The 144,179-nt window shown below is 38.5% G+C and overlaps 3 protein-coding genes and 2 long non-coding RNA genes across 23 annotated transcripts; 3 read left to right on the plus strand and 2 right to left on the minus strand.

The window, feature by feature from the left end:
* Positions 1-10,855: 10,855 nt before the first annotated feature.
* On the plus strand, positions 10,856-47,257 carry LOC136268706 (uncharacterized). Of its 3 annotated transcripts, none has more exons than XR_010707098.1 (13): positions 10,856-11,888; positions 13,474-13,871; positions 16,692-16,748; positions 20,734-20,781; positions 22,514-23,821; positions 23,884-24,156; positions 26,210-26,269; positions 26,329-26,400; positions 36,470-36,520; positions 36,576-36,635; positions 40,784-40,899; positions 41,425-41,496; positions 42,561-42,629. XR_010707098.1 is itself a non-coding variant. In XM_066064151.1 (13 exons), the coding sequence occupies exons 1-13, from the start codon at positions 10,882-10,884 to the stop codon at positions 47,091-47,093; spliced, it is 3,702 nt and encodes a 1,233-aa protein (XP_065920223.1). In that variant the 5' UTR covers positions 10,858-10,881; the 3' UTR covers positions 47,094-47,257. The 3 variants fall into 3 exon arrangements, 2 of the variants coding, with proteins under 2 accessions (XP_065920223.1, XP_065920229.1); XM_066064151.1 differs by lacking the exon at positions 40,784-40,899 and adding an exon at positions 47,070-47,257 and having other exon boundaries at positions 10,858-11,888; positions 42,561-42,832; XM_066064157.1 differs by lacking the exon at positions 40,784-40,899 and adding an exon at positions 47,071-47,257 and having other exon boundaries at positions 10,858-11,888; positions 42,561-42,824.
* Positions 47,258-56,232: 8,975 nt separating this feature from the next.
* On the plus strand, positions 56,233-57,215 carry LOC136268758 (uncharacterized). Of its 2 annotated transcripts, XR_010707117.1 has the most exons (4): positions 56,233-56,579; positions 56,641-56,768; positions 56,819-56,906; positions 56,965-57,215. It is a non-coding gene; the product is annotated as an uncharacterized lncRNA (long non-coding RNA). The 2 variants fall into 2 exon arrangements; XR_010707116.1 differs by having other exon boundaries at positions 56,241-56,579; positions 56,641-56,906.
* Positions 57,216-60,603: 3,388 nt separating this feature from the next.
* LOC136268722 (uncharacterized) lies at positions 60,604-72,565 on the minus strand. Of its 14 annotated transcripts, none has more exons than XR_010707104.1 (20): positions 72,289-72,460; positions 70,601-70,811; positions 70,421-70,534; positions 69,335-70,372; positions 68,972-69,091; positions 68,834-68,912; positions 66,400-66,590; positions 66,281-66,347; positions 66,021-66,225; positions 65,622-65,970; positions 65,439-65,567; positions 65,282-65,373; positions 65,164-65,215; positions 65,060-65,110; positions 64,917-65,013; positions 63,137-63,307; positions 62,773-63,085; positions 62,264-62,355; positions 62,187-62,214; positions 60,604-61,910 (listed from the first exon to the last, which is right to left on the minus strand). XR_010707104.1 is itself a non-coding variant. In XM_066064202.1 (10 exons), exons 4-10 carry the CDS (start codon positions 69,372-69,374, stop codon positions 65,950-65,952), a joined length of 723 nt encoding a protein of 240 aa, XP_065920274.1. In that variant the 5' UTR covers positions 69,375-70,372; positions 70,421-70,534; positions 70,601-70,811; positions 72,289-72,460; the 3' UTR covers positions 65,605-65,949. The 14 variants fall into 14 exon arrangements, 2 of the variants coding, with proteins under 2 accessions (XP_065920274.1, XP_065920282.1); XR_010707105.1 differs by having other exon boundaries at positions 62,773-62,849; positions 63,023-63,085; positions 65,282-65,567; XR_010707103.1 differs by having other exon boundaries at positions 62,773-62,896; positions 62,947-63,085; positions 65,282-65,567.
* Positions 61,186-70,950, plus strand: LOC136268768 (uncharacterized). 2 transcript variants are annotated; one of them, XR_010707122.1, is made up of 6 exons: positions 61,186-61,282; positions 65,652-65,741; positions 65,792-65,935; positions 68,567-68,674; positions 70,085-70,138; positions 70,647-70,950. It is a non-coding gene; the product is annotated as an uncharacterized lncRNA (long non-coding RNA). The 2 variants fall into 2 exon arrangements; XR_010707123.1 differs by lacking the exon at positions 61,186-61,282 and adding an exon at positions 64,522-65,587.
* A 31,001-nt stretch (positions 72,566-103,566) lies between the features above and the next one.
* Positions 103,567-112,140, minus strand: LOC136268783 (ras-related C3 botulinum toxin substrate 1-like). 2 transcript variants are annotated; one of them, XM_066064251.1, is made up of 7 exons: positions 112,000-112,140; positions 104,902-104,973; positions 104,780-104,845; positions 104,647-104,698; positions 104,272-104,334; positions 104,017-104,217; positions 103,567-103,764 (listed from the first exon to the last, which is right to left on the minus strand). In XM_066064251.1, the coding sequence occupies exons 1-7, from the start codon at positions 112,062-112,064 to the stop codon at positions 103,669-103,671; spliced, it is 615 nt and encodes a 204-aa protein (XP_065920323.1). In that variant the 5' UTR covers positions 112,065-112,140; the 3' UTR covers positions 103,567-103,668. The 2 variants fall into 2 exon arrangements, with proteins under 2 accessions (XP_065920323.1, XP_065920319.1); XM_066064247.1 differs by having other exon boundaries at positions 103,568-103,764; positions 104,647-104,693; positions 104,775-104,845.
* Positions 112,141-144,179: the final 32,039 nt, after the last annotated feature.

The raw sequence follows: 144,179 nt of genomic DNA on the forward strand, positions 1-144,179 counted from the left end.
TGGTGGCATGACAAAACTGGTTACCACAATTGAACGTAAAGGTTAGTATTATTTAGAATATTATTGTTTTATTGAGTCATTGTCGAAGTGGACTACAGTTTAATCTGGGCTAAGATGGCACCAGACTAGTAAGGTGTATAAGTACGTTTATATATATGTAGACTAGAGTCGTGGCCACCCGCGTTGGCTTTTTCGATCGCCATTGGCTGCTTGTAAACATTATACGTATTGGTGATGTTATGGCCCACAATCGACCTTTACATGTCAGGCTATAAAAGAATTCGAGTGATCTGTGTAGTGTCTTTCCACCTATTAGGTGAGGTGTCGTAGTGGTCTTCGCCACCGGCACTTGTGCTATGCTGCACAAAACCGCAGCCAGTGCAATATCTGTATATTGCACTGCGGTCGGTGCATTATAAGTTATAATGCACTTGTTGTGGTCTTTAAAACCACAACCAGTGCATTATAACTTATAATGCACTCGTTGTGGTCTTTAAAACCACAACCAGTGCGTTATAAGTTATAATGCACTCGCTGCGGTCTGCAGCAGTGCAATATACAAATTATGGCACTGGCGGTGCCTTTGAACTGCCCACGCAGAGTGGTACATATCTAAATATGTAACACTTTCACACCTCAGATCAAAGGAGCTGCCTGGGCTATATTTCATATGTAGCCCAGCTAGCCAGTAGTGCTGGGTGATATAGATTTTTCTTATGTCATATGTCATGGCAAAATTTATTCAAGATATGAATATATATCACGATATACAGTATACCCATAACAGTTGATAGCTTACAAGTTACAATACTTAGTCTTAAGGTTGACTCTGTGATACCTTTGTCGTCTTTATCTGTTACAAGTATAATTGCATTGGCTCTTTGAATCACTGTTCTTACTTCCCACTGCATTGCATTGACCATTGTAAACATATCTGTGAAGTTGGTGAGATCTGTATGGCTCAACATGACCACTGATGAGAAGGTAAAGAAGTTGAGGAGACTCTTGAAGATGCTAATCAATGCCAAAATTAAACTGTAACTGATTTAGTCTTTTGCTTTGTGATTGATTTTGTTTACCTTGGGGTAACCAACCCTAAGAATTAGGACTTTGACATCATTTTTGTAAAAATTATGTATGAATTCATGTGAAATAATTGACCTTGTTGGTAACAATGGTGCTACAGTGGTATGTTATAACAATCATTTTGTAAGGAGGGATTTTCCCATTGAGCTATGTTGTAATAGCATCATTCATCTCTTGTTTCACTACTTATTGCTTGGATCCTTACTTCATTTTTTAAATTAATAATTTTTATTGTACTAGTTTGTTTGGTTTTTTTTGTTATAGAATACAGCTATGCACATGTGACTGTTCTGTTAGTGTGACTGCTGTATTAGAGTATCTAAAGTCAGCCTTTTCACCCAGGGGGTGTGACAAATTTTCATTGTGCTAGCATTATTGAATACAACTAGACCCAGGATATCGAGTAAATATATTGCTAAGAGGTGTGGTCTCAGGCGGTTTTCGATTGCTATTAATCAACCAAAGTTACGTTAATAGCCATGGACAAACAGGTCTGGTATTGAACTAGTCTACCATATGACAGGAAATATTGATGAGAAAAAAAATGACGAATAAATTAAATTTTAATTCATCAAGCATCAATAAGTACCTCAAAAGTCAGTGTTTAGATATGTGATTTCTTGGTTTTTGTCAAATTTTAATTTGTCAAGGCTGATTAATTGTGAATTCATTAGGCCTGAGTCAAATATGCTCAAAATTTTGCCCAAAATGCTTTCTGAAATTTCCCAAAATTTTCACCCATTATGCTCTTCAGGTGTTCCCATTATGCTTGCATTATGCTCCTAGGTTAGCAAAATTTCTTACAATTACTTTTGAACATTTTAATCAGTGAATGCTCTATTAGAGCATTTCACTACAAAGTGACTGTTCTATTAGAAGAGCATCGATCTATGGAGTTATATATAATGCATTTGAGTGCTCTATTGCAGTCACTGACTGCTCTGTTAGGTCATATTGATCTAAGCTCCTTAGTTTGAAATATCCACCACCTAATATGCATATGATTATGCTTTTTATTATGCTGGCATATTTGACACAGTCCTAGAATTTGCCAAATTTTCCTTTTGTCATTATTTCCTGTTGTATGGTATCATGAAGTCACTGGTAATCTACCAAGCGTAAAGACTTAAAGTTTATGGCGTCTAATATGTTGCTCAAGGAAGTGTTGATAGGGAAAATTAATGTCTCAAAATGGATTCATTGCATGAAGACAGTCTGATTGAAGATGAAAGTAAAGACGAGGCACTGAGGGCCTTCACTCATCGGAACCCCCAAAGGCACATTCCACTGGTGAGTTTATTGTAGTGTAAAATGATGGCCATGTGCTGCTTTGTTTGACCTCCAGCCTTGTGACTGTAGTCAGGCAGGCAGGCAGACAAAAATTCAAGTTTCAGTGATTTCTTTAAAATTCTATAGCCCGGGCCCGACTACATTTCATATGTAGCCTGGCTAGCTGGGTGTAGCCCGGGGCCCGGCTACATTTTGTATGTATAGCCTGGCTAGTAATGCTGGGCAATATAATGAATATATTTTGTATCGTGATATATTTATTTATGCCGTGATATGATAACTAGAAATTATTATCGTGATAGAACTCGCGTGATCTACCCAGTACTATGTAAGCTTGCAAAATGGTGTCTGTAGTTTTGGCAAACCTTGCACTGCACCCTCTTTGAGAGTGTAGTTATACCTTTAGGTATTCTGGTAACATTTGCATCCAATCTAGTATCCTTTCTACCATTTTAAAAGGTACAGTAGACCCTCGGTTATCCGAACCCTTTTGTTCTCAGGCAATGATAAAAGTGTTCGGATAAGTGAATAGTTTGGATAATTGAAGCCCATACATTTATATACAGAACTCCGTTGAAATACTCTAATAGAACGCACACCTATACTCAAAATACTCTTATAGAACAGTCATTTTCATTCTGGATAATTGAGGTTCCAGATAAATGAGGGCCGTATAACCGAGGGTCTACTGTACTAGGTAAATAATCCTTACTTGGTATCAATTCACTCACTTAGTCTACCTCCAGAATCAACGAGGAGTGCCTTCATTATAAATCAAACTCATATCTCCAATGGCTATGTTCAAGCTAGTTGAGTTGCTGGCCTTTGCTCCAACTCTCACTAAGGCTAAGTAAATATTCCTTGCTCTGAACTGATCAATCTACTTAAAGTGGTACTTTGCTTGACAAGTTAATGCATGGTTGGTACTAACTATCACTGTTTGTGATATCTTCCGGCCATAGATCAAAGCAGCTGGAGTCAATGGATAGGAGACATGATTTTCGGCATCATATGCATAAGTAAAAGGTTGGTTGTTCAGTGTTTCCTCCACTTCTACAAGTAATTAACATATGAAGTTCCTCAAAGTTATGAGTGGATCGTCCCACTGTCTTAATACAATTCTTAACCCTCCTCATAAGTCTCTTCCAAAACCCATCCCAACAGGGAGCCTTTTCTACATAAAATCCCACTCCACTCTCATATTGGTCAAGTACTGTTGGGATTGCTTTTCTCAGTTATCTCCTGAGATGCAGTCTTAAAGGGTTTGGCATCATCAGACATCATCTTAAATGGGAGCCCTCTTCTGCTAACAAAGTGCCTGAATGCTAGCAGAAATGAAGTGGCAATGAGATCCGAGATAAGTTCAAGCTAAATTGTATGCATACAGTATTACTACAAGTATATAAACAAGCACAAATATGCCTTAACAAATTGTCCTGTCACCTGTACATACAATGGTCCAGCACAATCTACTCTTGTCATGGAAAGGGGTGCTTGGCTGCTGATCTTGAGAGAGTTGAGGGTTAGGTGGCATCGACACTGGTTTCCTTTGTATCTCTTACATGTTACACATCACCTCAAGACTTTCTTCACAGCTGTTCTACTGTTTATGATCCAGTGCAATTCTCTAACAGCAGTCAATATATCAATGATCCCATTATGGAAGACTTCACAATGTTTCTGTTGTATTAGAAAATTGGTATGGTGACTATGAGAGGGTAACAAAATGGGAGTCTTGCTGCTACTTGGACTATTAAAGTGTCCTTGGCAATGAACTATTTCATAAGAATTCAGAAACATGTTCAAATGAGAATTCAATAGGGACCCTGGACCTGATTGTCATAGTGCTTGTATCTCAGGAGCAATTGAATAAACTTGAATCAAGACACAGCAGTGTGTCATGTTACCCAAAAAGCCAGCACGCCACACCATGAGTATAGCTGGGACATCCAACCTTATTGCCTGTTCCTAAGTATCAGGAAATGCTGATTATAAATCACTAATGGTTAAGGCCACTTGTACTAAATTTTCACACATTTGACAATTCCTTACCTTCTGGAGCATCTAAGTATGCATGGTCTAGTCTTCTGGTAAGTGAGAGATGCAGAGGACACATCCAGCCAAGGTACGGTGATCCCTTTGTTATCTGACCATCTAGTAACTGAACATTCCATTACCCGAACAGTGTGTATGTTCTATTAGATTATCTTTTAATAGTGTGTATTCTATTAGAATAATTGAACAGAGCTCTGTATCAAACAGTATGGCAGTACAGGATTTCCCCTAAAGTGATACGTGCCACCAGAAATGCTACTTTTTAAAATCATCCTAGAAATATCTTACTTGATGAACACCTTGTCTTTTCTTTTCTCTTCAATCAGGCTGGTCATCTTCTTCGTATAGAAGATGTTAATTTTCCACATCAACACTCAGCATGTTCAGCAGCATACATGACCCAGTCTGGGAAAACTGGTCTTATCACCTATTTAAAAGTATTGAGAAATGCCGGTTTTAAGTATTCAGTGTGTTATGACTCGCCAATGGTTGAAGCTACACATACCAAATTTTCACACATTTTATACCAATCCCTTACCTTCGACAGCATCCACTGTACAAGTAGCCAGTGGCTATGTTTCCCGCTATTTTACATAGTTTTTAAACCAAGGTTGACTGTATCAGGCAAGCTCCAAATGGGGTGGGAGGTGGAGGTCCAGAGGAGGGTCAGAAGTTGTTTAAAAATCTTAAAGAGGAAGGTATAGGGATGAATTAGGCCAAATTGTGGGCCTTTCGGGTCTCAAAACTGGCTAAAATGGAAGCAAATTTACAGCACAGGTCTTTATTCAACATTACGGTGCTGTATAGCCACATACAGCCAACCCTAGGTTGGCCAGAGCTCCATTAGGGCCCTAAACCACTCGTACAAATCACCACTCTGCTTGGGAAAAGCAGCCAGCATAAGCAGACCAGCTAATTTTGGTAATGGGAATTTGATAGTTTATTCATGTAGATATGTGTTATTGGTGAAAAATGAAATCTGCTGACATTGGCAATAGCACTGTTTTTTCCAGTCACATATTTAGATGCCACTTTTTTTTTCAGAGAGCACTTACGCTATTGTATGAGGTACTGGCCACAAGATAGATATCTAGATCTGTGCCTTCATGATAGATTCGAGATCATGCCCATTAATTAACAATCTAAGCTGACTAATAACTATCAAGCATGGAGACCACACCTATTTACCAGAACACGATGACCTCGCCCCCTTATTGGTCTAGCTGCATGATAGCACAGTGAAGAAATACTGACCACACCCCTTGGTAGACAAGTGGCTGACTAGCTAATCAACAGTCATGTATGATATTCTAATAGACCAGTCACACGTGTATAGCTGTATGCTATAACAAAAAGTAGATGTTGTATATTTTTAAACTGGTTAATTTAAAATGAAGTAGGGATCTAAGTGATAAATAGCCATGAAACAATTGATGAATGATCGTAATACAGCATAGCTTGGTGGGAAAATGCATACTTTGGCAATGAACAGAATAATTGTTATAACATGCCAATGCAAGGATTTTCTCGCAGAGCTATGCTGTAATGCTATCATTCAGCTCTTGTTTCACTACTTTTATATAATTATCCTTAGATCCTTAAATTAACAATTTTTAAATAAACTAGTGCAAGTAGAAAAACAATTAGGAATTTTATAGTTAGATTAGGGATCAGAATAAAGTAGTGAAACAAGGGAATAGCTAGAAAGCAGTGAAACAAGAGAGGATGCCTATACCTGCAGATATACTAATGGACATTTAATCCCTAATTCAGTCAATATTTATGACTGAATTAGGGATTGAATGTCCACATATCTGCAGGTATAAGCAATGCTGGTAATCTCTCTTGTTTCACTGCTCTTTAGCTATTCCCTTATTTCACTACTTTTTTGATCCCTAATCAAACTTTAAAATTCCTAATATTTCCTTTACTTGCATTTTTGTAACATAATTATGGCTAGTGAACCAGCGCATACCTCATCAAAAGGAAGAATGGCACTTGACATACCATACATTTGATTTTGCATTGCCTCCACGTAGCAAGTTAAGAAAGGTGCAGACCATAAACATAGCTGTCTGCAAGCACACCATGGTTTGTGAGGGATTTCATGACTTCAAATCTGCCAAACTAGTTTATGAATTATACAATGAATCATCATGACATCATCATGCGTCACTTATCCTACAAGATTGGTTCACGTTCCAAGCATACTGATTTTAATTTGTGGTGCTATGACAAAACATGAGAGGCTATTTTGTATTCTCTTTATTTTATCCCTAAAGCATGTTGGCTTTATTAACTGTGGTAGGTTTGCACTGTATTTACTCTATTCCCATACCAAGGCTTGTTAACTTTAATTCATTGCGTTGCAATAAATTACATTCTTTCTTTTCAATTGCACATTGCTTGATTTTTCACTTAAAGCGTTGCTTCAGCCTAATCAGTATCTTTTGGCATCCCGCAGTATGTACAATGCACACATCATGGATGTACCTTTGTTCTCCTTTGTGTTCCAGTGGCAGTGCATGGTAATACTGTAATAGCGCATTGGCTAGCTGGCTATTACTGTATATTTATAACGAAAATCATCCATCTTTTCCATAATGACTGGATTGATTAAAGAGGCATTGTCATGTTGTTCTTTGTCTGTAACACTGTGTAATGGGATGAACATGGCTGAAAACAAAGCACAATGGCACTTCGCTTTTCAATAGTAATTGTGACCTGATCTGTGAAAATCCAACGCAATCGCGCAAGCCTAAATTTGCTGTATAAAGCATTGAATACAGTGGGTGAAACATTTCTGTAAATTTTTTGAACACCTCTTTCTTAGTGAAACAATGAAATCCTGGATATCATCATTATTTGCCTACTCAAGAGGAGTTAGAAATGCTTTGTATTATTGCAGTAGATCCAAGGATATGTAAGTTGTGACTATCTGTTTACGTCATGTTGAAGCGATCATTAACATGCTGCCTACATGACTCATCACGGCACGTTATGGCATGCCCTACACAAACCATACTGAGCTCTGTACACATTACTTCACATGACCATTACATAGAAACATCACTTCACTTGATCAACATACTTGTATATGCATATATACAACTTTTTTGGGGCGTCTGTATTTAGCGGATCACAGATCAACGGATCGGCGGATCACGTGATATGCATGCTCAACTCGATTTTGAGCACTGGGAAATATTTATACCCTAGTGTAACATACAGCATACTGTAGAATTTATATTTTATCCACAGGTAGGAAGCCTGAAGAGATTTCAATCGATACTATATAACTATAATAATTAGAGCGCACGTATTAAAAATTTAACACACGTACAGAGTAAGATTATTTTAATTCACCTTAAAACTGAATCACTGATGTATTCTTTACACCAACACAATATTCAATAGACTAGTTCTGTATTGCAAAAACAAACGACAAAGGATACGCTAGCGCACTCACGTGTGAATAGGCTTCTAACATGTTGGCGTGTATCCTTTGTCGTTTGTTTTTGCAATACAGAGCTAGTCTATTGAGTATTGTGTTGGTGTAAAGAATACATCAGTGATTCAGTTTTAAGGTGAATTAAAATAATCTTACTCTGTACGTGTGTTACATTTTTAATACGCGCGCTCTAATTATTATAGTTATATAGTATCGATTGAAATCTCTTCAGGCTTCCTACCTGTGGATAAAATATAAATTCTACAGTATGCTGTATGTTACACTAGGGTATAAATATTTCCCAGTGCTCAAAATTGAGTTGAACATGCATATCACGTGATCCGCCGATCCGTGATCCGTTGATCCGTGATCCGCTAAATACAGACGCCCACTTTTTTGGAGAGGTAGAGCAACAGAGGTGAGGCGTATATTGTTTGAAGGGGCAACGTGCGTTATCACAGTCGCAGTTGCACCATACAAACCATATTTAGTGCTATCTTTGATGTAACTTAACATTGACATTAATAACGCCCAACAGTACCTATGCCCAACGGTGCCTATGCCCAAAATGTAACCACACCTGACAGTACTTACAGCCCACAGTACCTACATCCAACATTACAACACTCTAGCATTACCAACATTTAGTCACAGCGCACACTACAAACATTTAATTGCAACAAACATTACTCGCAACAAACATTACCAACATTTAATTGTAACAAATACTGCAAATATTTAGTCGCAACAAACATTACGAACTTTTAGTCGCAACAAACGTTATGCACATCGCAACAAAATAACCACATATAATCGCAACACATAACCCCATTTTAGGCACATTTAGTTGCAACAAACATAACCATAATTTGAACATGGTGAGTTGCAACAGTGATAACACACGCATCTTTGGACTATATTAATTGTTACCTAAGTTCAGCAATTTGTACCCATTTCCCCCAAAGTAGTTGTTAGTAGTGATATAGTACTACTACTACCATACACATACAATAGGGAAGCATACAATGACATGAGTGACAAAGTTCAATTCTATCATTGTCTGTAACTCTGATTTACCATGCCACTTGTTACTGGTACATTATTACTATGTTATAATGTCTGCCACCTGTGACAATAATCAACCCTTAATAACTCAGCTACCCTTTCCCCTTGTGTATAGATATTCGTATGAGTAGTTGTTTTTTTGGGGGGGGGGGGGGGGGGGGGGGGGGGAGGGGGGGGGTTTGTTATGTACTCCCTTTATGGCATTTGTACAATGTTATATTTGCATGAGTGTTTGTTTGTTTGGTGTTGTTATGTACACTTTATGGCTTTGTGGAAAAATGATATTGTGGTTAGAATTAGGGCAAAAGTAGGGCTAGATGCAGTGGAAGAGTGGTGTGTATAGCTAGGAAAAATCTGTCAGCTGGTCACTGTAAAGCGCTAATGACAATAAATACTTTAGGTTTAAGGAAGAAAATCCATCCTCCTGGAGGAGACTGAGTGTACCCCAACTAGACATTGGGTGACCTGCAGTTCGAATCCTGGGATTGGAAGTAATATTTTTCCTTACTTTGGCCCCTTTTCTGTTACACCTTTTCAGCTATAAGCCACTAAGTCTAAGTCCTTGCAATTAGGTTAGGTAATCCAAAGGCTGCAGCACATGTTGCTGTCAGACCTTCAGTGCTGGTCACTGTAAAGTGCTAATAACAATAATAACAATAACAATATTATATAGTCATGTATATTTTATATGTATGCATGCACATAATATATGAAATCCACGGTAAGCGATGATTGCACACCAAGTGTGTGCACTCCTCGAATTTACCAAGTGCACACCGTCCGGGATGTTCACATCATTATTTAGCTACTAAATCATTCTTAGAGGTTCATTATTTTGTAAAGCACCTATTTTAAAATCGCAATCCATTATGAACATTTTATTGGAGAAGTTTTGCCTGCTCTATTAGAATTACATCTGACTGCTCTGTTAGAGTATCAAATACCCTTGTTCTCCACTTTTGAGGAGTCAATGTAAGTTGCAGGTTTATAAAGTGTTTCCAATGTGCATTGAAATGTAATGTGGTATATGCAAAAAAAGATTACTTCTAATACTGTGTGTGATTGGTAGAATTATTACTTTTTTAGGAAGAAACTCATTTAGGAAATAGTGATGGGACTTATAATTCTGAGATAAAGTTTACTTGTCCTTCTGGTAGTGGACTTTTTGTAACAATAGACAAAATTTGTCTAACTGCAATTGACGAAAATGTGATGTCAGAATATAAAAAACAATATGCAATGGGTAAATCAACTTCACGTAGTTGCAAAATTACTTTTGTTGGCCCAGCACGAGCTGGTAAAACCAGCTGTGTACAAACCTTACTGGACAAACCATTCAACTCAAGAGAGCCTTCTACACTGGGAGCTACTTTGAACTCTCAGGCAGTAGTCAGTTTACTAAGAAGCTGGCCACAAGAGCATGACCTAGAGAAGGGTATTCGACTTGATACTTATGTTGCAGTAAACTGGAAAGAAGCTGATAACAAAGATCTTGTGGTGTTGTTAGATAAAGAATATAAAACAGAGATGTATGAAAGGCTGCAAAAGGTTATAAAGTCCACTAGTAAATCACACACGACATCTCAAGAGAGATCACCCATCGATAAGTGTTGTGATAGTCTCACAGAGGTAGACCAGACTGCAGCGTCCATACACAGTGAAAATATACCAGATGTCAGCAATCCTCAGAATATGGATACAGATTTGTCAATGCATGAAAAAGAAGTTTTTGATTGTGTTAAGGAAGTTATGCTTGGATGCAAGACAGATAAATTAGCAATAAAAGTTTCTCTTTCTGATTTTGCTGGGCAAATAAGATTCTTTCATTTTCAGTTACTGTTTCTCAAAAGACAAGATGTTATAGTACTGACAATTAATGCTATGTTAAACCCTGAAGAACCTCTTTTGTCTCCTGAACAAGCAAGGAGTCAGGAATGATGACACCATTTGAAGCATTCGATTGTTGGTTGCAGACTGTCAGTGCGCACTCCGGAACTTCTGATGTTCCAGTTGGTAGTTTATCACGACGTTCTCCCACAGTAATCACTTGCTTTACACATGCCGATCAGATGTCTGAAAGAGAACAAAAAGACATCATTTCCAAATACCGTGACAGATTGCATGGAAAGGATTTTGGTGCGCACTTACCAGATAATGATCAGGATGCTTTCCACATTATTAGTAATAAAAAACGTAATAAGTTCAGTAAAAGTATATGTCATTTAAAACAAACATTAGTGAAAGCTGCCAAACCAGTTTTGAATGAGCTGCGCCCTATTACATACCTTAAAGTTGAAGAACTAATTACAGCAAAGGTAAACAATGGTGAAAACATTTTAAGTTTGCATGAATTCACTCAGCTAGCAAACCAGGCAGGAATCCAGGGTGATGCCAGCAGCACTGCTATATTTGCAAGTATTGATTACTGCTCTAAGAGAGGAAACATTTTGTATTTTTCTGCAATCAGTATACTTACTGATAAGGTCTTCATCTCTCCCCAGTGGCTTTGTGACTTACTATCACATGTTATTAAGGCACATGATCTAAAGCCAAGAACAGCAAAGCTTCAACGAGCACAGAAGAGATATAACCAGTATGGAATTCTGGAAGAGTGTTTCTTTGATTTTATTCTTCATGATGCTAAAATCTTGCAGCACAAGCAAATGATTTTGGCTTTAACAATGCACTTTTACCTGCTTTCTGAAATCCCTTCTGATACAAAATTAGTTGGAGAGTTGAAGACACCATCACCAGAAGGAAGGGTGTATATTGTACCTGCATTGCTGGAGTCCACTCCAAGAAAACTCAAGTATATTCCTAGGGACTCTGATCAAGCACTGTTGTTCTGTTTTCCAGATGGATATTTTCCGGAGTCAATAATGAATCATGTTTTAACAAAGACTATAAGCTGGAGTGTCTCAAATGGATATTCTATAAAAGAGTATGTTTTTGCTAAGAGAAGTGTAATTAATTTGTGTAGCAGTAAGTTTTTATAATCATTTGATATTAAATATTAGGACCCCAGAACATGCTGGAATAGTTTTGGGAATAATCCAAATGGTGGTTAAAGAAATTAGATGTCTTTCTTTGCCGTAGAGCAGGAACAAATGTAAAAATACACCATTCAAAGCTTCTTTTGGAAGTGTTACCAAAGCTTTGGAAGCTTTGTTACCAATGTTGTGTCATAGTTAATGACCATAATTTCCCTACCTTACAGTGTCATAAATTGGAACAACAAATTGAGATACTCCCATAGAACAACACTGTCTTTATATAATGGTCAGCCATGTGTTATTTGACTGCGTATCTTTTTAAGTTACAGTTTTATGAACAACAGGTGAAAAAATTTCCAAAAAGAATTAATCGTAAAAACTATCTACAGGTCTCTAAATAATATTCCATGTGCTCTGAGCATGAAGACTGCATGCGATGATTGTATAAGAGAAGAAAAATTTATAAAACAACTAGCAATAACATACAGTACTATTGTACTGTATAGTAGGGACCACAAAGGAGTAAGTGTGGCCCACAAAATAACAACATCCAAAAACCAGCCTCAGTTCTGCCAGACAACGATGAGGCAGTATTGGTTAAGCTCAAACAAGCTTTCAGATTGACCCGAAACACTTTCAACAAGTTGCTACGGAATTTTTAAATAATATTGTGTAATGGGATTTTCTCTACTGACAGACTAATTGATGCCTTCAGTCAAGCGTAACTCGATAATGGCTAAGGCTACTTGATTTTTTCACTGTTCGACGTCGCTTCAGCCCAAGAGGTGCCTTTTTGCATACTGCAGTACATACAGTGCATTCTTCATGGACTTACCAGTGTCCTCCTTTGTGTCCCATTCATCTTTATTGACAGCGAGAAGTGTCGATTTGGCAGTAGCATGTGATGGCTTTCCTTCAAAATGGAAATCGTCTGTATTTTTGATAGTGGCTATTTTGATATGCAGAAGTGCTTTTCAAACAGTTCTTGAATTGTACTGCTGTGTAATGGGTTGAACATAGCTGACAACGAAGTAATGGATACTTCACTGTTCAGATGATAATTGATATAGCTGGGGTACACAGTGCCATTTCAGATGCGGTATGTGTGGGTTCACCAGTCATAATAATTATTTACAAAAAAAGTTAACAAACAAGTACACAAAAATGGAATTTTTAACTAGAGTAGGGACCATAGCACATCGATAAAAAGTACTGAAACAAGCTGGAGTAGTGCACTATATTAAATCAATAAGAAGTGATATATCCCTACTGTGCATTTTTGTCATGGTATCTTGAGCACAGTAGGGATATAACACTTATTGTTTTACTGTGATTTAATATTGTGCACTACTTCAGCTTGTTTCAGTACTTTTTATCGATGTGCTATGGTCCCTACTCTAGAAGAAAATTCCAATTTTTTGTGTACTTTAGGATGTATGCACTGTGCCTATTCAATTGGTTACTTAACCATGTACTTATGTAAGCATAATAATTGCTAAATACTTGTTTCAGTTTGTTTGTGTTTACCTGCAGGTTGTCTCATGGTTTTGGACAGTTTGGTCTTGGACATTATCAGTATTATCATTTGATTTATGATTTCTCAAATTTCTGTTTAAAAGTATGCATTGCACAGCTACCCTCCTGTCACAAGAAGAAGGATTGTTATCCAGATATAATTAATGATTTCATGACACTAATACAACATTTAAAGCAGTCTATTACAGAAATAATGGATCTTTTTATTCCTAAAGCCAACAAACCTACACTTTATGTGATTTGTCCATTCTGTAGTGAAGATGTTCCCCCTCACATTGTATTTGATATCAATGCTCCAGTCCTTTGTTGTGAGTTTGGTGATGAGCCACAAGAGTTGTCCCCATTCCGTTATGTACCTTGTGGAATTGACTTGAAGAACACAAGGAAAATAGAAGGTTACTATATAACATGTGTATAATATTACCAATCTTCAATTTAAAATAAAACACTTCGTTTGCATTGCCTCTAATGTACAAGGTTGGTAACTGTAAGTTAGGACAGCTCAAGTCAGGGAGTGCCACACTGGGTTATAACTATCATATGGCTAGGTAGAGTGGCTCTGCTACTGGGCAATAGATAACTAATCACCATGAATGTTGTTGTTAATGAAAGCAAAAGTTTAAACAACTATGTAGGAGAAACATTGTAGAGCACTTTAAATACAAATGAAAAGTTTTGCAGTAAGAAATATTAAATGTGGAAAGATTTTGGAAAAAAATTTTGTGGCTAGACAGTTGATATGCAATATACTGTTACTTAGAAGTTAATGCCTGGGTGCACTGTTCAGTACGTTACACTGTGGTACAATATGTTTCTACATTCAGGTATGTATGTAAGTGCAGTACATGTAAGTATGTCTACTTTCAGTACATTTAATTACATGGTATCATACATTACAGTAGTACATTGAGGATCATTGACACACAATAAAAATTATACCGGAAATTAAGGCTCAATAGTCACTTAGCTGTTACAAAATTATTCGGATATTCGGTGTAAGGTTTCATTGTTCTGAATGCAATCCAGTAATTAAGGCAGTTACGTACAACCAAGACACCTATAAATAACCACAAACAGGTTTGTGGCAGCAATGTGTCTTCCATAAATATAATTTTTATTATTATTACTGAGAAGAAAAACATATCGTAGTGCCCTTTCTGAAAGGAAATCACCTGGAGTTAGCCACAAATCTTTTGCTTATGGCGATTCGCCACAGCTTCACCAATTAGTGGCTGCCTAATTCTATTTCTGTCCTTCAATTTATCACCAACATCCTTTCCTTTCATTAGCATGTCTTAGTTGCTGACAGCTAATCACATGTCATTGTATAAATGATCATGTGCAAATAATTACTGGTTGATTTTATTATTTGGATGCAATGCAAACGAATAATTATTGATCCAAATATTCGGCTATTCATTTGAGCCCTACCAGAAATCAGCCTTACAATACATTCATGGCACTTTGGCAGTATTGGTTAAATATAGTCAAGCCCAAAAGTGTCTTCAGTGTGGCCAAAAATGCTTCCAATAAGTTGCTTAATTTTTTTATTTAGTGGAATTTCTATTGACTACTTGCCTGCCTTAAGTACTGAGCAGCATCTGAAATGGCGCTGCCTGCCCCAATTATCATGTGAAAGTGAAGTATCCATTGTCCTTCGTCGTCAGCTATGTTCAACCCATTATGCAACATTTCGAATCAAGGACTATTCGAAAAGCACCTCTGCAATCCATGCATACCGAAAGAAAGAAATGGTGCCGCGCACTCCAGTTATATCAATTATCGTCTGAAAAGTGATTAGCATCCATAACAAACGTAACTCAACAACCACTGGGGCTACAGAGTTGATTATTTTACTGCTAGACATCACTTCAGCCAGACTGGTTCCTTTTGGAATATTGCAGGGTGTACAATGCATGTTACCTGTGTACTCCTTTGTGTCCCATTAATCTTTACTGACAGCCCAAGGTGTTGATTTGCACTACTGCATAGTGGCTTCCCTACATTTGTAACAGAAATTGTCCATATTTTCTGTAGTGCCTGGAATGATAGCAGAGGCACTTCTCAAACTGCTTTTCATTTGTAACACTGTGTAATAGTGGTGTGCGATATAGAATATTTTCCTATCACGATTATTGCACATAACATATCACGATACGATATATATCACGATATATAACTCATCACTCAGCTAGTGTATTTACACTGATAATGTTTGTAGCAGTATGTACTAGAAGTACAATACAACATAGTACATGACTAGCATACAACATTGCAAGTTCTTTTATCAAAAAAAGTACAGTGTACAATGACATCTTGGGTACATTTTTCTCTAGTTATAGCTATAACCTATACCTAGGCTTATATCACGATATAAAGGTTCTATATCAAATCACAATATAAAAATTTTTATCACGATATTTTGATATATATCACATATCGCACATCACTACTGTGTAATTGGTGGAACATACAGTAGTTGAAAATGAAGCATAATGGCCACATCACAGTAATTAATAGTGGAGTGTGAGTTCAGATAGTGCTGAGCAATATTACAATATTTTAGTCAAATTACAGTAACTGTTATTATATTGTAACTACTGCAGTACTGTGGATTCTGAAACACAAGTCTTTAATAGCCATAATATTATGTCATGCTCGCGTATACTTAAAATAAAACTAGAACTCAAGGTCTAAAATAGCATCAAAATTAAGTATACCAATAATTTAGTTATACTGCAGTATCAAGTTGACAGTACCATACCATTTATGGATGCTGCTCAGCACTAAGTTGAATGGCAAGATTAATTTGATTCGACATGCCTGACACCATTCTTTCTTTTGATGCAGTCATGAAAATATAGTAGATGTTACGAAAAGGTGATATAATTTTTAAGATGATGACCACTTTGTATGGTACAAAAGTTGCTTTGATGCATGCATTAAATGGCAAAAAGTTGTTGGACACCACCAGGATTAGGACAGTCAGACGGCTTTTGTGTATTTATTTATGGAAACACTATATAACTAGCTATATACTGCAAGCATACATATACACCATCGCCTGAATAGCTTTTAAAGAATTCTACTGTACTGTATAAATGTAAAAAAATGTCTGCCTGAATACTCTAAGATTGGCTCGTCCATATGTAGTACGTATAATGGCCTTGGGTACTTCGCCACATTCATCACTTGTATAAACTTAATTCTTTCAGAACGGCACCATTCATTACCAGCTGGATTAGGAAGACAACCACCTGCAGAAGCTCCAGGTAAACATCAGATTCTGTTACACACACATACATACATGATACACTGCACTGTTGTTTATGTTCATGCATTTATATATGTATTGGAATTTAACTTGTTAAACATAGAAATGATTGTATGTGTGCATGCATGCATGTGTGTGTGTGTATGTGCTTGTGTGTGAACTGTATTCAAGACATGAGGGAGTAATTGTACTCTGTACACATAGCAAAAGTTCATACAAAGCCTAATGTATTTCATGGACTGGATTCATGAACTGGTTTGGAACAGCCTCTTAAGAATAATCCTGGCATTATCTATAGGGATATCAGTTTTGGTTAATTTATTAATTGATTAATCATCGATTACTAAATCGATTAATCAGTTAATCTGTATTAAATTTAATGAACACCATGCATATAGCATCAGCCACACTTAATCACGACCCAGAATAAAGTTGTAGTGGTAAAAGGAGAATTGAATGAATGGCAACAGTTGATAGGTAGTTACAATTAGTAGTACTTACAGGCTGCAGTATGGCATGTTTATGAGCTCAGATTTTGTCATGCCAACTAGAGGTGTACTGTAGTATTGAGAAAAGGGAAATGATGTAACTTTTGCTATAAAGCACAACAATACCTGGTTACCTATGGTAGTGTGGCCTCTATTACATAACCCAGACAATTAGGCACCACAAATATTTTAATACTTGCTCCCTTGTCTGGATTACTCCGTGTTTTGATTAGTTATCAAGGTGGCTGCTATACAGAGATTATCAGTTTATTAAACCAGGCGAGCACCTAGTTTACTGAAATTGTTTTCGTAAAAGTGTGTGTGTGTACCTATCTACCTATCTATGTTTGTCCGTACGCACCCACGTGAGCAAAATCATTTAATAATGGTAAAAGCAGCTTTAAGACGTAAAAGCGAAATGAAATCTGTATTAAACTTCTGCACAGGTGAACTTTGCTCTGAGGTGGTTTCTTTTCGGCGGACTGAAATATGGGTGTGGCGACTTTCCTCAGACTACCTTCCCCTTGAGGTTTTCAGGCGTTTAGCAACTGAAAAACAATGTTGCAGGCCTCGTACACTACCAGGAATAGCCTATCGCTTCGAGTTGAAAGGGGGCGTATCCCTTACGTACGCGAATGAAAATGAAGAGCAGCTTTGAGGCTTTGTCGAGAGAATTTGTGGGTAAAAACATATTAGTCACGCTATAAAACAGTTTAGAAGATACTTCTGTGCGTAATATGTTGGTAAAAGTGGTTTGTTTAACAAACGCTTCCTTAGCAGTGCATAGCAACGTAATTGAACAAATTACGAATATTTCATGAATTATGATATATGAGAATTAGCTAATAATGTTATTGCACAACCCAAAATTACCCATTGTAAAGTAGTAATACATAGTTGGTTAATTCATAGTAGCATATACTGTCTAGATGAGTTAGCTAGCTGCATGATGCCTGGTTTTTAGAAGTAGCACAACATTAACTTGTTTTTCCAGTGATGCAGTTCTTTATTCTTAAAGTATAACAGTTACTGTTTTCAGAAGATCTGGGTAAGAATAGTTTTACACTAGTAGTAGTACTTACACGTGTGGTTGTATGGCTTCTCATAACTTAGTGTTTTGTAGAATAGTAAAAAGAGGCTTTCTATTTGTTGTAGTGAGCAAAGAGGCTTTTCACTTGGAAATTTTATTGATGACATTTATACTAAGTAATAAATAGATTACAAAATAAAAAATCAATTATAGTTTTTCATCGACTAATTAAAATTATCAATTAATCGTGAGAGCCCTAATTATCTACATATGTAGTTCTTGTAATACTGGTTTTCTATCCTGATGTGATTTAGCCATCGTCACATGATATATTCGCTATAAAGTGGATTGGTAGTGCAAGACTACATGTAACTATATGCTGTAAGAATACTCTGAGGTCCATCATATATAGCCTACTGTATCCTCTAGTGCCACTGTATAAGTATTAGAATAACAAGGGAATTAATGGTCTCTACCACAACTAGTACACATTGTCTTGTAAATATTGCAATAAGTACATGCAACTTTCATGGCTTGTTAAGATGTGCAGTATCAGCAGTTGCAGCTTGTTAATGGAGTCTCCAATATTATCTAGATTATAAAGCCAAGCAATGAAAAAGTGCAGTCTCATTCCAGTGACTTTTTCAGTAAAACTCTTCATATTTTGCACTTTTTATGTAGGAGTGTACATATATATGTATATAACAAGACACACGGTAGTGTGTCATGCGGCCAAGAAAGCCACTGCACCACACCTTGAGTATATTGACAGAAGAAAGAAAACAGTTTTTCATGCATGCATAGCTCCATGGCTCCTTCTCCAAAGCATTACAGCTGTCGCCCAGGTAGGGTAGGCCACACAGCAAATTTGATTAAATTTGCAACAGCCATTTGTGAGATATGGGTGTTCAAAGTTTCGTTTTAATTTCTTCGTTTTTTTCTTCTTATGCCGTATGGGACTACAAGGGCTTCGATTTATTTTTGCACACTTTGTAAAAATTACTATAAAATGCAAACGTATAACTCAATTGCCTCAATCATTGGCACAAATGAAGAACATGTAACAGTGTGATCCATGTACCAAGTTTGCTGTGAATTTGAGGAATATCCAAGAAGTTATGAGCATTTATTCACGTGAAAAAAGATCAAACTTCTGTCAAAGCTACAGGGTAAACCAAGTATAAAAATAACTTGGAAATTGGTGTGTAGATAGGCTGATCATCATAGCAGTGCCTTTTGATAGTTTGATAGCAATAGAGTTACAGCTACAAAGTTATAAAGCAAAACCAAACAAGTGTAAAATCGTCGGATCAAGCTACTCTAATAGAGCAGTCACCACAGGGTATAAAAGGTGTACAAAAAGTGTCGAAAATGAATACTTACCAAAGTTTGAACCAGGGACCTCCATACCTAACACTTGCATCATTAACCACTGCTACCTTAGCTGATCACCTCACTTGATTTCTGCTTTATAAATGAAATTGCTAGTTTAAGTCTGCTTATAATCAAACGTTTGTATTATTTCATAGATCTACCAATAGTAGTACTAGATTGTTCTAGAATATTCTGTGTATGTTATATTAGAAGTCCTCAAAAAATTTGTACTCTATTAGAGTATTACAATAATATTATCAAATATTGAATTAAATCATGCAATGCAATACATTTATAAATCTGTCTTCAATAATTATCATTGTATCTGCATAAAAAAAAAATGTGAGTAAAAGCAAACCTCAAAGTCAGCCATAGGCTGGTTTTGGGGCCTTATTAAGTACAAAAAGAAGTGAGGTGCACACAAAAACAGCCAAGCTGTGAAAAATGGTGCGGCCTTAAAAGGCCTGGGTGAAAAGGTTGTGAAATCAAAGGTAGCGGCCAAGAAATAGCTGCAATGATGTTAGTGCTAATAAATTTTAATAATGGCTGTGTGCATTGTTAAAATTTTATTAACATCATTGCAGCCATTTCTTGGCCGCCACCTTTGATTTCACAACTTTTTTCACCCAGGCTTTTTAAGGCCGCACCATTTTTTTACAGCTTGGCTGTTTTTGTGTGGATACTATCTACATGATGCACAAAAATGTAGCTAATACCATATGTATACAACTAGTGTGCAGCTAACTTTTGGCATAGCTACACACGCAACATAAGATCAGGTGTATGTACAGTGTATAATTTGTGAAATCTTGTCTTGTATGTGTTAGTGGATCGTCAACAATCCAATACTGCAGTAGTAGATTATTTTATGTACTTATTTGCACAGCTCTGGTGAAATGTCAGCTTCTTTCACTTGAAATGTTTACAATTGCAATGCTATACCACAGATGTTGTATAGGATTTGTTGGATTTTTTGTACATACATTGTATTGTATCTGTTGTAATGAATGGTATGTATTGGAAGTTTCAGGGTTTTGCATATCCCATCACATTTGCATGTATGTACTATTTGCCCTTGATTTTTTCTATAGCTAGACATCAGACTGATCCAGACATGAGTCATACAAGGCGTGTCTATGGTGAGGCATATAGCATTAGAAATGTTATACAGTACAGTGAATTATAAGGTGATTGTCAGTTGCAATTTCATGTGAAAAAATAGCTAATAAATTAGATTTTGAAAAAGTGTCTGCTGGCATTCACTGGTTGATTTTCACTCAAATTCTGTTCAGTTGTTTGGTATGACTAACAGTCGACATGTAAAACTCTGCACTTGTGCTTTATGATTGTTTGGTGATGCAAACCTTAAGTTTTTGAAACCTCTGTTAACATAATATCTCTAACAGCTGTGCCTCTATATACTGTGCTGTACAGAAGATGCATCTCCAGTCTTAGAATAAGGTGGAGTGCATAACTGAACCAAACATGAAATTTCACTACTTTACAGGCTAGCACTGTTTATAATAACACAATAAACACCACTAACCAGTTGACAGTTGAAGCGATTATGTATCTCAAGGTTTTCCAGCATTTGAGCAAGTGCACATGCACATACAAGCACGGGGTCACTGTTTCGAGGCATACAAAGTAGCAACATGCCACTCCAACCTATACAATTCCTCTCCTTACTGTTTCTCTTTATTAGTAGTGCCATTATCACATCGAAGAATCGTCTACAATGCTTGTTATTGACGTTCCAAAAATACATGATTGCATCATCTACCCTTGCAATAGTGCGCGAGAGACCGGTTATCCCTGTTCCTGTTCACTTAAGGGCATGCCCACTACAGGATAAGCACAGAGGCTACTAACGCTCAACTGAAGTTACAGAGCATTTAGAATGTGATGCTACGGGCGTTTATAATTGAAACGGCCATATGGTGGTTGTGGCGGTGAGAGGGTTAATATCATACACTACTCCAGCTTGTTTCAGCACTTTTTATTGATGTGCTATGGTCCCTACTCTAGTTGAAACTTCCAAAAATTTTTGTGTACTTCTGTATAGGTACATTCATATGTATAGGTACATACAGTGGGTTGCTAGGTTGTTTGGTAAACTATCTGTGTCAAATATATTGTGGACTATACAGTATGTTCTGTCTGTGTGTCATGTTCTTGTCCCATGTGATGATAAAGTAGTGATAGAATCTACTAAGATGTGTACAACATATTCAGTTCAATGTGCATACACAAGATCGCATCAAAACCACCAGAAGGGCATCGAATTCTACTAAAAAGGGAGCATGTAACTCTGTAAACAACAAACTTCAAACATGGCATGCCGTGTACTATAATAAGTAACTTTTAAAATTTCCTAATTAGGATATTATGTGGAGGCCCATGCTCGAGTACATCACATTTCCCCTGTGACAAAGTGAGGCTATAGAAACAAAGTTCAATGGCACAATGGAGGAGGAATAGCACGGGCTTAGCAGGACTGTCTTTCTACAGTCGATAATCACGTAAAATTACTCTGCCTGACTATTCCAAGCTTTACCTTTGACTCGGATGATCTTCCTGTTGAAGTAGCTTTGCTACCTTCACACAAGGCAATGGAGTAGCAACCCATTCAGTGTATTCCTGTTGCACGCCAGAATGATGTAACCAATTATATACACTGGACGCCATATATTTGAATTTCACCTGTAGCATTGGTAGTGTATGGTTACATGCTCCCTTGTCCATAGGATGCAATGAGCTCCTGAACCACTGAGCATCAAATTTTCATGATGCAAATACGCTAAGAGATTACTTATACATTGTATACGCATTGATTGCTATTAAATCAATGCTACTTATGTATGTATTTAGTTGGTGATCAGCAATCATCAGGTCATTCTCAACAAACAACACCACAGTTTTTTGATCGCTATGGTAACCAACGTTTGGCTAAAAACTTGAGCACTGAATTCAATGATGTGGATCAGCATAGTCTGTTCATTCAAGATGATAGTTATATGAGAGGTGCAATCCCAGTGGAAGTAGAAGTACAACCGATGAGTCTGAAACAACCATCGCAACCCGAGGATTGGCAGCAGTGGCAACAATTAAGACAAAAACTAGCAGAACAGCCAGAGCAACATCAGGACTGGCAACAGCAACAGCATGTGCAAATGTGGCTGCCGCAGCAGCAGCAACAACAACAAGCACAGCACCAACAGTGGCCTTTGCAGCAAGAACGACTGCTGGAACACTGGCAGCAGCAGCAACAGCAGCTGAATTGGCAACAATCACTAGAACAAGTGGCTGTGTATACTAACCCAACAATGTCTTCAACCCAACATCCACCAATGCCTACAGTGCAATATCATTCACCACCCCCATTATTACCATCAGGACACCATCCACATCCACATCAAACATATCCATCTCAGCAGTTTCAAAATCAACAGCAGTTTCAAAATCAACAGCAGTTACATACTCATTCTGCTACTCAGGAACCAGAGACTCAGGAACTAGCAACATACAAGATGCAGCAACAAGTGCCAGTTCATAGTACCCCAACAAATACAGCTCCACTACAATCAACATTGAACACACAACCCCAGCCACTAACATCTCAATCTCAGTTATCATACTTTCTAAGCACTGTGACACTTGGTGAAGAATTTCAACAGCTTGGTTTACAACCATTGACTGTACAAGAAGAGCATACCAGCAGACCTCCTCCACAACACCAGGCGTTAACACAAGTAACACAAACAGAATCAAGTGCACAAGGAAGACAGTCACAACAGCACAGGCAGTCATATTCACAACATCAGTCGTCTGCCTCAGGGCAACATTTGGCATCGCCAACACAACCATCAGAGGAGGCAACACCACAAGGACAATCTGACTTAATTCAACAACAAATAGCTACTTCAGACAAACTCTTCAAACAAAAATTGCAGGCAATGAGAATGTATCAACAAGCATTATCACAGGGTGAAGCACTGCAAGTTCAATCACCTGATTATGTTGCAGTTCCTCAAGATGAAAGTCAAAACCCTTTAACAGAGTGTCGGTCAATCTACGCACCAGTAGCTTGTGAAGAACATGAACAGGAGATGATGCAGCAGGAGGAGGAACAGTGGCAGCAAGAACAAGGACAAAAACAATTGGATACTAGTGCAACAGGTATGTAATGAGTGTAGTTGACTGGTATGAATGGCTTTTAGTGTGTGTATTTTGTATTACAGTTCAACATCCCACAGACGGTAAGGATGCCAAATACTATTATGATGTTGGTAGTTTACGAAAGGGTGTTCCACCAAGAAAGGGTACCAATATAGAAGGAAGTGATGAAGACAGAAAAAGGAGTCACAAAGCTGTTATAACTAGTCCTATTGTGCCTGCTGCTGTAGCTGCTACCTATAACACAACTTTGGAGACTTATTCAAGATTATCGCTACCACACACTCCCAGTACTTCAAGTGGAGAAGTTGTCACTTATAGTGCTACTACCTATCAAGGTCAGTATTTCTGTATGCTTTCATATTACGTGTAGTTTACATACATCAGTGTATTGTGTTGCCTTAAATTATGGTGCCTGGCAAGTCCAGTGTTTATGTGTGACACTACATTTCTTTTGGAATCAGTTTTATACATATCTCAGTGATTTCTTATTGTTTTCCTCAGCTAATGGTATGTATTTTACATAGGCCATAGGATGCTGTTGCTTCATTGTGTATTGTACAATGCTGCCGTGATATATCGGCACATTGATGGTATCACACATTGAGTTGTTGATTTATATAAATAATTTATGGTATAGTTGATCACGTATATGTTCTGTTGATTTCATTTCTGTTTAAGCATTCCATCTGTGGTACAAGTTACAAATAGTAAAGCGCAAAAAAACATTTGTTGGCTTGGTTTGTTGGCATGTTAGTGTTCACTCAGATTTGTCTTAGCAAGGGAAATATAGATGTGTGCACTTTCTAATTCTGTGGCCATTTCAACTCAGATTCAACTACTATTCTGTTTGTTACTCAAGCTGGATCATGAGAACAGTGCACAGAATGTGTCTACTGAATGTGGCTGCAACATGTATGGTAGCCATAGTCTGGCTTGGAGCAATTTTCTCAAACCACTGCGATTTTTGGTGATTAAGATATCAGTAAGTGTTTATATATTCGGTTTCTAGTCATAGAACAAACTAATAGGATTAGCTAGGCTAGTTCTAGCGATTTACAATGTCACGCACGTGATCAATTGTGCTGTATTAATGGAGTCTTGTATAAATAGCTTCATGACCAGACGATCAGTAAATGTTTATACAATCTATTTCTAGCTGTAGAATGAACTGGTAGGATTAGTTTGGTTGGTTTTAGTGATTTACAGTGTGTTGTTTTTGTAACATTCCGTAAATAAATTCTCCACATAACTGTACTGTATTTTTCCAAGTGTACTGTATTTGCCCAACAGACCATATTCCAAATGACATCACACAAATTTTCTATTTGGGGTACTCTTATATTTTCGAGTATTATCACCAATGGTGATCGAGATTTCAAAGATTGATATAGAGGCTAACAAACAAGATATTTAGGCGAATTACCAGGTTTAGTTATTACAGCAAAGAAACAATAATATTTCTTCTAAACTTTGAAAACCAGCTGAAAAATTCTAACCTGGCATTAAAGAATAGATTCTATACCCTTATAACTGTACCTGTTAGTTTTAGGTCAATACCTTCATCCAGAATTAAATAGTGATTTGGATCTTATTAATCCCCATTGGAATTCTCACTCGAAATTGCTAGAATATCCCAAATAGTCGCAGCCCTTTTGTTTTGTGACATCATTTGGAATATGGTCTATTAGCTGTATAACTATTTTGTATGACTCATACAGTACAGTTATGCAGCTAATAAGTACTATAGGAAGTACAATATAACACTTAAAGCACTACCTATGCTTGTGTGTATGAAACATACGGCACTGGGTGGGTGTCGTGAGGCAATACAGGACTATACTTTGCCTTGTGCTATATTAGCCTGTCGACACGACCGCTCGTACTGTATTTTTTATACACACGTGCGGCGGTGCTTTAACTATAACATATAATAACGTTTATGAAGTTTGTGTAGGATTGAACTTTACCTACAGTAGTGTACCATACAATTTGACTTGTAAATATTTAGCATTGTATTACATATGTGACTGAATTGTGGAAAATCACCTATATGGGCACATGTGAAATAATTAGAATTTACATGTTTAGTAGGTTGCTAATAAGAGCAGGGCACAGTTTTGAAAATATTTCAAGAATTTTCTTGTAATTTAAGGTATTGAGAATGGCTTACAACTGTCAACAAATAGATTTGCACTATATAGTTTGTGATTTGATCATTAAATATTTTAGGTGTCAAGTGCATCCATATGGGTGATTTTCCAAAATTCGGTCACATATGTATATGGAATTATAACTTGGTTAGGTTTGAATTGATAAGCCAGAATTTCAAATAGTAGTGAATAAATTTATGTAATAAAATATACTATTAATTGTGTTTAAATCTACCAGAACCAGAACCAGAACAAGCAGTTACGGTTGTGTTATCTACTGCTACTAACATGGATCCAAGTACGTAGTCATGCAGTATAACACTATTATGGTTTATTGCACCATTTTTGCATGTGCAGCAACTCGACCAGTTTACAGCACTGACAGCAGTTTTTCCTTTTCAGCTATGTATACAGGTGAAATTGACACAGGTAAGTGATATTATGAATATACTCACATATAGTGTGTACGTTGTTGTTTATTCTTATTTCATGCTTTATTTTAACCTGTTGTGTGTCATACTATGTAGATGCCTCCCCATTGGACCTAAAGTTGGGCAATCTTTTAGTAGTTGTTACTAATGGCAAAGCATGTATTAATTAAGGCTTTGCTGAACCAATTAAGCCCAGGTGCACAAAACAAATTTGTTACAACCCACTTGCTTTATGAATTATTCTAGAGTGGCCTAAAACTCAGCTAGTGCACAACTTAATCTATGCCTTAAAAACTTTAGTGATGCTATAGTTTAGTAGGCAAAATTTCATGAAATAACTCACTTTTATTTCATGCCTATCTAACTGTAAAGTTTAATACCATTTTTTTAGTAACTTGGCCAATGAACAACCTAGTGCTAAGCCACTTCAGTTCCAACCATTTCTCACTTTGTAGAACAGTTCTTCGCTTTCCTTTTTACTGATAAAAATACCAAGAAGAGCTATGTTTTGAATAGTCTGTCGCACATGCTGGACCAGACTCTATGCTAATTGGTGCTTGATTAGAATTTTAGGTAAACAGGTAACTATATGATAACTAAACAGGTAAGTCTTATAAATAACAAATCCATCAGTGGGCATGAGTCCACATATTAAAGTATACAGATAGCAAAATATACTAAAAGTGGGAGCATGTGGCTTCGTGCATGTCTACAGATTTCAACATGCTGTACTGATAAATTTATAGTGTGCATAGCTCCAAGTTTGGCTACAAAAGCATTGCAGATTTTCAATATTAAAATGGGTATGGCTCATGAAGAGCCTGGCCTGCCACAAGACCAGCTATCAATTGCAGCTTTTCCACACTGCCAAACAATTAATTTATGTTACACAAATCCAATCCATGTCAATCCTGGATAATGACCCAGATAAAATGTGACCCAGTTGGAACATTATAACACTGTTTGCTATTTGTAGAACGTGTTCACCAGCCCAATTTTTTATGGTTTATGGTTTTGTAACATTCTTGCAGTTGCCTTTATGTAAGTAGTGGTATAACAAAGTTCTTTTGACAATAACGAACAATTTATATAAAGCTGTAAAGCCATCTGTCTGTCTGCCTGTCTACATTCCTTAGATGTCAAACGATTATCTTGCTTACCGATGCATGTATCGAAGCAGTTGCTGTGTCAAACAAAGCGTGCATCATCTAAGAATTACAACGTTTTCAAATAAATCTACTCATTTACAGCTCGATTAGTGCAAGGGTGTAGATAAAAATTCACTTGAATTGTTTCTGTAACCACATGCAAGCTACATGCAAGTAAACAGCTTTCTATTCAACTTAAGCTGGCCTTTATAAACAACTTAATCACATTTTGGTCAAAGCGATAGTGTTGAACTTGTAAGTGTTCAGTCCCTAGATTGAATCCCAGTGGAGGTATTACATGTTGTTTTTTTTTGGTTTTTTTACCTGACCTTTTTGGTTACAACTTTTTTTTTGCTTTAATAACCTTTTTAATTTGTTACAACTTTGAATTCTGTTTTGGCAACCTTTTCAGTTACATCTTTTCTGTTACATGTACTGCACATATATGCCATACTACACCATTATTCTCTCACTTGGCACCTGCTCACCTGTTTCAACATTGTTTCGTTTTTCAAGTGTTTTTGTGCTTGCAATAAATACAGCTTATACTTTACTGAGGAATGTGTTGAGGTGATGACAAGGTAGTATTGTTTTAGTACATTACAAAGGCTAACAATAATTGCTTCTGTGCTTTGACCCATTTTTTGTTTCACCTTATTGTTAGCTAAGTTAAGTAATTGTAAAAGTCTCAAGTTCCAGTTTGTTATGGACAATCCAAAGGCTGCAGCACGTGTTGCTGTCAGACCTTCAGTCAGAGACAAATATAATGTTCAGCAGTAGACCCACCACAATGTCCTATCATGTGCAGGCTTGATCGGTCGTGGTAGGACAAGGTAGGACATTTTTCAATCAATTAAAGTCAGAATGTGCTAGTTAAATCAATACCATTAATGCTCGTATCTATTGGTGGTGGTTGTGAGCTAACAACTGTTGCTAATTTAATGGGATTAGGCCTATGGCCACCCCTTGGGTTGTAAGAATGTAGTGTCTCCTAGCAACTAAGTGGGTGTTATGATTAGCAATACAAGCCATAAACCAAACAGATAAACTGTATTCCTTAGACTCCATCCCTTTTCTTTAGGACATTATGTCTGAGCAAACTGAGTTATGGTCAGACATGTGGACTATTTGGATGGCAAATGTCCACTGACCAATTGTTATATTTGTCTCTGCCTTCAGTGCTGGCCACTGAAAACTTTAATAAGAATAAGATATTATTGAGTATACAGAAGTTAATAGTTAACTAATGTCACCTAAGGAAAATAACTCCACCACATACATTTTAGGAGCCCATTTTCATATGGGCTCCTATTAAATTTGTTAATCAAAAATGTGTGCATTAACTAACTTATTCTATGACTAGCTACCCTACAGCATGATGACTAAGATAAAGCACGTGAGCTACGAATATTTATCAGGTTAAACGCCACAGCTTTGTGTGGTAGAATGTGAGCTGTGTGCAGATAGCTAAGCTAAGCCTTGTGTTATCCCACATGTTTACCACAAAGGTGCAAACTATAAATGCAGTGTTAGTATAGTAACTGTCATACAGGTCATACAGGTAATGGTACCATTTCAGATTCTACATGACATTTGACTTAGCTACTGACTACAAAAAGAAATGAATTTGTACATAATGTAGCATGTAGCATCAGTATACACTGCCCTACAGCACTAGTATGGTGGAGGGGTTTCCAGTGCCAGAACTAAGAATTCGTCATTGACTGGTCAAATGTCCTAGCAAGATTACATTTGGTAGGCCGTTTCCAGATTTGATTGGCCATCTTGTGTCCTGGGAACAGTAAGTGGTATGTAGCTGATGTGCTTCTGAGGACAGCATCACAGGATATTATAACATTGGACAATGCGAGCAATCCTTCACAGGTCACCAGCATATGGAACACCTCACAGGTATCAGTCAAACAATCTGTCACCTTACTTGAAATGCATAACATGTGAAACCCAGTGACAGAAATAACAGTCGGCCATCGGCTGTTTTCTGAGCAAAATCACGTTTTGACCGACTATTTGGAGGCTTGTTCAGTCAAACGTCCGACAAGCAGCAAGACAGTTGGTAAAAGCTCACAAATTAAAAATCAAGCAAGCTATAACAGATGTCACATCAAGCTGATAGCGTACCTCACAGCTGCTCAACGTCCCAGTGATTATGGGGGGCCCATAGGATGTTATCACATGACCACAGACGACAGGAGACTTGTTCTAATATTTGGTGCACACGTTGGTGGATTTAAACTTAAGTTGTTTTGTGAAGACTTCGGAAGATTGGAAGCATTTAGACTATGTACATTTGAAGATATTCCAGTCTAGTGAGTGAAGGAATTTAAAACGACTTGTGTCCAGTTTTTGGCGGGATCCAGTTAAGCCGCATTGGCCAGGAGTGATGCTCCCTTCCACGTTACTGACATCAGGGATATACTGAGCGATTAATCTTGAGTTAAAACAGTGGAAACCAGCAATATCAGATGATAAATCACACCATAATCGTATCTCATAGCCAAGGGTAAGCCGGCTCGACATGGATAACGTAAAGGATGGTAGCAGTTGTTACTGTAACCGAATCATTGTTATGTGGTGGTTAGTATGTTTAATCTATGTACTGGAGCACGTTTCTTCTAAAGATGAGGTGTGCTACATAGTTACATGAATGGCACTGATGTTTAATGCTTGGTTCCCATTGCTTAGTTAATGTGGAGATGGCTCTACACATTTAGCACATAACATACAGTGTGGCAAAAGTGCTGCACTGTGAAGCAGGTATATCAATGCTACAACCATATGTACAAATTCATGTCTTGTTTTCAGCACCATTTGTACATGAATGGTAAACAGTATAGGTATACACAATATACTACAGTTTGATTCTGAACGTTATTGGTGCAACATTCTTTTCTGAACGTGTGCCTTGAAGTATAATTACATTGTCTATATGGTTAAAGTATAGATAAATGATGTTTTATGTTTTATATTCAGGATTCCAATGCTGTGTAGGGAATTTTTGTCACTAGATAGCTAAAAGATTGTAAAGTGCATGACATTGTAAGCAGTCCTGTGCCATAGGGCAGTTACCAGTGCTAGTATTATATATATAAATAGGCTTAGGGTATTTCATGCTTTAGATTATATGGAGTGACCTGCTCTTTTAAGAAAAATTTAGTGGTGAAAGGATTAGCTAATTAGTGGTGGAAGGGTCCTTTCTATCTTTAGGGTCAGGGACCAAACATTTGCTTTCCAAGGGTTAAGGAGTCTGATAAACCAAACACTATCTCCATTAAGCAATGATTAAGTAATGCATGGTACACTTATGTATAAGCCTCACGCAAATCTGGTGAATTATGTACTCTAACAAAAATAATTAACCATGTTTTAAACATAACAATAAACAGTACATACATGTGTAATAGGATTACTCTCACACATCATTATTGTATTCTAATAATTACTTCCCCAATCACATGATGCAAAATAGTGCGACCTTGTGTTATCTCTAATTGTCATTAAGAGTTTTTGTATGTGCTGCGAAGTTTACATTGGTGCCGAAACCCAGAACAAGGTGGCTGTGAGTAGTATTTGTCATCCTGAGCCTCTGCAACACGATGATTCCAGATTGTGGTTTAACAGATTTAAACTTTGTGCAGCCGAGAATGAGTAGGATGCCATGAAACAGCTATTTGGTCTTCCAACACTTCTCCGAGGTTGATCATGGGCAATCTACAAGTCACTCAGCAATGCCAATAAAGAAACTTGCACTAAGTTTAAGAAGGCCATTCTTGTTGAGTTGGACCACCTTGCTGCCCAAACCAGTTATCTCAGAGACATCTTCAAGAAGAAGTGGAGAGCATTGATGAGCTGGCCAGAGACCTGGAAAAGTTACTCGACCAAGCCTCCCCGGGACTTCCATCCATCTGATGTGCATGAAGCTGAGCTATGTTTTCATCTCATAAACTCGCTGCCTGACAATGTGGTATTTCATTTGAAGCTCCAGCCTCAGGCCAACTACTGTGCAACCATTGCCAAGGCTCAGGACCTCCAACTCATATACATCCAGAACAGCAGCAGTGCCCATCCCCTGAGCTCCCTTAGAATTGAGGAAAGAGACCGTTTAAACACAGTAGAACGATCACTGCAACAGGTGACAACAACTAGTGGCCCTTAGCAGCCACTTGACAAAACCTGCTCAACCACCCAGACAGTGTGTTAATTGTGGCCGAACTGGACACTTGGCTAGGAACTGCTATTCAAGAAGGAGAGCTCAGTGTTTTAACTGTGGAATGACAGGGCATGTGGCCAGGGGCTACCAGAATCAGGGAAATGAACAAGGGGTGCCCAGATCCCTCGAGCAGGGGGCACCCGGGCCACCCCTGCTGGTGAGTGCTCACACAACCAACTATGCATACACCACACACAAGTACACATGCACACATTGTCCTCACAATCACACACAACCCAAACACGAATGGGTAGCACACACATATGGCTCACTGAATAATCACACAACCTAGACTCAGGGGCATATGTATCATGTTCAGATCCCATGTTTACCACACACAGATTGAACCCACACACACAGTCAGATTAGTTACAGATGGGGGAGATATAACTCCTTGTGGAGTAGTTACAGTGGCAATTGGTTTTAAAAATTTTTCTGCAGAATGCAAATTTGTAGCTGTTGACCATCTATCCACACCAGTGATTCTTGGCTGTGACTTTTGATTAGACATGGTTATGTGCTTGACTTTGAACAGTGCATCTTCTATCACGGTAAAAGTCCTGAAGAAGTCCTGCAGTTGCAACCGACCCCAGGACCCCTGCACATGATTACCATTGATGATGAAGGTCCCCAGGCAATCCCCACACCATGCAAACACACAAGTACATCCACATTAGACAATCACCCTGCCCTCAGACCCACACTGGAAGACTTCAAGTCTCTGTTCTCACTTGAATTAGGTCACACAAACACTGTACAGCACACCATCAACACTGGCAATGCACCACCTACTAAAGTTCCACCCCGTCCAATCCCATTCCATTACACTGAATGAGTTCACCAGCAGCTTCAGGAGATGGCCAAAGAAAGCATTATACAACCTAGCACTAGCCCATGGTGTTCCTGTGCTGTATATGTGCCTAAACCCTCTGGAGAAATAAGAATTTGTGTAGACTTTGTCCAGTTGAACAGTGTCACGAAGAAAGACTTGCACCCCATCCCCCATGCTGAAGGCCCCCAACAGAAACTGGCTGGCAAACAGGATTTTTTTTCAAATTAGACCTTCGCAATGCTTCCTATGGACCCACAGTCAACAGAGAAGACTGCATTTTGTCCCAGGCCAGATTATGGTCTCTGGGAGTTTACTAGGATGCCCTATGGCCTGACAGGAAATCCTGCAAGGCTGCAAGGATTGTATTGACAATTATGTGGAATAATTGCATTGCATTTTCTTCTAATGACATGGCCACACATATCCAAGACCTCAAGGCAATCCTCAGTCAACTGTCCGCTGCTGGCTTTACTCTTTGTGGCTCAAATTATTATTTTTGTTTGGAAGAGCAGCACTACCCAACTTTGAGTATTCAGTAGCCCCCTCACCAGAGAAGATCAAGACCATCTCAACCTGGCCTGTGCCATATACCACCAAGGATCTCCACTCTTTTGTCGGTTTGGTAAACTTCTATCTCTGCTTTGCACCCAATTTTGCTGACACTGCTGGTCCCCTAACTGAACTCACCAGCCAGTTTCAATGGGAGAGCACACATCAATATAATCTTGACACACTAAAACATTCACTAATTACCCCACCCATACTTGATTACCGTAAACAACGTGACACCTTTGTGCTTACCACTGATGCATCAGACACCAGCCTAGGTGCAGTCCTGTCCACAGCCAGAGGCACAGTCATTGAATATGCCAGCTGAACCCTAACCAAAACAGAGAAACTACTCTACTAGTGAGAAGAAGTGTTTAGCAATTGTCTGGGCAACTCAGAAGTTATGACGTTATCTTGTTGGCACTCATTTTGTTATTGAAATGGACCAAAAGCCCTTAGACTGGCTATACAGTCGAAATGATCCTGCCATGCACGCTCACAGAAATTGGAGCGATGGACCCTGCAGCTGCTTGGAATTGACTTTTCAATTGTCCACCGTCAGGAATCACGAACCAACATGCAGATCCACTTTCTCATAGACCTGTCATGATGGTAGCCATTAGCAGTGACCTAGACCACACAGTGATTGCAGCAGCCCAGAGATCAAACCCAGTACTTCAGGCGATCATTCAGTAGATGACATCCAAAGAGAAACCGTCCTCCTCACTGGCAACTGGAAGAAATTCCTCCTGAAGAGATAGCATCAAATCTGGTCCTAGCTGACTCTAAATCAGTCTATATTGTACCGCGAAGTGAAGACTCCAACAATGCAAGAAGAGAAACTACTCCTAGTCACCTAGTGGCACCAATATCTCTATATAAACAACTTCTAGAGAATGCCCATGACAACGCTGGCCACCGAGGTACATAATAGGACCATGGCACGACTGTCAGAAGCAGTTTACTGGGTAAGAATGGGTAAGGATGTCAGCAATCACTGCAGTCACTTTGTCACATGCCAACGTGCTAAGGCAGCAGCCACTCATCCAGCTCCATTTCAGCCAGTAGTAGCTAGCAGGCCATTGGAACTAGTGGCAGTTGATATCCTCAAAGTTCAATGTCACGCCAGGGAAACCAGTATATGCTTGTGATGCAAGACTACTTTTCTAATTGGCCGTTTGCTGTACCCTTGTCTGATCAAACAGCAAACAAGATAGTCCAGGTGTAAGGACCAAGAATTCACATTGGTTGGCCCTCCCCGGAGGCTACACTCTGACCAAGGCAGGAACTATGAGAGCCAGGTACTCAGTGAAATGTGCAAGGCCTTTGGAGTAACCAAGTCTCGAACAACACCTTGCTTGTAGAATGGATGAACCGATCCATATTGAATCTGCTTCGTCGCCTGGTAGAGAAAGAAGGGGACTAGGGAAGAACACTTACAGCTACTCTTATATCTGTATAGAACAACATAAAATGCATCAACCGGCCTCTCACCGTATGAAGTTTTGTTTGGGTCAAACCCACCACCTTTGAATCTTCCAACAGCAGACACACTCTCACACCAAGATGCATCGACCTACAGCTTACACTTGCATGGAAAGCTCCTTGAATTGAGAGAATTAATAGAATCCAATACTGTGGAAACCAGTGGCGTAGTTAGACTTTCAGTGACGGTAGGGCATACCTCTGCATAAGTCCGTCCATGCAATTACGATTACACAATATATGAGTCCATCTCACTGTGGTCACTGTACATTTATGTAGAAAGCTTAATAAAGTGTGTGGTTGTGCCTGTCTAGCTAAATTCAATGTTACATTGCTGTTTCTGCAGCTAATTGACACTACAATCTATAGATCTTACCCAATTTCCACAGCTCTTGTGGATTAATTCTTGGACCAAATCTTTAATCGGCTAGCATCTTGTATTAAGCTCTGCACTACTGAAGATCCGTTAAACCATAGTGGGCATTAAAAGGAGTGTGTATGTGCCTCATCACGTCGATAATCCCCTTTACTCCTTGATATCATTGATCCAATCTCCGATCATCGGTGAGTTTTTATTCACTATCAACTCACAATCTTATTCGCAGCAGGCATTAAAAAGAATATTTCACCTAACCACTTGCACATCTTCTATCCGGAACACCTCTGTTATATAGTATGTTAGCTATCACCCTGACTTGATATAATCACGATGCCTAAAATGTCACTAATAACTTCCCTCCAACCAGGGCCACCCAGAGAAATTAAGGGGCCCAGGGCAAAGAGTTAAAGTGGGGCCCTTCACCCAAGTTGTAAGGTGAAGACCAAAAAAAAAAAAAAAGGTCACAACCTGCTGGCAATGACAATAACTACCCATCACCAACCATATCTCCTTATCTATAAGCTTGCTACACTCCTCCTCTGAAGAATACTGTGACTGCTCTATTAGAGTATTTAGATCTGACTGCTCTATTAGAGTATATCGATCTTTTAAACAGGTATTCAGGGGGCCCTTCATGGGGCCTCCTGGGGCCCCTTTCAGGCTGGGGCCCGGGACAAAATGCCCCAGTTGCCCCCCCCTGTGGGCGGCCCTGCCTCCAACTCACTCACATTTGACTTCATGATCACATAGTAGTGGGTATTAAATGGAATTCTAACTTTTCTTTGCTTACTGATGTTATTTATAGCGAAATGACAAGGAAATTGTACATACATCAGTAATTATCATAATAAGCTATGGAATAGTGCTGTGATAGGTCGTTGCGTCGAATCATATGAGTTACAGCATTTACTGACGATAGGGCCTGTTGTGCAATTATAAGAAGGTGTTGGTTGTCTCAGCCTACCAAAACCTTTTCCTTTACAAATACTGCAGAGCTATAACTATAATCTAAAGGGCAGTATATAAAATATTTATGCTTTTTTGTGTGGAGATGTCTCCAAATTATAGTATTATTGCATCTGTTTTTCAAAAATGCAAAGCACGGCACACCTTCACATGAGAGATTAATATCTTGAGCTTCCCTTCTCCCCCTTCTTTTGTAAATGCTAAATCCACCCCTAGACTCAACATGGTAAAATGGTCTGCAGTACATCACACTTAGACAGTAGTGTTATTAACAGGTTTCAAAATGTAGAGTAGTTTTTGCCACCATTACTGCTGACCCAACTACTGCCACTGATATTTGTGCAGGTGATGAATGCTGTTTATTGACGTACTGTGTGTTGTTCATTGGCTATGGAAAACCATGAGTACTTTTTCTGTTAGCATTCATTGTTGTATGTAACACATACATGTTGGTATTGCTTGTCGGTATTTATTCCACAGCCAAAACAGCACTAGTTGAAACGGTGTGTGACATTCCTTCTACTCCATTCAGTAAGTTACCTATGAACACATGTAGTATTCTATTTATTTGTAAATGTGTGAGTAGGTGAGGATACTCATGTTGTAAAAAAGATTTATATCATGAATAATCTACAGTTCAATCAAGGTAATCCTTATGTTTCCTTTGTTGACAGTAGTAGTACTTTCATACTTTGTATTGCATGGTTTATATATGATCCTCTACTGCAAAATTCTTTTCAAGCTTAATAGGAAAAATACATCGTGATGCCAAGCTAAGAAGTACGTGATAGTTCCTAAACCTTGTGCAATTATTTTGAGACTATTCTCAATGCATGCGCTTGTTGTTATCTACCATGCAAAGATTGTTATGAATGAATTTTGAGGCTTGCTTGGTGTGACTCGCTTAGTTTTAAACAAATTTTGTTCACAAATTATTGTTGTTCATCAGTAGTGGTGTGCGATATACCGCAGTATTGTGATATTCTCACTGTATCGTGATACAGATACATAACAGCCGTATCGAATTAACGCATGCTCAGCTCAAGTTATTAAAAATGGCGGACCATTCGGCCACACCGAGTCACAGTCTGACAAGTTTATCAAGCGATATAAGTGTCACCCGTCTTCAAGAAACAAAATCTGGAAGTATTTTGGTTTCCTTACCGATGATAACAGCCAGATGATTGTTACACCGAACAAAGCCATTTTTGAACTGTGTGACGAGCACGTGAAGTGCTCAAACAATACTACCAACTTACCTACACATCTGAAATGGCATCATTTCATTCAACACGAAGAAATTATATCTTAGATAAGAAAGGAAGACAGCGAATCAGTGGGAAACTCGAGCACAACTTCGACCAGGAGCAGCAAAGTCTAACAGAAATGATATTAAGAAAGGAAGCATACAAGAGGGACAGTGCAAGGTATGTGGCATGTCAGAATGCACTTGTTTTCTTTATTTGTGATGATTTATAGCCCATTAGTGTAGTAGATAGCCCTGCTTTTCGTCAACTCTTACACACACTTGATCCCAGATTTCTACATTACAGTCGGTCTCAATTTTCTAGAGTAATTATACCACAAAAGTATGAAGAAGTGAGGCACACTGTTAAACAGGCACTTGATGGGGCAGAATATCTTCCACTGACAACAAACCTATGGACTGGTTGTTACAACCATGGGTACATGTCACTTTCTGTTCACTTTGTAAGCAGTGACTGGAACATGGGTTATTATTGTATGCAAACACGTGAAGTTGCTTCTTCTCATACTGCACTAAACCTTGCTGACGAACTACGCAACTCCATGGAGGAATGGGAGATCACTGACAAGGTTGTGATGGTGACAACAGATAATGGCCACAATATTAGGAACGCTATCACTGAAGAACTGGAATTATCCCATTTAGGTTGCATTGGTCATACATTGCAACTTAGTATTGGTATGGCGTTACAAATTTCTACTGTGTCCCGTATCTTGGGAAGAGTGAGAAACTTGTGGAGCATTTTCATAAGTCTACATTGGCTACCAACTGTTTGTGGGAGAAGCAAGTTCGTTTAGGCTAACCTCACCATGTGCTAGTAATGGAGTGTAAAACCCATTGGAGTTCGACTTATCACATGCTTGAACGTGTTCAGGAACAGCAGGCTGTTATCTGTGCTGTACTTGCTGAAAACAAGGACAGAAATATTCGCTCATTACTGCCGGAAAATGAGGAGTGGGGTATAATCGAGGATTTGCTTGGTATTTTGAATCCGTTTTGTGATGGTACAACGATTATGAGTGGTTCAAGGTACCCAACGTTTTCACTGATGGCGCCGTTATTACACGAATTACTTGAGGTTACTCTTAAAGATGCAGACGACGATAGCTATTTGTTGAAACGCATTAAAAAATCTATATCAAATAATTTACAAAGTAGATATGATTCAGATGATATTAAAAAGCACCTGCATTTCTTGATCCAAGATTCAAGGATCTCAGTCCAATTGTTCCAGCTTTAGAACATGGACATGTCTACGAAAATACAAAGGCAGAGCTACTGTTACTTACTGAAGGTGTGTCAGATGACAAACCAGCAGAACCAAATCCAGAACCACCTAGGAGGAAGAAAAGTAAACTTTCAGATTTTTTTTTCAGATGTCTACCAAGGTAAATCAAAAAGAAGATATAATAAATTGGAAAGAGTTACTGCAGAAGTTAGCAGATACAAAAGTGAAGCAACTATTCACATTGACGAAAATCCACTCTTATGGTGGAAAGCACGAGAATTCCAGTATCCTTACTGTCTGCTTAGCTAAAAGATACTTTTGTATTCCAGCAACGAGTGTCCGTTCTAAAGAAGTCTTTTCTGTCGCTGGGAATATCTTGAATGAACAACTAAACAAATACATGAGACTTTATGCTAACTTTGAGCTGTTAAGCTAAACATTATCATTAGCTTTAAAGGTGTAAATCGTGCATTTATTGTGTTACAATAATGTGTATCTTCATTTTTTAACAATTTCATCTGGTTTTTGTACTTCTTGTAAGTTGTAAACTCACTCAATCACTTAATTTCCTATGAAAAGCAGAAAACCCATACTTTAGTTAATAATTACCAACACATACAACACAGTATTTACTGAATATACACTTGAACCAACACTACATGACTTTATGTAGAAACTATGTTGTATCGGTATCGTATCGTGAACTACAAAGCACTTAGATACAGATACATAAATATAGGCATATCGCACACCACTATTCATCAGTCAGTTGTGGGTTTTTAATTTAAAGCAAGAACTTATTTTCATTGATGTGTATATGGTTTACCGTGAAAATATAAACCTAAGCCAAAACTGCCAAGTGATGAGAATTTTAAAAAGTGCATGCAGTTCTCAAAGAAGAGTAAATTTACCTGGACATCAGGGCACTATTAATTATGTGGTGCATGGATTTAAAATTTTTACTATGAAGTCCAGAGTTTTTGAATTATAACCATGCATGCAGCTGTCACTTTCCTAAACCTTTGAACTAGTTATATGTACTACACTGCAATGGAGTAATAGCCAGTACTTAGCAGCAGCGGCGTAACTAGACTTGTACTGACACCAGGGCCCAGTGCAATAAGTTAAAGTCTTATTCACAAGTAAAGCTATTAAAGTATTCGAATTATCAAAACGATAATTATTACTAGAGGTGCTTATACCGATAATCTGGCAGTTTGAAGTGATTTCAGAATAACGAAAGGTAACATAGCTGTTTTTCAGCCAAAAATGTATGCTGTTGTCAAGGTCTCGATCGATTATTTGGTGAATAGTCTTTTTCTACTACTCTATTGCTAATTCCGTGGGTGTGACTTGATTGCTGATCCCCAGGTAGGCCTGGGTTTAGTTACGCCACTGCTTAGCAGTGAAATTCATTGACTTCCCTTGCACTGAGGGTTCTTTTATTTAAAAAAATGCACTGTATTGCATGTGTATTGTATTAGGCTTGCACCAATTATGCTGGCATAATTTTGCGTATAATAGGCTAGCAAACGCATCAACCATTATGTCAACATAATAGGGTGATTTTCAAGATTATTAAATTAAGATGTGGAATGCGTGCGCCACAAATACAGCAAAGCATGCACACACTACACCTTAGTACTGCATTTCATATCAGAAAATGTACAAAGTTAATATTTTCATTGTTTCTTGGCTGATTATTCACACTTCATGGAAATAAGATCAATATACTCTAATAGAGCAGTCACTTACTGTAATACAACTGTTAGAAAAGGCTGATATACTCTAATAATTCAGCCAACTCTAGAGCATAATCTTGATTTTAAAAGCATAATTTTGAGCATATTGGGCTGGATTTTAGAGCACTGCTCAAAAGCATAATTGGCTATTTTCAAAGCATAATTGGCTCAAGCCTATATGTGACTGGATCTACGAAAACCGTTCTTATCACCCAAGACAGGAAGTTTGATTTTTTTCTCACAAACACAAAGCTTAATGAATGCACTATCAAGTTTCACTGCCACAGTTGACCAGAGTAAAGCAGTCTGCTTTTGCTGGCTGCTTTTTTAAAGCACAGTGGCGAACCGTACGAGTGGTCTGGGGTCTTGATGGAACCCTGGCCAACCAAGAGATGGCTGTGTGTGGTTGTACAGCTCCGTGGTGCTGGACAATGACCTCTGCTGTAAATTTCCTTTCATTTTAGCCAGTTCTGAGGTCTGAATGGCCCATAACTTGGCCTAATTCATCCCAACACATTTCTTTTCAATTTTTGAACACCATCTTGCCCACCTTCTAGGGCTCCCGCCTCCCACCCTTCTGTAGCTCGCCTGATACAGACAACCTCGGTTTAAAACTATCTAAAATGGCAGGAAACTTAGCTGTTGGCTACTTCTTCAGTGGATGATCAGGGAGGTAAGAAATTGTTGTGAAACATGTGAAAATTTGGTATGCATAACTACCACCATTGACCAGCTACAACATTCTGAATATTTAAAACCGACGTTTCTCGATACTTTTAAATGGGCGATAAGACCGGTTTTCCCAGAGACAGTCACATATTGTATACAGCTGTTAGATACAGATATGCTCTTTTAGGATATCACTAGTATACATACATCACTAGTGCCATATTTAGTAGCTATGTACATTAAGTTAGCAAAAAATGCTGTGCATCCAATTGAAGCATATTCATAGAGTACTGATCATAACTGTGGAAAAAACAATCTTACCATTTTAAATTACAGTGTACTTATTTACATTCACTAGTACATAACTTGTCGACTTAAAGATACATACACATTAGCAAATTCAGCACGTTGCAATGGTCACTCATTTACTGTGTGTTAAAACTCGTTAAAATTTAATTTTGTTGTTGAGAGGCCTAGGTTTGAACCACTGTAGCATTATGATATGAATTAGACTACATGTATATTACAGGTTGTCAGCTAAACTCTATGACAAATTCTGGTCAACAATTTCCTATTGATTTTCCTCAAGGAGTGAATTTCAGTTAGTTGGTTGTGTAGTGTATACACACATACACACATAGTATGGTTGATTGAAAATTTGATTATAAGCTGTGAAATAATGAACATTAGGTACTTTAATCATTACCAAAAATGGTGTATGGTTTCAAATAAAAAGGGGACTTGTCCCTCTCATAACTGTATAAAATATCAAGCAGACTGATCTCTTCGTTGAATGAATGTTTCCAAGAAAACACAATAGGCAAACTATTAAAATGTTAAGAAGATAGTTTGTACATTGTTTGCATTTTAATCAATGTGTTCTAAAGTTTTGTGTGTATTACTTTTATTGAATTACAAAATAGCTAGTGTTACCTTTTATTTATGAAATACAAATATTGTAATTGCTGTAAACAAATTCGATGTAAGTATTTTGGCAGTTCAATAGTAGTAAGGAGTCAATAATTACAATCAGTATACAATGTCAAAATAGTGCCCTCATTGGTTTGATTAGGCCACTATTTGGTGCTTTTCTGTTTTTCATCAGAAAACTCCAAATGTAAAGTGTAGGCGGATGGGTCATTACCATTATCCATTGTTCCGAGTACTTATAGCTAACTAGACTTATTTTCATACCTCTATACTCTCTGGGGACTGATATACTCTCTGCATACCAGGCAATTTGTTAACTTAGCTAACTCAACATAGCTACATAGTTTGGCAACTATTCTCTTTAGATGTATCTATACATATAGTCATTCTTCATCACATGATCAGTTCCACTCGAGGATCATTTTCTTACTTGTAAACTTCATTGCACCAATCTTTCACATTCTCTTGGCTACAGTGTGCAAGGTAGCTACACTATGGGTGCAGCAAACTTGAAAACTGAACTGCATGCACATACTCAATATTCAGTTAACCGGATGAAATAATGGGGAAATATGTGCAGCAGTAAATACGCATGCAGGAGCTGATGAAAAACAGAAAATCATTAATAGTGGCCTTAAAGATACAAGTATGTATGTTGCAACTCATTGAGAAAATTTATACATGCAGTATAGCTACTTAAGTCATCTGTATTATACCTTTATTGTATCATAATAGATTTCCTTCAGCCATTTACTGAAGACATTATCAATTCAATCAGTGTGGATACCATTATGACACCGATGTTGGCTCATGGATTGTTAACCCCAGAACACTGGCAGTATTATTGTAACCCTTATGTCATAGCAATTGAGAAACAACGGAAACTTGGTTTTTTTATTGTCACACTTGCTGAAAAGTCTGCTCAGAAATTTTTGCAGTGTTTGCAGAGCACTAGACATTATGCACCACATGATGATTTGTTAAAGAAGATACAGGATGGTATGAATATGTGTATATAATAGTTGTAGTGTGAGTACTAGAGATTTGAGTGATATATACACACAAGCACAAGGCCCAGAGGTCTGAGTACAAGTGCGTATGTTCAGGCAAATCACAAGTGCCCATGTAACAACCAATATATTCCATTTGAATGATTCACCTGCAAGTGTGTGAAACTACATGCATGCTTTTTGAGTGTATTGATGACAAAATCTGCAAGAAACCCATCTGTTTGTGCAAGCCTAACTTTACAATAGAACGCAAAGGGTGGAGTATTTACAAAATCGTAAAAGAATACATAACTTTTTAAGTGCTTGTTTCACAATGAAGGAATGTGATAACGCCAAATCCCTTGGTAGAATCATGATCCCCAAAGCAAGTGGAGTTTGAAAATCTTTGTCTCGTGTCAGTACTTCAAAGGAGGCAGAAGATATGAGCATTGGTCTGCCTCGCACTAGACAAGCAGTTCACTATTGTTTTTCTCACGTTTTCACTATCACTCTGATCATAGGAAGAGCCTGAAAGACAAAACTTACCCAGCAATGGATTCGCCTGTTTATGGTGAACCACATTATTTATTTGGTAAAGGACAGCGTTTGTAAGTTATATGATTGTTTAATTAAGCGCACGTAGTTCATTTTCCATATTGTCACTGTACAAATAGATTTTTCTGTTGTTGCCATTTTGTAGCGCTGTATCTTTGAAAGTTCTTGGCTTCTAGAACTATACTTCGGTTGGCCATCTCTTTAGCTATCTAGATAAAGAAAATATAATAAAATGAGTTTTGAAAAATGTGCTAACATGGGGTTCTTGCAGATCCAGTCACATTTATATTGGGCCATGAGAAATTTAATTCTAGATACAGTAGCTAATGAAAGAATAATAATTATAAGGTAATAGAAAGGTCAAATGCAACAATACAAGCATGCAAAAAGCTTCAATTGCAGGTGTACTTTAAGCTCTGAAAAGTAAAAAGTGAACTTGTAATCATGTTTTTAAGTAATATTCTAAAGTTGTACAACACTAATGGCTAAATCCATTAAGTGAATGCTTAACGTCAATCAAAACAACAATATTAACTGACCTGTGACCTTCTTTAGTCAATAAAACAATGAACATTAAGTATGGTTTTTTTGCAAATGACTTTGTCCTGTTTACAATTGAATTCATCGTGTTTGCAACAGAATTTTTCACCTTGGCAATAGAATTAGGCACTATTGCATTAGAATTTGTCACATTTGCAGGAAATTTTGTTATAGCTATCTACAAGGGCGTCAAAACCGGGGGGATTTTCAAAAGCATGTTTTGCCCCCACACCCATTTTTTGGGCCAAGTAGCCAATCAGCCAAAGCTATATACACACTTAGAAGTACATATGTGACCCAGTCTGACAAAACCGGGCTTATCGCCTATTTAAAAGTATCAAGAAATGCCAGTTTTAAGGATTTAGTGTGTTGTAGCTTGCCAATGGTTGAAGCTATGTGTACCAAATTTTCACACATTTTATACCAATCCCTTACCTTCCAGAGCATCCACTGTGCAAGTAGCCAACAACTAAGTTTCCCACCATTTTAGATAATTTTTAAACCGAGGTTGACTGTATCAGGCAAGCTGCAAATTGGGTGGGAGGTGGGGGCCCTGGAAGGCGGGCAAGATGGTGTTTAAAAATTGAATAGGAAGGCCAAGGGATGAATTAGGCCACGTTTTGAGCCATTGTGGTCTCAAAACTGGCTAAAATGAAAGGAAATTCACAGCAGAGGTAGTTATTCAACACCACAGAGCTGTACAGCCACATACAGTCATTCCCAGGCTGACCACAGCTCCATTAAGGCCTCGATTAAGGCCCCACACCACACGTACGGATCGCCACTGGGCTTGGGAAAAGCAGCCAGCAAAACCAGACCACTCAAGTCTAGCTTAAATGTGGAATTAGATAGTTTATTCATGTAACTGAGTGTCCTGGGTGAAAAATCGAATCTGCTGACATGGGAAATAAGACAAGTTTTCTCAGACCGGGTCACATACAACTGTGTCACGTGAGATCATGTGATCCACCCAATAATATAAAGTTATAAACTGGCTGCTGTGGTTGTTCCAAGTGGCTGGTACTACTTCTGGATGTCTTTCATGGCTGAAATAGGTAAGTTAGCTGTTCTGGAGTATCTGGCTGTAAATCTGTAGTTGTATGTGACCCAGTCTGACAAAACCGGGCTTATCGCCTATTTAAAAGTATCGAGAAATGCCAGTTTTGAGTATTTAGTGTGTTGTAGCTCGCCAATGGTTGAAGCTATGTGTACCAAATTTTCACACACTTTACACCAATTCCTTACCTTCCAGAGCATCCACTGTGCAAGTAGCCAACAACTAAGTTTCCCGCCATTTTAGATAGTTTTTAAACCGAGGTTGACTTTATCAGGCGAACTGCAAATTGGGTGGGAGGCGGGGGCCCCAGAAGGTGGGCAAGATGGTGTTCAAAAATTGAATAGGAAGGCCAAAGGATGAATTAGACCAAGTTTTGAGCCATTGTGGTCTCAAGACTGGCTAAAATGAAAGGAAATTCACAGCGAGGTAGTTATTCAACACCACAGAGCTGTACAGCCACATACAGTCATTCCCAGGCTGACCACAGCTCCATTAAGGCCCCATACCACACGTACAGATCGCCACTGGGCTCGGGAAAAACAGCCAGTAAAACCAGACCACTCAAGTCTATAGCTGATTTTGAATGTGGAATTAGATAGTTTATTCATGTAACTGTGTGTCCTGGGTGAAAAATCGAATCTGCTGACATGGGCGATAAGACCGGTTTTCTCAGACCGGGTCACATATATACCTCCATACCAGAAGTCATACAACCACCACGCAAAAGCACTCTCTGTGGTGTGGCATCACCAGTCCACCGTAACTGTCAAGCCGTTTATTGTACTGTATTAAACGCAAAACGCCTGTTATTTTATTTCTCTTATGCTTGCACATGATATCTGTTGTTCAAATAGTTTTTGGATCCCATGCAGTGAGAAGTTTAAACAGTAGAAAGAGTGCCACATCCATGGCATTATATGATGTGGGAAAGATTTAACTCAAATTGAGGGTGGTAACAGATCTAAGAGGGCTGTCTCACTGTAGTGCGCAAGTGTATGGGAGTTGCTGACTACCTACAATTAAACCAGAAATTATGAAGACTTTGGTGAAGTTGATTTATCAAGTAGTGTAAAGAGAAACCTACAAGGATGCTGAAAATGAAAGCGGCTAATCATGAACACAATGTGGTATTCACATGATCTACATTAAGTTTGGGAATATCTGCCAGAGCAGAAATCTTGGCTTTAACAATGTTTCACTTTGCGAATAACAATTATTAATGTTGTAATCCTTGTGGTGTGAAGTCATAAAACTTGCATAAAGAGAAGACCTTCAAGTGACCATGATTTCTCACGTGATTTATACATGCATCAAGCACATGCAATAGGTGTAGAGCAGCATAGCAGCCATTAGCGGGATAGGGAGTGAAAAGTCATAACTATGCAGTGTAGATGTAGGACTATAGCTAGTGATAACACTCCACAACACCTTTATGTAAGTGCACGTATGAACTGGGTACAGGAGCCATATCAATGGGACCTTATGTATCTGCATGGGTGTTAATCAGTTTATGGTTGGCTATCTTTGCCCCTCCCCACTCTGAAAATTGTTCCTACGTATGCCTTTGGCTATCTCTAATCAGTGAGCACCTGGCTAAACAAGAACACATGCAAAGCAGCTGAAAATAAGTATTGACTAACAAGAGCTAATAATAATTAGTTATTAATTTGTCTACAGCATGCTTTACAAGGATTCGGAGCACGTATGTTCATTGTTGATAGCCATTGTGCCATCAGATGTGCACCAGAATTTTACACCTCTAGCCTCGGTTAAGTAAAACTTCATACAGACATGGATGTATGCTAGCAATGACTTTCTGAACAAACTTGCTTCTATCTTTGCCTATAAGATAAACAATAAGTTGTGATAAAGTTGTGATAAAGTTTCCTGCAAACATGATGAATTGTAATTCACTAACACCTAATTCTATTGTAAACATGCCAAATTCTATTGCCAAGGTGACAAATTCTATTGCAAAAGCAAATTCAATTGCAAACGGGATGAAGTCAATTGCAAAGGTGACAAATTTAATGGAGAAATCCTGTAACATTGTATATTTAGATGTGAAACTGTATACTTACACACATTTATGTATATCTCATAGGAAGAATGAGTGATGAGAAGTAGGAAGGCAATACAATGAACCCTAATAACAATATCTAATTTTTTGTTTAATACACTGGTTTTCTCTATGGTTTCTATGTATATGTGTATGTACGTGTTGATACTCATTTGCTTCGTCACTAGCAAATGATTTTAATTTAAATGAATTTAACACTTTCTGTAGATTATACTATCAACTAAATTTTTTTGTGCAATAATGGTTAAACAAACATGGACTCTGTTTATTGTCAAGTACAAAAGTGTGTGTTGTTAGAAAATGTGAAGTGTAGTATATCCTTCACTCACCGCATGGACAGTTGCTCTTAACAATATTGTAACATTTTTAGAACATAACAATATTATTTTTCAATCAGACAGACAAGCATAGCTAGGGCTGATTAGATATTGGGGAAAGACTTTTGCATGCTTATAAAGTGCTTTTACAGTTAGTACTTATGTTTGTGCTTGAGCCTTTTTGATAAAGTGCATGTAAATACATACTGTTATTTGCTTTATTTTCATGCAAAATCTTTTTGTGTATAAATATCTTCAAATGCTTTACGCGAATGATTACTCTATTAGAGTAGTTTGATCTTGTATAAAAATTTCATGCATATGTGTATAAAAATTTCATACATATGAAAATTACAATGAAAAAAAGCAAATTACAGTGCACATTTTTATTGCATTTAGAAAGAAAATAAACTTATGTTTGGCTTCCGTTTATTCTTAATCTGAACATCATACGTAACCTGGTCTTGACATTTATCTTTTCCAATTGATCTAACTTGACAAATCATGACTTATAAGCTAGGGTCAGCTTAGTAGTAATGCAGGACACAATACTGTGGCAAACGTGTGGTACTGTAGATTCAATAATCAAAATTTTTAAAATGCCACAAGCTATCGAATTTATTGCCAAATGTCTTAGCACAATGCAAGGAATTTAGTAGTTTTGGACAATCATTTTGTGTATTAAATATGTGTAGATTTGTTCATCTACAGCCAAAGTGCATGATTGATAGCTTGCAAGGCCCACACTGTTGTTTTTCGGGCTGCAACACCACTAGGAAGGCTGCTCACATCTTATTCAGAAACCAAATTCTCCCATATTTTGAAATGAAATGAAGTATGTGTCTCAGAGTAAAGCTTACCTCCTGTATAAGTTTAATGTAAAGTCTATAGTCTAGAGTGCTCATGCTGGTTGCTTTTAGCATAAGACTTCTTTGCTACACATGTGCAGGTGTGGAGAAACACACAAACAAACAAACATATGCACAAATTTTTTGGAAAACAGGTTTATCATACAGTACAGTAGTACTGTATATTAGGGATCATGGAGATTTGGGTTTTCCTAGCCAAAACAAATCACCCTAAAACCAGCTTCACAACTCCATCCTGGCCCCTTGGCAGTATTGGTTAGGTATAACCAAGCCCAAAAATACCTTCGGTGTGATCCTAGAGGCTTCCAATAAATTGTTATGAAATTTTTTAAAAATTATTCAATTGAATTTTCTACTGACTAACTGCAGCTGCCCGCCTGCCTGCCTGATGCCTTCAGGCAAGCGTAACTCAATAACGGCTAAGGCTATGGGCTTGATTTTTTCACTGTTCGATGTCGCTTCGTCCCGAGACGTGTCTTTTGGCATACCACAGTACATACAACACACATATCATGGACTTACCTTTGTCCTCCTTTGTGTCCCATTTCTTTTTGCTAGACCTGAGCCTATTATGCTTTTGAGCATTGCTCCAAAATTTCTCCTATTATGCTCCAAATATGCCCAGTTGTGTCCCATTATGCTCCAAATATGCTCATATAATATTGTGTCTTGACTGCTCTATTAGAGTACCTAATGCATTGTGAACTTTCTATTAGGATATTTGATTATGTGATGGTAGGTTAATGGTAAAAATTTTAATAACGACAATTCAGGTGAATTTTGTGCCAAGACCAAGCGGCACCAAATTGACCTGAATTGTTATTAAAATTTTTACCATTAACCTACCATCACAGCCATTTCTTGGCCGCCACCTTGGATTTCACATCTTTTTTCACCATAGCCTTTCTCAGGGCCGCACTCTTTTTTTACAGCTTGGCTGTTTTGGATTCACTTCTTTTTGTATTTGTATACCCCAAAGCCGGCCTATGGCCGGCTTTAGGGCTTTTAAACCTATCATTTTTTTCTTTACTACAGGAATAACAGATGAAGCAGGGTGATTTCTTTGTAGCTGACCTCTCTGCAAGGTGATCCTTCTAGCTGATCTCTCTACCGGATGACTTGTTTGTAGCTGAACTCTCTACAGGGTGATTTGTTTGTAGCTTAACTCTCTACAAGGTAACTTCTTCTAGCTGATCTTTCTACAGGGTGATTTGTTTGTAGCTGAATTCTCTACAGGGCAATTTGTTTGCAGCTGAACTCTCTACATGGTAGTTTCTTTGTAGCTGAACTCTCTACAATGTAACTTCTTCTAGCTGAACTCTATACAGGGTGACTTGTTTGTAGCTGAACTCTCTACAGGGTGATTTGTTTGTAGCTGAACTCTCTACAAGGTAACTTCTTCTAGCTGATCTTTCTACAGGGTTATTTGTTTGTAGCTGAATTCTCTACAGGGCAATTTGTTTGCAGCTGAACTCTCTACATGGTAGTTTCTTTGTAGCTGAACTCTCTACAATGTAACTTCTTCTAGCTGAACTCTATACAGGGTGACTTGTTTGTAGCTGAACTCTCTACAGGGTGATTTGTTTGTAGCTGAACTCTCTACAAGGTAACTTCTTCTAGCTGATCTTTCTACAGGGTTATTTGTTTGTAGCTGAATTCTCTACAGGGCAATTTGTTTGCAGCTGAACTCTCTACATGGTAGTTTCTTTGTAGCTGAACTCTCTACAATGTAACTTCTTCTAGCTGAACTCTATACAGGGTGACTTGTTTGTAGCTGAACTCTCTACAGGGTGATTTGTTTGTAGCTGAACTCTCTACAAGGTAACTTCTTCTAGCTGATCTTTCTACAGGGTGATTTGTTTGTAGCTGAATTCTCTACAGGGCAATTTGTTTGAAGCTGAACTCTCTACATGGTAGTTTCTTTGTAGCTGAACTCTCTACAATGTAACTTCTTCTAGCTGAACTCTATACAGGGTGACTTGTTTGTAGCTGAACTCTCTACAGGGTGATTTGTTTGTAGCTGAACTCTCTACAAGGTAACTTCTTCTAGCTGATCTTCTACAGGGCGATTTGTTTGCAGCTGAATGCTCTACATGGTAGTTTCTTTGTAGCTGAACTCTCTACAATGTAGCTTCTTCTAGCTGAACTCTCTACGGGTGGCTTGTTTCTAGCTGATCTCTCTACAGGGTGACTTGTTTCTAGCTGAATTGTCTACAGGGTGATTTATTTGTAGCTGAACTCTCTACAAGGTAACTTCTTCTAGCTGATCTTTCTACAGGGTAATTTGTTTGTAGCTTAATTCTCTACAGGGCGATTTGTTTGCAGCTGAACTCTCTACATGGTAGTTTCTTTGTAGCTGAACTCTCTACAATGTAACTTCTTCTAGCTGAACTCTCTACAGGATGACTTGTTTCTAGCTGATCTCTGTACATGGTGACTTGTTTCTAGCTGAATTGTCTACAGGGTGATTTATTTGTAGCTGAACTCTCTACAAGGTAACTTCTTCTAGCTGATCTTTCTACAGGGTAATTTGTTTGTAGCTTAATTCTCTACAGGGCAATTTGTTTGCAGCTGAACTCTCTACAATGTAACTTCTTCTAGCTGAACTCTCTACAGGATGACTTGTTTCTAGCTGATCTCTGTACAGGGTGACTTGTTCCTAGCTGAACTCTCTACAGGTGATTTGTTTGCAGCTGAACTCTCTTACATGGTGATTTCTTTGTCGCTGAACTCTCTACAAGGTGACTTCTTCTAGCTGATCTATCTACAGGATGACTTGTTTCTAACTGAACTCTCTACAGGGTGATCTGTTCATAGCGGAACTTTCTACTGGGTGATTTGTTTGCAGCTAAACTCTTTGCATGATTGTTTCTTTGTAACTGAACTCTCTACAAGGTAACTTCTTCTAGCTGATCTCTCTACAGGATGACTTGTTTCGAACTGAACTCTCTACAGTGTGATCTGTTCATAGCGGAACTTTCTACTGGGTGATTTGTTTGCAGCTAAACTCTTTGCATGATTGTTTCTTTGTAACTGAACTCTCTACAAGGTAACTTCTTCTAGCTGATCTCTCTACAGGGCAATTTGTTTGCAGCTGAATTCTCTACAGGGTGATTTATTTGAGCTGAACTCTCTACATGATGGCTTCTTTGTAGCTGAACTCTCTATTAGGTACCTTCTTCTAGCTGATCTGACTAGTGACTACAGGGTGACTTGTTTGTATATAGCTGAATTCCCTACAGAATAACTTGCAATGTAATTATAACTGAGTGAAATATAAATGCAGCTGAATGCTTTATTAGGGTGACTGTTCTATTAGACTATCTCGATCTCGCATTTGCTGCACCATAGATAATATACCCACCCACCTGGATATGAAACTAATCACGTGCGTGCATGAGTTTCTATTGAGATTCAAAGTCCTATCCTAGTTTCGCGCGTAAAAAAAGAAGCCGTATGGTTTGTGGCCTAGCCAGCTGATAAACGCTTACAAGTGCTGCAAGTAGTTTGTTTAGGTGGTCTAGTGGATTGTTCTCTGCACTGCACGAAAAGTAAGATGTCCTGCTTGTGTCAGCATGTAGGAAATTTTTTTAATGACTTTCTTTAGAATTTCCTATTTGAGTTATCATGCAGGAAATGTTTTTGAACATTTTCTGTACAATTTCCTGTTAGTGTCACATTGCAGTAAATTGTTTTAACATTTACAAGAAATGTAGATAAAATCAGTATTAAGATTTTCACCACATTCATGACTAGTGAAAATGCAGCTGTAAACTGATCAAATGGATACTGCAGGTTTCTTGTATTTAGCTCAGTGTAATACTGAGCCAAAACTTGGTCTCAACACAACATAGGTAGGGACCCGCCGATTATGCTCATAATTTTACCTATTATGCTATGCTGCACTGCTCAAAAATTTACCTATTATGCTTAAATTTATGCTCAATACTTACCCATTATGCTCAAATTATGCCCAATTATTTATGCCTCAGTTCTCATGCTCTGCTAATAATTTCCAGTTTATGGGTAAATAATAAGTGCCTGAAGCACAAACTTACTTGTCAAAATGCATATCACAGAAAAGATCAATATACTCTAATAGAACAGTTAGCTATGTGATTGTTCTATTACAGTTACTGACTGTTCTATTAGAGTATATCGATCTTTCTGTGATAGCTATTTTGATAAGCAAGAATTCATACTATTACACAAATATTCTACCTATTATGCTAGCATTATGCTCAATGCTTTCAGACACCTATTATGCTCATAATTATGCCAGCATAATCGGCAGGTCCCTAAACATAGGCTTTCAACATCATATAACAGAGTGTCTCTACAACAATGTGTAACATTGTAACCCAAATTATGCTGCTACAATAGCTTTTTAGTGGTATATGAATTGTTATACTAAAGAAGCTCTATTTTACTTTTAAATTTAACTTTACGTGAGGCCAGAATTGTATCTAAATCAACTACACCATATTTCTCAGTGACTTACCGTGCTACAGAAAAAGAAGCTATGGCATACAGTGATGATACTCAACCCTTTAGGCTTTCAACATGACAATATAAACAGTCAACACACAGAGCTAGATAGTTATGTACTGTGTGCCAAGGTAAATATTACAGGAATTTGTGGCCTTAATTGTGTGTTACACTTTGTGTCTTTGTACAATATGGATGTTAGAATTTGTCATGAATAGTGACAGACAGCTGGGAAGTATGGCGTTGTGACAAAGTGTTTATTTTATTTTAGTAAATATCTAGCGATGGCTTTACTTACTATTTCAGCAGTTCACCATCTTCATGCTATGTACTTTAATGTATACTACAATGATATACCTGGATTTGTGGAAAGGTACTGATTACTACGATAAAATAACCTGCACTTGGTTGCCAGGAGATAAGAATTGCACATAACTATATTCAAATGTTTTGGTAGACCTATATACTTTGCTATTCATTCATGTAAGCATGGCCTATAGACATTTTGAATCACAAAAAAAAAAAACATCTATAGCTGCTAACAGTCTGTCACTATCAAATGCATGAATTTTAGTAGGCACAATCAAAGTTTGGTAATTGTAAGGTTTCAGCCAGGGTTGATGCTCAGTTGCTGTTGCTGTTTCCTTGAGCAAGAAAGGTTACTCACATTGCTCTGGTTTACCCAGTTGTTAAATAGGGACCTTTCTTAAATGGTGACTTTTTGGTAGCCCTACTTTTAAATGCTTTTGGTTGAATACATATTAAACTATAACATTACTTTGTCGGTTCTGTTGTAAATGAATTCCTAGTCACCTGTTAGCAACTATTGTGTGCACTATAATACATATCTACATGTCAGGAACATGCATTAAGCATGTAGCAAAGTAAGTTTCAATCGCAGAGGCTCTTAAGATGGAATGCAATCCATCTATGCACATGTGTCCTGCTAATGGTGGTAGCTAGCTTTTTCTATATTAACACTAACTTAAAAGTGCCAAGTGTTCACAATAATCTCCACAGTGATGTGTGAAGTACATTGAGCAAAAGCTCTTCAAAGCAGGCAGTGATGTGTAGTGCAAAAAATTCTATGAATTTGCATACTGGGAATCGACAGTGTTGGGAGTAACGCGCTACTTATGTAACGCGTTACGTAATATTATTACTTTTGTAGTAACAAAGTAATATAACGAAATACGCTATAAAAACAGGTAATATAATGCAAGATACTTTACTTACAAATGTAACACGTTACCTAAGTAATATAGCTACTGTAACGAGTCTAATATTACATAATATTATTACTACAAGTAACGAAGTTACTAATCTCGTTAGTTATCCTCTGAGTAATGCCTAGCCACAGCGAAGTAATGAGGCCTACTGAATGAAGCTTATTCACCAGCTTCTTACTTATAACCAAAATTTGCATATTGTCCAACAGCACAATCATGTCACGTGATAAGGTGGTAGTTTCACACGTGACAGCTTAAGGCTGTGGACACAAAGTAATATAATATGTCATATTATTATAGTTACTTTATTTTACGGGTAATATGTAACTGTAACTAAATAGTTCTGTTGCAAGTAATATGTAATATGTAACTAGTTACTTTTACAAAGTAACTTGCCCAACACTGGGAATCCACCACAGCACATTATTTCATTAGTGTTAATGGTTATATTCATTTTAATGGCTTGAAGGAACAGCTGTTAGTCTGTGTGCCAATAGTTTGAAAGGACTTATACTTTGCTATTGCTTTTGACTTGCAAGCACAGACATTATAAATCACAAAAAAATTCTGTAGCTGCTAACAGTCTGTCACTATCAAATCCATTACCTTTGGTAGGCACAATCAGTACTTTGATACATGGAAAAATTTAATGTTTTGTAGTAGCTAGTGTGTGTGTTTGTGTGTGTGTGTGAGAGAGAGAGAGAGAGAGTAAATGAGGCAGTTAAGATAAATGGTCTGAGTTTGGTAATTGAAAGGTTTCAGCCAGGTTTGATGCCCAGTACAGCTACCCAGGTGTTAAGTGGCAACCTAGTGACAACTGGGGAGGCAGACCATCCATAGCTCTGATATAACATATGTAGTGGGTGAAGGTACAGGTGATACTTAATTGGGCTGCCATGCCCACACATTCACATAAGATACTGTATGGTACACCTTTCTGTGAGTTACGTATAACACTAGTCCTGCCCTCGAAGGATTATGCTTACGATGACTCTTAGCACCAGCCTACATGAGTAGCTAGCACACAGATGCAGTCAGGTAGGGAAGTGGTAGCTGAAGGTATTGTCTTTTGTGTGTGTGTTTGTATATGTGCGTGTGTGTGTGTTGGGCTTTGCTCTGTTAGTGTAGGCTAAGGCTCACTAAGAAGTTGACAGGAATGTATTCAAGTACATGAATAGTTTTACTAATCAGTGTGGACAATCTAATTAGCCACAGTGCATCCCACCGCACTAGCTATATGGCTGCGCATGGATGAGGTCACTGCTCTATCATGCGGGAGTGTATAAACAGTGGAATGGACTACTGGAATGGTGGAATACTGGAATGGTGGAATGGGATTTTTTAAAGTTCAATATCATTTTTTTACATCCAAATAAGTACAACTCCTCCCCTTATGTAAGCAAATAAATAGGATTCCCCTTGAGTCAGCATACTTTTACTCACCACAACACTTGTATGACTTATAACTCAATATTATTACTTGTGTGAAACTAACTGTGGTTCAGTTTAGTGTGCAAGATGGCACTGCCACGATGAACTGTGGCTGAATTTTGTTTTCTGACATAATTGTGGAAAAGGTTTATTGTAAACACTTACAAGATAGTCGCATTTCACTTTACCCAAAGATTTTCGCTTAGGTTCCTAGGCTAGTGATAAACACCTCGTACAGGCCCTGCCTTCTGTGTTCACCCTCCAGTGCCAAATTGATAAAGTTGATAATAAATGAATACTTCATTATACAGTGAATGTACTTTTACAATACATAACTATATGTAATCAGCTAGCTAGCTAACTTTTTATCATTTGGGAACAAGGTTTAAGTCAGGAGGCTTCTTGGTGTTCCCAATAAACTGTTATTGTGCATGTTCATAACTGACTTTACAATGCAATACATTGGTAAGCTTTGTCTATGGTGAGGTGAAGTATGCTTAATAAGCTGACTTCAAGGGAAATCCTATTTAATAGCTTATATAAGGGGAGGAGTTGTACTTATTTGGATGTAAAAAGTGATATTGAACTTTAAAAACTTCCATTCCACCATTCTAGTATTCCACCATTCCAGTAGTCCATTCCACTGTTTATACACTCCCCTATCATGCTCGTATATATGCATGCATGCATGCACAGATTGCACACAATCACCTTCGCTGCATGTTTCTTCCGATTGTTCTAGTCGCAGTTAATAACGAGGCTCTAGCAACAATGCAGCTTGTTGTCATCCAGAACTAGAACAGTGCTTGCGCTCCATGGCAGACTTACTTGCAGGTATAGCTATAAAGACTGTCACAGCATTTATGATCGTTCATAGATATCGCCTCTTCCATCCTTTTCCGCCAGTTTCTAGCGACGCCACAATTGTATACCTTTGCTACAGTAGATAGTTACAGTGCTACACGCATTTGGCAGCTACAAAATCGCATATTGCTTGCTGGCAAAAGGAGTAGAGGATAACACCCCCTGGGTCGAGAGACAACTGGGTGCATTCCACAAGTACTCATCATCTCTAGTACAACTACCTCACAGTGAATTGGTTAAGTCTACTTTATAGATGACTGCAAGTGCAAGCTACCCTGACATAGGGAACTTTGCAGAAAGACAATAGGAAGAGCTGCATTTGTAGCAATTGTGAGGTAAGAAGATGTGGATAATTCATGATTCATTATTAATTTGTTATCTATCATTGCATGGCAGTGGGATCTGCCATCAACATCACCTAGCTACGTAAAGTTGTCAAAGGAAGTTACAAAGTAGTTACTGATGCTTTCAAAACTTGGACTGCTGATGATGTCTTGTGGTAGTACTGTAGATGAAATCACATAGTAAGTTCTGCTATAGTTCTTGGAAATGAGTATTTTGTGGTCTATTGAAGTTAGGCAGTGGAGAAACCTTTGATCATGGCTGGATCTTGTGAAAGCTATGAATGACACTGTACAAGGAATAGTATACATTAATTTAAGGTTTGTCACAGGAAAAAATTGCCATAGCAATATTTTTATTGTAACAACATTTTTACAGATGCTACAGTGTACCTATAAGAACTATATATAACTAGTGATGAAACAGATTAGGAGAAGAAAGCTGTACTCAACGGACAGAAGTAAAAGAGCAAATCTACATTAATTTTAGTGATGTAACATCCCTCAGAAAAAAAGAATCCTGAAGGTGTCAAGAACTTCAATTTGTGAACTGAAAATTATAGTTGCTGTACAAATGATGTGCTTTTTTACTTATTAATGAAATACGTATTGTGGGTAGTAAATACAACACAGGAGCGAGACATTGCTAGCTATATTACTAGCTCAGTATAAAGCAGATGCACAATATAGAAAATGTTGATTTCAGCTTTTATATCCTGTATGCATTTCACAGTGTTAAAATGTACATTTCTTCACTGCCTCATTTCCAGCACCATTCTAGATGCAGTAAATCTTTCTCTATCCTCTGTATGAAACTTTACAGAAATCTATTAATGTTCTAAGTATGAAATGTGGCTGAAATGACAAATTTCATGGCCATTTTATACTCATTACCTACAAGTGGACGTGGAACTTTTCGCCCAGTGCTGGTTGAAGCCACTTATCGTAAGTGGGTTTATTGTGTTGATATTGTGGTCAGTCATATTTTTCAATGCATTGCTCGCTAACGTATTGGTCGAGCTGTAATGTCGTTGCTAAATCTTGCTTTGTTACTCTGTAACGTGTGTTATTATCCCTGTTTTGAATGGATTCGGTGTTGTTTGCTGCGTGCGTTTATTCCATGCAATCAATTTTGTCACCACATTCATTTGGTGCCTGTATAACCCAGAGTTTTAAAACTCACATGATTTAATCTTTGTATGTTATAAAACAAATCCCATAGCCACAGCGTATTTTACCACAGATTTATATTATCATGAAATCAGTGTATTGAATTATTGTATTTATCACTGTAGCTATAGCCCTCACTCTCCCTGCATATCACTTGATGTACCCCTGATTCCCAGAACACAGAGGAAGCATGGTAAAGGCCCCAGAAGCAAGGCTCGTGTAGGTCGTAGATATAAAAACAACTTGTGGAGCAGAAGAAAGACCAGCTTGGATAATGAATTTGGATCCGGCAGCCAGATTGGAAGATGAAAGCGGGAAGCCACCAGATAGTAGCAGGGAGCCATCACATGATAACGTGAAGATAACAGGGAGCCACCAGATGATAACTGGGCTGAACCACATGAAGATAGCAGAAAGCCACCAGATAGTAGCAGGGAGCCACTAGATGATAGCAGGGAGCCACTAGGAGGTAGTGATGAACCAGTGCTGGGTGTTTCATTAGGTGCTATCAATGAAATTGTGTCAGAGCTGACACCCACTGTTCCTGTAAGTTGTGGCGTAGACATCAATGATTGTGATATTAATGCTCTTGTTTAGTAATTAATAGTATAGTCACATGTTTTTGTAGATAATAACCAGACCAGACTGTGGAAGGAATAAAGATTTGTGGTAAGTGTCACTGCATTTTAAAGGTGATGCTAAAAAGCTGCTATTGTTTAGTTCATTCACTGAGAGAAGTAATCAAGTTTCTATTGGATCAAAATGGAATAGAGTACATGTTGACGGAGTGCTTTAATTAATCAGGACCTATCGGAAATCTTATTTGGCCAGCAGGGATCCAGGGGTTGCCGCAATGACAACCCATCTGTGAAGCAGTGCTTGGAGAATGCCCAGGTACTAATCGTTCAAGTCATTAGCCTGTGGCGGGAGTAGCAACATTGCAAAGAAAAGAAAGAGCATGGGCTCATTATCCCCTTTGTCCAGACCCTTACCCAAGCGTACATGCAAACGGCTTAATTTTAATTAATTATTGTTATTCTGATATGAAAAGAAATTAAATTTATAACAATGTGACAATGTTTAATTACTAACATAATGATTGTACTAATGTAATTCTTTTCTTGTTCCTTTTGTACCTTTGATGTTCTTTTTGGTAGCTAATTTGCACTGCTCCAGAAGCTGGCTTGCAATGGAGAACCCTCTGATAGTAAGCCACTCTTGAGCGACTTCTTGTAAAAGTGACATCTTTAATTTTTCATCAGAAATATCAGTAGCAATTTCCCACAGGAACTTTACATTTTCATCACAAACCACCTCGCACATCACCTTTTCTTTTTGCTCACCTGCTGCAATAAGCCTATAGGTGACCATCTCAATGGCGAGAAAGCACCTATATGTATCATCAGATACATGCCACAAGCTTCCCCTATCATTGGTGCGGGTCCACGTTTTGACATAGTCCAGGTATGAGCTGTTGTCCTGAGGGATGTCCCCAACAGCATCTTGCCCAACCATGGACAATAATGCCCCCACAATTTTAACTGCCTTCCTTTCTGCCGATGTTATTTGATTAGTTTATAAACAACATATCCAGCTGCATAGTAAATAGCATTTTCTTCAATCTGCGACAACTGGCGTGTTGGCTCTGCTTCAGTGGGCACTAGTAGGCCTCTGCATTATCAACTTGAAATAATCTGTCCACAATCATCTATGTATATATAAAACTGAATGTATTTATGCTCGGTAAGCAGACATAATATACTCCACATGGATATGAAACTAGGAAGTGCACTCATTCTACACTACTAGACTGCTTTAGTACGATAATATTATTATAAAATTTAAAAGATTAAAACAATGGTTCAAAATATTTGCCTGCAGACTGTGTATATTATTCAGCTACACAGGTGCAAGCACGGGCGTCTGTATTTAGCGGATCACGGATCAACGGATCACGGATCGGCGGATCACGTGATATGCATGCTCAACTCAATTTTGAGCACTGGGAAATATTTATACCCTAGTGTAACATACAGCATACTGTAGAATTTATATTTTATCCACAGGTAGGAAGCCTGAAGAGATTTCAATCGATACTATATAACTATAATAATTAGAGCGCGCGCGTATTAAAAATTTAACACACGTACAGAGTAAGATTATTTTAATTCACCTTAAAACTGAATCACTGATGTATTCTTTACACCAACACAATATTCAATAGACTAGTTCTGTATTGCAAAAACAAACGACAAAGGATACACACCAACATATTAGAAGCCTATTCACACGTGAGTGCGCTAGCGTATCTTTTGTCGTTTGTTGTTGCAATACAGAACTAGTCTATTGAATATTGTGTTGGTGTAAAGAATACATCAGTGATTCAGTTTTAAGGTGAATTAAAATAATCTTACTCTGTACGTGTGTTAAATGTTTAATACGCGCGCGCTCTAATTATTATAGTTATATAGTATCGATTGAAGTCTCTTCAGGCTTCCTACCTGTGGATAAAATATAAATTCTACAGTATGCTGTATGTTACACTAGGGTATAAATATTTCCCAGTGCTCAAAATTGAGTTGAGCATGCATATCACGTGATCCGCCGATCGTTGATCCGTGATCCGCTAAATACAGACGCCCCTTCCTACCTGTGGATAAAATATAAATTCTACAGTATGCTGTATGTTACACTAGGGTATAAATATTTCCCAGTGCTCAAAATTGAGTTGAGCATGCATATCACGTGATCCGCCGATCCGTGATCCGTTGATCCGTGATCCGCTAAATACAGACGCCCGTGCAAGCACATCTACAGTTGGCATTTCTTGATATCACGCCAAATGAACATACTCAAAGGCGCCCGGTACGGTCAAGAGATGTGACCTGCCTACTGTTAAAAAAGCTACAGTGTAACCGGCTAACCTGCCACAATATAATGTCGTTCATGCTGTCTTCTTCCTCGGTCCCTAGTCGCTGCAGCACAACAGGCAACCTCTCTACTTGATATGAGTATGCAGCTTAAAACAACTTTTGTTTAACGGTCACCGTCTTCTTCTTCTCTTGTATTTCTTCGCGTATTAACTTGTACCATAGATAATCTTGTACTCAGCACAAAAATCATTGTTCTCTTTAGCTAGTACACAAACCGTTGATTCAGGTCACCAAAATGTTTTTACATCGATCAGACTGAATCTTCAAATCTTCAGAAAAATAAATAACTCGCAAGACTTCTTGGAAACCAACTAACTGTACCTTCTGTGAGGGATTTTTACCTTTAGCCGCAAGCCGAGCCGCAAGCCGCCATATCTGCATTAACAATGGTGTAGGGGGCGCGCGAAGGGCGCGAAACCAGCCTAGAACGGGGGGCGCTTATTAGTTTCATATGAGCGCTGCTATATACCTGAAAGCCGCTAGTCGTTGCTTAGCAACGAGAACACGTCACGTAACTATTTAATGATGACCATGACAAATTTGCGCACCGAGTGTTTCGTGGCAGCAAAAACTCTTGTTCCTCTTCTCTATAAGGTTAGTTATGTAATTGATTAATGTTTTGTACAACACTAGGGTACAATATATACACTCGCAGTTCACTACACTACGCTATATTACAAAGAAATGTAAACGTCTGGTATATCAGGGATTGGAGGGGGGTAATCTGGGTTGAATCCATGTGAACCAATAATGACGTCATAGTGACATCTCCAAGCATATAATAATTCGAAATGAAACATTCCTGGTGGATGTGGTAGCTCTTGACATTCCACAGGAATTGTTAAGTGTGATAGTGGTATGGGATTAAAACACATCCATGAGTATGATGTGAAAGATGTATCTGGCACACACACATATATCTTGACTTGCCAGAGAGCTGCTGCAGCATGAATCTCCAGGTCTGTACCCCATACTCGGTCTAGCTCCATGCCATTGATGTGTTCTTCAATGGGGACTGGGTGACAGAATTATTTTAGATATTGCTTATTGTGCCTACTAAAGGTCACTAATATCCTTCGTATCTGCTGGTGGTTATCTTCACTGTAACAAATGACACTAGACAGAGCGCGGAAGAGATAGTTGCCATCTCCCTGTATTGCTTTAACACCTCTTTGAATTTTATTCAAAAAGGTGGCTGCACTAGTCCATACCTGAACAGGGGCTATAATGGAACATATTAAATTATGCCTTCGAAATCCTTCAGCAAAAGGTACCTTTTTCACACATTTTGTATTCCAAAACAAATGTTATAACAGTTGCCTCCTTATAGCAATTAAGTTACTTTTTATATTAAAATACAGCTAAGTACTGTAGCTGTACTCATGGAGAACTTCAGATTATATGCAATATTGTGAGGTATCATAGTTAGTAAATAAGTCAAATTTTGTGTGTGAAAAGGGTTCCATAGTCATAGCTTTGTATGTATACATATACTCACGTGGTCTCATCCTTGCTGTTTCTGGTATCTAAAGTGTTGCATATCATAATTCAGTTTAAAAATACTATACATTTTACCTTAGATGGTACTGCTCTGTCTTCCTTAGTTGGTGATTCTGCCCTGTCTTCCTCTTCCTTACTTGGTGATTCTTCAAGTGGTACACTGTCACCTAATGTATGGTTACCATACTTACTGAACTTTACCACACCCTCAAATTATAGTTGTAAAATTAATTCACTGATTATGTTGTTCCCTTAAGTTCTTTTGCATAAGGCAGTATCCTGACAAACAATGTAGATATTTGTTAGAGTGTGTAACATGAATATTGTTGATCATGATGTGATGACTTGCATGATGGAAAGAAATGTCTCACCTTAACATGTTGTGCTTATTTATTGAAGTAAAATACAGGACACTACTAGTAGGCAGGCTTATGGTGCGCTCTCAATTACTTTAGTGTGTCACTGTAAAGGCCTCACCCTTTTTATATATAGTTTGGCTGTTTTTGTGTGGATAGATTATGCACAAGATAAAATAATTAAGATATGCACACGTATACAATAGAACCACTGTTAATGGATGTTACCTGTAATGGACACCTCCAATTATGGACAATATGTCATGGTCCCTACCAGTCTGCTACCATACTCTCATTGCCTATAACTTCAACACAATGGACACCTCTTTACGTATATCAGCTAACAGACAACCTATAGTATGAGTACCCTTGCTATGCACTAAATATCTCTGCAAAGGAAACCTCTGCATAAATCAGAAGCAATCATGGTCCCCAGGTGTCTGTCATTTAGAGTCTCAGTACATATATATGTCCGTACATTCTGTGTTGTTCTCCTCTGTGCTTCCATTAATATCCTTCAATTGCACAGCAGTATCAATCTCTACAGATAGTACCATAATGTTGTGTATTGGTTACTGTATGAATTTCCTACCTAGTTTAGGTTTAGCTAACTTTAAGCACTTCTTCTTGCTGCATGCTTGTTTCAGTTTTCCTGGTCCACCAAAACGAGGCTTGTCTTTACAATACTTACACTGCCCACAATCTGCTTATAGACAGTTTTCACACAACCCACATCTGCGACTTGTAGGCCTACATTTCATTCCTGCAAAGATAGACATTTGGTGTTGTACAACAATGCGTGTAATGTGTGTGCATGTGTGTGCGTGCACGCGTGCATGCATGTGTGTGCGTGTGTGTGAGTGAGTGAGTGCATGCATGCATGCATGCATATGTATGGGTGTGGGACTTGTCATGGGGAGGCCTTCGCTGTACAGCCTCATTGCTCCCAAGCAATACTAATCCAAGCATTTGTAGCTACACTGATTGATAGCATACACAGGAGAAAGTGGGTAGGTGTCGTTGTGTGTACACAGCAACCAAAGACTTTGCTTAGCTTTCATATGTATTGTGTGTCTGTCTGTCTGTCTGTCTGTGTACTCAAAGTGTGTCTCAGTGCACAAATGGTATAGGTATGAGCCACCACAGCTATTTGCCTCAAACTCCTTGTACAATTGAATCTTGAAATATTGCAGCATTGCCAAGATTTTTACGTAATCCTAAAGCTGCAGCTGTCAGACCTTCAGTGCTGGTCACTGTAAAGTGTTAATAAATAAATAAATAATAAAGTTCTTGGAGGTTTAGAGGGTCTGGGTTTGTTTTCCCTGAGTATAGACTAGTAATGATGCGTTCCCTTAAGCAATTGTTGTAACATGCATTTGTGACCGGATTTCACAAAACCAGGCTTCCACACACACAAAATCAAACTTACGATTTTACCAGAAATGGATTGCTGGTCTAATACACTATCATATTTCACACTGGCCTCTGGATTCCAATCGTCTTCTTACTCCATTTTATACCCGTATATTAAGACCACCGTCCACCCCCACCCTCCCACCCTATTACTACCATCTGTGATGTTATTACCCGCTCGAAAAAAGCTGCTCAAAACAGGGCAAATTTAGGGTATCAGAAATGTATACACCCACTCAGTGATAGCTAGTGAACAGATGAACAATTGGTGCAAATTTTGTTTGCACAGCTGTAGGCACTGGGAAGTTATTACACAATGATTCCTTAAAATCGCCATATCTCCTAACAAAGCTTTGTGCGTCGAAGCCTTGTTTTATCAAATTCAGTCACATTTAGTGTTCAGCTAGAACCTACACTCTGTCTTATAGATACTATTAACAAACTTGCTGTTAAATAGTGGTTATTCTGCCAGCTGCCTTAAACCACTTTTTAGTACACTGGCTTCCTCCACAATAATTGCAAAGTTGAAACATGAAATTTGTACTAAAGCTTTGTCTTGTGCCCAGCCCTAAGGGTCATTCCGTGTCAGAATTTGTGATCACCTCTCGCACTTTGTTGCGTTTGTACAGGGTTTTCTGCCCTTTTTCCGATTTCATACAAAATGTATAGTGTGTTTTAAAGCAGTTTATCTGGTAATAGTGGTGGATACCCTCAAACTAACAAATTTCTTTAACAGTGAGTGATGATAGCATAGGTTATTTCACTTCGAGAATAGCAAACACACATTCACAACCTCACTACACATGTTGCACAAAATTGCAAGAAGTGCTGAAATCCCGGTAGTACTGTGGTGCTCATCACCATCCAAATTTTAGCCCCATACACCACATGGTTTGTGATTAGCAGTATAATTGTGTTAAAGGTTTGTTGATAATGTGGGCCATATATTTTGGTTATACCTGCAAGATGTACAACAGAAGGCTTAACATCACTGGCAGTATGGTCTTCCGTTTTAGTGTGTTTTTTTGTATCATCAGCAGCTTTCTCTGTGTTAGACTATAAGAACATCGATCATGATTGCCCATAAATCACAAAAGCAAACCTTTTCTAAATGTGTGCACTCTGTAGTAATAGCCTCAGTGGGCTCTGTATCCTATAAGCACGTATGTTTGACCCAATATCTTTAAGTAATCTAATGATACACACCTTGCACTCCAATTTTGCAAGTATGGATGATTTCTCATCAGTAGTTGCATGCCTGCATGGCAGTGGAGTGAATAGATATAAAATAGCGAGCATGCTTGTGAGGCAGCAAATTTCTCACCTCAACCGATTTGAAGATTTCTTCCTGCCTGGTGAACTAATTACCTTCTTGAATTTCCATTGGTGATCAGGTTTCTTCCCTGGTGCTATGGTCTGCTTGTTAGAAAATGGTCATGGCATTGAGGTTGACTTCTCAGAATGCTCAATTGTTGTCTTACACTTTAAGATAGCATTGGTTAACAATGAGTTGATGTGCTGCAAGCACGGCTTCACTTCTTCACTTGTTATTAGCATGTGTAGTTCATTTAGAAGAGTACGAGTAGTTTGTAGGTGTGTATTACTATCACCTTAGATGTATTTATACATGGTTAGTGACTGGTATGATAATACAGCATGCTTACCACAACTGGTGGTGGTGGTACCTTCTGTAGGTTGTTCAACTGGAGGATAGTGCACTGTGATTGGCTGGTTTTCGTAATCCTGATCCCACGGTTCATCTGACCCCTGCTGTTGAGATCGTTGTAAGGAATGTACACGGTGCATATGTTTGCATATGTGTCCATTTCCATAGTCATAACACCGGTGATCACATGTATACATGTGACAACACAGGAATCCACACTCAGAATATGTGCATACATCTGGTCCACCTGAACATTCAGAGCAGGCTGCTGACTTTTTGCTCACAGTATACCCATCAGTGACAAGGCCAGAGGTACTCTTAACAATCTAATGATTGTCATCAATGTCCTGAAATGTTATATAATACACTGTTATGTTACATGTGCAATTTTACACACTGTCACATCTTCAGCTTTAATTTGCAATCCTCTCTTGTGCCTATGAGCTTCCTTGACCTCCTGTTTATTGATTGTCCCCAATCTTTGCTTTTGTGCCACCTTGAAAAAGCAATCTTGTTCAATTCTCAGCAGAGCATCAATTAAAAAGTCCACTCTTCTATTGACTTTACCGTTCAGGTAGTTAGTCTTTAGTTTAGCATGAAAACTATGAAGTATGTATTGTTTATAATACGTATCTTACAAACTTAAAGTGTGGGCACCTTTCTAAGTACATGTTGGTGTCAGTATCCGCATGAGAAAAGTGGCGATAGCATCTTGCCCATTTATCTATTCACACATAATCATCATGTTGTATTGCCACAGATAAGTACATACTTACCTGCTCTTTCTTTGTAGTAAGTGTTAAAATACTTGACAAAGTTGGGTTCTCTGGTGTTCCAGTACTCAGTAAACTGGGTCATCCGTGTGGTAAACAAAGACCTGTCTACTTCATGAACCAGTATGCACAAGGTCTGGTAGATATTTAATTGATGTTCCTTTGCGACACTCCTTAGATGATTCTTCCATGACCTGTTGGTGGTACATAATGGGGGAAGTATGACTGTGTGATTATCTATTAATCGATTGTACCACTAATCATGATACACAATAATCACAAAATTTTGATTAAAATATTAATTATGATATTAAAGGAATTATTCAAGCAATTGCTATCATTCCTGTTTCATAAGTAAGGACAGTGAAGGAAGCTTTTTGGAACAATGTAACCATCAATTAATTGCATAACTTTTGCTCAATGTGGCCACAATCGCATAGCCCTAGTAAACAGTATAGCTCTATAATTATATGTATGTATGTATGTATGTACGTACGTACGTATGTTGTATGTATGTATGTATGTATGTATGTATGTATGTATGTATGTATGTATGTATGTATGTATGTATGTATGTATGTATGTATGTATGTATGTATGTATGTATGTATATGTATGTGTGTATGTATGTGTGTATGTATGTATGTATGTAAACTATTATGTATGTATACATGCATGCATGTATGTATGCATGTACACAGAGATAAGCACAATACTGGTTCATGTATGTCATAGCTGTAGTAGTGTCTTTCTGTGTGGTATATACATACATATGTGGTGTACTGTGTGTGTGTGTGTGTGTGTGTGTGTAGTGTGTATAGTGTGTGTGTGTGTGTGTGTGTGTGTGTGTGTGTGTGTGTGTGTGTGTGTGTGTGTGTGTGTGTGTGTGTGTGAGTGTGTCAGTCGGTCGGTCTGGTAATCAAGAGGTTCCAGGTTCGATTCTCGGTTATGCCTGCCCAATTTGGTGTTGCTGTTGTTGTTTCCTTGAGCAAGAAACTTTACTCACATTGCTCCAGTCTACCCAGCTGTTTAAATGGGGACCTGGTGGCCTGGTGTCATCTGGGGAAGCAGTCCACACAGCTGTAACATCAATGGGTACCTGGTGTTTACTGGGGAAGCAAATGCCCAACTGTCCTTGTCTCGCTTAGCAGTGTTGGGGCCGTTGTGGAACTTCAGGCTCCGCGACCTCTCTCTGTGAGACCTGGACAGTCCACCTGCGGCTTACTAGCCCTGCCCCAGGAGGATGTGCCTGCACAAGGCTCAAGCAGCTGAGTGGTGCACAGGCATCCCAGTGCTGGTTCACTGGGCAGCAATAGTGGTGCCTCGCACAGCTGCTGTAGGCTTTGTGTGTGCGTGTGTGTATGTAGTGTAGTGTGTGTGGTGTTGATGCTGTTGCTTCCTTGAGCAAGGAATTTTGCTCACATTGCTCTGATCTACCCAGCTATTTAAATGGGAACCTGATGACATGGGAAGCAGCCCACCCGGCTGTAACACCTGGTATTAACCAGGGAAACAAATGTCAACTGTCTATGTCTCACATAGTGGGTGAAGGTCAAAGTGGGAGTTTGGGTGCCCACAGCATCACGTATATAACCTTCTGTGGATTACTAGTCCTGCCCCAGAGGATTTGCCTGCATACTCAAGGTCACAGTACCTGAGTAATGTACAGGTGTCCCAGTGCTGGCTCAATGGATGTGTGTAGCCATCAGCCAAAGGCTTTGCTTGCTTGCTTTGTTTTTGTGTCTGTGGTGTATGGTATAGTGTGTATCCAGGAGGGGTTGAAGGTAAAGTCTTTTGGTTGACCAGGTTTATTGGAACAGGAATGTCCATCAAGCATTACATTTATGAGCCTAAGGAAATGAGTAACTATAATGTATGTAAGGAAATACTGTCTGTAGGCATAGGAGCCACACCCATTTATCAGTAAGGTGTTTTGAAGTATGTAGGAACACAAAAAGCTACACCCACTAATAGGAAATGTGTCTTGCTCTCTGTAGGCTTACATGTATCCTTGCTCACCATATAATCGATTCCCAACAGTCACACAATCAGTGTCACTCACAAAAGATATTACTTTTATGTATAAATTGGGCAAAATGTACCTTGGTCTATCTGGATGACCAGCAACCCTGTTGCAGTGTTGGACATGTGTGTGTTTCCACCCTCCTAGGGATTCTCTCACTTGGAGTAAATGAATTGACACCTATGGAGTTTTGAAAGAGGATGGAGATCAATTCACTTGTGGAGATGAACATTAATCCTTGGATATGTATATATGGTATGTAGTGTAGTGAAGAAATGTATGTGTACCCATGGGTGTTAGTGTATGTTTCTATTACTTAAAAAGCAACACTCCATGCTATTATTCTGTTTGATCACTACTTATTTGCTAATCAGTCCTTAGTACACACATACTGTGTTGTGCATATACATGTACCGGTCAACATGCCAATGACATAGTAGGTGGAGTATCTCATTTCCAAACACTGCCTTACTCCCATTATACCAAATGTCATCTGGAAAGTAGTCACCATATAGACGTGTGTATATCATTAATACTATACGTGATACTTACCATCATCTGTCATCAATGTACGAACTTTCACATTTGGAGAACGATCCTTAATAACCTGAAAGAGCAGTTGTACTACTTCTGTTGTCTCTTGGCTACTAATGCACCATGCCACAGGGTATCCTAGACATTGAATTTACCACATTTGTGATGATACTATAATGGTACCTCCCAATAACAAATACTTTTGGACTCAGAATTTTAGGTTTATAATTATTTGATATAATTCTAGAGACTTTCCTCAATGTGAAAATGTATCAAGTCAGACCTATTGGGACCTGTCCTTCATTATTATTGAGGTTTTTCTATCGTGTCCTTAGTCCATATAGAGTATATTACAAGAGGTTCTACTGTGTAGTCATTTACCTTGCCCATGGTCATCAGCTATCATGACGGTAATCAGCATAAATCGGTATGCATTGGTACCATGTGTAGCACCAATGCATATCCCCTTATGTGCATACTGTTCATACAACTGTCGCTGAAAGTCAGTTTGAATGGCTAATAGAAATGCATCTTGAGGTAACAAGGGGTACTGTTCATCAGATTCTTGTTGCCTTTGTACAGCAGAATAGGGTTGTAAGGTTCACCACGTAATTCTTGAACAAGCAGGTCAACAGACATGGCATCATCTTGATTGCGGATTACTGCCATATCATTCACCAGAATCCGTATGTTGGCTATATCCTTCTTTTTGACCAAATGTTTGCGTCGGAGAGCTGCTTTAAATTCCAAGCGGTTAGCCCGGTGTCCAACATTTTCTCTTATGTCTAGATGAAAGGCATGGAAATGCAAACTACTTCTGGTTGTTTGCAAACTTACTCTTATTATTATACACACTGCGTGCATGCACGTATATGTATGTACGTACATAGGTACATACGTATGTATGTGTGTATGCATGTATGTATGCTATGCATGTATGTATGTATACGTATGTATGTATGTATGTACATACTACGTATATGTACATACATACATACATATGTATCAATGTGCATATTATGCTTGTATGCATGTGTACATGTAAATTTGTTTGACATGCAAGTAGCATGTAAAGTTTTTGGTATACACACAAACTGATAGTAGCTACACCTTCCATTATTCTCTCCGCAGGAATGCCATGGCTGAGCTTTACTGCTACTGCAAATTTTATATTTTTAGGTAGAGGTAAGTATGTATCCTCATGTGGCCCTGGTGTATGGTTTGTGTGTGCCGTTACATGTGTTGCTGTCACATGGTCATCATTGTAGTAGTCAGCATAAATTCTTGAGATGCAGGTATCATTGAGTTTCTTGGAATCTTTCTGATGAGGACGTTTTTTTCCAGTTGTTCGTGGTTTTGTGCACTGTCGGTAGTCACCATCACGGCAACATACATAATATATCCACTTGACTACATCACCTATAAAGACTTACCGTAAATGTATTTGTGATGTATGTAATATATTACCCTCAGAAGGTTTGTACTCCTTTTCTTTGGTGTAGTAAACAAAACTTTCTTCTTCAATGGCTTCTTTCCATCTTGTGAAGTGTGATGGTGTTTCAAACTCGTGCACTGTAGTGCCTATTGTGTACAGTCACAGCATAGTTAGCTACATAGTATATTAATCACATGTTATAATGTACATACCCAGATCATTTTGGTGTTCCAATTCACAATGTCTTCTCATTTCCAGGAGAGTGAAGAATGATTTCTGAGTGCACATGGGACAGTCAAATCTTTTGCTTCGTTTATTGGAGGTGGCTAGAGCATGATCCTCTTGACAATGTTTTTGAAGACGATAGTTACGAGAATACCCTTTGCCACACTCTGAACACATGAAGGGTTTCAGTGCTACTGGCTACATAATAAATATTGTATTGCATAGTTTGGAATGTGTGTATATTGATTAAGTATTTATGTTAAAGTTCATTCTTATAGCTCTTGATGTTATTCATTGTTTTGTTTAATTATATTAGTTAATCACTGATTTTTCTCAAGTGAAAGTATAATTGAAAACCAGTAATATAGAGTGTAGGAATCACCATATAGGTAGCTTACTTGTGAAGTAGCAGGGTTCAGAGAAGCTTCCGTACGTGATTGCTCTTCATCAAGTCCAGGTGGAGCAATACTATGATTGTTGGCATTAGCGTCTTCAGTTGGTAAAGGTGACAATACCAGAGCAATCTGCTGAGACAGATCAGTAGCTAAATCTTTGAAATCGCAAGCCATGTGCAAAGCGCAATTTAACTTTTCGCGGGTAAGGCTAACCGAAATCACGTGATAGTTACTAAGCAACAACTAGCGGCTTTCGGGTATATAGCAACGCTCGTTTCATATCTAGGTGGGTATATTATCTATGGCTGCACGTAGTTGCCTTTCGAATCATAACTCAGTGATTTGTAACCCGATTCTTCTGTACTACTGCAAGGACTTTCTATGATGATTATTCCAGCTATATACTGATTTTCAGCTCGTTGCTCTAAGCAGTTTGCCTGGTAGACACGAAAACTAATAGTTTTTTATTCATAAAAATCGATCGCGTAATTTTGACACAGGTTGGGTTTTGTGTCATATCTCCATGGTCTTTATCCCGATTCTTTTCAAACCACAAAAAGGCACTCCTACGATGGTTGCTCCATCTACATTTTCAACTGATTCCTCCAAGGGGTTTACCCTGTAGGCGTGACAGACCTTCGACCTTCTTTTACAAAAATAATCAGTCATAACTCCGTGAATGTTCATCTGATTCCTACCAAAGTTGGTATGGAGATCCGCCGTGATGAGCCCTTTAAGTGTGCCAAATTTCAGCCCAATCCGAGTACGCATTCGTGTTTTATGGCGAATTTTGCGAAGTGTGCAGAATGAAGAAGAAAACAAAGAAATTAAAACGAAATGTTGTTCGCTCGTATCTCGGAAATGGCTGGAGCAATGTTCTTTAACTTTGGTATGCAGACTCCCCTAACTGGGTGGCACGTCTCTAGCAAATTTGGTTCCAATCGGATAAGGGATCACAGAGCTACATAGGTGTGAAAATTGCGAGTTCTTTTTTCCTGTTAATATACTCACGGTGTGGCGCGCCGCCGCACGACACCAATACCAGAAATTTGAGGTTACGGGCCTACTAATTAAAAATTTTATTGACATACAGTGTTGTATTGGCAATACATCTCAAATAGCGGTGTACAATGTCCGCTCTGTAGTGAAGGTAATGAAATATGTATAAATAGAGGCTAAATGACCCATTGGTAGGATTGAAGTCCGTCTACATGTGGCAATACAGACTATGGTTCAGTAGGCCCAAATGTATGGGTTTAACATACAATAAACTCACTCACCCTACGAAGTAGGTTGAATCTGTATGTAACCAATCATTTTCACCTTATTATTAACGCATGTAGGCTAAAACCTTCGCTAAATACAGCCATCTACTTGTGGTTCTAGGCCGTCCATAAATGTCCAGCGATGCTCCAACAAATTAGAAACTGCTTCAGTCTTTGACGTATTGCCTACGTCATTCGTCATTAATAATTATGGGAAAAGAAGTTTTTATTACAGGGGAGCTATGATATGGAACAGTTTACCATCAACTGTTACTGAAGCAACCAACTTATCTAAATTTGTATGGTTATATCATGATAAATTTAGTTGATTGTATCTGTGTAGTTTTGTGTACTGTTCTTTGTATACCCTTTTGTGTTGTATGTTTATGTATGTATGTATGTATGTATGTATGTATGTAAATATGTATTTGTGTATGTATGTATGTATGCTTGTTTCGCAGGGCTCCACTGAAAATCAGTGTTTTTCACTGAGTGGAATCCCTGTTTAAATATTACAATTACAATTACAATTACAATAGGCAAATCCAGCACTGACCTTACTTAGAAAGCTCAATCCAACTAATTATAGGTGTACTGTTTTCTCCAGCACGTAAACTACGAAAGTAGTAGCTAGCTGAAACCGGCGCCAAATGAGATAGTCTACTTTACAGTGTATATTAAAATCACGTACGTCGAACTAGAAAATGCTTGTAATAAAATCAGCAGATTATGATGGGTGTTCTTTTTTAAACTAAGGAGTTTTGAGCATATATGCACGTACACAATGCAAAACCTAGAGCATGCTTTAGCATGCTCTCGTCTAGGGGGGTCTGGGGGCATGCCCCCACAGAAGATTTTTTGAGAATTTACCCATCTAAGGTTAAATCTGGTGTAAATTTGGACCAAAAATTGCTCGACTAGTTATGCTAGCGATAATAACAAAGCAAAACGACTGAAATATGATGTGATAGACCAGCTTCCTACAGGACAAGACACTTATGGCATACGCGTTGTGATACAGATTACATTATAGTCAATCAACTCAATTAACTTAAAAATACAATAATACGCACACATGCATGCACATTATAAACAATCATCAGTTTAGTCAGTGACTTGTGGCTTCCAGATGAATGGTTTTGTATTGAAAGTGTATTAAGTGGAAGCAAATTTTGAGGTTAGTGCAAGATAATATTATTGTGGTTAGGGACTAAATGGCTTCAAACCCTTTGGAATGTGTTGGTTTCAATCATTAGACATTTATTCCAACATATGCATAGCTTTAAAAACATCGCATTCAAAAGTGATTGTATTATATGAATATTTTACACAGGTTGTCTACACTAATGCACACGACCAAAAAATGTACTAAATTTTCTGGTAATGCACTACCGTGTGTCTTGATGTTACAAAAATAAAGTAAACAAAGAAGTTAAAAGAAAAATTAGAAATTTTAAGTTTAATTAGGGACTATAGGAAAAAGTAGGGAAACAAGGGAGGTCACCTACACCTCCAGATAGCGGACATTTAATCCTAATCCGGTCTTGGTATAACCCTTAATCGAACTCAAATATTATATTGTTGTTTAGCTTTAAGTAGCTGGTTATTACTGTGGTATTGTAGCTACAGAGTATTTCATTATTCAGATTATGCTTCATCAGTAGATCGAATTGGCCAATGTGGTATGTATAATGCAATTACAATAATAGCTTGTTTATTATTTACATAATTACATCGTGGAATTTCAATCATCACAATACAAAACTCTATTTGGTATGTATTAAGTATGGAAATATCAAGACTCACGGTAGTGAGTCATGCAGCTAAGAAACTATGAAGCACACGCCCAATTAAAAGACACGCAGCCACTACTGTGATTTATTTATGTGTAGGGATGGTTTCACAATATTAGCCCTGGATTATGCAGCATCTCTCAATGGATTTGTATTGCATTATGTGTTTTAAAATCTTTAGGTCATCTTGCGACCTCTCTAAAATAGAAATTGGCGTATTTACACATATTTCACTTTATTTCTCTACCTTATGTTACACTTACCGTCACGTTATACCAGTCAACATAGCCGTGTTTATGCAGTCCGTATAGCACTGACATTATCTAATTCTGGTTTGTCCATTCGAGTATTTTCTTCAGTCACACCTCTAATACCTTTTAAAGACACGATGTGGACACACGCCCTATTGTCTGATAAACAAGTTGTGAAAGCGTGCAGAACCGTACGTTCCCTAGGGAAGGCGTTTTAAGCAGAAATCTTTTAAACTCCATTTAGTGCCACGTCTCATTCGAGCGTTGATAATTGGCAGATGTCTTATAAATTGTAATGCTTGATTCAATAATTCATTAACAATCATTAACAGTCATATAAACAATCAAACAACAATCACGACTTCACTTCTACGATCCCTATATTGTCAGTCTTTCTCTTGACACGAGGCCGCTTTCCGCGCTTTCCGTGACTCTCCTCTCAGCTCCGTCCTGCTCCGGATACTACTATCATTAATCACCTTACAACTTCCCCCCTTTTTCAAAGCTGAGCCTGGGTGAAGTTTTCCATGTTCCCTGAATCTAGAAGGTAACCTAACCTGGCGTCCGCTCTTAGTAGTGGTAGTAGTAGAGGACTTGGAGTGTGTTAAATCAGTGGTAGCAGCCTCTGGTGAATCATCAACAGTTCCTTCCTGTTGTGTGGCTACTTTGGGCTCCCTTCTCCTCACTTGTCTTCTCTTATTAAGCCTGCCTGAGTGTCCAACCCAAGGGGTTGCCTCAGCCATCTCTCGTCTACACTTGGACAGTCGTTGTCGTGAAACATTCATCTCTTCAGCATTATCATCACTCTTTAACACAATAACTGCATTGGTTGATGTCAGTGACTTGATCTGAAATGGTCCCTTGTAGACTCGGTCCAAGCGAAACCTTGGCTCCACTTTCAACATCACAAGGTCTCCTACCTGTAGCTCTACATCTTTAACACCTCTGTCATAATGCTGTTTCTGTGCCCTTTGTGCAGATTGGATGTTCTTCCTTGCCAGCTCTCGAGCATGCTTCAGTTCCTTAGCCAGCTCCTTCCCGAATTCAGTCTCTATCACGGGGTACTTAACTTGGGGCACACTAAAACTCAATGCACTTGGTAGATTTGGGTCTCTCCCATTAACCAGATAGAATGGAGTTTCACCCGACGATGAATGTGGCGTTGTGCGGTACGCAAACAACACGGGACCAAGCTTCTTGTCCCAATCCTTGCCACCCTTACTCACTAGCTTCTGCAGCATCTGTTTTAATGTCCTGTTGAACCGTTCAACTAGGCCGTCAGTCTGAGGGTGACCTCCTGACGTAGGCAATTGTTCTATGCCGATCAACTGTGCTGTCTCCTGTAGTACATTGGACAGAAATTCAGCAGCTCTATCATGGATTATCCGCCTTGGCACTCCATGTTTCCAGATCAGATCTAATAGGCACTGTGCTACAGTCTCAGCCTTCCTATTTGCCACTACATACACCTCAGGCCACTTACTCAAATAGTCTTGTAAGACTAGAGCATACCTGTTCCCAGAAGAGCTGAGGTCAAACTCCACAAAATCCATGCCGACACATTCAAAGACACCCCCTACTGGAATGCTCACTAGTGGTGGTTTCCCTCTGAACCCTTGTCCTTTAACAGACGCACACACTACACATGAGGCACACTTCTTGTGTACTTGAGCATTCATGCCATCCCAATAAAAATACTGACTCACCCTTTGCTTCATCTTCTTGGCAGCAAAATGTCCAGCAAAACACGAGTCGTGGTGCTCATCAAGAATCCTCTCTCTCAGATGGTTGGGGACTACTAAACGGCATCTCCCTGGCATGTCTGTACCCTCATAATACAGGATGTTATCAACAACATAGTATCCCTTCTTGCCTTGAACCGACACTCGCTGAGCTTCACTAGAATCCTCAGGCAGCGTTCCATCCCTCAGGTAGTCAATTAACTTGGCCAATACAGGGTCTTGTCTCTGTTCTTGTTGTACCTGCTCCATACCTGATCTATTATTGCCTGTCACATGTAACACTACATTATCATGTCCAATTGTCTGTTGGTCAGTCAGCTGTCCTCCTGGTATTGGGGCTCTAGATAGGGCATCAGCAGCAGTGTTAACTGTACCAGGCTTGTGCTCCAGTCTCATCTTTGGTAAGAATCTAGCTAACCTTAGATACCATCGTGCAAGTAAACCCTTGGTTTGACTCTTCAAATGCACTAGGAACGCACTGACCAATGACTGGTGATCGGTGTACACAGTAAACTCATTGCCAAGCAAGTACACCTCAAAATGTTCCACAGAGTAAACCAACGCAGCCACCTCTAACTGTGTAGGTGCATACTTAGCTTCCGCTGGGTTAGTCTGCCTACTGGCATACGCAATAGGATGCCTCCGGCCTTGATCATCCAACTGTTCCAACACAACACCAAAACCCAATAAGCTGGCATCAGTCCATACATAAAAAGGCTTCGACAAATCAGGTGGATGCAACACAGGTGCTGTTGCTAACCTCTCCTTGAGCTCCTGAAAAGCTCTCTCACAGCCATCACTCCAATTGAACTGTACTGTTCCTCCAGTAGCTGGGTCCTTCCTAGTCAAGGCAGTCAGTGGTCTAGCCACAGCTGCTAGATTGGGCACATGCCTCCTATAAAAATTCACAAGTCCCAGGAAACCCTTCACATCCTTACAACACTGGGGAGTAGGGAAGTTCCTCACAGCTTGGACCTTCTTATCATTAGGACTCACTCCACTGGCTGACAATGTGTGTCCCAGGTACTCCACCTTCTCTTGTGCAAACGCACACTTACTAGGTTTAAGTCTCAGCCCAGCCTCCTCTAGTCTCGTCAGTACCTTCTCCACATGTTCTAGGTGCTCCTGGAAAGATCTGGACACAATTAACAGATCATCTAAATACACAAACACAAAGTTCCATATGTTACCACTGAAGAGTTGGTTCATCAGACGTTGAAACGTCGCAGGAGCATTGGTTAGTCCGAATGGCATCCTCCGATACTGGTACAAACCCATATGACAAGTGAATGCCGTCTTACTCTTGGAATCAGGATCCATCCTTATCTGATGATACCCCTTCATCAAATCTAGGGTAGTAAACCACTGGCCCTTCTGCCTGCCCACTGTGTCGATCAAGTCGTCAATTCGGGGAATAGGGTAACAATCCGGAATGGTGTCCTTGTTGATACCTCTGTAGTCAACACAAACACGGAGACTACCATCTTTCTTCCTTACCAATACTAATCCCGAAGCATAAGGGCTTGTGGATTGCTCAATACAACCTGTTGCCTCTAGCCTGGTCAACTCTGTCTCTAACTCTGCACGTAAAGCATACGGCAACCTACGAGGGCCTGTTCTAAAGGGAACCACTTCCTTCATCTCTATCTTGTGTTGTACAAGATCTGTTTCTCCGAGTTCACCATCAGATAGGGCGAACACCTGGTGTTTCGTCAGTAAAAGCTGCAACAAGGTCTCTTTCTCGTCTGTTGAGCAAGCATCTCCTACCAATAACTGGGAATGTAGTTCTGCCTGGCGATGTTCCATTTGTGATGTACACATTCTCACAACTGTGTCAGGTACTGGTGCCTCTTCCCACACAGGGTCGGCTTGGTCCACTGGACTTACTTCCTCAATGGTACCTACAACTGTACCCTCACCAATTACTACTGTACTACTGTTCCAATTAGTCACCATCACTCGTGGCTTAGCTTCTCCTTGCTGCCACAACTGTTCAGTGAAATCACATCCAAACTGTGCCATAGTGCACTCACTTGGTGACACAAGACCAACAGAGATTGACTCTTGGCTAGGGTCTACTTGAACACACACTGCCTTGGTCTGCCAGGGGCCCAGGCGGAGCTCTCTTCCAAGGGTAACCTGTAGTACACTAGCTCTACTTACTATGTGCTGTGACTCACCATTATCATACTGTGGGTGTACCTCCATTCCATTGACATGGATGACTCTAAAACCAAGACCCACCAGAGCATTGGTGCCTAGGATTAAGCCACAATTGCGTAGCTCCCCTTTCCAAATTGGTTTCTCAGATGCCAACACATGACATGGTACCTCCTTACAAACCCCAGTCTCCTCCACTTTAACTTGTAGAGAAACTAAACCAATAGTTCCTAGAGCAATACCAGCAGCACCCACAGGCTGTGTGTCCATCTCAAGGTTCCTCTTGTGACTCTCCTGTAGTGACCAATCATTGGCTTTCCTTATTGCTGGCAGTAGTTCTTTCCTCACTAAAGAAACTTGTGCCCCATGGTCCAAAAATCCTCTCATTTTCACTCCATCTACAACAAGGTCTACTTTGTAAGTTGGTCCTCTCTGGTTACAGGACTGTTCTGGGGTGGCCTCAGCAATGTTTTCACCGACCATCACTGTGCGTATCCATGGGTCTTCCTGCACTTCACTACTCTCCTCTGGTGTCACCTGACTAGGCCGCCCTTCTGAACTGTGTTGTTCCTTCTCTATAGGCTCTATTTCTCTGGGTTCCTCTATTGTCATTCTGTGGGCTCCTTTCTTCTTTCCATGTGGACAGGATTTGGCTAGATGGCCCTTCCCCTGACAATTAAAACACTTCACATGCTTTAAACTCATTTCACTCCCTTGTCTGGCAGTGGTTGCTGGCTCTCTTAATTGGTCCTTCTGAGTTGCACTGGTCTTCACCACTGGAAGTTTGCTTGGCCTGTGCTCAGGGATCGCTCTTCGTGGTTGGCTGGTAGCTTCTCTCTCCTTGCTACGGCGGTCTCTCTCCTGCACAGTGGCCTCTGCTTTAAGTAACTTGTGCAAGAGTTCCTGGACCGACCCTACAGTTATTTCCTTAATTTCCTTCTGCAGTTCTAGGGGTGCCTTGTTCCACAATATGGACTCCAATACCTCATCAGTGAGCTTGGTGGGAGCCATTCTCTGATAATCTCCCATGGCATCAAGTAAACCCTGGGCTGACCCAAATTGAGAATACTGTAATTCATGGCATCTCTGATATGCCGTACGTGGGTCTAAGTGTACTCCATATTGACCACGATATACTTCTACAATTCTGCTCCAGGATTTCTTGTCTTCTGATGTCAGTGTCCTCTGCCAAGTTGACTTGGCGGGGCCAGCCAGAAACCATGCAAACCACCTTGCTCGCAGCTGATCATTCCAGCCACAGTCTGTTGTTGCTTCTTTAAAGTCTTCCACCCATACCTCAAAATCATTGTCACCAGTTCTACCACTGAACTTCTCAAGGCGTGTGCACAGTGCTCAAAAACCAGGGGGGTGGGGATCGAGATGCCTCCTACCATGCTGTGATGGTGGGTGACTAGTGGTTTCATTTGTTTCTGAAGTGCTCTCATTGTCTGAGGACTCACTGGACTCTGGTGCTTCAATTTCTCCAACATCTGGCTGCACCACTGGAGTTGTAACAGTCAACCTCTCTACCTCCTCACGGAGCCTGGTTACTTCCCGATCAAGAGCAGCACACCGTGCACCCAACAACTGCTTATCACTACGCAGTTCATTAATCAATGAGTCACGTTCCGCTAATTGACGCGCGCTGGCCAGCCGCTCGTCATTCGCACGTGCACATTCAACCTCATATCGTAGCAATTTCTTTGCTACTGACCCTTCTCTTCGACATGCGGAGCACACATACATAATTGCTTTAGTACGACAACCAACTAGAGCATTATACAATGGTTCAGACAACTTATCACATTGCCTGATACACGCCACGTGCTCCCACCTGTCACAAAGGTCACACACCAGTGCCGCGTTGGACTCCTCCACTTCATGCCGGCACGTCACGCACGGGTATTCCACTGTACTGCTATCCATTATGTCTTGCAGGGTGATAGGACGAAATTTACTTCTGGTAGATTACTCAATCCGTCAATGTCGGCCTCAGGGATCTCGGTGGGACCTCCAAGTTGTAATGCTTGATTCAATAATTCATTAACAATCATTAACAGTCATATAAACAATCAAACAACAATCACGACTTCACTTCTACGATCCCTATATTGTCAGTCTTTCTCTTGACACGAGGCCGCTTCCCGCGCTTTCCGTGACTCTCCTCTCAGCTCCGTCCTGCTCCGGATACTACTATCATTAATCACCTTACAAATAAGGTGTGAAAGCGTGAATAACGTAGTCACTAGAGAAGGTGTTTCTAGCATAATTCTTGTGCCACACCACACATGCATTAAACTTGCTTAACATTTGTGACTAGTCAAATGTAGAGCTCAAACCAGCTTGTTAGTTACATAGCATTACCCACCCTAACCACTCCCACTGTGGCTTTCATCATGTATGCCACTTAATGTTACATAACAAAATACATAAGATTGATTGTTTGTGATATTAACAATAAAATTCTGACTATAAAATGCGATAGTCACGTAATCTATGAATTAGTTTATTCCCATCACAACTGTATGCCTCATCCTGGAAAATCACGAGATCATAAACAATAATGCTAAGAACTTACCAGGCCAGATGAATCTTTGTTGACCCCAATATTACTTTGGTCCCACCATAACAGTATAATCCGGAAACATCTGAGATCACAAATGATAACAGAGTCACGGTTATTTGGTATTCGGTCCATACACCTTGTCAACAATCCTGCCACGAAATAATAGTAGAAATTGAGCTACTAGAAGTTTCACCTTACGGGTCTCGGTGAATTGGCACTGCTTACACATACGTCTAAAATACCCATTGCATCGACACAGTGAATCAGTGTGTGTTGATGTTGATCTAATCCTTGATCTAATCACTTTCATTAACCTCCAACACCAAATGAATTTGCTTGATACAAGAGACCAGTCCCCCACCAAGCAGGCACTGAAGTAAAAAGAGAATAAACAAAACAAAAACACATACCAGACTGGTGGATCCTCCTGGCTTAACTACAGAGTGACATGCAGGCATCAAATACAATACACCTACAATCTGAGTACAATGGAAAGTCTCTTATCCGGCCAGTCCGGTACATACTACTGTATCAGAAATGTCCTAAACTGTACTAAAGCGAAGTAATGTTATTGCTATCAGTTAGTGCTGTGCAGTTTTGTGTGCAGAATTGAAGTCACTACAGAACATTTATGGTCCCTCCCCTAGCTGTAAAAATACATTATCACCTAGCAACCAAGTGGTAGTTATCATTAGTAGAATAAACAAGTCGCCAGACAGCTTTCAACTGCAAACTTCATTATGGTCAATAAACTACAAGCCACATGACTAATTTAGGCTGTGCAGACAGACTTGCCCAGATTATAGAGGTTTCTGAATAATAGATGTGTCTGGGTAATAGGTGTCCAGATGAGGGAGAATTGCAACAACACAATTCCTCTGTATGTTAACTAACCTGAATTTAAGACACTCTTTTCATCTGAGTTCCTGTATGGTTCCAAGTTATGCAAGACATAATCCAACTGCTACTGGGTGAACTGCTACAACCAGATTGCCTATATACGAAAACCAACAAGTGGGTATTAAATACAATATGCCTAAAATCTGGGTACTGGAAAATATCACCATGCACCACATGTAAACTGACCGGGGTATTAAAGTTTGGTCGTACCACAACAGTATGTACGCCTGATCCTGGAAATTCAGAAAACATACCTGAGATAATAAAGAACTACATTCCTTGGTATGTAGACTGACCTGGAAATTCACAACACCCTTGATGTCACTACAGTCCATGTATACTTGACAACTGAGAACTACAAAAATAACACAATAGATGGTACAATTCCTCTATATATTAACTGACCTGAAATTCATCACACTCAGTTTCTGCCTATAGCTAGTCGCAAGTTATGTCATGTACGTACCATGACCATATCCTAGCTGTACTGCTAGTGGGTGAACCACATACCATGACCAGATTATCTGTAAAAACTGAAAGGTGGGTATTTAATAAATATTATTACACCTAAAAAAATCTGTCACTTTTTACACAACACATTTGGGGATTTAAGACTACACAGAGACCTGATTAGACAGGTTTCACTGTATATCAATTCAATCATTTTGACCAGTATGCAGTGTGAATGAGTACATACAAACATTACACGCATTACATTCGCTAGTTACTTCTTCAACCTGCAGCCGAAGTTCCTGGACTTCTGCTGATGTAAGTGGCAGGTGGTAGTTGATCCGTACACCTTTTTGACAATCTCGCCATGAGGTAATACCAGCATTTGCTGCTACTTAGTCTTAGTAACATTAGAAGTTTTTAGCTCTGCACTGGTCCAAGAACCCTCACAGTTAATCAGTGTGTGGCGATTGCGGGTGATGTGGCACTTTACACACTGGGGAGAATTTCTGTCCTAGTTTCGTTAGTCTCAAATACCGGCATATATATATATTTTTTTTTATTATTATTATTATTATTATTATATATATATCATTGAGTACCTCAGTATTCTAGACTCTTCTTTCTTAAAGCGTTGCTCAAGCGTTGTAGTTTCTCACGAGGGGCGAGTTTCTCAAAGACATGGACTGCAATTTTCTTAAACATTCAATTTAAATCTGCGTATCACGTGTGTCCCCTTGAGGTGATCAGGGACTTTCCAGGAGATTTCCCCTAAATAGATCACGTGATAGTTGTCAAGCTGGATTCAGGTGGTATGCCAATACGGTACGTATACTTAATCGAAGTGGATATTTAGCTGGTCACCGGTCACAGTACAAATATTTATTTAGCCAGTAGTTTGTTGGGAAGTGTCACCTATAACTCTAGTAGGCATTCCAGCCCACTTTTTAAATTTTGGAAAAATGGACTTTTTATATGCTCAATAGATAGAGTATTGATTGCCGATCTCAGAAATATATAGTTTGTTGGGTTGGAATTAGCTACTTTGGCATGCACAGTGCTTAACTGAAAAAAGATACATTTTTTCTCCGGTGCTCCCCATACATTTAAAAGGGAAAAAATGACACAATTGAATTAGGAAGCCATCTAGCAACCTGGACTGTCTTGTAACTGCAGTTGCTTCTAGCTGCAAGTTTGTACATGTAGTGAGAGTAACTTGAGGTTTTATCAGATCTCAGCAATCTTTGTATGCTCTGTGGTGAGCAAATATGTTTCACCTATTGCACACTTCTCAATACAACGGTGTATATCCATAGGCAAGTGGCTATCTCAAGTAAGTAAAATCATCAAGTTAACAACTTATGAAAGTAAACAACTACAGTAGAGGTATCACAATGATGCAACAATACCTAAGGTGGAGTTGTGGTTTCAATTACGGCATTGTTATTGTTTTAATTTTTTTTCCCCAGGGTGCCTGCACCCCTTGCCACCACCCCCAGCACCAGATGGTAAAAGTGCTGGACAAAAAGACTGTAAACTCAAAAAATCAATGAGATGGCAACACTTGGCCTTCCAAAATAGCAAGGTCAAGTGCTCCAATAGTCACAGGGCTGCCACGGTGTGACCTTGCTCCATGCAAACAGGTCACTGCTGACCTGAGCAAAGAGAAGCTGGTGGAACATCTAATCCATGATACAACACTGCTGTAAGATTGGCCCCGTTGAGTAGATAGCATAGAAGCTAGACGTTTATAAGCAACTGTAGCTGCACTACCCATTCCTCCAAAAGTGGAGAAAACCAATGGAGTGAATGAGCCCATTTCAAAATCTCTTATTCTCTGTTCATACATCCTTTGTTTATCTCTTTCAAACCTTCTGTACAAGGAAGAAACCGCTGTGTTTCGATAACTGGGAGCAGTTGGATTGAAAATTCTAACATCAAAGAAAGCCTTCTGATGACGACTTCCCCAAAAACCATGTGCACTTACATCTAAATGTGCCTCATCCTCCACATTAGCTGTGGCATAACGAAAGGACTCACCAGACAGGGGTTGCAGCACTGGTTCAATGGCCACATTATGACATACTTCAGACAGAGCAGCAGCAGTGAAATCCCTAAGTTCATTATGACGTAGAGTAGGGAAACCACCTGTAGCACAATTCATTGCATGATCAACAGTAAAGCCATGACCACAGACATACTTAGCAGGTAGACTATATATTGGGCAATCAACCATATCGTAGACACAGTGCATCCCTAAATGCACCTTTATGGAGTGCAAAACCATGTTCTTCAATAGGAAGCACTGATAACCATGATGAGGCACCTTTCTCACTAGATAAAGAAACAATACGATGTAAACTAGCTGGCAACTGTGGTGTAAGTTCCGATTGCTTACAAACCAGCTGCCGATGTCTCAAAGCTATAACATCAGCCTTAGCTTGACTCTGGGCACTAACCACTGACATCCTAAAGCAAGTCTGTTGTTCAATGATCTCCTTGGTTAAAGATGAGGTAACTTAATGGAAGAATCAAATTCAAAGTTAGCATTAGCAGAAGGGTTACACAGACCCAGGCCTCCCATTCGTGCTGGAAGAGAAAACAACGCATTGTTATGCCGACTTTGAAGTGGTCTATACTTTTGAGCTGATGACACAGCCATCAGAAAATTACTATGGAGCTGAAAATCGCTAACCCGAGCAAAGTAACTACACCCTGTAAAGTAAGCACCAGTGACTACCTTCCACCCGACAGTACGTTTTTTAAAGTTTTCAAGTATTCTACATACGTTACAAGCCTTGAAAAGATCACAAAACAACACAAAACTTACTTATATGTAACGTGCATGAGAAAACTAAGATTTTCATGATGATCAGCGTGTGGACAAACCCCATAGCGATTTTCATCCTCATTGGAGCTTGGATGACGGAGCAATCCTAAGTTAAACGCGAGTTGTTATTTTGTGCCAGGGTTCTATTGGGGAATATACGGAGAAATTTTTTATTAAAAAATCTCGGATACTGGAATGCCTAACTCTAGTATCAAACACACTAGTTGTACGAAGCGCTCCAACCCTAGCTCGCCTCGAACTCACCCAAAAACTTACCTTCATACAGGCAGTGAAAGTCATCATTACGTTTAGCAGGCAAACATCGGGTTAGCGTTAGGGTTAGGGTCGGGTTCAGCTTTGGTTTCTTCTTCACTCCCGGGTATGGTTAGACTATATAGTAATTTATATTTGTAACATGTAAATAGTACAAGAACAAAAGGAATAGTCAGCAAGCACCGGTGGTACAGTGGTAGTGTTGGTACTCTAAACCTGGATGTCTGGGTTCGAGTCTAGGCCACGTCACACTTTTTTCTTCGTTTCTTAAACCTTTTTGTGTCACAATTTTTTCTAAGTTTTTTTTAAAATTGCAATGACCGGCTAAATATCAACAGCCATAATTAATATATAATTATCTATGGTACCCCGCAGTAGTCCTCTACTATTACAACATGCTAGTTCAGATCCATGCAATGTCACCACTTCTGGCTGTAGAGGAGGCAGGGTGTGACTTTGTCCCACTTGTAGAAACTTTTGGTTTTTGGTCACCATTTGCGCTTCAGACCCTTCGTACCATCGCTGAACGCACCACAGCCAGAAGTGGTGCATCAACCAAACAGGCTCATAAACATTTGTTACAACAACTTTCAGTTTCTTTATGGACGAACAATGCCCGTATGATTTTACGGTACTGGGCTTTGCAGTGTGAGGACTCTGATTTTCCTTTCTCCAAACCCCCATTGTAATTAATTGTGTTTGTAGTTTAGTTGTAGAGTAATTTGTATTGTAACTGTAAAAAAAATAAATAAATAAATAAAAATAAATAAAAATGTTACCAGATAGTAGTAGTGATGTGCAGTCTATACAATGGAACAATAACATGAGTACTAAACATCGGAGTAGGATCAAGATGATGAGACAAGCCAACTGTACCCCCGATAGTGACCCTTATAGATAATATACTACGTAGTATTATTATTCAGGGGCGGATCCAGACTATTAAAAAGGGGGGTTCCATTTTTGGAGTTGCAACTTCAGCCTAGCTGTAAGTTGAAGACCAAAAAAAAAAAAAAAAAAAAAAGGTTGTCACCTACTGACAACAGCTACCCCTCACCATAGATACCCTTACCAACTATATTTCCTTATTTATAACTAGATACATAGCTTGCTACACTACTCCTCAAAAGACTACTGTGACTGCTCTATTAGAGTATCTCGAGTAAGAGAGGCTCTTTCAAAAGGGGAGTTCCATGGAACCCTTGGAATCCCCCTGGATCCGCCCCTGTTATTAGTAGTATAATGGAACAATAACATGATATATGAGTAGATCTATAAGCTGTCAAGAATTATTTGTGCACTGCTAAACTAATTAAGTTATTTTTGTGTGATAAGCAAGGGTCTGGGGGAGAAGCAGTGGCGTAACTAAACCCAGGCCTACCCGAGCCTGGGCCCGGGTGTCAGCAATCAAGTCACGCCCACGGAATTAACAATAGAGTAAGTTGGTAGAAAAAAGACAACTTCACCAAATAATTGATCTAGACCTTGACAACAGCACACATTTTTGGCAGCGAAACAGCTATGTTACCTTTCATTATCGTTAAATCACTTCAAACTGACAGGTTAGCGGAATAAGCGCCTCTAGAAATAATTATCGTTTCGATGATGCAACTACTTTAATAGCGTTACTTGGGAAATGCAGCTTCAACTTATTGTACTGGGCCCTGGTGTCGGTGCAAGTCTAGTTACGCCACTGGTGAGAAGACTAATGTTTTGACAGCAGTTGTTGATGGCTGGACAAAGAACTGCAAGATTTACTGACAGTATCGTGATGGTAGGGCAAAATGTCCACCCCTATAGGGGCATTAACTAGCATTACCTACAGCTATTGTCTAATTATTATGTTGCTGATGCATCCGGAGCACCTGCAGAGTAAAGGTGAAAGTGGTAGTAAGGCTCATCCTATTATCACGTGATCACGGGAGTGGTTGGCAACTGACTCGCTCTCTTCTTTGACCAAAAAAGTGACTGGTTTGTTGGTTTAACGTATGGTTTAACTCGATTCAACTCCAGAGACGAGGAAGTGATGAGTTTTTTGCTGTTGCCATGCCAGTAATTAGAGGAATCAGGCGCGACCGCGAGCACTACTTGACTTCACCTGAAACCACACCAATCAACGATTGTGATACTTGTATTACTTGTGATAGACCAATTGTCAATGACTATCTAGTGTGTGTGTGGTGTGAAAGACATCAGCACCGAAGTTGTGCAAGGATAAGTGTTGACCTTTGCAACCTTCCCAAAAACGTATTTTTTTGTTGTGAGTGTATCAATAAACTTCCTACTGCTCTTATCAACCATGACAAAACTAAAGAAGCTTGTACTACTATTGAAAACAAATTAAAATCATTACAGGATACTTTGTCCTACAGGTTTGATAGTTTAGCTGAGACAATAAATGACCTGTCCTACCAATTAAACTGCCATGATGTAGAAGATTTGGATAATGTCTCTACAGTAAGTAGTCAGCCACCCAAACAAGAGCTCTCTACTCGACTCTACAGCAAACATCCCTTATCTGTCAAATCTATTGCTTCGATGACTGCTGACATCATATTGGAAGAAAAAGAAAAGGAAAAGAGGAGACAAAACCTGATTGTACATAATGTTCCCGAATCAAACTTAACAGAAGCACATGCCAGAAAAAAAGAAGACATCCAGAATCTAACCACTTTATTCAACCAGTATATTGGTGTATCAGCTTCTATCACTAATGCTATACGTATTGGAAAACAAGGTAATAAACCCAGGCTAATCAAGGTATCACTCTCTTCTAGAGAAGAAACACTCACCATCCTTCGCAATCGATGGAACCTGAGAAGCAAAGAGCACCCATCACACGTCACCAAAACTTTCATCACACCTGACTTGACTCCACTAGAACAACAAAAGAGCAAACAACTTCGTGCAGAACTAGCTAATCTTAACAAGGAAGGAAAACGTTATAGAATCAAGCATGGTAAGATAATTCTGAGGGAAGCAGCTACTTTCCAAAGCAACAAGTGAAGTCAGCCAACTCCAAACAACATGTACCTGTAAAACCATGTGATGAACAAAATTAACGAAATCAAGCTTGATGTTGTGTTTCAACATCTACCACTCTGTAATTATAGAACTCATTTGTACCATTATCTGTGTTATATATTCTCTGTGAGGTTTACACAGTAATAATAATAATTATTATTATTATTATTCTGCTGAACAGGCAGGGAGTCTGGGAGTATGCTCCCTAAGGAAAGTGTAAGTACGACAACTTTTTAGTTTTAATTGCTTCATCAAGTCTAAAAATTCAGTCAAAAGGTGATGATCGAGGCTCTGGTCTTATACACTGGTTGCATCTACACTGCACTGTGACACCCTTGAGGGGTTAGTATCAGCATTGTCCATGGCAATACTATTCCATCTCCTCGAGTCTTGATGATTGAGTGTCCCATTCCTTTCTATGTTGCTGCAATCCTGAAGCTGTGAACACAGTACAAAAAATGGTTATAATAGTATGATAATAACAATTATGATTAAGAGTCCGTAATGTACTCTTATTAAGGACCCTTGACAATAGTGACAATATGTGGCTGCGTTTATACTGTGAACTAATTAGGCACTTGGAAGTTTACTTTTGAGCATAAAGTGTCTGAAGCATTTACCATGCACAGATATGGGATATTCTAACAGTAATTGTCACATGCATTAAAGATAGATTTACTTTAATACAACAGTCATACTATACTGTAAAGTCATACTTGTGAACGGTGTTATGATACAGTCATTAGTATGTATGGCTTTTTATAACACTGTCAGACAAGATGACAGGTGCATCTTTGACTCTCCAAGATAATACTCTGCATTAATTTTAATTGCTCATTTTCAAATATCATCTAAAAGTAACCTTTTTTACTAATTTGTAGAGTCTATCACTGACAAAAATGAGTGATATCCATCCCAAAAATACCTTCGCTGTAAAAAAAAGCGCATCCAAAAAACTACCAGTGCCTGGAACCCTATGTAAAAAACAGCTCAGAAAAGTAACTGGTAACTAAAAGAGCTGATATCTGGAGCGGCCAAGAATACAACTAACTACAATTACTAAAGTTTTAATCCATGCAACTGTAAAGTAGATGCATCTACAATTATACATGAAAGTAAAAGTAACTGGCAACTGAAACAGCTGATATCTGAAACGACCAAGAATGAATGTTCATATACAACTACATGTAATTCAAAATTCAAACATTGAACCATTATCATTCAGCTGTGTTCTATATTCATTCTTGCTGTATCCTTAAGTAATTTCTTTTAATTCTATAATTGGCTGGTAATTTGGCCATCTTTTTTAAGAACAAAAAAGGTGGCCAAATTACCAGCCAATTATAGAATTAAAAGAAATTACTTAAGGATGCAGCAAGAGTGAATATAGAACACAGCTGAATGATAATGGTTCAGTGTTTAAATTAGTTGTATATGAACATTAATTCTTGGCCGCTTCAGATATCAGCTGTTTCAGTTGCCAGTTACTTTTACTTTCATGTATAATTAATTGGCACAAAATTCACCTGAATTGTCGTTATTAAAATTTTTACCATTAACCTACCATCACAGCCATTTCTTGGCCGCCACCTTGGATTTCACATCTTTTTTCACCATAGCCTTTTCAAGGGCCGCACTCCTTTTTTTACAGCTTGGCTGTTTTTGATTAGATTTCACTTCTTTTTGTATTTGTATACCCCAAAGCCGGCCTATGACCAGCTTTGGGGCTTTTTAACCTATATTTTTTCTTTACCACAGGAAAAAGAAAAAGATGAAGCAGATTTTATAAATACTTTAACTCATTCTGATTTTATCAGTAAATGTACAAATTATATATATAATGCATATATCAGGAGTTCATAATATAAAAAGAGAGCATATATTTATTACATGTCAATTAATCCCCACAGGATAATTTGCAGCTGATCTCTCTACTGGGTGACTTGAAATGTAGCTGAACTCTCTACAGGGTGATCTGCTTGTACGTAGACGAACTCTTTACAGGATTCTCTCTACAGGGTGACTTGACTCTAGCTGAACTCTCTGCAGGGCTATCTGTTTGTAGTTGAATTCTCTACAGGGTGATTTGTTTGCAGCTGAACTCTCTACATGGTGGTTGCTTTGTAGCTGAACTCTCTAAAAGGTGACTCTTCTAGCTGAACTCTCTACAGGGTGATCTTTTCATAGCTGAACTCTCTACATGATGATTTCTTTGTAGCTGAACTCTCTACAGGGTGATTTGTTTGTAGCTGAAATCCCTACAAGGTAACTTCTTCTAGCTGATCTGTCTACAGGGTGACTTGTTTCTAGCTGGTCTCTCTACAAGGCGATTTGTTTGTAGCTGAATTCTCTACAGGGTGATGTGTTTGCAGCTGAATGCTCTACATGGTGGTTGTTTTGTAGCTGAACTCTCTAAAAGGTGACTTCTTCTAGCTGAACTCTCTACAGGGTGATCTTTTTGTAGCTGAACTCTCTAAAAGGTGACTTCTTCTAGCTGAACTCTCTACAGGATGATTTGTTTGCAGCTGAACTCTCTACATGATGATTTCTTTGTAGCTGAACTCTCTACAGGGTGATTTGTTTGTAGCTGAAATCCCTACAAGGTAACTTCTTCTAGCTGATCTTTCTACAGGGCGATTTGTTTGTAGCTGAGTTCTCTACAGGGTGATTTGTTTGCAGCTGAACTCTTTACATGGTAGTTTCTTTGTAGCTGAGCTCTCTACAATGTGACTTCTTCTAGCTGAACTCTCTACAGGGTGACTTGTTTTTAGCTGATCTCTCTACAGGGTGACTTGCTTCTAGCTGAACTCTCTACAGGTGATTTGTTTGCAGCTGAACTCTCTACATGGTGGTTTCTTTGTAGCTTAACTCTCTACAAGGTAACTTCTTCTAGCTGATCTTTCTACAGGGTGATTTGTTTGTAGCAGAACTCTCTACAAGGAAACTTCTTCTAGCTGATCTCTCTACAGGGAGATTTGTTTGTAGCTGAACTCTCTAAACGTGATTTGTTTGCGGCTGAATTCTCTACATGATGGTTTCTTTGTAGCTGAACTCTCTACAAAGTAACTTCTTCTAGCTGATCTCTTTACAGGGTGAATTGTTTGTAGCTGAACGATCTACAAGGTAACTTCTTCTAACTGATCTCTCTACAGAGTGATTTGTTTGTAGCTGAACTCTCTACAAGGAAACCTCTTTTAACTGAGCTCTGTACAGGGTGAATTGTTTGTAGCTGAACTATCTACAAGGTAACTTCTTCTAGCTGATCTCTCTACAGGATGATTTGTTTGTAGCTGAACTATCTACAAGGTAACTTCTTCTAGCTGATCTCTCTACAGGGTGATTTGTTTGTAGCTGAATTCTGTATAGGTGATTTGTTTGCAGCTGAGCTCTTTACAGAATGGTTTCTTGTAGCTGAACTCTCTACAAGGTAACTTCTTCTAGCTGATGTATCTACAGGGTCACTAGTTTGTAGCTGAATTCTCTACATGGTGGTTTCTTTGTAACTGAACTATCTACAAGGTGACATCTTCTAGCTGATCTTTCAACAGGGTGATTTGTTTGTAACTGAACTCTCTACAAGAAAACTTCTTCTAACTGATGTCTGAACAGGGTGAAATGTTTGTAGCTAAACTCTCTACAGGGTGATTGATTTGTTTGTAGCTGATCTCTATACAGGTTACTTATTTCTAACTGATCTCTTGAATTCTGTTCAGGGTGACTGCTCTATTAGGATGACTGCTCTATTAGAGTATCTCGATCTCGCACTTGCTACACCAAGTTGCATTTCGTGCTATAACTCCGTGGCTTTAAGTCTGATTCTTCTACACCATTGAAGAGCCTTTCTAAGATGATTACTCCATCTGTACAGTGAATTTTAAAGCATTACCCCAAGCGGTTTATCTGGTAGGCGTGGCAAGTATTCGTTTTTTATTAGCTAATCTCGGTTTCATAATTGTTACACACTGTTGGTTTTGTTGTTGTATTTTCCTGGTTTTTAGCTTGATTTCTTTCAAACCACAAAAGGTTTGAGTTCAATAGTTAACCTATTCACCCACCGATTTTCAACTTCTTCCCATATGCAGTTTACCCTGTAGGCGTGACAACATATAGGTGTTATTTTTCATGCATAATCGCTCATAACTCTTTGCCTGTTTATGGTATTCCAGCCAAAGATGGTACCGAGATGTGTCTTTATACCCCCTTCTGTGTGCCAACTTTCAAGACAATCGGATAACGCGTTCGCGTTTTATAGCAGTTTTTGTAAGTGTGCGAAAAGAGGAAGAAAAATAAGAAGAAAAAAAACCGAAGAAACTAAGCCAATTTTTGAAGTCGAATATCTCGGGAACGTGTGAAGTGATTTCGATCAAATTTGGAATGTGGAGTGCTGAAGTTGGAGGGAGTGTCCACAGCAAAAATCGTCTTGTTTCATCAAGGAAGCGCTGAGCTACGGAGGTGCGAAAATTGCGTTTTCTTTCTTCCTGTCAATATACTCACGTGTGTTACGCGCCGGCTTCTTGGGCCGCACGACACACTACCGTGTGTCTTGATACGCATCTGCTTTACAGCCAGGTGTTGTAGCATGGATTAAAACTTTAGTAGTTGTAGTTAGCTGTATTCTTGGCCATTCCAGATATCAGTTCTTTAAGCTTTTCTGAGCTGTTTTTTTACATAGGGTTCCTGGTACTGGTAGTTTCTTGGACGCACCTTTTTTTTACAGCGAAGGTGTTTTTGGGATGGATAGTATATATCCATGGCCAATTCTACTGATGAAGCATGATTTGAATAATGAAATACTCTGTAGCAACAGTACCAAAGTAATAACCAGTTACTTAAAGCTGGTTATGTATGCTTGTTTATGTATTGGCATAAACATCATTAGTGAGCCATTCCAAAGCATTTATTTACATTCGTAACTTCACAATACTGCGCATGCAATTCTTCAGTGAAACATTGATATTCTAACTTATACATACCTCCTTGCTTCAATTCCATTAGATAAACATAAGGCCATACCAAATTAATCATATGTTTTATGCACTGTTAGCCTGTTAACAGTGACCCAGCAGATTGACAAATGTAAATCTTTTCCAGTTCCAACTGCCTGCTTTATTATATTATATGACTGCTTTATGAGAATATATCAATCTTTACATTTACAGATGCTAAAATCCTTCTGAAACAAATTAAAGCATATATATATAGTAAAAACTGCCCTTTATTAGCTAAGACACTGTTTGAGTCCTTCTCACTATCAGGGGCTAAAAAAGAGGCTAGTTGTGGCCAAAAAGCTAGTTGTAAATGACTTTTGCCAATTGTAAAAAGTCACACTAAATAGCAACTGCACCACAAAAAGAATAAAGTCAAAAATTGCATACATGTGCTGTGCATGTTTACAGGGATTTGACTAAAAGTACCTCAAGATCCAGTCTTGAGATTGCCATTTTCAAAATTTTTCCACTTGTGACCCACTAAAATTGAAATTTATAGTTATGGTCATTTTAACAGTCTACTATTGATAATAAATAATTGCCTTGTTTTATAAAAACATGCAATAGTTTGATCTAAAGAATTGGCTTGTATGTCACTGTAAGTTTGTTTGCTGTTTCCTGGTTCCAGGTCTCAGTCACATCTCAAATTGCTTCCAGATTCAATCTAGCCACAATTATGTTTCAACTAGGTAAATATGCCCCCATACTCCCCTGAAATCCCTTCAATCATTCTCTTCACTGACATTTTGCTACACAACAATCATGACAATCATAGAACACAAAATACAAAATAATTATGTAATTCAAACACAAAAGAAAAAATTTTTCTTTATATGTACTACTACTACTACTACCCCCCCCCCCCCCATCTCAGGTTTGGGCTAGTTGTAAAAAAATAGTTTTTTTTAGCTACTAGACACTGTCCACTAGGGCTGGGAAGTATTGAAAAACAGCAATATTAGAGTTCAAATAAGTAAGGGGGCATATAGCAATATTAAGTATCACGAGATTACCAAATATCACGGTATTAATGTAAAAGCCATTAGTATTAAAGTAACTGCCATTTACCTCAACAAAAGCACCAAATATCCATGGTAGGTCAGCAAACCTCAGGTACAAATTAATGCAAACAAACTTGTTTACATAGTTTGATTAGCTGACTACATCAGCACCTGCCTACAAACATTGTCACATGTCTGGTTGCCTTCTAAATATGGGATGAAACAAGCCCACAGGGAAGCCGTAGTGCCCAGATGGTATGGCGGTATTAAAAAAACACTCGGTATCAAAACCGGTATGACTTAAATATGACAGATTACTAACAATACCACTATATTGCCCAGCTCTTAGACTACTATCCACTCATCTTAGGTGATGGACTGTCTGGTGACATGCTTGTGTGAGACTTGTGATCATCTTTAATAATGTATACAGGTGATCTGGTACCAGTACTTCTCTTGCAAGTTAATGGACTTCCTTTACATATCTCTAAAGTGAGTTACTTTTACATGCAGTGGCAGAACACTGTCAAAAACTCTAATATAACATACAGTAGAGACAGACAACTTCAAGCACCAAAGTGCCACATTATCTTCTGTCATGAAAAATGGCCTTCATGAGTATGAATGAGGTCAGTGATTTATCCTCTGTTGGTCTGAGGCTGCCCGAGTCAAATCACATGGCTTCAATATGGGATTATGAAATGAACTGGGGATACAATCATGTCACAGGGACTGGATCTGGGAAAGAGTATTATTATTATTATTGCCCATGATAGTGGTTTCATTTTCCACCACAAATAAACACAAAACTACATGAGTACCATTAGATTTCATTGTCAATATCACAGTAGCTTGCTTTTTCTGACTGTTTTCCCAAGTGCAGTGGATAGCCATACAAGCAATCTGGGACCTTGATGGAGCTCTGGCCAATCTGAGGATGGTGCTACAGTATGTGGAAATACAGCTCCATGGTATTGAAAAAATACCTGTGCTGTAGATAAATTTCTTTTTATTTTAACAAATTTTGAGACCTGAAGGTTCCAAAATTTGACCTAATTCATGAGTTCATGAGTTCCACTTTTGATTAATTTTTGTGAACAACCTCTTGCACTCCCCCATCCCTATACACCTATTGGAGCTCCTCTGATACAGCCAAAATAAGTAAAAACTAGCAGTAAACTTAGTTGTTGGCTATTTGTAAAAGGTAAGGAATGTAAAACATCAATACTCTCTAATAGAACAGTCACCTAATAGTGAAATACTCTAATAAAGCATTACCAAGATAATTGTGACAAATGTTGCTAACTTAGGAGTATAACGTAAGCATAATAGGAGCACTGAAAGAGCATAATGGGTGAAAATTGTGGGAAATTCTTCCTGAAAGCATTTTGGCATAATTTTGGCTCACTCCTAACTATAGACAATAAAACTGGTATTCCCAGCAACAGACATATAATATTATGTGACTGGATCTGCAAGATATGTTAGTGCAAGCCTAATTTTATAATGTATAAAATGCAATGGGTAAATCAAAACATTAAAAAATCATAAACTTTTAAAGCTCTTGTTTCACCATGAAGGAAGGTGCTAAAGGCAAAAACCTCGGTAGCATCATGTTCCCCCAAAGGAAGAGGTGTCTTGGAAATCATGCTATTTGTTTCATGTCAGTACTCCCAAGGCATGATGAATGATAATATGAATGTTAGTTGAGTGAATCATCAGTGGAATTGAAAGATTGATTGTGAGCTATATATATATATATATATATATATATATGCACCATTAAGTAACGGGGAAGCTCACTGTGGTCATTTCATCTGCCTACATCGACAAGAGTATATATGTGACCCGGTCTGCGAAAAGGGCTCTTATAGCCTTTCCAATTATCCATGTTTGGCTAATCATAACTCCTAATCTACTAAAGCTATCACCATGTAATTACACCCACAGCTACTGCCAGGTTAGGGTTGTTAAGTGACCAAATTGTAGGCTTGTACCATATTCACCAGTCAAGTTATGGGTTACCATATATATGCAATTGGAAAGGCTATAAGAGCCCTTTTCGCAGACCGGGTCACATATGTATTCCACCAGTCACTCCTTCAATGTTACCTAAGAACACAATCAATTATAACAAAGCTTTCAGTCCTTGAATTCATGTTGATCAATCGTGAATATATTTCACAACACAATAACTCCACTGTATTTATAGTTTCAGAGAATTCAAAATAATTTATATATATACATATAATAATTATAAGTGCATAATAGAAGCCACTATAGATTTCACTCAGGTTTGGTTTCATACAATGTCAGCATTTTATCACTTTAAAAGCAATTCATGCACTACTGTTACTATACATTTCTTTGTTTGTTTATTTTTTCTATTAAACTCATCAACTTATCTAGCTAAACCATATCCTGTAATCCATAATCAAATTTTAATACAGGTATTCTCTGTTTATCCTGATATACCATCCTGGTTAGGTATTAAACTTCTTATTATATGCTGAATTGCCTGTAGCTCTCCCAGGGCTCATAGGCAAGGCTACAGCTACAGGTACATGATAGAAAGCAATTAATATTTGCATTCACAAATTCCATTGTTAGTTTAATTTAGTTTCCTAATTTGAGGCTACGTACCATCACACTTCCATATTTTTGTACATGCAGCACCTGAATACTGATGCACTTGGCAATGAACATAATCAATATACTATCATACCATATATACTGCAGTACGTGTATGTCTTTATAGTACTGCTGTTATACTTTTACTAATTCATATATACTACGTATTTAAATAGGTACATTGCACTTTAAAGAAAATGAACTACAGTATTTTGGTAGGTCACAAATCATTAGGTCAACTGTGTAATACAGCAAGCTGGTATTTATGCTCAAAACTATGCTAGCATAATTAATAGCATAGTTTTGGTCGCTAATTTAGACAATGGTCGCTAATTTAGACAATGGCCAATCTGTTGATGTTGCATATTTGGACTTTTAAAAAACACTTTGACTCAGTCCACCGCCAATGCTTGATTCAAAAACTATCATCCTTTGGGATATAATTTTACAGTGGATAATAGGAACAGAACACAAAAGGTAGTGTTAAATGGTCAGAAATCTAGTTCCATTCCTGTCACAAGCAGGATCAGTGTTCGGTCTAATGGTTTCTTTTTGTACACAACATTTGTTAATGACATATATGTCTCCATTGTGCCAAGCCCCACATTCATGTTCGCTGATGACACAAAGATTTTTGTTATATATATATGTGACCCGGTCTGCGAAAAGGGGTCTTATAGCCTTTCCAATTATCCATGTTTGGCTAATCATAACTCCTAATCTACTAAAGCTATCACCATGTAATTACACCCACAGCTACTGCCAGGTTAGGGTTGTTGAGTGACCAAATTGTAGGCTTGTACCATATTCACCAGTCAAGTTATGGGTTACCATATATATGCAATTGAAAAGGCTATAAGACCCCTTTTTGCAGACCGGGTCACATATATAAAGTAGTTGATGACTATGCAATGCTTCAAAATGACTTAGACTTACTATATGAATGGTCAGTACATTGGCAATTCAAGTTCAATATCTCCAAGTGTAAGTAAGCATGTACACATTGGGCCAGTATAATCACCAAGGGCTGTATTATCTGAATTGTACGATATTATACTAATTAGGTATCCTCTTTGACCATCACCTTAAGTTCCATTCACACACCACAAATGTTGCTGCAAAAGCTAATCGATTTAGGATTGATCAGGAATTCTTTTGATCATCTAGACTTATACGTTTGTTCATTACGTTGACTAGTTATCATTAATTTTGTAATCTACTGTACTTTCAGTGATGTGACCTACACTAGAATATTGTAATCTGGTGTGGGCATAGGCGGCGGAAAGGGGGGCTAGGGGCTGAAAGCCCCCCCTCAGAATGATACCACGCCGAAATTATCCTTCTTGTAGTGGGACTGAAAAGCGCAATAAAGATCGAGATACTCTAATACTAGTAATAGAGCAGTCACTCTAATAAAGCAGTCACAGTATTAGAGCAGCGGCAGCGTGCTATGTAAGAATTTTTATGTAGTTTATCAGCTGTGAATGCGTAGTTGGTGCAAGGGCGTAGGCAGGGGGGTTCGGATGGTTCGGACGAACCCCCCCCCCCCCCCCTTCAGAGGCAGATTTTTTTTGTAAATTAAAAATCACACCAAATCTTACAGCTCTAGAGCTCTCCGGTAGCAACTTACCCACTGGCGCTGCTCTGTACTACTTTTGAGGGTCACATCACATTAATGCTGAACCATTGCACAGCATATCTATTGCATCACGTGATCAATAGCGCACGTGATGCATGGTTGAAATGGCGCGAGTGAAATAGCGAAGGACTGTTCAATAGTCGGTTGAAACATATTACGAGGCAGCAGCCGCTAAACTTGAGTGGTCGTGTTATACATAGGCGGTGGAAAGGGGGGGGCTAGGGGGCTGAAGCCCCCCCCAGAATGATATCACACCGAAATTATCTTTCTTGGAGTGGGGCTGAAAACCGTGATAAAGATCGAGATACTCTAATAGAGCAGTCACTCTAATAAAGTAGTCAGTGTGTAGCGAGCTATGCAAGGATTTTTATGTAGTTTATCAGCTAAAAATGGTAGCTGGTGAGGTGGAAAGCTCTTGTCAGTTGGTTGTGACCATTTTTTTTCTTTTTTTTTTGGTCTCACCTTACCAAACTATAGAAATAAGTCTCAGCCCAGCCCCCCCTCATATCAACTACTTGCTCCGCCGCTGGTGTTATACATATGTCAGGTTAGAACAAACTGTGAATTGTTGATGTATATTTACTTAATGAATGGTTTGTTTATTTGTTACATGTTGTGGGCACGTGATGTCTCGAACATATTGGAGTACAAGCCAAGTCTGAAGTTATTGACCATCAACAGGAGGACCGGCCGAGAAAAATGTATAGTTGGAAGAAGTATTGCCAACTAAGTGACTCGAGTGTGGAAGGCTTCCGTTTGCTAGGAAATTGAAGTTGGCTGTCAGTATGTTGTCTGGAAGTGAAGATTAGTTGCTTTTACAATAGGTTTATAGTTTCTATAAGCTGCATAAACAGCAGTGTGTAGGTTTTAGCTAGTTAGATGCACAAACAGCAACTTTTACTGTTACTGCCTAAGGGCACATTTTGTGTATGCATCACTTTCATCCAATCATGGTCTAGGGGAAGCACCCAGGCCTTCCCCTTAAGACATTCCACTTTCATTCGAACCCCCTTCAGAAAAATCCTGGTTACGCCCCTGTGGTGAGGTGGGCAGCTATTGTCAGCTGGTTGTGACCTTTTTTTTTTTTTTGGTCTCACCAAACCAGAGACAATGTACTACCTCATTTCCATAAGTCTGGGTCGGGTCAACCCCCCCTCATATCAACTACTTCCTCCGCCCCTGGGTGTGGGGACCATCAATTTTATTCTGATCAAAGAAAACTAAAATTGAAAGGCTCAGCATAGAGCTACAAGACTGCTACCACCAATTAAAGACAAGCCCTATGGGTAGAAACTGTCAATATCACAGTTTATATTGCTAGCCCATGGGAACCATAGAGGCTCCTACTATACAAGATAAATAATTATTTTATATATTCGAAAACCACCAGGGGACACCATTTAAATTCCACTCAAGATTAAATTGTTGATCTAGCTAACTATTATTTTTCAATAGGTTAATTAATGATTGGAACAGTTTTCCTGCACTTGTATTCTTTAAATATAGTTTTAAATCTTACTTTTGTATAAATTGTGTAAATTTTTGTACTAGCTATGATGTGCACACCCGATATCAGTACTTTAATCATTATCATATTATAATCGTAGTTAGCGCCTTCCTTTTTTTAAGAAATGGGCCTCAAAAATCTGTAGATGCTTTTCCACAATTCTAAATATTTTAGCTACCAATGCATTCAATATACTCTAGTGACTGTACTGTAAATTAGGCCTGCAATCCTTGCATGATCATGCAGGATTATTGCAGATTCAATCACATATACAGTACTACTGTAATGTATGATGATATGTACAGTAGCAGGGCAATAGCAATCTTCAACTTTGCAGTAATGTGTGTTTTATTTACAGTGCTTCACATAGTTTGTAGCAACATATCTAAGCAACCCCCTGTCTCCAAAAGAAAGGCTGTCAACAACAGGTAAGGAATTTAGTCATATTGGTGAATTTATAATTGAGCAGTAAGCAATTCTATTTGTTTTGGCATTCAATGCACAGTTAGCAAGGTAGACTTAGCTAGTTATCTTTCCTTAAAATAAACAGCAGAATAAATTTACATAGACCATGATGCCGTTGTCACCATATGCATGGAATGAGGATATCTGCATATAATTTTGCCAATTTCCTGCACTGTCTCAAAGCAATATGCAGGATGCTTAAATGCAATGCAAAACAATGACATACAAAGTTCACACTGTATTGTGTACTTGGATACTTCACTACAGGTGAGTAATACAATAAGTATATTTTGCCTGATCTCTAGCTGATCCCATGTACCACGGAGCAAGTAGCAAAAGCGGTGTAACAATATCATAACATATAGTACATACACAATTCTAATCAAGTACAGCAGATCCAAGACTGGTGCTTTAAGCTAAGTGCATGCATCCCATGCCACAAGTTAAAGGTACCTTCCACTGGTCCTAGTTGACAAGTAGAAGTAGGCTGGTGTTTAAATCTCAAAAGGATTGATCTTGTCATTAAAAACATCCACTACTATTTAATTATTAATATTAGTACTCTACAGTGATCAGCACTAAAGGTCTGACAGCAACATATGCTGTAGCCTTTGGATTACCTAACCTAACAAGAACTGGAGACTTTAAATGATTACTTATAACCTAGCAAACAATAAGGTGAAACAGAAAAGGGCCAAAGAAAGGAAAAAATCCCTCCTACCCCAGGATTCGAACTGCAGGCCACCCAATGTCTAGTCGAGCGCCACACTCAGTCTCCTCCAGGAGAGATGGATTTTCTTCCTTTAAACCTAAGAATTTACTATTATTAGTACTTTACAGTGACCAGCACTGAAGGTCTGACAGCACCATGTGCTGCAGCCTTTGAATTACCTAACCTAACAAGAACTGGAGACTTTAAATGATCCTAGCAAACAATAAGGTGAAACAAACTACAGCTATTCTCCAGCTGCAGCTGTGATGTGCCACGGTGGTGATCTGAGTTATTTAGACACAGTATTATAATGGCTCCAAAAACTCACTGCATGTGTATTGAATTACACAACTTTTACTGCATTAAATCATAACTTTATTTCACAACACCTTACACCATGTACTTTCCATTGCAGACAAACACATGTACAGCTCAAATAATAATTATACAGAATGATCAAAACTGCAAGGTTACTTGCCTCTCACTAAGGCACTTGGCAATTAATTCTTGATGACTTTACTATTTTGACCTTGAGATTTTACACCAAGTTGGTTTTCTCCTTTCCTGTCTAGGACAATTCTCTCCACTGGGTTTCAACATGAATCCCTTCATGGTGGAAATCAATTGAAAAATCTTTGAAAGCACTTGAATATACTAGATTCAGTTGCTGCAGTTTCATTTTTCTGGACAAATTATAATTATAAATATGCTGCTTTGATTTTGGAGGTTGCACCCCTAAACCTACCAACCACTCCATTCTGCAGCACTTAAAACTATGCTGTACTAAAAGGGGCTAGTTGTGGCCACAAATCTCTGTAGCCATACGCGATTCTAAGGGGGAGGCCCAATAACATTTTAAAATCTTGGGGAAAATTAAAGTTCCAGTATAGGTTATTTTTAGCATTTTTTATGTTTTTAACAAAAATTAATTTTAGGCTGTTTTCAAATTCTACTTTATATTACAGCCAAACAACAATAGTTATATATACTGTTCCCTACTTGGCCCCACTGTAGTAGAATCGCCACTGTGACTGTAGCTGTAAGTGACTTGCGAATTGTAGATACATGTATAATAGTTGTAAAAGCCAGATTGAAACCAGGACAACAGAACAGTGGCTTTATATAAAATCAAAGTTATGTATATCTTTCGTGACCTGCAGCTGGTCTGTGATAATAAGACATATAGGCACAAACTACATGTCATCACACAAAGGGTTATTGGAATGAAATATTTGCATAATTGCATTCCGTAATTTGTATTGTGAAGCCAATTCAATGTTAAATTTATGAAATGGAAAGTGGCTGCATGTATTGCATTAGCTCCATGAATTACCTTAACACACTGGTCAAACTAGAAAATATTATAATATAAGCAAAGTATAATTTAGTGTGTGGTGAAACATCTCAGTACACAAACAGTGTGAACATTGTGTGTTATTAATAGGCATGCATTTTTTTTAATTGACATGCAGGATCATAATAAGTGTCAGCAATTAAGTCCTGTGATAGCTCTGTGAATGACAGGGGCAAATCCAGGTGGGGGTGGGGGTAAAGGGTTCCTTGGAATCCCCTTTTTAGAAGAGCCTGAATATTACTTGATAAGCTGCTACCAAGTTTTGAGTTGCCTCTAAAAATAATTTTGATTTTTATGTTTTAGGTTACATTGCAGTTACTTCTAAAGAGCATTTCTAAAGGCCAAAATGGTGGTTAGATTTAACAGTGAAACATTCCCGGAGAGTAAATTATTTGCTATGAAATATTATTGCTACAGGTACACTGAAGTTGCAATTATTGTGGAACTCCCCTTTTAAAATGTCTGGATCTGCCCTTGAATGACATTCCTGTACAGTGCCATGGGCCAGTTGACTCAATTCATTAAAGTTCTCAGTGCTCACTGACATAAAGCCAATTTCAACATGTTATAATTGCCCATCCCATTCAGTCCACCACAGACCACAGTCAATTCACCACCTGTACATGCAATGTACATAATTTCAACAAAAAAACTCCATGCATATTATAATACACATGAGGTAAATTATTATGTGCATCACTTTAATGTGTCTACTGATAGGCGTAAAATTGACAAAAGAAAAATCCCAAAGCCAGGTTATAGCTGGCATGGGGGTATCTAAGATACCTGAAATCCACACAAAATCAGCTAAGCTGGGAAAAGGTTGTGGCCTTCAAAAGCTGGGGTAAAAGAAAAGGTTGTGAAATGAAAGGGGCAGCCTAGAATGGTTGCAATTCTACTGATGGCTGAGTGCTTCATTTTAACCATTTCTTGGCTGCAACCTTTGATTTCACAACTTTTTTCAGCCTGGAATTTGAAGGGTGCACCCTGAAAGCTTAGCTGCTTTTCTGTAATTACATCATGACTTGCACACTAATTAACCTTAAATGGTTTTAAATTACAATTGTAAACAATACTGACACACTATCATTTCAATACAACATCTTTATTTAGATAATGCAGCATTTATAGTAGCCTTTGTTCTTTGGAACCTTGGTGAAGGCCAATGCTGTTCTGACAGCATCATCAAATACTTTTCCCAAACCCTACAAGAGAGCAAGTGACAAACATATCAACATACTCAATGTATACATGCAAAAACCATAATTGGAAAAACCTCATTGAAAGAGGTTTGGTACTACTTTCATGTAAAGAATGTATCAATACTGAATAAGTAATACAAATATTAATAGTGCAGCCACTGGCCAGTGCCACAAATATAGCAACAATCTTCCTACTGCTAAGCACTTAACATCACCAGACCTTAAAGTTGAAACAGATTCTTCACAATAAAATACCTGCTGTGTAAGAGCTGAGCATTCTAAATATTTGACTGCTCCAATCTCGTTCATCAATTCTAATCCCTGTGAATATGATATGGGTGTCATCTTATTTCGCTTTAGTTTTTCAATAGTTTCCTTGTCATCTCTCAAGTCAAGTTTGGTCCCTACCAAGATCACTGGAGTATTAGGACAGTGATGACTAATTTCTGGGTGCCACTGTTGAAAGAAAATGTGAATGACAGTACACTAACATGATCACAGCACACATACCATGTGTTTGGCGTTCTCATATGAGGATGGGTTAATCAGTGAAAAACACATTAGGAACACGTCCTACAAAATGTTGCATTAATGTGTATTATTGAAATAATTATGTGACTGGGCCTGCGAAAATAGGGTATGTGGGCACATAAAAATTGCTTACCTTTTTCAAACTTTAATGCATCATAACTTTGTATTCCATTGCTGCTTGGCCATGAAATTTTTAGCACCTATTACACATTTACTATACAAGTTACAGAATGAACAAAATCTTTCTCAGTCTTTCCCAGTACTGAGATATGAGATGTTATGTGGTAGGGTGTAGTTTGTACCCACATGCCCTATTTTCACAGGCCCGGTCACATATACTGCAGTAGAGCTTACTGTTTGTGGGTAGGAAAGTGGTCGAAGTCTGTCATAATCCTCTTGACCTGCAAGGAGAACAAACACAATATCAAAGAGTGCAACGAACAAGCAATTCAAAATGCATTGCAAGATGATAATAGAATTACCTACTGTATCAAAAAGTCCAAGGTTGATAGACTTGTCTTCTACTGTTATATTGACACAATAGTTCTCAGATCTATGGAGAAATAATCTCATGGACCATTGTACAGTGATAACAATAGTATCACTTACACTGTAGGAATATACGCCTCAGGAAATACATTCGTAGCATAACTGATGACTAAACACGTTTTACCAACAGCTCTATAAAATAATGCACAACACAGATGTCATGACTATAGTATGCATATGATAAGCTGAGCCCTCAAACACATTAATATAGTAACTCATGCATAGTTGGAATTACACAAGCCCTTGAAATTTGGTTCACTTGTAGTACTGCTTGACCCACTAAAAATAATTATTTTAAAATCTTTTCATTCAAAAGTTTCACCTATGGGGAAGTGTAGTCTGCTATGACTCTTTCCAGAAAAATAATGGATCCAAACCACACAAATATGCACTTTACAACTTTACTGACACCACCAATCATTTGATCGCCTGAAATGTCATTTCTCTTGAGAAAAATATCTGCCTTTCTTTTTTAGCTGTTTTTGCAGCACTCATGCAGCTCATGAAGCTTTTTAAAGCTGTTTTCGTATAATGTCTACCTAACTTGGAAGGAATTTACTTTGTTATAAAACACACTAGTGCAAATAAATACAGGCACTATAATTATGTGACTGAATTTTGGAAAATCACCCTTATGGGCGCATTCAACACATTAAATGTTTCATTCTACTACTCATTTAAGGATAGAATAAACCATAGATACCTTGAATTTCTAGTTTAAAAGTGTTTTCTGCTATTAACAGCACGATGCTAGCTCAAAAATTCTAGGCATGGCCATCAGGGTGATTCTCCAAATTCAGTCACATATAGCCATGAACAAACAAACACAAATTTATAGAGCAATTATCAGTATAACCATTGGTTAGCTATTGTATAGATCCTTTGGCATTAATATCAGATTAGTATATAGGTATTTTTCTGTAGTGGCAGGGCACTGCATTGTCTTATACGATGATCATTGTATCTGTAGATAAGAAAGCAACAATGATTCTTGTAAAGCCTCAAAGCCAGTTTATGATTGGCTTTAACATAACAAGCTGTAAGAAAGGGTGCAGCCTTAAAATAGCATGGGTGGAAAAGTTGTGAAATCAAAGATGGCTGCCATGAAATGGCTGCGATGATGTTAATGGTGATAAATACAAAGGCTTTCTACTCTTTATACAGCCTGCTTATAATATATACATATATAGGTTATCAACGGCTTCAAGTGCCGCCGCAGTTAGATATGTCAGCATTGTAGTGGATCCCAGGTAGTCTTGTGAACCTTAAATTGTGACTACAGACAGTCAGACACTTACATTCAAATCGTTTGTATGCTAGAGTCACCAGACCCTTGCTCATGACAAAGGTCTGGCTACACCAGACTAATATGTAATTATGTATCCACATTTCTAACTACTGCTAGATATATATAAGATGACCAGTATTTGCACTTAGACCATCATTACTTTATTCCTTGTTTCCTGTCACTGACCACATCAATTTTTAGGTAGACACACCAAATTTTAGTTATTAATTTGAATATAGATCACATGAACACCTTATGATAGAGGGAGCTAGGTGTTGAGGTAAATGCATAAGCTGTGTACACACAAGAAGATGACTAGGGTGTTGAGCCCCACTTGTAATGACATCTCGATGAAATTATCGTTCTTGGAGTAATATAAGGCTCAAACCATGAAAAATATCAATATACTCTAATCTAATCCAAAACAGCCAAGCTGTAAAAGTCTTGGCACAAAAATTCACCTGAATTGTCGTTATTAAAATTTTTACCATTAACCTACCATCACAGCCATTTCTTGGCCGCCACCTTGGATTTCACATCTTTTTTCACCATAGCCTTTCTCAGGGCCGCACACTTTTTTTATAGCTTGGCTGTTTTGGATTAAATTTCATTTCTTTTTGTATTTGTATACCCCAAAGCCGGCCTATGGCCAGCTTAGGGACTTTTTAAATTTCTACAGGACAATTTGTTTGTGGCTGAATTTTCTACAGGGTGATTTCTTTGCAGCTGAACTCTCTACATGGTGGTTTCTTTGTAGCTGAACTATCTACAAGGTAATTTCATCTAGCTGACCTCTCTACAGGGTGATTTGTTTGTAGCTGAATTCTGTACAGGTGATTTGTTTGCAACTGAGCTCTTACAGAATGGTTTCTTCGTAGCTGAACTCACTACAAGGTAACTTTTCTAGCTGATGTCTCTACAAGGTCACTGTAGCTGAACTCTCTACATGGTGGTTTCTTTGTAACTGAACTTTCTACAAGGTGACTTCTTCTAGCTGATCTTTCTACAGGGGTGATTTGTTTGTAGCTGAACTCTCTACAAGGTAACTTCTTCTAGCTGATCTCTCTACAGGGTGATTTGTTTGTAGCTGAACTATCTACAAGATAACTTCTTCTAGCTGATCTCTCTACATGGTGATTTGTTTGTAGCTAAATTCTGTACAGGTGATTTGTTTGCAGCTGAGCTCTTTAAATAATGGTTTCTTTGTAGCTGAACTCTCTACAAGGTAACTTCTTCTAGATGATGTCTTTACAGGGTCACTAGTTTGTAGCTGAATTCTCTACATGGTGGTTTCTTTGTAACTGAACTCTCTACAAGGTAACTTTTTCTAGCTGATCTTTCTACAGGGTGATTTGTTTGTAGCTGAATTCTGTATAGGTGATTTGTTTGCAGCTGAGATCTTTAAAGAATGGTTTCTTTGCTGAACTCTCTACAAGGTAACTTCTTCTAACTGATGTCTCTACAAGGTCACTAGTTTGTAGCTGAGCTCTCTACATGATGGTTTCTTTGTAGCTGAACTCTCTACAAGGTAACTTCTTCTAGCTAATCTCTCTGCAGGGAGATTTGTTTGTAGCTGACCTCTCTACATGATGGTTTCTTTGTAGCTGAACTCTCTGCAAGGTAACTTCTTCTATTGATCTCTCCACAGGGTGATTTGTTTGTAGCTGAACTCTACAAAGTGATTTCTTCTAGTTGAACTATCTCTTTCCATAGTTGCATGAACTCCCTACAAGGTAACTTCTTCTAGCTGATCTCTCTACAGGGTGACTTGTGGTAGCTGATCTCTATACAGGTTTCTTATTTCTAGCTGATCTCTTGAATTCTCTTCAGGGTGACTGCTCTATTAGGATGACTGCTCTATTAGAGTATCTCGATCTTGCACTTGCTGCACCAAGTTGGATTTCGTGTTATAACTCCGTGGCTTTAAGTCTGATTCTTCTACACCATAGAAAAATAAATAAATAAATAAATTTCAGCTTCTTCCCATACGCGGTTTACCCTGTAGGCGTGACAACATATTGGTGATATTTTTCGTGAATAATCGCTCATAAGTCTTTGCCTGTTTATCGTATTCCAGCCAAAGTTGGTACCGAGATGCGTCTTTATATCCCCCTTCTGTGTGCCAAATTTCAAGGCAATCGGATGTGGCATTCGCGTTTTATAGCAGTTTTTGTAAGTGTGCGACAAGAAAAAGAAAAATAAGAAGAAAAAAAACAAAGAAACTGAGCCAATTTTTGAAGTCGCATATCTCGGGAACGCGCAAAGCGAATTTGCTCAAAGTTGGAATTTGGAGTGCTGCAGTTGGAGGGCATGTCCACAGCAAAAATCGTCTTGTTTCATCAAGGAAGCACAGAGCTACGGCGGTGCGAAAATTGCGTTTTCTTTCTTCCTGTCAATATACTCACGGGTGTTACGTGCCGGCTTCTTGGGCCGCACGACACATTACTGTGTGTCTTGATAGAACACTTAAATACCCCAATAGAGCAGTCAAAGTCCTTTGTAAAATCTGTTCCTAAAAGCAATCTAAAAATGAAAAAAAATGCCTACAGTGGGAATTGAATCACTGATCTCTCCTTGATAGTTGGTATCCTTATCACATTACCACATGTTTCCAGGTTGTTTTACACTGCTTATAAATGCTTTATGGTTATAGTCAAAAGAATTTGTTGCAAATAGCCTGTTTTAAATACTTTTGACTAAAAAACTTGGTGTTTTAGTCAAATGCTTCAAATTGTACCTAAAACTAATTCTGGTAAACTTTGAGACATTGTGAAAGCTAAAATGGCTAGAGCTTTTGGGGGGGCACAGCCTCCCAGACCCCCTGCTGCCAGAGATTCTATACTCTTGTTAGCCCACCCTCACATAAACTATTTCATCTGCCACTGCATTTAATACACTGTAGATCACTGTCCACTTTCACTAAGAGCATTTGACTTTGCACTATATAGTTGAGGGTCAAGTGGCCTCTTGGTCATTGATTTATAAGTTGATTCAGTATTTGTCTTACTAGTTTATCTCTCTCTCCCTCTCGTAGTGACCAATGCTTTATTTTGTCATCAGTATTTCTTGCAAAGCATCTGGAGTACAAAGATTTCAGTACTATGTCATGAGCTGGCAGCCAATACCAATTCTTAAGAAATATAGTAAAGGACAAGTGTGTTTCATACTGAAGTCAACATGATAAGTGTTTTGCATATACACACACAAGCTCACTGTTTGCACTGGCCATGTGAGACCAATGATCCTACTGTGTATCATGTGACTATTATTATTATTATTCCAGGTCATGATAAACGGATAGTGGTAAAATCAGGAACGGAGAAATAGGAAATGGAGAAATGAGTACAAATGAAAGATTTATAAGCGCAACAGGCCGTTTAATCCTAGTACGTGGCAGTAAGTGGCTGCTAGCAATGCCGGCCAGATCGATGTTGCTGGGAGTCATGTACACGTTAGTATTACACTCTGCTAACTATACTTTCATAGTCATAGCCATATCACAGTATCTAAACTGTTACCCTGTGTTCAAATAATAGCTACTAGTCTATGGCTTGTGCCGAGTTATTGTGACAACTTAGTAGATCAAACCATTTCTTTCATCCGCTACCCATGGTGCTACTATACGTAAACCGACTTTTATATGGTACATACACGTTTAAATTCATACCACAAAGTGTAAATTTACTGAAAACACTACAGAGTTGCAGTTATGATCAAATACTGTAGCTATACCTTGTTAGTTGTACAATCAAAGTTTAATGAGTAACTCTTGTTCAATGGACTTAGCTTGTTCTGGTGTCAGTTTCGCTTTTATGTCAGGAGGGACAATAAGCTGTAATCCTGAAAAAGGACAAGCCAGTTTCAGATAAGAAAGATGAGCATGATAGTGTGAATTGAACCCTCTTCCTAAAAAGTTTATTCCTGTTGCCATGTTCTGTACTAAACAGCGCTCTGCTCATGCAACAACTAGTTGAACACTAGCATTGATGAGAAGACTGGCAAACACGAATAAGTTTTAAATTTAAGAATAAACGGGTTGACTGGCTGTTGGAAGTTAGTCAAGTTACATGGAGTTCAGGCTGTTGGGAGAGTTTGGCTATTAGTACTAGTATTAATCAACAACTGCTGCAAAATATTAGTACTTGTCCACCAACTGTGTTGATAGATGTGGACAATGCTGGAACTGCCTGATGTTGAATCAAACATGTGGAAAAAGTTGTAGTGGTTGAAGGGTAAGCCGTTGGAGTAGACATAGCTGAGGTTGAGACTTGGCATGTAGCCAAGGATACACATATCCGCTGCAACTACTGCCATCAAAATAAGTTGGAGTACTCCTTAGAGGTACGTGAGTAATTAGCAGACTGTTTTTTGTGGGTACCACTACGTAATGTTGTGGGTACTTCGAAAATACACAAAAATCAGTGTTTTTACACCATTTAACATATTTTTGGGGCGTGTCCTTTTCAATACTAAATTATATGTATTCATTATTAACCAAATAAATTCAATATGGTATCATTTCTCCATTTCAAGGGGGTGGCACTCACTGTAGGTAGATCTGTGATCGCGGTCAAAGTCTAAGTCAAAGGTCAAGGACACCAAATTCGTGCCAAGTCCATATCAAAACATGCTATTGGGATTTGTAAAGTCAAAATGGCAAAAATGGCAAAATCAAATTTACAGCCAGTAATCATTTTATCAGCAATATTGTACATTACCAGTGTCCTTTGTTTGTTTTCTGCCCTTAGATCATGAATGGACTGATTAAACACTGATTTTTTCAAAGGTCTCAGGATGGATGGATCACTTTTTCTATTTCTCCAATACAAACTCCACACATTTTACATCATTTTGTATATTCAATAATTGCAAGCACTAGACACGATCAAATACCATAAAACTTGATGTCATTCAACTCCTTATGACTTGCTCTATCCGATTCCGGCCGAACAAAATTCGTAATCGCCATGGTGACGGCGTGATGCCGCGATTTAATTAGAACGCGAAATTCGTGATTTGCTCTCCAATGGATTTTGTATTGCGTAAGTTGCTACTTACCATCGTTTGTTGTAAATTTGCAAGCTGTAAACACTTTAGCTTCGAATAAATTTTGTTACCATCGGATAGAGGAGTGTTATGCGTGTGTAATGGCGGCCGAACAATTTTGATACCGCCTTCAGAACCAGAGTTATGATGAATAATGTAACTTAAAACTAACTTACCTCCATAGGCTGCTGTACATTGGTTTTACGCATAATAATATTTTATGGAAAATTGTAATGTATGGGTTAATTTGACACGAGTTTTGATATGCAACTGTCAAGGGTGAAAATTTCCAACCCAAAATCGAAAAGTACTGAAATATCGTCGCTAGGTCATCGGTCAAAGATTGAAAAAGGCTCTTAGTCACAGGTCAAAGCGATTTCGGTGGGTCAAGACTTTGACCACGGTCGCAGATCTACCTACAGTGAATGCCTGTGTGTCACCCCCTTGCATTTCCTATTTCTCCATTCTGAATACCCATGAAAAACGACAGTCTAGTTGAGCCCATAGATCCAATACGTATCGTATGTCAAAGAGTACAATTAATGAATTTTTTTGTGTTGCACGAGATGGTTTCCCTGTCTTCGGCTCCGTAAAATGTCATATGGTTATGGGCAAGGTCAACAACGAGAGTAGGTAAGAACACACCATTGCCGAACTCGGCCAGTGTGACAAAACCGTTGGTTAATTAACTCGTTAATAACACAGTAGCTAACTACAGCGAACAATGAGTTAACACTCCGGCACAAAGGTTTCAGTGCCATCCTAACACTGCCATTCAGTATCGACAGCGGAATGCGGTGACATTTCCTGCCATTCATACTCACCCATCGCCAACTACCACTAGCTTGATGTTAATCCCATCCGGATCCTCCTGATTCCTCCCCTGCATTGTGACAATTCGCTTCACGAACTACGACGCTTCTCTCTCTCGCTGGCCACAAGGGTCAATTTTGATCACGTGATGATCAAATAATCCACTTTATTGCTGAAGTGGTAAGACTAAGCATTCAATTATTTAGCAAAACCTATCATTCAAGCATGAAACATTTAATAAAATTCAGCTACTACTATTTAATAATCTTATAAAAATGTAGCTAATTTCGCACGATCAAAATTATTGTTCACTGAAGTGCCTCATGAAATGAATTCAAGCTGTTCCAGTTGTGCAGTAGTAAGAGATGTTCAGACGGTCCAAATCAGCAAGCAGATATAAATATTCTGCTCAAGTGTGGTTTTCAAAAACTGGGTGGAAAGTTGTGGAATCAAAAGAGGCGGCTAACAAATGGCTGCATTCTCTGCAATGACTAGTGGTAATAAAATTTTAATGATGGCTGTGTGTGTTATTCATTACAATCCTTGATTTTGCAACATTATGTTTTTAATCAAGGCCACACCTTTTTTATTGCTGTGTGTGCATTTATTATGCTATTGCATCATAACCATACAATATGTAAGTAATACAGACACACTTTATAAAAAATATACCTAACTCATTTAAATTAAACTTTAATGCTGCTTTAGATAATGCAACATTTATAATAGCCCTTGTTCTTGGGGTGTGTGGTTGAGGTAAATGCTGCTCTAACAGCATCATCGAAAACTTTTCCAAACCCTACAAGAAAACAAGTGACAATTAACACACCAACATAATTGTTGTGCATGTGTAATAATCTAATTTTTCATGTAAACGCCTCATTACAGAGGTTTAAATTTGGTGCATTATTTTATGATCAACACTGAATACATAAAATAAATAATAATAACACTATATTTTTTCAGAATAAAATACCTGCTGTGTAAGAGCTGTGCATTCTAAATATTTGACCACTCCAATCTCGTTCATCATTTCTAATCCCTGTGAATATGAGATAGGTGCCAGCCTATTTTCCTTTAGTTTTTCAATAGTTTCCTTGTCATCTCTCAAGTCAAGTTTGGTCCTACCAAGACCACTGGAGTATTAGGGCAGTGATGGCTAATTTCTGGGTACCGCTGTCGAAAAAATCACAGCGCTGTACACTAACACGATCGCAACACACATACTAGTGTTTTGATGTTCTTGAATGAGTTTGGATCAACCAGTGAAAAACACAATAAGAACACATCCTACAAAATTTTCCATTAACATGTATCTATTGAATTACACTGAAGAATTTACTGTTTGTGTGTAGGGAAGTGTTCAAAGTCTGTCATTACCTTCTCAAGGTGAAAGGAGACTAAAAGGATACAATGAACAAGTATTTTAATTGAATTACCTGGAATGTCCCAAAGCCCAGGGTTGACAGACTTACCATCCACCACTATAATAGTCATCATGTCTACAGGGAAATGGTGATTGTTTCAAGGCCCATATGCATTTTACAGTGATAACAATAGTATTATTTACTGTCTAGGACAAGTCTCTCCAGGAAATGAGTTTGTAGTATCATCAGTAAACAAGTTTTACCAACAGCTCTGTAAATGCCCAACACAGATGTCATTGTATTGCTACCATGCAACATCTACCACCAAATAACATGATATTAGACAGATACTAAAGAAGCACGCTTGGAGAATCCTGAGCTGTATAATTCAAATAACACAGCAATAATTGTAGTACCATAATAGGAAACAGTACTGCTGTAACTCATGCATCAGAAGTAAGTGCAAGGTGCCAAGGTCAAGCAATGTTTCAGTAAGATTTGTGTGAAAGTTTTATATCTCAGTACAATGTTATGTTACAATGAAAATGAAAGCACTTTTGAATCGTAAAATCAATACTCTCCCACTATTTGCAGTGTAGCTACATGTAGATAGTGTTTACTTCAACTGGAATGAATTGACTAGTCATACTTTTGAGCATTACAGGATTGCAAATTCATTAGCAATATACCGGGATTATTTCAAAGATGTAATCTATTATCAGCAATGCATGTATCCAAAGAAAGCAAATAGTAACCATACTACACATTATTACTGCATCTCTTGCTCTTTTTTGGTTGATAATTTACACTTTCAACTCTTCATAAAAATCAAGATACTCTAACAGTAGCAGGAAATCCTGTTATATGCTTAGCAGGATCTTGTTTTGAATGCATAATAATATGAGCATACAGTATAGAGGTATCGCTTATCAAAGAATAAGGCTACATAAACTTAATTATTAGTTTCTCATCCTCCTGTATTCAAAATATTGTAGCACCGTGGGAGGGTGGATTTTTATTTAATTTTTTACTAACTAGATAGCTGAATTAGCTAGCTAGCTCAAAATGTGCAGCAATTTTTTTAGACTGCTCTAGCAAGGCACCAACTATAAAAGGTTGTAATTGGCCTCCCTTAGCCACCAGTGGTACAAAAGATCCTTGATGAGGAAAGAAAAACGGCGATGCAGGTGGGGATGAGAAACTAATAATTAAGTTTATGTGGTCTAATTGGCAGAAGCCTAGATGATGTAATGTTTCAAAATTTTGTGGGCATGCAGGTAATGATTAATATAACTATCAGTGTACTATCTCATAATGGATACAGATACAGGAGAGTGGACAGTTGCTTGACCAATGCAATGAACGTTAACCACCCAATTTATGGCTCTGGATTTCATAAGAGAATGGAAAGATATCTTACCGCAATGTAAACAGAGCCACATAAAAACATGCACCACATCTTTGCTAATGATTAAAAAAATCACAATAAATACAGCTTTATGTGGTTACAGTATATACAGGAATGCACTTTGAGGAGAAATTAAAGTATTTCGCCTTATAACAGCCATCAGTGATCTATAATTACAACAACTGACAAATTCCTTGAGTAGTCCAAATTCTGGCTGCTGAATACACTGTGTATTAAAACAAAAATGAAAAGCAATGATCCTAAGGATTTTAGGTGGACTTATATACATGATGGATGGTGAATCTCTTTGTGTCACATCCCATGAGAGTGTTTGAATTAAACATCTACTAAATACTTTTACCAATGTGTCTGCCAAGGAACATTTGGTCTTGGTACATCATTAAATACCTTGACATTCATTCCTTACCATTCATTCATTACCATTCCTTACCATTCATTCATTCATTCCTTCCCTAATATACAGTACTACTGTACTGTATGATATATACCTCCATGCACATTCATGTTTATTGCTGATGATGCCAAGATATTAATTTTTGTTGTATATAAGATGTAGTGATGGCTATGTGTAATGCTTCAATTCAAAATGATTTAGACTTACTATATGAATGGTCAGTGCATTGGCAGTTCAAATTCAATATATCTCCAAGCGTAATTATAAGCATGTAAACTTTGGGCCAGTACATATACATCATGATCGATCACCACGGGTTATATTATCTGAATTATTATTGATGGTACCCAGAAGGACTTAGGTATCCTCTTTGACCATCAATTTAAGTTCCATTCTCACACCACAGATGTTACTGCAAAAGCTAATAAATTACTGGGATTGATCGGGAATTCTTTTAATCATATAGACTCAGATAGCTATATGTTCATTATGGTGACTAGTTATCATTAATTTTGTAACATACTTTCAGTGGTGTGTCCTAGCTACACTAGAATATTGTAATCTGGTGTGGGGACCATCAATTTTATTCTGATCAAAGAAAACTAAAATTGAAAAGATTCAGCATAGAGCTACAAGACTGCTACCACTAATTAAAGACAAGCCTTATGGGGAGAAACTGTCAATATCATAGTTTATATTTTTGGCCCATGGGCACCATAGAGACGATACGTAAAAGATTAATAATTAATTTTTATATAATTCGGATACCACCACTACCACCAGGGTACACCATTTAAATTCCACTCAAAATTAAATTGTGGATCTAGCTAACTATTATTTTCAATAGGTTAATTAATGATTGGAACAGTTTTCCTGCATTTATATTCTTTTTAAATCTTACTTTTGTATAATTGTGTTAATTTTTGTACTAGCTATTATGTGTATATCCGGTATCAGTACTTTAACCATTATCATAATAATTATAATCACATTTATATAGCATCTTCCTTTTTCAAGAAATGGGCCTCAACAATAATTTGTATGACTTTTTCCAGATTCTAAATTATATTAGCTAGCTACCCATTGTATTCAGTGCACTCTAGTGACTACATTGTACAATTAGGCCTGCAATCTTTGCATGAACATTTGGGATTATTGCAGATTCATACAGTACTACTGTAATGTATGATGATATGTACAGTGGCAGGGCAATAGCAATCTTCAGCTTCGCAGTAAGGTGTGCTTTAATTAAAGTGTTTGATTTGTGGAAACATATCTAAGCAACCCCCTGTCTCCAAAAGAAAGGCTGTCAATAACAGTTGTAGGTAAGGATATAGTCATATTGGTGAATTTATAATTGAGCAGTAAACAATTCTATCTTTAATACACAGTTAGCAAGGTAGACTTAGCTAGTTATCATTCCTTAAAATAAACAGCACAATAAATTCACATAGACCATGACACCATTGTCACCGTATGCATAGAATGAGGATATTTGTGTATAATTTGCCAATTCCCTGCTCTGTCTCAAAGCAATACACAGGATGCTTGTACATAATATCAGGGGTAGTGGAGCAGGCCAGACCAATTGTAAGTTGAAGACCAAAAAAAAAGTCACTATACCTGCTGACGATAGCTGCTCTCCACCAATTATATCTCCTTATTTATAACTACACATACATAGCTCTGTGACTGCTTTATTAGAGTATCCAGATCCTGACTGTTCTATTAGAGTATCTCGATCTTTTCTTGCAAACAGTGTCCCATAAAAGTGTGTTTCCACCGCCTATGCATAGGATATATGCTTGATAATATATATATGCTTATCCATACAGGGTTTGATGTGCTCCTGTCAATATTGTATTCTATACTTTTTATTATTTGATATGATAAGTTCTTGGTTTCCTTGATACTGTACATAGGCAATGTAGCTTGTACCACATGAATAGAGTAATCACTATTTTATATTGTCCATGATAGCATAAATTTACTAACAATTATTAACTAAAAATGTCATCCAAGATGTTAAAAGTATCAAAGTTTCCAGGGAGACTGCCCCAGACCCCCTAGAATGTCATGCATGCCCACTACGTCCTTCATTGTGTATGTCTCAAAGTTGCCCCTATTAAATAGACTCCACGACCCTTATAAAACCCAAAGCTATGCTGATACAACTACGTGCTCCTCAAATAATCACACAACCACACAGAGAGTATACACAAACATATTTATAGTGTGAACAATTTCTAAAATAGATTGTATACCTTACCAGGGGCGGATACAGGAGTCGGCAAGGGGAGGGGCACAAACAGGCTAAGTTGTAAGTGGTTGGGGAGAGCCAGATTCTCTATAGTTCAGTGCTGCTTTTCTTGAAGCAGCTATTTTTGCCATTTTATCCTTTTCAGATGGTTGTGAAGTCTTAAAAGGTTCTGAATGTCTTTAATAACTGCAACACGATAATTCTTTTTGAGGCACTTAGTACGCACAAAGGTGGTGAGTTTGGTTTCAGATGAATTTGTAGTAAAATGTGCACATTTCATGAGTTTCTTGGCCTGGCATAAAGCTAGTAGCTATTTTAATCAGAAATGTGTCTGACACAAGGGGAGGGATGGAAGGAGGTGGTGGGGGAGTGGGCATTTGCCCCAAATGCCCCATGTATTTGCTCAGCGAGTCACATATTTAATATTTGAAATAATCCTCATTTTCCAGTTTGAAAACATCTTCCGCTGGAGATGATGGACTGCTAAGAACATACTGCACATTTGGAGTTGATGGGCTAGCCTTCAAGTTGAGTGGCCTGTATGTGATGAAGGTATCCATGGTACACCCAAACAGCTATATAGGATACCTTTGTCTTTGCAAAGAAAATCACTTTGATGTGGTGCACTAGAGGCCATGCTTTTCTTGCTTGAACTTGCTAATGGTTGACCTCTATACACAAACACACAATGCAATATGTACATTGGTATAACTGCTAAACAGACACAATTTTCTAAGAGCATAACGGACAAAATTGGAGCATAGTAGTGGAAAGAATAATAGGGCCAGCACATTGACATTGTGTTGCCATTACATCACGCACACATGCATGTGTGCAAACACACACACACACTACACACACACACATACACACACACACACACACACATACTCTATGCACATGTGCGGACACACACATACGTAGATACATAGCTACATTTACCAGGTTCAATGTATTAACATTCACTTAATCACCTTGCACTTTTGTCACGTGCTGAAAATAGTGATGCAAATTTGGGAGGTGTTACGCTTTTGCTGTGATCTTTTCCTGCACTCTTGTCATTTACATGAAGTGTTGGAAGGGAAACTGTTATCAAAACAAAAAAAAAAGTATACATAATACAGTAAGTAATACAATGGAACCCCTCTATTCTGGACATCTTGGGATTATGTTTAGGAAGGGTCTACTTGTCTGGTTCCATAAGTATGCAATAAAACTTAGACAAAACAGGTTGACAAAAAAAACTCTAAACTTCCGGGACTTATGCACTACCACTAGTAGCTAATCAGCTCTCTTACTTTCTGTCTTATAAATGTGATTCAATAAGTAACCTGCATAATTAAAGCAAGACTGGGAGAAGAAGAAACTCCCACTAATGCTAACCTTAAGTTTGCCTGCTAAGCATAATGATGTCCTTCACTGTCTGTGTGAAGGTACGTTTTTGGTGAGTTTGAGGCAAGCTATGGTTTGAAATAGCAAAGCGAGCATCCCAGCAAAGCTAGGGAAATCCTAGCTCACCAACTCAAGCCTTGGGTTGGCCTGGCCTTGCTGGGACGTTCTCCTCAAAAACTTACTTAATATGATGGGTGAATGCCAGATGAATAGCCTGTATAAGTGGGTGTCTGGAACCGGATATGTGAACAAATTTTTCAGGGGCATAATTTTCACAGTTGCTTAGTTGTCTGCAAAATTTCATCCTCAAAAAATTAACCACTATTAGGATTTGTTCTATGCTATATAACAGGCAACCTGAGTGAAAAATGAGTTATCCTCGTAAATAAATTTGCAAAAATCCTGATGTTGATCAGCAAACATTTCTTACTCGAAAATCTGTGTGTATACAGTATGATTATAATAGCTATCTACAAGCATATTGTATGCAGTGTAGCTACACAAATATGTACTTGTATTCTTATTATGTATGTATGTACCAGGAGTAACTAATAATGGTACACAAAAATAAGTGATGAAGACAAATGGAAAAGTTAGAAGCTGATTACAATCTCAAAAGGACCATACAAGGTTTGAAGCAAAAGATAATGCTATTAATACTTCCACATAATTTCCTCACTATAGGAGGCATGAAAAGCCACCAGTGCATTAGATTGGTTCTTACAATCCAAGAGTAGAAGACCAGTTTGAGCAAGGATAGGAAAAGCAGACAGAAAAAGTAGTGCATATAGATGTAGATAATATTTGTGCTGTACATATCTCAGAGTTGCGGGTCAACTTTGACTCAGTCAGACACATATAATATGTATGTCAGTAAAATAAATCTTACATAGTATTACACAGTTTATACCAAGGCACAATATTTACTGACTCCTAAAGTGAGCAAACTACACTGAATTACTATCCTATCTATCCTATGCAGTATGTTATATCCTATACCTTTGCCCACAACTGCAGTACTCCACCTACCACAATGTGTTCCAAGCACCAATTGTACAAACATTTAAGTAAATATGTGACCGACTTACGATTTTACCAGAAATGGATTGCTGGTCTAATACACTATATAAATATCATATTTCACACTGTACTTCCTTCAGCACTAGCAAGTCTGGTTTCTGTAGCAGCTTTCTTCCGACCCTGTCAAAACCACGAGTGTGAGATTGGCACCATTAAATGGCCATGGCTTTGTGATAATGGTGTGTAGTGAGCTGGGACTTCACAGAGAGCTCGCCAATGGTGTTCTCAGTCAATTTGGAGTAATTTGAGGGCCATGGAGAGCCCAAACTTGGCCTCTGGATACCAATCGTCTTCTTACTTCATTTTATACCCGTATATTAAGACCACCGTCCACCCCCTCCCACCCTATTACTACCCCCACCCTCCCACCTTATTACTACCCCCACCCTCCCACCTTATTACTACCACCTGTGATATTATTACCCGCTCGAAAAAAGCTGCTCAAAACAGGGCAAATTTTGGGTATCAGAAATGTATACACCCACTCAGTGATAGCTAGTGAACAGACGAACAATTGGTGCAAATTTTGTTTGCACAGCTGTAGGCACTGGGAAGTTATTACACAATAATTCCTTAAAATCGCCATATCTCCTAACAAAGCTTTGTGCGTCGAAGCCTTGTTTTGTCAAATTCAGTCACATATGGTCTTAAAATCACCAAGGTATAAATGGAAGCAATCATAAAGACTCTTGAATTGGGAGTGGATAGGTTTGATCTGGTGCCATGTAAACATAAATAGTCATCCAAGTGTGGGGGCAGATCAAGGGGGTGCACCAGGATAGCAGGTACGTATATGTACAGAAAATGCAATATGAAGAGGTGTGTTAAGAGACTACAGTCTGTAATAGCCTCAACACCCCCTCCCCCTGTATGTTTTGTACACGCAAGCATAGGTAGTGCCTTAAAGATACAATATAATGTACTTTACATAGACCATTGATCCCAAGCACTCAGACTGCTACAGTTTTCTGCCATCAACACATCAGTAAGTGCTCATACAGTACCGCTCAAACATAATGTTTTGTATTAGCTGGCAATGTACAAAACTGGTTTAAGCACATGCTAAATAAATGAAGCCTATTGCAGCACAGATAAATACATTTTCAGTTCACCAGATCACTTTTAACACACTTGGGATTGCTGTTGATGACATAGCAACACAATAAAGGTTATAATATGATGCGTTGTCAGTGCTCTCATCAGGACACAGCATTGCATAATGATCACCTTAAGGATTACACAGTAAACTGTCATCTTATGACACAGAGTGACACAATATCACTTACACAGTTAATTATCGGTGGCCTCATATGTGACCGGGCCTGCGAAAACAGGGCATGTGGGCACAAACTACACCCCATCATTCTACTGGTCATATCTCATTACTGGAAAAGTATATTTCCATTCTGTGACTTGCATCATTATGCCAATGAAATGCTTACTAAGTGCTGAAAATTGCAACACCATAGCATAATGGTACAAAACGTTATGAGTGATGAAAGTGTGAAAAAGTAGACAAAAATCATGTGCCCACATGCCCTATTATCGCAGGCCCGGTCACATATGACGACACCAGAGGAGGTATGAAAATCTATGACTTCTCTGGCGTGACACAGTGACACAACATATATGCAGCAGATAGTAAGTAGCATCCTTATAAGAACACATTACACAACATGGTAAACTTCACATACCTTCATGATGTCAGTCTTGCTCTGTCTTTCCATTGCCCATCTTTGAACTAACTGTTAGGAATTTCACCAACTCTTTAAGACAATTAACTCTCCCAGAAACTGCCCTTCAAAGTTGCAACAGCTCACATAGCAATTATATCATACTCAAGTGCTGCAGTGCATACTCCTACCTCACATGCATCACCAGTTCTAATGCCTTTGATATGATAAGAAATCATCACCTCATGCCACAATTACAAACATCACCAAATCTATTAACAAGCCATTGTATTGAAACATCTTTTCTGTCAATAACACCATAAACTAATAAAAATCTGGCCTTTGCACATTTGCCATGATTCATCATGGTACTATATATTTTTGCAGTGCACGAGATGTCTTCCCTAGATATTCAGTGAAATTATGGTGAGAGAAGCACTATTACCTGGACTGTATTCTTGACTGGACTGGACTCAGGAATCCTATGTGCTGCACTCTCCCATGTTCATCACAATAGCACTAGTGAAACACTCTAATTGAACAATCAAAATTTAGCCAGTATATACATAAGTTACTGAGTAGAAAGAAAATAGACTACCACCATGAGTACTATTCATGACTGCATAAGCATGATGCTATGTTGGGCCATTGGTGTAGTGAAATGTTGGTGGTGTGAGTGATTTCTATGGGTAGTGTGATCTCCACTCTTTGTGATTCTTTTATTAGAGTAGTGGCTGACTCAAGTCTCGAACAGCCAGATATTTTTCTTCCTTTTGTCATTGCTTTTCTTTGCAACCCAATAACAATACAAGAAAAGGCCACCGAGACTTTTGATTATGACTGAGACCCCTCTGCCAATGCTGCAAGCAATAAACTACTCAGTCATGGAATTTTTTTCTCCTTTCTCCAACTTTTCAAACTGGCTGTAGGACCAGGTGACTTACAGACCTTCAGTACTTTGAGTTGTAAAACCTTTTTAAGGATCACTCAATATTTTCAGCATTTTTGCAAGAGTACAGATAGTACGTTAGGGGAGGGGGTAAATTCACCTGTATGCTTTTGGTCTTAGTAGCACCACATAAAGTAATTATAAGTGTTTGGTTACAATTTAAGATAGTAGAAGCTTATTTGCAACTGACTGCTTGAAGAGCTGGTTATACATAGTCAAGTAGTGTACACAAGGCTTTAACTAAATAATCGGCATTCTTTTAGTACCTATGTTTTGACAAGTCAGAGAATTAGTACTATGGTCAGATGTACATATTGAAGAAAACTAACACTGACCATATGTAATAGCTATCACATCAACTTTTATAGTATGCTGGGAAGGAGGGATAAAAAGAGAAAACAGTATTTCCTGCACGCTTGTGAAAATGCTGAATATTATGGATGATCTCTTAATAAAGAAATTAATAAACTCTAATCACAAAAAGTGGAGGAGATTACTGATCACCCATTCTGCATGCTGTACAATGGTGGTAGTCTGTATTCTCTCTTCTGGTGCTGAGTATATAATGTACCATCAAAATTCTGATTAGTAGTAGTAATAATATTACAATTACAGAACCTCGCACAGCGAGCAATGTACACAAAATCAATGAGCAAAATCATAGCTACATATAGCTAATTGAAAATTCTATAGTTCATTTAGTAGTAGCTAGGTTATTAACTCTGTGATAGAAGGTGAGCGAACAGTCACTGGTTGTAGGTTGTTCCAAAGTTTGGTAGTGAAGTAAGGGAAGAAACTAAATTTGTATGAATCAATTCTCATAATAGGTATAGTGGTAAGTTTGTATTCGTGCCCTCTTAGTTGTAATTGCTCTGTTGAATGTAGCTAATGTATTCTGGTAATGTGGTAAGAACTACAATTTCATGATTGTTCAATATTGTTTCAGAAGCATGGTACGATGAAACGTGGGAATGCAGTAGCTATATATTAACAAAGGATCCAGTCCAGTCCAGAATCTGAGTCCAATTCAGTCCAGTCCAATTAGTCATGGGCGCGGTCGATTCATTTCGATACAGCAGACAACCCAAGTAAGAACGAACTGTATTCAAGATTGTATCGCTATAGCGTACCAAAATCATTGGTAATTAACAAAGAACAATGAGTTATAGCATAGGTAAGAAATATAATATAATCTATGGTTCTTGTAGGTTCATCAGTTTGATGTCACGTGATGCCCGGCTACGACGATCGTCGGTGGATGTCTGTCTGTCCTACAAGTTTAGCATTATAGCTAGTAAATGTTTGCATACATTTGTTTACACTATAGCATAGGTAGCCAATGGCGGATCCAGGATAGGGCATTTGGGGCAAATGCCCCCCCCCCCCCCCCCCTCACCTTGTGGAAGAGCCAGCCATACTTGTGATTGAAATACTAAACTTTATGTCAGGCCAAGATCAGTTTAGCTATATAACTCATGAAAATATGCACATTTTACTGGCACTTATTACAATTTCACCTGAAACTGAAGCAAAACAAAGTCAAACTAACTGTTAAATTGTGGTGGGGACTATTCTACGGAACGGAAAGGAACGGAACGGATAGGAAAGGAACGGAACGGAACGGAACGGAACGGAATGATGGACTAAATTGCGGAACGGAATGCTTTCTCAGATTGAAGCTTGCAGCTTACCATTGCTGTACAAGTTATCAGTGGCACTTCCAGCAGGTAATCAAACGTACGGCCCAAGAAAGATAAAACGAATTTAAGGATCGATTGTGGGTTCTTGTTGGTTGTCATTAGTAACGAAGTACTAATTGTGGGAATAGCTGACTCAGTGATTTCATCTTCGGATATATCAAGTAGGGAACTTAATGCATGACTTGTTTTTACTAGTATGTGAGTTATTTTTACTTACTTGACTTTAGAATGTACAGTCTGAGGCCCAGCCTTTCTAATCGGCATAAATCAGTATGTGTATAGCTAATAGCTACACTACAAAGGAAACAAGTATGGTGACAAGCTGAATCAACTCAGTCTAAGTAGAATCTAAAGGAATTTTGTGCAGTGTGTGAGGAGCAAACATTCAGATACCTCAAGGAGGCTATATTGTGTGAACATCAATGATTCATTAACAGAGTAGTGGACTATTGTCAGATATCTCACCCTAAGTACTGAGTTGAATTCTGGATGGGGTCTATTTTACAGAATGGAATGCTTTCTGAATCAACTTGCAGCTTGGCTAGCTGCTATCATTGCTGAAATTGCATTTTATCAGTGGAACCTCCAGGAAAATGGAATAGGATAATTATAAAACATTAATTAAGTGATTGTTTAGGTAATCATGACTTTATTCAGTCTAATAAACAGAATATATGGTTGATTGAGTGAGGTATCACTTTCAGAATGTTCAGATGACCAGTGATGAGATGCATGGATTCATCGAATTATTGTTGTGGTTGGAGACATTAAATATCCAAAAGCAAACTGACTGTATAATATTAATTCACTTTCTTTATATTTTCTCAATTTTGAGCCTGTATACAAATAATTGAATTTTCCTTGTCAATAGAAATCCTAGAATAAGATGGGAGAGAAACTTATCTTTGTTTACCTATACTGTACAACCAAGAGTTTGTAATACTGATTTGTATGGGGGAGAGTGACTAACTCTCAGTATGGCCTGTACAAACACCCTGTGTAAAGTTCACCTTTCATCAAATCAACACCTTTACTGGGGGATAGAAAACTGTTGATTAGAGTTGCTGAAGAAGGTAAAGCCTTTGTTCTGAAATAAGGCCGAGGTGTTACTTTAAGCAGGGTGTTTGGTGAATGCATTCAAGTTAGACACTCTCCACCTTATTATGAACTCTTGGTACAACTTCAAAGGAAATGAAGAAAACATACAGATGAATCAATAAAATCACTACAGTAAGGTGAATTACAGACTAGTGAGATCTTGGTTAATTAATGAGAGTGGTTGGAGATTAAGTGTGGTAGCTTCTTGCTCTTGAATATGTTGCAAAGTGGAAGTACAAATCAAAATGGGATATCAATTTCATTACGAAAAATTTGTATACATAAATAATCTAGCATTACTATTTCATTTGTCCTCCACTTAAACATGCTACAACAGTACTAGTGTCAGTACATTGGCAGTGAGTCTACCTTGAAATCTCAACTCTAGAGTAGATCCAACACAGGACAGCCCGCACTGTAACAAATACATGTGATCCCATTGTAATTTCATGGACCAGCTGGACTGGGAATCACTTGAAAATAGATGAACAAATTTAACCTGTTTTGTTTGAAGTGAAGCATGTGAAATGTTACACTTAAGAAATCCTAGGATTCTTAGGTGGTATGTAATTAATGTAAGTGTTCCATTTCAGGTCTGACTAGATACATTGAAATTACACACACATCCTGGTCCAAATCACGTTTGCCTGGTGGCTACGGGCATGGTTTCACATGCGGCTTATAATAGAGATTTGGCTGATCTTGGAGTTTTGACATTTAGCCTGATTCAAGGCTAGCAGTCAGACACATCCTTGAATTGTGCAACAGATAAAATCAGCTCACTATTGAATACGGCATTAGTCCACTGCACCAGCTGTTAATATATAAATAACTCCATGCATACACTTCAGTGATGTTTGCAGAATATACCCTCCTTGCGGTCTGCCAAAATATTTGCTCCTCACACACTGCACAAAATTCTTCAAGTTTTAATTCAGCTGGCTCTTTCCTGTTACCAGTATCTTCCTGCTTGCTTTATTTATACACTGACTTATGACTTGAAAGACCGGCCCAGACTATTTTCTAAAGTCTAAATAAGAAAAACAGCTCACATAAAGTTCCCTTCCGTATGGATGAACATCACTGATACAGCTCATCCCACAATAATACTTCGTTACTAATGACAACCAACAAAAACCCACAATCGATCCGTTAGTTCTTTTTATCTTATGTTTAACCACCCACTGGAGATTCCACTGCTAACTTATAAGGAAAGTTTCAGCAATGGTAAGTTGCAAGCTTCAGTTTGAGAAAGTGTTCCGTTCCGTGGTTTAGTCCATCATTCCGTTCCGTTCCGTTCCGTTCCGTTCCGTAGAATAGTCCCCACCTTAAATTGTTACCCTGCACCTTCGTGCGTGCTAAGCGCCTCTAAAATTAATTATCATGTTGCTGTTGTTTAAGACGTTTGTAGCCCTTTAACAGTTTTAAGACTTCATAACCATCTTCAAAGGCCAAAGTGGCAAAAATCATCAGTGAGACACTACTAAGAGGTGATTATTTGCTTCTTCAAAACTGAATGCAGCAACTAGCAAGAGAATCTGGATCTCCGGCCCAACCACCTACAACTTAGCTTGTTTGTGCCCCTCCCCTTGCTGGCTCCTGGATCCACCCCTGGTAGCTGTAGGCCTTGTGTGCATACACTTTTCATATTTTCTTTGATAAAACTAAAAGAAACCAAAGAGTGGTAATAAATGGTACTTTTTCAGATTGGGCCATTGTTACTTCTGGGGTTCCACAGGGAACTGTCTTGGGTCTACTTTTGTTTTTGATTTACGTAAATGATTTGGCTTCTGTTGTAAAACACTCCACTGTTAAAATGTTTGCTGATGATGTTTTACTTTATGCTCCAGCTAACACTCTCAAGGAATGTTCTTCCCTACAAAATAACCTCACTGCCATTTCTTCATGGGCTAGTTGTTGGCAATTAAAGTTAAATCCCACCAAATGTGAAGCTTTGATGATTACTAACAAACGCAAACCAATTCCATTTACATACTCCATTAACCATCAACCTATTTCATGGAGTAATCCTGTGAAGTATCTTGGTGTGCAGGTAGATTCCAAGTTAAGTTGGTCTAAACATTGCAAGTTTGTTGTCAGTAAGGGCACCAAGTCTTTGAACTATTTACGTAGATCAATGTTTGGTTGCAACCGTGCAGCTAAGTGTGCCGCATACAAAGCTATCATCTGGCCAATGCTAGAGTATGGTGCAGTCGTATGGAATCCCCATAATTTGGGAGATATCCAACTACTAGAGTCCCTACAAAAGCGGGCAGCTTGATGGATCTGTGGGAGTCGCTGGAGTCCATCTACCAGCTCTTGGACCATTTCTTCGAATGATTGTTGCTCCCAACTTCACCTTCCTTCTCTCCAGTCAAGACAAAGTTTCCTTTCGGTCAGTTTCCTCAATGACATATATCACCAGCAAACATCTATTACATTTAATAGTCACTGTTCATTTAATTCCATAGCATCTACCAGAAGTCACCATCTTTCACTAGTCCCTCCACAGTCCACCATTAATTCTAGGAGACATTCTTTTTTTATCAACACAACTTTCTTCTGGAACACTGTACCATTACATATCCTTGAAGACAGTAATCGAAAGTCTTTCTGGCATCACCTTTATAATTACTTATGTGTCAAGTAACTTCTTAATCACTGTTTTGTGTTTTATTATGTACTGTTTAGTTTGTAGTGTACTGTAGGTATATGTATATGTATGTGTTTGTTTTTGTTTTTGTAGGCAGACACCTTGTACAGGCTTTGCCTTTTGTGTATGCCTTCCTTTTTGGTAAATTGATAATAATAATAATAATAATAATGACTGCTCTATTAGAGTATCTCGAGTAAGAGAGGCTCTTTCAAAATGGGGATTCCATGGAACCCTTTGAACCCCCCCTGTATTAGAAGCCCACAAAAATGTAGAGTTTTAAACAAATAGTCAAATGAAGTATGAACACAATACTACTGTGATTTCTACAGTGCCTAAAATAACTTTTATTTAACACTGTATACTTTCTCAAGTACTGACTCCTACAGTATGTATCATAAGCAAAGGAAGCACCTTTCTAGTGAGGTACACATTCAGGGAATAATTTTTTCAATGCCTTGGCCTAACTACATAAAGACACACGGTAGTGTGTCGTGCGGCCCAAGAAGCCGGCGCGCCACACCGTGAGTGTATTGACAGGAAAAAAGAAAACGCGATTTTCACACCTTTGTAGCTCCGTGATCCTTCATCCGATTGGAACCAGTTTTGCTGCAGAGGTGTCCGCCAGGTAGGCCACTCCACATACCAAATTTGAAGAAACTCGCCATAGCCATTTTCGAGATATGAGTGCCCAAAAGTTCGTTTTTATTTCTTCATTTTTTTTGTTTTTTTTTTCTTCTTTTCGCACATTTTGAAAAATTGCTATAAAACACAAACGCGTATTCCGATCGCCTTGAAATTTGGCACACATAAAGGGGTCCAACAACGAATCCTAGTATCAAAGTTAGTGCAAATTCGGTAATTGGTTCAGGAGTTATGATCGATTATTCACGTAAAACAAGATCAATTTGTTGTCACGCCTACAGGGTAAATCGCTTCATGGAATGAGTTGAAAATCGGTTTGTAGATAGATCCACCATTGTAAGAGTGCTCTTTTTGTGGTTTTAAAACAATCGAAATTAAGATCATGGAGGTATGACATGAAACCGAAGGTGTGTAATAATTGCGCGATCGAGATTCGTGAATAAAAATACCAGTAATTTTTACGCCTACCAGGCAAACCGCTTAGAGCAGTGAGCTGAAAATTGGTATGTAGCTGGAATGGTCATTGTGGAAAGTCCTTGCAGTAGTACAGAACAATCTGTTTACAAACCCCCGACTTATGATCAGTGGCGCAGGCATTTGCCCCCCCCCCATCACCATAGTGGTTTGTTTTTTTTAAACCTCCGTCACAAGCTTACCAGTAATAAACTGACACGTAAATGACTATAAATTATGTGTGCTACTCAGCGGTATCACCAGGGGTTGCTGGTGAACGCACACACACAACATTCAACTCATTCGTGAATCCACCGAACGAAAATATTAGAGAAACGTTCTATATTTAGCCTAGATTACTCACGTGATAGAGCATTTTCGAATCTAAAGAGTGACCCGCTCTAAAGGACCTCGCCGCGGCAGGAGTCGCAACTCACAAGTGACGAAGGAGACCAAATGACGCTACAAACCTACTGCCTACGAGGTGATAAAGTGTTAAATGTAGAGTCTACCAAGTTTATTTTCTCGAGTCCATCACACTGGATCTTTGTACGGCAGTGCAGTCTATTATTTTTACTTTATCAGTCAGTCAGGCGGATCAGTCACAAGCTTACAAGTTCTGCTAGCAAGAAAGACAAGTGGGATTTCATGCAATACGTGGCATTTGAATTTCGCCGAGTGTAGTGCAGTGAGTGAACTTGTCATCCTGTTGGCAGTGTGCTAGGACTGCAGCACAAGCTGTGGCTAACGTAAAGTAACTTGTATTAGCACTAAAATACTAATAATAATAATTATAATTCTACGGAATGTGGATGAATTTGTTGGAGTACAGTTGTGGCACGTGCGATGATGATCGACGAATATAGACCTACCTCCATTGAATCATTAATAAGTGATAAGCAATCAGTACTGAAATATATTATTTATTATTATTATTTATTGTTAATCAGCAGGACCCACCAGGGGTATAATGCTGATGTGCAATTACATGTGTACAATTTCAATTAGTTACTTAACTATATAAGTATGTACAATTACGACAAGTTACTTAATTATATACATATGAACACTTACAATAATAAACTATAAAAATATATGCAATTACGATAAGTTACTTAACTATATACATAAAGGGCTAATTTTTGCTTAAATTCTTCAACACAGTCAGTCTCAATAATCTCAGCATCTAATCTATTCCATTCTGGTACAGTTCTTGGGAGGAAGGAATATTTATATACATCAATTCTTGGTTGGTAAGGTACTAGTTTAAAGTTGTGTGAGTGTCGGGTCCGTAATACAGTAGATTTAAATGGGAGATAACAGTTTGGTATAATTAATAAATCATGTAGTACTTTATATAGTAAAACTAGTCTAGCTGATTTGCGACGTTCTTGTAGTGTAGGCCATTGCACGTTTTCAAGGATGTTAGTGATGCTGTCTCTATTATTTCGTCTCCATGGTTGACCTGTGACAAAACGAGCAGCTCTATGTTGGACCATCTCTACTTGATTTATGTTGGTTTGGTGATATGGATCCCATATTGGGGAACAATACTCTAAAATAGGCAAGACAAATTGTTTATATGCTAGCTCACGTAGATGGCTAGGACAATGCTGAAGATTTCGTCGCAAAAAACCAACAGCTCTGTTTGCCTTATTGCAGATGTAATCTATATCTAATCAAAAACAGCCAAGCTGTAAAAAAAGGTGCGGCCCCCAAAAAGGCCATGGTGAAAAAAGATGTGAAATCCAAGGTGGCGGCCAAGAAATGGCTGTGATGGTAGGTTAATGGTTACATTTTAATAACAACAATTCAGGTGAATTTGGTGCCAAGACCAAGCGGCACAAAATTCACCTGAATTGTCGTTATTAAAATGTAACCATTAACCTACCATCACAGCCATTTCTTGGCCACCACCTTGGATTTCACATCTTTTTTCACCATGGCCTTTTTGGGGGCCGCACCTTTTTTAACAGCTTGGCTGTTTTTGATTAGATATCACTTCTTTTTGTATTTGTACACTGCAAAGCCGGCCTATGGCTGGCTTTGGGGCTTTTTTAACCCATGTGTTTTTTTCTTTACTACAGGAAGAAGAAAAGAACTTAAAGAAGAATTTTAGTACTTCAATTATTTTTGATTTTATTAGTAATTACACAAATTATATACATATAATTATTTATTACATGCCCATTATGCCCCACAGGATATTTTTTTGCAGCTGATCTCTCTACTGGGTGACTTGAAATGTAGCTGAACTATATACAGGATGGTTTCTTTGTAGCTGAACTCTCTACAAGGTAACCTCTTCTAGCTGGTCTCTCTACAGGGTATTTTGTTTCTAGCTGAACTCTCTACAGGTGATTTGTTTGCAGCTAAATTCTCTACATGATGGTGTCTTTGTAGCCGAACTCTCTACATGATGGTTTCTTTGTAGCTGAACTCTCTATAAGGTGACTTCGTCTAGCTGAACTCTCTACAGAGTGATTTTTTTGTAGCTGAACTCTCTGCAGGGAGATTTGTTTGCAGCTGAACTGTCTACATGATGGTTTCTTTGTAGCTGAACTCTCTACAAGGTGACTTCGTCCAGCTGATCTCTCTACGGGGTGATTTGTTTCTAGCTGAACTCTCTGCAGGTGATTTGTTTGCAGCTAAACTCTCTACATGGTGGTTTCTTTGTAGCTGAACTCCCTACATGATGGTTTCTTTGTAGCTGAACTCTCTACAAGGTAACTTCTTCTCTACAGGGTGATTTGTTGTAGTTGAATTCTCTACAAGGTGGTTTGTATGAGGCTGAACTCTCTACATGGCAGTTTCTTTGTAGCTGAACTCTCTACAGAGTGATTTGTTTGCAGCTGAACTCTCTACATGATGGTTTCTTTGTAACTGAACACTCTACAAGGTGACTTCTTCTAGCTGATCTTTCTACAGGGTGAATTGTTGTAGCTGAACTATCTACAAGTTAACTTCTTCTAGCTGATCTCTATACAGGGTGATTTGTTTGTAGTTGAATTCTGTACAGGTGGTTTCTTTGTAGCTGAACTCTGTACATGATGGTTTCTTTGTAGCTGAACTCTTTACAAGGTGACTTCTTCTAGCTGAACTCTCTACGGGGTAATTTCTTTGTAGCTGAACTCTCTATATGATGGTTTCTTTGTAACTGAACTCTCTACAAGGTAACTTCTTCTAGCTGATCTTTCTACTGGGTGATTTGTTTGCAGCTGAACTCTCTACATGGTGGTTTCTTTGTTGCTGAACTCTCTACAAGGTGAATTATTCTACCTGATCTCTCTACAGGGTGATTTGTTTGTAATTGAACTCTGTACAAGTGCGTTTTTGTGGGTGATCTCACTGCAGGTTGATTTGTTTGTAGCTGAACTCACTAAAGGGTGATTTTGCTTGTAGCTGAACTCCTTGCATTGTATCTAGTTTCCAGCTGATCTCTCTACAGGGTGATTTGTTTGTAGCTGATCTCTCTACAAGTTGATTTGTGTGTTGCTGATCTCTCTGCAGGTTGATTTGTTTGTAGCCGATCTCTCTACAAGGTAATTTGTTTGTAGCTGAACTGTCTATAAAGTGATTTATTTGTAGTTGATCTCTCTGCAGGTTGATTTGTTTTAGCTGAACTCTCTACAGGGTGATTTACTTGTAGCTGAACTCCTTACATTGTGTCTAGTTTCAAGCTGATCTCTCTACAGGGTGATTTGTTTGTAGCTGATCTCTCTACAAGTTGATTTGTGTGTGGCTGATCTTTCTACAGGTTGATTTGTTTGTAGCCGATCTCTCTACAGGGTAATTTGTTTGTAGCTGAACTCTGTACAAGGTGCTTTTTTGTAGGTGATCTCACTGCAGGTTGATTTGTTTGTAGCTGAACTCACTAAAGGGTGATTTGCTTGTAGCTGAACTCCTTACATTGTGTCTAGTTTCTAGCTGATCTCTCTACAGGGTGATTTGTTTGTAGCTGAACTCTCTATAAGGTGATTTGTTTGCAGCTGAACTTTCTACATGGTGGTTTCTTTGTTGCTGAACTCTCTACAGGGTGTTTTGTTTGTAGCTGATCTCTCTACAGGGTGATTTGTTTGTAGCTGATCTCTCTACAAGTTGAATTGTGTGTAGCTGATCTCTCTGCAGGTTGATTTGTTTGTAGCCGATCTCTCTACAAGGTAATTTATTTGTAGCTGAGCTGTCTAAAAGGTGATTTGTTTGTAGCTGATCTCTCTGCAGGTTGATTTGTTTTAGCTGAACTCTCTACAGGGTGATTTATTTGTAGCTGAACTCCTTACATTGTGTGTAGTTTCTAGCTGATCTCTCTACAGGGTGATTTGTTTGTAGCTGATCTCTCTACAAGTTGATTTGTGTGTAGCTGATCTCTCTGCAGGTTGATTTGTTTGTAGCCGATCTCTCTATAGGGTAATTTGTTTGTAGCTGAACTCTCTATAAGGTGATTTGTTTGTAGTTGATCTCTCTGCAGGTTGATTTGTTTTAGCTGAACTCTCTACAGGCTGATTTGTTTGTAGCCGATCTCTCTACAGTGTAATTTGTTTGTAGCTGAACTCTCTACAAGTGTAGCCAATCTCTCTACAGGGCAATTTGTTTGTAGCTGATCTCTCTACAGGGTGATTTTTTTGTAGCTGACCTCTCTTCAGGGTGATTTGTTTCTAGCTGATTGCTCTACAGGTTGATTTGTTTGTAGATGAACTCTCTACAGGGTAATTTGCTTGAAGCTGAACTCCTTACTTTGTGTCTAGTTTGTAGCTGATCTCTCTACAGGGTGATTTGTTTGTAACTGATCTCTATACAAGTTGATATGTGGGTAGCTGTTCTCTCTGCAAGGTGATTTGTTTGAATCCGATCTCTCTACAAGGTAATTTGTTTGTAGCTGAACTATCTATAAGGTGATTTGTACGTAGCTGATCTCTCTGCAGATTGATTTGTTTTAGCTGAACTCTCTACAGGGTGATTTGTTTCTAGCTTATCTCTCTACAGGTTGATTTGTTTGGCGCTGATCGCTCTAAAGGTTGATTTGTTTGTAGCTGAACTCTCTGCAAAGTGTTTTGTTTGTAGTTGATTTCTCTACAAGGTGATTTGTTTGTAGCTGACCGCTCTTCAGGGTGATTTGTTTCTAGCTGATATCTCTACAGGGTGATTTTTTGTAGCTGACTTCTCTTCAGGGTAATTTGTTTCTAGCTGATCGCTCTACAGGTTGGTTTGTTTGTAGCTGAACTCTCTACAGGGTGATTTGCTTGTAGCTGAACTCCTTACATTGTGTGTAGTTTCTAGCTGATCTCTCTACAGGGTGATTTGTTTGTAGCTGATCTCTCTACAAGTTGAATTGTGTGTAGCTGATCTCTCTGCAGGTTGATTTGTTTGTAGCCGATCTCTCTACAAGGTAATTTTTTTTTGTAGCTGAACTGTCTATAAGGTGATTTGTTTGTAGCTGATCTCTGTGCAGGTTGATTTGGTTTAGCTGAACTCTCTACAGGGTGATTTGTTTGTAGCTGATCTCTCTACAAGTTGATTTGTGTGTAGCTGATCTCTCTGCAGGTTGATTTGTTTTAGCTGAACTCTCTACAGGGTGATTGCTTATAGCTGAACTCCTTACATTGTGTCTAGTTTCTAGCTGATGTCTCTACAGGGTGATTTTTTTTGCTGAACTCTCTACAGGATGATTTGTTTCTAGCTTATCTCTCTACAGGTAGATTTGTGTTGATTTGTTCATTGCTGATCGCTCTAAAGGTTGATTTGTTGCAGCTGAACACCCTGCAAAGTGTTTTGTTTGTAGCTGATCACTTTAAAGGGTAATTTGTTTGTAGCTGAACTCTCTCCACAGTGACTTGTGTGTAGCTGAATTCTGTGTAACTGAATTCTCTAGAGAGTGACTTAATTGTAGCTGAATTCTCTACACAGTGCATGACTTGTTTATAGCTGAACTTTCTTCAGTGTGACTTGTAATGTTCTGAATCTCTATAGTGATATATTTGCTTAACTCTCCACATGGTGACTGTCTTCTTGCTGAACTGTCTATAAGATTAACTGTTTGCAGCTGAACTCCCTACAGAATAACTTGTGATGTAATAAAATTCTATAATGGAATAAATACATTAGCCGAATGCTCTATTAGGGTGACTGTTCTATTAGAGTATCTCGATCTCGCATTTGCTACACGGAGTTGGCTTTCGAATCATAACTTAGTGGTTTGTAATCCGATTCTTCTGTACTACTGCAAGGACTTTCTATGAAGATTATTCCAGCTATACACCGATTTTCAGCTCATTGCTCTAAGCGGTTTGCCTAGTAGGCGTGAAAACTAATACTTTTTTATTCATAAAAATCGATCACGTAATTGTGACACGGGTTGGGTTTTGTGTCATATCTCCGTGGTCTTTATCTCGATTCCTTTCAAACCACCAAAAGGCACTCCTACGATGGTTACTCCATTTACATAGCAATTTTCAACTCATTCCATGAAGCGGTTTACCCTGTAGGCGTGACAACAAATCGATCTTGTTTTACGCGAATAATCTGTCATAACTCCTGAACCATTCAACGGATTTGTACCAAATTTGATGCTAGGATTCGCCGTTGGACTCCCTTTCTGTGTGCCAAATTTCAAGGCGATCGAAGTATGCGTTTGCTTGTTATAGCAATTTTTGCAAGTGTGCGAAAAGACGAAGAAGAAGAAGGAAAAAAAACGAAGAAAAGAAACGAAACTTTGGCAGCTCGTATCACGGAAATAGCTGGAGCGATTTCCTTCAAATTTGGAATGTAGACTCCCTTGGCTGGCGGGCAACTGTGTAGCAAATTTGGTTCCAATCAGATAAGTGATCACCGAGATACAAAGGTGTGAAAATGATGTTTTCGTTCTTCCTGTCAATATACTCACGGGTATGGCGCGCCGGCTTCTTGGGCCGCACGACACACTACCGTGTGTCTTGATGTGGCTTCCATGAAAGTTTGTGATGTAACTTTACTCCAAGATACAAATGTTGTTCTGTAGCTGCCAGTGAGGTGCCATTCATTACATACGAAAATAAACTTTTGTTATGGTGTAATAACGTAGCTAGTTGTGTAAGCTGTGGCCTCGTGCCCAGACCGCCTTTTTTCTCGCCCCCACACAAAAGAAAAAAAGCGGTCTGGGAACGAGACTATGTAAGCTATACTAATACAACACCATATGTTGGCTAGCCCATCAATGGGTCATTAGCCCCTTTTACAATCGTGAATGATTTTGAGCGTTTTGTGAGGGCATGCTTGCCCCTCCATCACCTTCTGGCTAGTTACGCCCCTGCTTATGATTCCAAAGCCAACTTCGTGTAGCAAATGCGAGATCGAGATACTCTTATAGACGTCATGAGAAGAAGAGGGAGTATGGTGGCCGTGTCCTTGAGGTGGAGTTGGCATCTTTCACTCCTTTAGTTTTCTCAACAACCGGGGGTATGGGCAAGGAAGCAGTCACTTTTTATTGCCGTTTAGCCGAATTACTTTCCAGACGTAACACCATGACCTACAGTAGGCATTCCAGCCCAATTTTTAAATTTTGGAAAAATGGGCTTTTTATATGCTCAATAGATAGAGTATTGATTGTCGATCTCAGAAATATATAGTTTGCTGGGTTAGAATTAGCTACTTTGACATGCACAGCACTTAAAAACTGAAAAAAGGTATATTTTTTCTCCAGGGTTCCCCATACATTTTAAAAGGGGAAAATGGCACAATTGAATCAGGAAGCCATTGAGCAATCTAGATTATCTTGAAACTACAGTTGCTTTTAGCTGCAAGTTTGTACATGTAATAAGAATAACTTCAGATCGTATTGGATCTGAGCAATCTTTGTATGCTTTGTGGTGAGTAAATGTTTCAACCACTGCACACCTCTCATTGCAATGGTGTATACCCATAGGCAAGTGGCTATCTCAAGTATAAGTAAAACATCAAGTTAACAACTTATAAAGGCAAACAACTACAGTGGAGGTGCCACAATGATGCAACAATATCTAAGGTGGAGTTGTGGTTTCAATTATTATGGCATTGTTATCAGTGCCGACTTTGAAGTGGTTTATGCTTTTGAGCTGATGACACAGCCATCAGAAAATTGCTCTGGAGCTGAAAATCACTAACTCTAGCGAAGTAACTACGCACTTTGAAGTAAGCACCAGTAACTACCTTCCACCCAACAGTACGTTTTTTAAAGTTTTAACGTATTCTACATACATTGCATGGCTTGAAAAGATTACAAAACTTACTTATATGTAACGCGCACGATAAAACTAAAATTTTCATGATGATCAGCGTGTGGACAAACCCCACAGCGATTTTCATCCTCATTGGAGCTTGGACGACGGAGCAATCCCAAGTTAAACACGAGTTGTTATTTTGTGCCAGGGTTCTCGAATTTTTTTATTAAAAAATCTCGGATACTGGAATGCCTACCTACAACAGCACTCTTGCGTGGCTTCGTTGTTTGTTGTCCGTTTCTCTTTTAAGATCTGCAACTAGTTTATGCAGTGGCGGTGTCACAGTGATATATGTTTCCCCGGGTAACGTGTTTTCCGCACACATATCCCTAGGGATCCGTGTTTCCCCGCACACATATCACTAACTCGCTAGCGACCTACAAGTCACAGTGATATGTGTTTCCCCGGGTAATATGTTTCCCCTTTATAAAGTCAAAATAACATCACGTGATCTCGAGAGTTGTGACAATATTCGACCTCCTCTGCACTCGCCACGGTACACCTCACCTTACTCCCAAAAGCTGTTGTACCGTGGCATACTTAACGGTACCACGAAAGGCGAGCGCAATTCTATTGTTACAGTCGTTTGTAGCTTTCTTTCACAGCAGGTGGGCACTAACCGGAGATGCCGTTCAAGAGACCTAGATCACCGAATAGTACACCAGATAAATCGTCGGATAAGTCAGCTAAAGTAGATCTTTGTGTCAAATGTGATGAAGCTGTGGTTGAGGACTGTATCTCCTGCGACTGGTGCTCTGAATGGGAACATAGATCTTGTGCTTCAATTCATGAGAAGGATTTTGAGCTGTGTAATTATGAGAATGTAGCCTTTTTCTGTTGTCGCTGCTTACCTGAAGTTTCAGAAGCTCTTTTCCTGTACAAGACCTACTCTAAACTTGATATTGAATTTGAAAACAGATTTCAATCCATGGAAAATAAGTTGCATAAAGGAATTGGTCAGCACCTTACTAAATGTTTTGAGGCAACAAGTGCAGTATCCCTGGAGGATACATGCAAGAAGCTACAACAGTCTATTGATGATTTATCATCAAAGATTACTGCTCTGTCCACTTCTAACAACAATCTTCATATGGAAATTGAAACCACCTCAGATTCTCTTAATCCAGGTCAAACTATTTCTGCAACTGTGTCTCCTACCAGCTCTGCTCTTAGTATAATCGATGAGCTTGCTGACCGTGACAGAAGGAAGAAGAATATAATTGTTTACAACCTGCCTGAGTCTGCTCCTAATGGTAAAAGTGATGGTGATGCTTTTGCAACTCTTTGTTCCTCTGTCTACAATTGTGCATGTACTATCACAAAGTCAGTACGTTTGGGAAAGAAAATAGTGAATAAACATAGGCCATTGTTATTGTGCTTGGATAATGAACAGGACAAACTTATGTTACTCTCCCGCTCTTACCTGTTGCGCCATAATGACTCTTATAAGAATGTATTCATAGTCCCTGACAGAACCAAGTTTGAGAGGGAAAAGCACAGAAAATTAGTTTCAGAACTTAGAAGCAGACGTTCACAAGGTGAGACCAACCTTGTAATTCGTAATGGAGCTGTAATCACCAAACCTACTGCTAGAAGTAACACCACTTCAGTGCCAAACACTGGTACTACTAATCAACACTCCTGACGACTCTCGCACTGGCGTGATGAACCATTCCATGTCCATTACATCTGATTTAAGTTATAGTGACCAATGTGACTTTTCTCCTGACCTCTCTATTTACACTACATCTGATACCCCAGATAGTGATTATGACAGTGACGATAACTCTGATAGTGAGTCACCTGACTTTGACTTTCAATCCTTAACAGTCTTTTATACTAATGCTGATCAGTTTCTTAATAAGCGTGATGAACTACAGATGTTCATTGCTGGCAATGAACCTGATATAATTCTGATCAGCGAAATCCTGCCAAAGAGCCATTGTAACACTATTTCTTCTTCGAGACTATCCTTGGATGGTTACAATATGTTTTTTAATTTTGATCCTGATGGCTGTCAACCAACCACTAGCACTCGTGGTGTAGGTATATATATTTCAAAAAGAATATCTGTCTTGGAATATCATTTCACAGGCTCCAGCTTTCAAGAACATATTTGGATCTCAATTTCGCTCAAAGGTTGTGATAATTTACTCATTGGGTGTATCTATCGAAGCCCATCTTCTGAGTTATTAAGTAGTACTAATTCCCTGTGTGAGCTTCTGAAGTCAATTCCTAGTCTCAAGTTTTCTCATGTCCTAATATGTGGAGACTTTAATTACCCTAACATAGATTGGTCATTACCATCAGCACCAGCTCATTGTGAACAGCTATTTCTTGATACTGTTCAAGATATATATCTCTTTCAACATGTACTGGAACCAACACGACATCGTAGCTCCTCTTCCAGTTTACTTGATCTTGTTTTCACAAATGAAGAAGGAATGATATCTGATATACAACATCTCCCTGGTCTTGGTTTGAGTGATCATGTTTGTCTCAAATTTGTTTTAACATGTTATGGTAAGTACATCCATGATAACAAGCCAAGGTACAACCTTCATCAAGCTGATTTTGACAGGATGCGGACTTTGCTGGAGGCTATTGACTGGGATGATACATTAAGTTCCTTAGACATTCATCAAGCATGGGATGTATTTGCCTCTCATTATGAGTCAATTCTTAAGGAATGTATACCCTGCCATGCACTTAAAATGAAGAAGAAAAACATTTATATGACACGTGAAGCATTTCGTATAAAGAAGAAAAAATGTAAGCTTTGGAAACAGTATAAGCTATCTGGCACAAAGACAGACTATTCACTATATAGCAAAGCCAGAAATGAGCTGCGTAGTTTGACAAGGTCTCTTCGCAAGTCATATGAAGAGAAAATCGCCTCCAATATTAAAACTAACCAGAAAGTATTTTGGAAATATGTAAACTCCAGATTAAAATCAAAGTCTAGTATCAATTGTCTACAACATGCTGATGGCTCCATGACACACTCCAACACTGAGATGGCTAATGTTTTCAACAATCATTTTGCCAGTGTATATACTAGAGAGGATATATCCTCAGTACCTTCATTTCATCTTGATCACACAGTACCAACACTTAATGATGTCGATATAACACCATCCATTGTACTTGACAGGTTAGAGAAAATCAATGTAAACAAATCATCAGGACCTGACGGTTGGCCTCTACTCTCATTAAAGGAAACTGCTTTACAACTTAGTGTTCCATTGTGTATACTGTTTAAAAAGTCACTTAGTAGTAGCTGTCTCCCTAGTAGTTGGAAACACGCCCATGTCACACCAATTCACAAGAAGGGAAATCGTTCTGCTGCTGATAACTACCGTCCAATAAGTTTAACGTCACCTATAGTCCGAATTTTGGAGTCAATCATTAAAGATCATATCACACACCACATGCTCACTAACAGTTTATTTTCTCCAAGCCAACATGGTTTCATTGCTGGCAGGTCGTGCACAACACAGCTTCTTACAGCAATGGACTACTGGACCCAATCACTTAATGATGGCTATCCTGTTGACATTATATATTTAGATTTCCGAAAGGCATTTGATTCTGTCCCTCATAATCGACTACTGATGAAATTGAAGGCATATGGCATGGGCGGGTCTCTACTAAGATGGGTACAGAATTTTCTTTCTGGTAGAAGGCAACGAGTTGTGCTTAATGGTGATCACTCTAGTTGGTCCACAGTCTCTAGTGGGGTTCCCCAAGGTTCAGTCCTTGGCCCCATGCTCTTTCTATTATATGTTAATGATATTCCGTTATCTGTGGACAGCTCAATCTTACTATTTGCTGATGATGCCAAGATCTTTCGATCAATTAGATGTGAAGCCGATTACTTACAACTTCAACGGGATATTGATATATTGTTTGAATGGTCGAGAACCTGGTTGCTTAATTTTAATATTAGCAAGTGTTATGTTTTGCATTTAGGTCTCACCCACTCCTATGGAAATTATTGTATTGATGGTAATGTTATAACATCTACTGAGTCAGTCAAAGATTTGGGAATCATCGTTGACTCTTCTCTGAAGTTTCATAACCATACTGCTATAGTAACTGCAAGAGCTAATCGTATACTAGCTGTGATTAATAAATCGTTTGAGTACTTGAACACCAACGTGTTACTCCAACTGTACAAATCCTTTGTTCGTCCCATATTAGAATATGGAAATATTATATGGGGTCCACAGTTCATACTCGATCAGCAGTCAGTTGAAAAAATTCAAAGAAGAGCTACCAAGTTAGTGAGCGAAATTAAAGACTTGCAATATGTTGACAGATTAAACCACCTAAACTTACCATCTCTCAGATATCGACGTCGTAGAGGGGACTTAATTTACACATACAGACTATTTCATAACATGCTGGACATGGATAGCTCATCTTTATTTACCCTTCGATCATCTTCTATAACAAGAGGTCATGATTTAAAGATCTATAAACCACACGCTACCTGCTTGCCACGCCGTCACTTTTATTCAGTAAGAATTATAAATGATTGGAATGGACTCCCATATGACTCAGTTAATGTTCATTCAACCAATTTGTTTAAGACACACCTAGATAGATTTTATTATGATTACCAGTATGATATTGTATAGTTATTTTTGTAGTAGTTTGATTGTATAGATCAGGTTTTTACAGGCTTTGCCTCCTTACCTGTACCCCCAATAATAATAATAATAATAATGTGCAACGTACGTAGTGTTATAGCATATAGGCGCGCATGCACTTTTAATAATCATAGCTAGCCATACTGACCTATACAACTAATACTATAATTATACATGTTGATGGAGGAAATCAAGCCATTCACTGGCATTCAACTATAACTGCTAAACTGTGCTTTGATTTGGTTATGTAGCTATAGCATCAGTTTAATAAAACAGTAGCTACAAGTATATACATGTATATACAATAAAATACTATCTCTAGCTATATAGAGTAAATAATGTGATTGCAGCTATGTATAACTAATCAATGTAGCTACAGCTTTGGCATGCAGTCAGCCATTATCTACCCCCTTGCCGGTTCTATCTGGGGTTCCCCAAGGGAGTATTTTGGGACCCCTACTCTTCATTATTTACATGAATGATTTACCATCTTGTGTTACCATCAGTAAAACTTTACTATTCATTGACGACACCAAGATTTATAATACTGTTTGTAGTCCTGGAGATATTTCACTGTTTCAAAATGATTTAGACTCAGCAACTTTGTGGAGTACGAGATATAATATGTGACCGGATTTGCGAAAAGGTACCTTTTTCACACACAAAATTTGACCCATTTTTTGGACTTAAAAGCTTCATAACTTTTTGATCATGGCATATAATTGTTTGAAAGTTACAATGAATGTAGCCACAGTATCTGGCTACATTGTGATACTAAGAGCAAGTTAATTGGTGTAAGGAGTCAAGTGTTACATCATTTTGTTTGCTAGTATGTCAAATGTGTGGAAAAGGTACCTTTTCGCAAATCCGGTCACATATGTCCTTTAATCCAAAAAAGAGTGTCCACTTATATTAATGCAAAAGTCATCACTAATTACAAAATAGCTGACACAAAGGTTTTAACAAATAGTTCACATAAAAATCTCGGAATTATAATATCATCAGACCTATCTTGGGATTAACACTACAAAAACATAATCCCTAAGACCTACAGAATGCTAGGACTGCTCCATCGCAGCTTTAGCAAACATCAAACAGTGACAGCCAAGAGAACTTTGTATATTTTCTTAGTGAGATCGCAAGTTATATACGGTTCAGTGATTTGGAAACCTAACCATATCAAGCAGGGGTGGATCCAGGGAGGGGGAGGAGGGGGGCTTTGGGGGCTGAAGCCCCCCTTCATATTTAGGCTTTACTTGATCAATATGCGGAGAATTATAATGAAATTTATTCATTTATATTTATTTTTTATTTATTTATTAATGCTTTATACAGCACAAGTAATAAAATAAATTTGGTAAAGGATAACTAGCTATTATTGTTGTGACCTTTTTTTTTTTTTTTTGCTCTTCAACTTTTTCAGCAAAGTGCCCCCCCCTCTTTCCAGACTCTGGATCCGCCCCTGACAAGGACCTGGATCAGTATTGGAGGTGTACAAGATCGAGATACTCTAATAGAGCAGTCAGCTAACTACTCTAATAGAACATTCACTGGAAACATGTAGTTGGTTCTGTTATGAATTTTTTCCAAATCTGCCTACACCTATACATACAATGAAGTGTATTGGTCTGTTTAAAGGGCTTCATTCATCCACTTGTGTAGTTAATATGTATGACAATACTTAATTCAGGTACACAATTTCCATTGAAAATGCTCTCAGATTCTATCCTGTATTGTTCAAATTTCAAAATTTTCCACTTTCAACATTATTATTCTAACATGCACCTATTCAGTGTTGTGCAATTGTGAGAGGGGTGCATCATGTACTTGGTGCACCCCTCTCATCATGTGTTGTGCATCATGGACATGCCCCCAGGCCCCTCTAGTTCCAGTATGCTTTTGCTGGGAAGTGTGCTTTGCACACCTCTACCCAAGAGATAAGTACCTTGAGTTAGCTCCCCCTTTATAAATCCTAGATCCGCCCCTGTCAAGGACATCACACTTATTGAGCAGGTCCAGAGAAGAGCAACAAAGTTTATTTTAAATGACTATAGTTCTGATTATTAGTATAGCTAGCTAGTATAATTATTGTATTAGCTTATATAGTAGCTATATAGCAAGTTAGCTAACTATAGCTATATACATGCAATATGCATGGGTGTCTATTAGCTAGATATAGCAATATATCTACTGAATGGTTGGATCGCGTACT

The sequence above is a fragment of the Dysidea avara genome, chromosome 1 (genome assembly GCF_963678975.1).
Source record: "Dysidea avara chromosome 1, odDysAvar1.4, whole genome shotgun sequence".
Lineage (NCBI taxonomy): Eukaryota > Metazoa > Porifera > Demospongiae > Dictyoceratida > Dysideidae > Dysidea > Dysidea avara.

What these genes read in the sequence shown, in the direction of transcription:
- LOC136268706 (XM_066064151.1), top strand. Translation starts at nt 10,882, where the DNA reads ATGATGACACCATTTGAAGCATTCGATTGTTGGTTGCAGACTGTCAGT. An exon ending in ACCACCTGCAGAAGCTCCAG is followed by an intron (nt 16,749 to 20,733) that starts GTAAACATCAGA and finishes TTTTTTCTATAG; the next exon opens with CTAGACATCAGACTGATCCA. An exon ending in ATTGGATACTAGTGCAACAG is followed by an intron (nt 23,822 to 23,883) that starts GTATGTAATGAG and finishes TTTGTATTACAG; the next exon opens with TTCAACATCCCACAGACGGT.
- LOC136268722 (XM_066064202.1), bottom strand. Translation starts at nt 69,374, where the DNA reads ATGCTGATTACCGTCATGATAGCTGATGACCATGGGCAAG. An exon ending in TTACTACAAAGAAAGAGCAG is followed by an intron (nt 66,348 to 66,399) that starts GTAAGTATGTAC and finishes ATGTGTGAATAG; the next exon opens with ATAAATGGGCAAGATGCTAT. An exon ending in TTAAAGCTGAAGATGTGACA is followed by an intron (nt 65,971 to 66,020) that starts GTGTGTAAAATT and finishes ATAACATTTCAG; the next exon opens with GACATTGATGACAATCATTA.
- LOC136268783 (XM_066064251.1), bottom strand. Translation starts at nt 112,064, where the DNA reads ATGCAGGGGAGGAATCAGGAGGATCCGGATGGGATTAACATCAAGCTA. An exon ending in AACCTTGGACTTTTTGATAC is followed by an intron (nt 104,699 to 104,779) that starts AGTAGGTAATTC and finishes GTTTGTTCTCCT; the next exon opens with TGCAGGTCAAGAGGATTATG. An exon ending in ATGAGAACGCCAAACACATG is followed by an intron (nt 104,218 to 104,271) that starts GTATGTGTGCTG and finishes TTCTTTCAACAG; the next exon opens with TGGCACCCAGAAATTAGTCA.